Source organism: Phoenix dactylifera, chromosome 5 (genome assembly GCF_009389715.1).
Source record: "Phoenix dactylifera cultivar Barhee BC4 chromosome 5, palm_55x_up_171113_PBpolish2nd_filt_p, whole genome shotgun sequence".
Lineage (NCBI taxonomy): Eukaryota > Viridiplantae > Streptophyta > Magnoliopsida > Arecales > Arecaceae > Phoenix > Phoenix dactylifera.
In genome coordinates this window covers 9585145-9727823 of record NC_052396.1, presented here as the reverse complement: position 1 = coordinate 9727823, position 142679 = coordinate 9585145, and the positions used below count along the sequence as shown (strand labels likewise).

At 39.0% G+C, this 142679-nt stretch overlaps 4 protein-coding genes and 1 non-coding gene across 7 annotated transcripts; 1 reads left to right on the top strand and 4 right to left on the bottom strand.

Annotated features, from left to right (window-relative positions):
- Nucleotides 1–28404: 28404 nt before the first annotated feature.
- On the bottom strand, nt 28405–66272 carry LOC103695976 (kinesin-like protein KIN-UA). Of its 3 annotated transcripts, none has more exons than XM_008777438.4 (20): nt 65093–66268; nt 61417–61517; nt 61122–61244; nt 56735–56920; nt 53028–53249; nt 52748–52904; nt 51258–51407; nt 50171–50259; nt 48491–48703; nt 47980–48114; nt 43673–43852; nt 41303–41383; nt 41045–41173; nt 40815–40953; nt 40613–40705; nt 39034–39159; nt 34356–34481; nt 31148–31291; nt 30351–30479; nt 28405–28774 (listed from the first exon to the last, which is right to left on the bottom strand). In XM_008777438.4, exons 1-20 carry the CDS (start codon nt 65253–65255, stop codon nt 28626–28628), a joined length of 2835 nt encoding a protein of 944 aa, XP_008775660.1. In that variant the 5' UTR covers nt 65256–66268; the 3' UTR covers nt 28405–28625. The 3 variants fall into 3 exon arrangements, 2 of the variants coding, with proteins under 2 accessions (XP_008775660.1, XP_017695831.1); XM_017840342.3 differs by having other exon boundaries at nt 43673–43849; XR_003383237.2 differs by lacking the exon at nt 28405–28774 and adding an exon at nt 30655–31003 and having other exon boundaries at nt 30353–30479; nt 31096–31291; nt 65093–66272.
- A 4497-nt stretch (nt 66273–70769) lies between these two features.
- Nucleotides 70770–71108, top strand: LOC113461154 (putative ripening-related protein 1). Its single transcript, XM_039126985.1, has one exon. It carries the CDS (start codon nt 70770–70772, stop codon nt 71106–71108), a length of 339 nt encoding a protein of 112 aa, XP_038982913.1.
- Nucleotides 71109–72431: 1323 nt separating this feature from the next.
- On the bottom strand, nt 72432–78351 carry LOC103695977 (lactoylglutathione lyase). The gene is made up of 8 exons (XM_008777440.4): nt 78194–78351; nt 77977–78108; nt 77705–77766; nt 75780–75840; nt 75618–75697; nt 75391–75461; nt 75124–75213; nt 72432–72716 (listed from the first exon to the last, which is right to left on the bottom strand). The coding sequence occupies exons 1-8, from the start codon at nt 78302–78304 to the stop codon at nt 72616–72618; spliced, it is 708 nt and encodes a 235-aa protein (XP_008775662.1). The 5' UTR covers nt 78305–78351; the 3' UTR covers nt 72432–72615.
- A 5432-nt stretch (nt 78352–83783) lies between these two features.
- LOC120110954 lies at nt 83784–83892 on the bottom strand. The gene has a single exon (XR_005512074.1). It is a non-coding gene; the product is annotated as a small nucleolar RNA R71 (small nucleolar RNA).
- Nucleotides 83893–104364: 20472 nt separating this feature from the next.
- LOC103695978 (glycerol-3-phosphate dehydrogenase SDP6, mitochondrial) lies at nt 104365–131935 on the bottom strand. The gene is made up of 7 exons (XM_008777441.4): nt 131449–131935; nt 123551–124024; nt 120898–121229; nt 117998–118158; nt 113677–113935; nt 104695–104992; nt 104365–104609 (listed from the first exon to the last, which is right to left on the bottom strand). The coding sequence occupies exons 1-7, from the start codon at nt 131810–131812 to the stop codon at nt 104602–104604; spliced, it is 1896 nt and encodes a 631-aa protein (XP_008775663.2). The 5' UTR covers nt 131813–131935; the 3' UTR covers nt 104365–104601.
- Nucleotides 131936–142679: the final 10744 nt, after the last annotated feature.

Genomic DNA, 142679 nt, shown 5'->3' with positions numbered 1-142679 from the left:
GATATGGAGGGAAACAAATCAATCAGCACCCCCATGAGCTCATCATGCAAATTAGACCAAGATGAATCAGGTAAATCTGTAGATCAGAAACTGTATAGAGGTATGATAGGATCTTTATTGTATCTTACTGCAAGTAGACCTGATATTGTTGCCCAGTAGATACAACCCAAGAGGGAGGGTGAATTGGGTCTTTCAAAACTTTTATGCTACTTCTAAAACTTTTGATTAACTATGCTAAGTTGTATAGATGCACAGTGAAAGCTAAACTTAGCAAGGGTTTGATGTATAGACTTCGACTTGATTAAATATGCTCGCAACTAAAGGATGTGCAGATAAGAATTAAGCAAGCAATTTATCTAAGTAAGTAAGTGTGTTAGTTAGACAATAACTAGAGGCATTACAAACACAAAGGACATATAGTGGTTCGGTGCACCCCAGCACCTACATCCACTCCCCAAGACCTCTTGGGAATTTCACTATAATCCTACCGATTACAGCCGGTTGTTTTACAAGCTCACAACCCAACTTGTTGTTTTACGAGCGCACAACGAACTCGGTCGGTTTTCCCAGGCTCACCGACTAGAACCACTCCGATTGTTTTCCCGGGATCACAATCGAACCCTACTCGTTGGTTTTACCCTCGGCTCACCAACAAACCTAACACAGTTGGTTTTTCCTTTGGCTCACCAACAAACCTTACACAGTTGGTTTTCCCTTTGGCTCACCAACAAACCTTACACAGTTGGTTTTTTCTTTGGCTCACCAACAAACCTTAACCCCTTGATTCAATCCCTTGATTGAATCAAGTTACAAGATATTAAAACAAAGTATAAAACAAAACAAAGCTTCTTAAACAAGCAAATATGACAATATAAACAAATAGAGTAAAGAGAAGCCCTCAAACGAGTTTTGAAGATGAAGGAGCTCGGCTTCTTCTTTACTTGACCCTCTTCTGATTTGGCACGAAGTAGAGGATCACCGAGGCAGCACACGGATGGAGAGGAAGCTTTGGGATTCACTTAGAAGCTCTTCTTCTCTCTATTTCTCTTTGGATGGCCCTTTTTGTGCTTATGGGAGATTTCCCTTGTAATCTCTTTCCTAAATGTTTTCTCCCACTTCCATACCTTCTCCCCTAGCTCTCCTCTTATTTTCATAGCTTTTGATGGCGTGGAAACAAGAATCTAGCCGTTAGAGACAAAAATAGAGCCGTTGGACACAGTCTGCACTTCCTGACAATATTACCGTTGGGATCGGAGTCGACTCGCGCGATCAGGAGTCGACTCGCCTGTTGCAGGAGTCGACTCGTGCTTTACTGGAGACGGACTCGGCCACTGTTCCAAATTTGAATTATGGTGCATCCTCGACTGGGAGTCGACTCGTCTTAACCCGGAGTCGACTCGTCAACTTCTGGAGCTGACTTGGCAATTTTGGAGTCGGCTTATCCACTGAAGTCCGTGGATCCAATTTTGAATTTTGTCCTCTCGAGTCGACTCGACTGTCCTGGGAGTCGACTCGAATCTCAGAGCCCGAACTCCCGATCCTCTGTCTTTTGGCTCGTCCAGTCTTGGAGTCGACTCGAACTTCCTTGGAGTCGACTCGGCTCTCAGTTTGCGAAACTTGGTCTTCTGCCTTTTTGATGTGAAGCTGTCTTGGAGTCGACTCGAGCTGTCTGGGAGTCGACTCGAATCTCAGAGGCAGTAACTTGGTTTTCTGTCTGTTGATGGTCGCGGAGTCTCGGAGTCGACTCGTGCAATGCGGGAGTCGACTCGAATCTTAGAGTCCCAAAAACGCTCTCTGACTTTTTTCTTGTGTTCCGCTGAGAGTCGACTCTTGCTTTCTTTGGAGTCGACCTACCAACCATCGGAGTCGACTCGCGTTCCACTGGAGTCGACTCGAATCTCAGACCCGAAAACTGCTCTCTGACTTATCTGCCTGTGACTCCTAGGAGTCGACTCATACTTCTCCGGAGTCGACTCGAATTCCACTGGAGTCGACTCGAAGACTGTTCTTTTGAATTTTTCTTTTGATTTTACTCCTCCAATTTGAATCCTTTGAACTTTAAACTTTGGGCCAATAAATTGTAGCTTTCTTCCAACTTGAGAGCTTTGGAGGCCTTCTTGTGTTCTTCCAACTTGCTATGTTCCTTGCAAAAAAAATATCTTTCTCCTTGCAACATAAACATTAGTATCTATACTTCAAGGTTTTGTGATCATCAAAATCAATCTATGAATCAATCTTTGGGTCATCAATCTCCCCCTTTTTGATGATGACAAAACTTAGAGTATATGCAATATAAAAGATATTGATTTCTAGAAGTAATACATAGCTAAGTTGCATGAAGTAGAAAACATATATATTTAAAAACATACTTCATGATAATGCTTTAGATTTAATCAGCTTAACACAATCAACATATTTAAATTTTAAGCTGATTTGTATTCAATTCAAAGTAATAAAGCATTCTGAGTATATAGCATATACTTAGATATTTCTCCCCCTTTTTGACAACATCAAAAAGATAGTGAAATATTAAGCACAAAGATCAGAATGCTCATATATTTCTTTTCCTTATTGTACTCTGATTTGCAAGTCAAATTATTGCAAGGATATGAATCATATAACTCAAGGCAATAATATTAGAATCAGATTAACTCAAGGCAATTTCAGAGCAGAACACATCGAATGTGATACCACAGATAGTTTTCTAAGCAAGTGTAGGTGGAATCTTTCTTAAGTTAATTCAAGAAGTACCACACGAATGGAAATCTAACCTCTCTTCAATAATAAGTATGAAAGCTTGTTCATTTAGGACCTTTTGTCCAATCTATTAAGTATTTTATCAACCATGAGAGCAATTTAATTAATTTTCTTAATGACTTCAAAGTTCTTTTATGATAATAGGAGCATTGGGGCACAAATATCAAAATATACATTCATGCAATTTTTTATACATCTTAGAGCTCTTTTAAAGACTTTCTTTTATTTCTTTAGAAAATAAGCACAATTTGATACATAAAATAATGAATTTGCACAAAATTGAAGTTCCAAAGAGTAAGCCAATTAGGACTCATTGGTGAGGTTCAAAATAGATTTTCTAAGAGATACTCAAGAAAATTTAATACATTGTTCTCCCCCTGTTTTATTAAATTAGAGGCTCTTAAGATTTGTAATTTGGTTCATGAGTGATGCATAAGATATACTAACCAAATAACACGCCTCAAGGTGTATCATAAAAATTTTCAGATTTAAGTTTCAGATGATACATATTGGAGAGTATTAGGATTACTTTTCATTTAGTATTCTTTCTCTCTCCTTTAGCTATAGATTTATGCAATTAAGTCCAATAAGACCTCTCCTTCTGAAATTTTCTTTCTCCCCCTCAATTGATCATTCCATTTAAGAGTTTAGAATCCTAAGATAATATTCAATAAAATTGTCAATCTCAAAAATATATTTTCTATAAGTTTCAGCTTATTTTCATAAGACTCAAGGTTTGAGATAGGACAACCTTTATAGAACTCATCTCAAGGTAATTAAAGCATGTCTTGCAATATAAGGAGGTTCATCAAAATCAATCCATAAAATTCAAAGCATGCATCAAAATAAAGTATCTTTGGGATAGGATACTGAATATCTAAAGCTCCCCCTCAAAAGATGCATTCTTCTTTAATCATTTTAAATTGTTGAATTTCAGATTTTAGTGATAAACGTGAATAACACTGAAATTCTGTAATATCAAGAATGTAGAGTGATCTAGAATTATTCAGAATTTATAGTAATCACTCTTTCTAATCCTTTAAGAACAAGTTATGCTTTCTCCTAATCTTAGAGAAAATGTATAAAAGTATTAATCAGAAAATGATTCAATTGAAGCTCAATTTCTTTCAAAAGCATTTACATTTTCTTTCTTTTAGAGTCATTTGAGTGAACTGAAATATTTCTAGTTTTAAGATCATTCACTCTATTGATATTCTGATGGAAATCTTTAAGAATGTAGGAGAAAAAAACATATAGATGATCATTGAGGTATATATATTTATAGAACTCAATTTCTTAATCATAGTTTTTCACCAATGTATTCATGAAACACAATAAATCTTTTTAATATCAAAATAAAATCATATATTTAGAAATTTTTGTTTGTAATCAAGATCATCGAAAGACACATCATTTGGACCAATATTAGTACACTTTGAAGATAAGAAATGATATGTTTCGGATGCGTATCGGAGCAATCAACCAAAGGCATCAGAATTAATTCTGTTTTTCTTACATTAAGATTTTATTTAGAAATCATATTGAGTTTAAGCTTGTATACAAAATCAGATTCTGAATTACATAGGATTTTCAATTGAGGCTTTCAAAATCATAATTTGAGATATGTATCTTCCACATTATAGCTCATCTTAAATCATGACGATTGAAAATACATATTTCAAACATATAAGAGCATATTCAGAATCTTTGTATTAAATGTTGAGTTTTGGTACGAATTTGAACATTATATACCAAATTTAGGCAAGTTGAAGGATAGAACAAAATCAATTTATTTTTCCCTAAATAGAGATATCCTTCTCTTCTCCTTTATTCAACTTTCAGGTTTTAATGATGATTGTTAACAACCAATCTGAAAATTTCTTTTCAATAATGCCAAACAAAAATTTTATGTAATATTCCAAACATTCAATCAAGTTGTCCAAGCATGGAGCATTACAAAATATTGAGAACCTATAAATCAAGACATCATACCATATGCAAAATATATCATGTGTTGAGTCATGCATTAAAATACTAAGAACAAGCATGTCAAGAATCAAAATCTATTCCTTTTCAAATAAACTCCCCCTATTTATATATAATCTTGCACTGATTTCATCCTTAAAGTATGTTTTCAAGTGTTTAAAAAATTGACTTGATTCTTCTTATATACTTTTATTAACTTTGTCTTTCATTTTTACTTTCTTATGCTCTATACTCTATTTGCTCCCTATCCGGTGGAGTTGGGAAGGGGCACGAGGTACTACCACTAGCCTCCCTCTTGTGCCGTCCCTAATATGCCCTACACCGAATAGTTGGGTCAAATAGTGCCGGGTACTACCACTAGCCTCCCCGTTGGCACCATCCCTATGATGAGCAATATAGAAAGTTTAAAATGTTTACTTCAAACTCTCCCTGTTTAAGTGTAATTAATTATGGATTTTATCCCTTCCAAAAGAGTGCTCACCCAAGTCTCATAAGTGTGCCGAATATATTATGTTTGTTTTGCTTTTCCTTAAGATTGGAGTACTTGCCTTGCTTAGATTTTTCATCTCTTGAATAATGTCCACTTTCTTTTCTTTATCTCTCTCTCTTTTTGTTATTCCCAAGTAATTTACATGAAAGAGCAGAATAAAAAAATAATCTTATGTATCATATAGATGTATATCATGCAAACAACATTTTCATTATGCTCATGGATTCATAACTTCTCACAAGTTATTTTACATCAAAATTTTAAGCATATACTTGTGTATTTCATGGTTATGATATAGTCAAAGATATATTTTAGTTTGTGCAAACCATGAAACAATTTCTAAGAGCATAAGTCAATCAATATATATAGAGACATGATATCAAAAATTAATAATTAAAGACCTTAATCATGCCATAATAGGATTTAAGTTATTGACTTTGCTCAATTAATTTATGAGAGAAGTATCTAGAATTACCAATTCATTCTGCATTCATCAGCAAATATCTACTAGATTTCTTACGTGTGAACTTTTTGGCTGAAGAAGATCCTCTCTCTTGTTTGCATGTGAATGTTTGTTGTATCTTATGTGGAGGTGTCCTTCAAGTTGAATTCACTCATTTTCTTGCTCAAGGATTCTGCATTATTAACAAACTCCTTTTCTTTCTTGAAGGAAAGTCTTTAGTTTCTTTAATATACAAACCATTCATCTAACACTTTTCTAACTAGATGACTCAATATAAGATAAGACAATAGTTGAATATTGAGTAACTTTACTCAAGAGATTGCCTAAATATAAGCAAGCATATATCACTTGAACTAAAGAGATAGTTTCATTAACTAAGATAGTTCAAGAGCAAGCATGTGAGGCAATAGAGAGATTTATCAATGTCAAATCAATTTCTTATTTCCAAAATCAATTTAGTTTAGATTCTATTTGCTTAGGATAATTATCAATAAGATATGTTAGCTAAGTTTTAATCAACTTATCTTAAACGTTTGTTTCTATCAAAATTCAGATTATGACGTATTTATTATCAATAAAATATGATTAATTAAAGTTAGATTGAAGTCTTGCACAAGGTCACATAATGAGCATACAATCTGTTCTACTAGCTGTATGATAAAATATTATTCTATCATGCTTTAATACAGCTTTAAACAATAGATCTACTTTGCTCATCCTTTACAATTTCTACAAGATGGGGTTATAGATATACCTTCTTCACGCCAATCTTCCATAAGAGTTTTCTAACGTTGGTCAATGAAGATCCCCTTTCCTGTTTGTCTTAATTTGGAGTTTGAGAGAAGATGTTAATTCATTCATCATATTTCAAACTCACCTTGCAATATAACTATTCATATAAATTTTCATTGGTAGAACAAAAATGATGCCATCAATGTGTGCTATGAGCAAGCAAGATATCATAGATTCTTCTTTTTGATGCATAGATTTATCACTATTACTTTCTATCAACAAGGTTACCTAAGCTTTTATATATCAAGCTTTTGATGCTTGTTTTAAATCACATATTGCTTATCATATATGTAATGTGTAATTTTTAAATATGGTGATTATTTGACATAGATCTACTTTTTAATGAAATAACCACATAGGAGTGAATTCTACACATTCATTTGACAGAATATAAAGCTCATGAGTCAAGCAAATGATAGTGGTGATCTTTACTTTTAATCATGTAAGAATCAAGATCTATTTCATCTTTTCTTGATTCAGTCTTTTAGTAGTTATCAATTTTTCTTCATTAAGTGCATTTCTGAAAAACTCAATTTTGTTATAATTATTAACAAGTTTTCAGATTGTTATATGTAAAAGATTAACCATATATAATTTGATCTTAGTATCTTGACAATAAGTCATTAGTCTCATAGAGAATAAGACGACTTGATATTTTTGCAACTAAAATCTTTCATGAATGTTCTATATGCATTGCTTGATGAATGATATCCAAGGATAGAAATATCTTTATTAGATTTGGCATTATTTTTCAAGAGAACATATCAAGCATAACATGTACGACTGAAAAATATGAAAGATATGCAATGGTTCATTTTCCATTTTTCAGAAGATCAAAAGGAGTTTTCATCAAAAATAGATCTAATAGAAATCATATGTATGACAAGCAGTGATGATAGCTTTTTTTTAAAAAATCATTTAAGTAGATGACTATCATACACAATTGTCTTTTTCATTTCTTCAAGAATTCTATTAATCCTATTTTACTTAAGGTGTCCTTGGTGCTGAAAATATTATTTTTTCTGTGCACAACTTAACACAAAATTGGTTTTCAATTACTATGCCATGATACTTCTTTTACTTTCATAGTTTGCAAATCTTTTTCATTTGATCCCTTTCACAAGATTTAGCAAATGTAGAAAATACTTTAATTTTACTTGCCAAAAACAAATCCAATGTAAGCTTGTGAAAACTTAGTGATGGACACAACATCTCTAGATTTAGAAATTATTTTTGTTTGTTTCCTTAGTTAGCATGCATAGTAAAACTTTGACCTTTAAGTAGATAATCTAAGTAAGCCTATGGCAAGGTCTTTTGAGATTAAGTACATACTAGCATGAGTTGATTCTATGTGCCAAGGATGATTTCTTTAATCTTGGTATTCATAGTGCATATATTCAAAAGCATACCAAGTACACATTATCATATCTATGATCAATAAACAATAATGCCATGGATAAAAACTCTCAATCAAGCATATAGAGAATTCATAGAGTTATTCTTAATAAGTTGATTAATCATTTAGCACCTTATCCACTAGTGAGTAAAATGAAATGATTTGATTATATTTCCAAAAGTATTTTCTATATCACAAAATTGATCACTACTAGCAAATCATATCAAATACTAAAGCACAAATAATGATGAGATGCAAGAATTACTGATTTCATTATTATTTTTTTTTTGTTAATAACTTTTTAAGTTTCTTTATGTTCCATGGGTACCTTGGTACACCTATGTGTACATCCTCATTTTCTCATTTTGGGTACCCAAGCTTGCTTGAGTCCTTGAGAGTTAGGACATATGCTTCCTTTTGGAACCCATATCTGTTTAATAGTAATAACTTTACCATTTGATTTAATTATACTAGAACGATAGGTAAAGTTGTTATTCCCATCCTTTTTATTTTTGAAATAAGTTATCTTATTTAATGGTTTGCTTGGTAAATTGATAACCTTTTTCTCTAGAGATTTATGGCTAAGTGAAGGAGTCAAGCTAAATTTTGATTTATCAAAATCAGCATGTTGGCTTTCAAACATCATTTTTAATCTTTCTGAGCTTACGGTGAATTTGTTAATGCAAGATTTTAATTGATTAATTTCTTCGCTTAAGTTTTGATTTTCTTTAATTAAGCTATGATTTTTCTGAATCAATTCTTCTGAAAATGACCTTAAGCATTCATTTTCAGAATTTAGTTTCTCTTGTATTTCATCATTAGAATTTCTTTCTTTTGAAATTTTCAGATTTAGTTTCTTAAGATTTTTATTCTTTACAGCTAATTTTCTACATTCACCATACAAATCATGAAGAGCATTTAATAATTCATCATAAGAAAATTCTTCTTGAAAATTATTTGATGTAAGAGTAGATTCAGTTTTTACCTTGTCTTCTTGTGCCATAAAGCACAAGTCAGTTACCTCTTGTAGTTTTTTGGAGCTAATATCATCATTGTCGCTCCTAACTTTTATTTTCTGGCTTGACTCTTTCTTGGTCAAGGCTTTCTTCCTTTTTATCTTTTTCTTCCTTTCTTCTTGCTTCCTTTTCTTCTTTGTCTTTAGGAAGCTGATTTGCCTCGGAGTCGACTCGGACCTTATTGGAGTCGACTCGGTGAACTTGAGAGTCGACTCTGAGATACTTGGAGTCGACTCGACTGAGGGAGATTCAACACCCTTTTCTGCAGCCTCATTGTTAGTATATATTTGAAGCACATGTGAGCTAGTCTGAGATTTATCATAAATATTTTCTAAAGTATCCTAGGTCTCCTTAGCAGATAAGCATGCAGAAATTTCATTAAACTTCGTTTCTTGAATAGCACAATATAACATGTTCATAGCATTAGCGTTCAATTGTGCTAAGTCCTTTTCATTAATAGTTTGTGAGAGTGTGTGAAGGTCATTTGTTATGATTTTCCATAAATAATAGTTTTATGATTGAATAAAAATGCGCATGCGTATTTTCCAATGTGTATAGTTTATGCCATTAAATAGTGGAGGTGTATTAATTGATTGTCCTTCTCCTAGAAAACTATCTATTTGAGTTGTCATGATCTTTGGCTCTTGATCGTGAGATCAATGATTAAACTTAGAGCACCTGCTCTGATACCACTTGTTGCCCAGTAGATACAACCCAAGAGGGGGGGTGAATTGGGTCTTTCAAAACTTTTATGCTACTTCTAAAACTTTTGATTAACTATGCTAAGTTGTATAGATGCACAGTGAAAGTTAAACTTAGCAAGGGTTTGATGTATAGACTTCGACTTGATTAAATATGCTCGCAACTAAAGGATGTGCGGATAAGAATTAAGCAAGCAATTTATCTAAGTAAGTAAGTGTGTTAGTTAGACAATAACTAGAGGCATTACAAACACAAAGGACATATAGTGGTTCGGTGCACCCCAGCACCTACATCCACTCCCCAAGACCTCTTGGAAATTTCACTATAATCCTATCGATTACAGCCGGTTGTTTTACAAGCTCACAACCCAACTTGTTTTACGAGCGCACAACGAACTCGGTCGGTTTTTCCAGGCTCACCGACTAGAACCACTCCGATTGTTTTTCCGGGATCACAATCGAACCCTACTCGTTGGTTTTACCCTCGGCTCACCAACAAACCTAACACAGTTGGTTTTCCCTTTGGCTCACCAACAAACCTTACACAGTTGGTTTTTCCTTTGGCTCACCAACAAACCTTACACAGTTGGTTTTTTCTTTGGCTCACTAACAAACCTTAACCCCTTGATTCAATCCTTTGATTGAATCAAGTTACAAGATATTAAAACAAAGTATAAAACAAAACAAAGCTTCTTAAACAAGCAAATATGACAATATAAACAAATAGAGTAAAGAGAAGCCCTCAAACGAGTTTTGAAGATGAAGGAGCTCGGCTTCTTCTTTACTTGACCCTCTTTGATTTGGCACGAAGTAGAGGATCACCGAGGCAGCACACGGATGGAGAGGAAGCTTTGGGATTCACTTGGAAGCTCTTCTTCTCTCTATTTCTCTTTGGATGGCCCTTTTTGTGCTTATGGGAGATTTCCCTTGTAATCTCTTTCCTAAATGTTTTCTCCCACTTCCATACCTTCTCCCCTAGCTCTCCTCTTATTTTTATAGCTTTTGATGGCGTGGAAACAAGAATCTAGCCGTTAGAGACAAAAATAGAGCCGTTGGACACAGTCTGCACTTCCTGACAATATTACCGTTGGGATCGGAGTCGACTCGCGCGATCAGGAGTCGACTCGCCTGTTGCGGGAGTCGACTCGTGCTTTACTGGAGACGACTCGGCCACTGTTCCAAATTTGAATTATGGTGCATCCTCGACTGGGAGTCGACTCGTCTTAACCCGGAGTCGACTCGTCAACTTCTGGAGCTGACTTGGCTATTTTGGAGTCGGCTTATCCACTGAAGTCCGTGGATCCAATTTTGAATTTTGTCCTCTCGAGTCGACTCGACTGTCCTGGGAGTCGACTCGAATCTCAGAGCCCGAACTCCCGATCCTCTGTCTTTTGGCTCGTCCAGTCTTGGAGTCGACTCGAACTTCCTTGGAGTCGACTCGGCTCTCAGTTTGCGAAACTTGGTCTTCTGCCTTTTTGATGTGAAGCTGTCTTGGAGTCGACTCGAGCTGTCTAGGAGTCGACTCGAATCTCAGAGGCAGTAACTTGGTTTTCTGTCTGTTGATGGTCGCGGAGTCTCGGAGTCGACTCGTGCAATGCGGGAGTCGACTCGAATCTCAGAGTCCCAAAAACGCTCTCTGACTTTTTTCTTGTGTTCCGCTGAGAGTCGACTCTTGCTTTCTTTGGAGTCGACCTACCAACCATCGGAGTCGACTCGCGTTCCACTGGAGTCGACTCGAATCTCAGACCCGAAAACTGCTCTCTGACTTATCTGCCTGTGACTCCTAGGAGTCGACTCATACTTCTCCGGAGTCGACTCATACTTCTCCGGAGTCGACTCGAATTCCACTGGAGTCGACTCGAAGACTGTTCTTTTGAATTTTTCTTTTGATTTTACTCCTCCAATTTGAATCCTTTGAACTTTAAACTTTGGGCCAATAAATTGTAGCTTTCTTCCAACTTGAGAGCTTTGGAGGCCTTCTTGTGTTCTTCCAACTTGCTATGTTCCTTGCAAAAAAAATATCTTTCTCCTTGCAACATAAACATTAGTATCTATACTTCAAGATTTTGTGATCATCAAAATCAATCTATGAATCAATCTTTGGGTCATCAGATATTATGTTTAGTGTTTGCATGTGTGCTAGATATCAGGCTAATCCTAAGGAATCACATCTAATTGCAGTAAAGAGAATCTTTAAATACCTAATAGGAACAAAGAACATAGGGTTATGGTATTCTAAAGAATCTAGCCTAAACCTAATAGGATACACAGATTCAGACTTCGCTGGATGTAAGCTTGATAGAAAAAGTACCAGCGGGTCTTGTCAATTTCTAGGAGAAAATCTAATCTCATGGTTTAGCAAGAAACAAAACTCGGTTGCATTATCTACTGCTGAAGCTGAATATGTTGCAGCCGGAAGTTGTTGTGCTCAAATCTTGTGGATCAAACAACAATTAGAAGATTATGGCATTAAACAAGATAAAATACCTATTAACTGTGATAATACAAGTGCCATTAATCTAACTAAAAATCCAATTCAGCATTCAAGAACTAAACACATTGAGATAAGACATCACTTCATAAGAGATCATGTACTGAATGGTGATGTGACACTACAATTTGTTTGTACTGATGATCAATTAGTAGACATTTTTACAAAACCCCTAAGTGAAGAGAGGTTTAGTGTGCTTAGGAGGGGATTAGGAGTGATTGATCCATCCTAGTGGTAGTTTTCACTAGATTCGTTGATTTTGATGATTAGATTATGGTTAAAATAGAATTTTTTTTCAATGATCATCAAATCAGATCATAATTTAGCGATTTTCCCTCATTCGGCACGAACATAACATGATTTTTAGGTGCGTGCCAAAGTTAGAGACGACTCGAGTAAGTTTCAGAGTCGGCTCCTAAGGGGGAGTCGACTCGCGCATTTGCGGGAGTCGACTCGAGATTGATGGCAGCAGAGAGGGAGTCGACTCGCGCATATTCTGGAGTCGACTCGAGGTCGAGTCGACTCGCGACTCAGTGGAGTCGACTCGCAGTCGGGATCCGACTTTTTAACCCTAACTTTGTCGTTTCGAAAACACTTCTATTCTCCGCCGCCACTGTTCACAAGCCCTAGAGCCGACTCCTAGGTCGTCCCCAGTCGTCCCCAAGCCTTTTCCGTCAACCTTTCACCGTCTCTTAGGGTTTTCCTCCCAATCTAGGTCCTTATGCCGCGTAAAACCGTAGTCCGGAAGAGGTCCCGACCCGAGGCCGGTCCCGAGAGGCTCTCCAAGGCTCGGCACGATCCCGCGAGGCAACAACCTCCGGCTCGTTCCCCGCCGAGGGCGGTTCCCGCGAGGCCGTGCGCCGGAAAGGCCGTCACCACCGGAAGATATGTCGATTTCGACTATCTCTCCCGGGAGGGTTTCACCATAGGTGAGAGATTGCATGTCCAGGGCTTAGAGTATTTCCTCACATTAGATCTCCCAACTTACCCTGGATTAGTTAGAGAGTTTTACGGTACCGTCCATCGGGGAGATGGGGGTATCGAGGGCACGGTAGCCGGTGTCCCTCTGTTCATTACGGAGGATCTTATTGCCTACATCCTCCACCTTCCACAAGTAGGGGTGGCTCCCACACACCCCGAGGACAGGGTTGAGGCCCTTACGGCCATTCTAGGGCATCCACCCCAGTCACCCTTAGACGAGGTATCCGCTAGCTCACTTCCGATTGAGGTGCGGATCCTCCTGAGTATATTGTCTAGGTCCATCTTCCCTAAGACCGGGAGATTTGATTTTGTATCTGAGAGAGACCTAGCTCTCATGTTCTACATGCTTCAGGACACCCCAATCAACTTCCCCAAACTCATTTATCGATACTTGTGTGAGCCACTAGACAGACCTAGGCTCACCCTACCCTACGGTATGGTATTCACTCTGTTGTTTAGGGAGTACGAGATTCCTATCCCTGAGGGGGAACCCTTTCGCGCATTGCGATGGACTGATCGCATGCGTCCGGGGACCCTACACAGGATGGGGTTTCGGAAGATAGAGGGGACATGGGTTAGGAAGTCCTCCATCACCACACAGACCACCAGACACTCCCCTAGTCCTGAGCCAGATTCTGACTATCCTGACTTACCGGACTTTCCATCCACTTCTGCTCCTACCACCTCCGCCGGACCCTCCTCCTCGGCTCCACCACCCATGGAGGTCCGCATCGCTCCTGAGCAGCTCCGGGAGCTGCGGCAGGAGATAGTCCGAGATCTGCGGGATGATCTGCTTCGGGAGCTCCGAGGTTCAGTGCCTGCTCCCTCTCCCGCTCCATCTTCAGCGTTGGTCCCTTCCCTGACGGCCGTGACTGACATGACGGCTCATGTGCGGAAAGAGATCTACAACATGAGGACTTTGCTCCAGGCCCAGTTCCATAGCCTGAGTGAGGTCACGAGCACCACTCGACAGATGCGGGATGACATAGGACGTGACATGCACACCACTACCGAGGGGGCCGAGCGCTTGTCGAATGTGCTCATCGACAAGCTGGACGCACTTCAGACGTCGGTGACTGAGCTCTCCACTACACATAGCAGAGCCACTTCGTCGATTATCACTCAGCTCGGGCATGTTACAGATGCAGTCACCCTCCTCATGGAGCAGAGCAGATTGAGAGGAGGAGCCACATCCTCGAGAGGAGGAGCCACATCCTCGAGAGGAGGAGATACATCTTCGAGAGGAGGAGCTACATCCTCGAGGAGACCATAGCTGTTTTTTGTGTTTTGTTTTGACATGTATTGTTTTTTCTTTACTTATTGTATTCTCAAATGTATTTACATACAAATCAATACAATGAGTAGCCATATCTTCTTCAATTCTGTGCCATTTGATCTATGATTGATTGTGTATGCTTACCTCCTTTTTGATACGATGACAAAAAGGGGGAGAAATATGTATAAAATATGTAAAAGGAATCAATGAAAATCAATATAAAAAAAAGAAAAACTTTTAAAACACACAAAAATTTGTTCTAAGTGGATTTGGTACCTCGAGGCTCATTATCTCTCTTTTGGGGCTCCTAATGGAGTAATCTCCAGAATCTATTCAAGGGATATTCGGAGATTAGCTGAATCCTACTCAAGAACAAATTGACAGATTTTTCCTCTAAAAACCAAAAATTTAAAAGTCAAAAATTCTTATGAATCAAAATAAAGTAGATTGCATATGTTGAGGGGGAGAATCTGAATTTTAAGCAAGCTAAATCATTAAAGATATATAAGCCAAACAATTGATTGCATGATATGAAGGCTTATATAATTCCAAATGAAAGGGGGAGCTTTAACTCCGAAATTTATTGTTCATACCTTTCAAACTTGGATAAATTAAATTACCAGACATCTGAATTCATTTATGGATTTTACTTCCTTGTTTATAGAGCAATTCACTTTACATATACTCAATGTTTTGTCATCATCAAAAAGGGGGAGATTGTGGAGTGATTGATTAAAACCCTATTTGATTTTGATGAGCTCAAAGCATTTGAGTATATCTCTTGTTTACTAATGAATTCAATTAAGTGTTTCAGTGAAAATCTTGTCTAAGTGTCTCTAGACTTGGTTCATAATATTTTGGATAAGTTAAGAAGTCAGCTTGAACCAAAGTCTGAGACTCGAGTCGACTCCAGAGTATCACGAGTCGACTCCAAGCGTATCAAGTTCACTGGCACGAGCTCGAGTCGACTCCGGATCAGTACGAGTCGACTCCGACTGAGAACAGACAGACGAACAGAAAGCATCAACTCAAAACCTGTCAGCGAGTCGACTCCTGAACTGCGCGAGTCGACTCCGATGTTCACCGAGTCGACTCCAGGATAGTATGAGTCGACTCCTAGGAGTCACAGGCAGAAAAGTCAGAGAGCAGTTTTCGGGTCTGAGATTCGAGTCGACTCCAGTGGAACGCGAGTCGACTCCGATGGTTGGCAAGTCGACTCCAAAGAAAGTGAGAGTCGACTCTCAGAGGAACACAAGGAAAAAGTCAGAGAACGTTTTTCGGACTCTAAGATTCGAGTCGACTCGCGCAATACGCGAGTCGACTCCTAGACACCGCGACCCCAAAGAAGACAGAAGACCAATCTGCTGTGTCTGAGAGCCGAGTCGACTCCTAGAAAGCTCGAGTCGACTCCAAGGCAGCGGTACACCAAAAGGGCAGAAGACTTAGTTTCGGAAACTGAGAGCCGAGTCGACTCCGAGGAAGTTCGAGTCGACTCCAAGACTGGACGAGCCAAAAGACAGAAGATCGGGAGTTCGGGCTCTGAGTGCCGAGTCGACTCCCAGGACAGTCGAGTCGACTCGAGTTGGCCAAGTTGAAAATTGGCTCCGTGGACTTCATGGGATGAGCCGACTCCGAAAATGCCAAGTCAGCTCCAGAAGTTGGCGAGTCGACTCTGGGTCAAGACGAGTCGACTCCCAGTCGAAGAGGCTATTTTAATTCAAATCCGAAACAGTTGCCGAGTCGACTCCAGAAAAGCATGAGTCGACTCCCGCTACAGCCGAGTTGACTCCTGATCGCGCGAGTCGACTCCAACCCACCAACGGACATATTGTCAGGCTGTGCAGAGTGTGCAGAACGGGCAGAAAAAGGTCTCTAACGGCTAGTTTCCGTGGGGGTTGGTTTAAATAGCCACAGAGGACTGTAGCAAAGTAGAGAACAACTATTCCACTTAAAGTAATCAAGCATTCAATCTCTGCAACCTGTTCTTCAACGAAAAGAGGGAAGAGCGGCATTAACTCCATCCAACTTTCTCTTTCCAGCAATTAAAGAAGCCTCCTCCTGCATTCAAGTCGACCACACATTCAAGAGGAGACCCGAAGTTCGAGAAGCCCCACTCAACTCCAACTCAAACGTGTTTGAGGGCTTCTAACTTTTCTTCTGTTTATATTGTTATTTATCTGCGTTTTGAGAAGCTGTGTTTTCTGTTTGTACCTTTTATTTTCACCTGGTCTTTACTTGGTTCAATCGGGGGATTGAATCAAGGGTATTGAGGTTGGTTGGTGAGCCGAGTGTAAAACCAACGTGTGTAAGGGTTCGATTGTGATCCCGGAAAAACAATCGGGGCGGTTCTAGTCGGTGAGCCAGGGAAAACCGACCGAGTTCGTTGTGAGCTCGTAAAACAACAAGTTTGGTTGTGAGCTTGGAAAACAACCGGCTGTAATCCAAGGGGTTATAGTGAATTCCCAAGTGAGACTTGGGGAGTGGACTAGGAGCAAGGGTTAGCTCCGAACCACTATAAAACTTGGTATTTGTGATTGATTGTCTCTCTTTCTCTTACTCTCATATCACTTACAGCACATAGCAATTAATTAAACAACTTGCAATAGTTTTAATTAGTCATCCACAACGTTTTAAATAGCTAAATTATTTTAAAACCCAATTCACCCCCCCCCCCCCCCTCTTGGGTTGTCTATCTGGGCAACAGAATGCATAACGGGAAGGGAGGTATTTACTTGGTGGCTTGGGAGGTATTCTGTCAGCCTCGTAGTAGTTGGAGTTTGGACATTTGCTCTCTACTTATGAGGAGGGAGACTTTGGTGGCTAGACATGTGGTCAGGTATATGCTTGAGCCCGAGGGTTTGTGGAGTGCTTTGATGAGAGCCAAGTATTGCAATCGAACCACAGTATCTGACTTTCGGGCTGATCGACACTTCTCGTTCATTTGGCACAACATGTGCTCTCATGCTCCGAGGGTGTTGTCTCGAACCAGATGGGTGGTAGGTGACAGCCAATCGATTGATATGCAAAATGATATATGAATTTCTGACCTACTTCTATAGTTATGGCCCACCATGTTTGATATAGACAGCTCTGGCCTTAAGGTGTGTGCCTTCTTAGCCCAAGGGAGAAGAGAAGGAATATAGCAATGGTCCAGCGGCTCTTTGGGGAGCAGTTGTCAAAGAGGATCTTAGCCATGTCGATTCTAGGGGGTGGACAGGATAGAAGGATCCGAGGCTCAACCTGCAGATCCAAGGTGAGGGTCTCTGATCTTGGGGATTTGTATAGAGATACGGCATCACGATCATTCGATGGGAGCTGACTATGGAGGTTTCACTATCACCCACGAGTCACCTCATTTTGATGGAAGATTATGTTGGGCTATCTTTTGACCAGAGGTGTGCTATGCAGAAAAAGGGTAAGTCTTTTCTCTACTTATGATGTATGCCCAGAGTAGAGAAATTAGTGGAGCATGCTCTATTTGGTTGTCCGAGGGCAGTCGTGGTGTGGTGGTTGACAGGAGCTCACTACTGCTTCCTACAATCTCCAACTCCGGTGATGGTGTTCCTAGATTACATGAAGGGCACTGTAGTAAAACCAATCACCTCATCCAGCGGTGTCAGATGCACCAATTTGTCTAGGAACGCTAGGGTCTTTAAGGGCAGATGGCAGACTCCGAGAATTGTTGCTGATATGGCACTTATCCATACTGCTGAGTACACTCTGACTTAGACTGTTGGAGGAACCAAGATTGTGAGGGACACCTGGGGCTTCTGTTCTACTCTGGTAGTGCCTCAAGCAATATTTATCGAATGGGAGCCCCCCCTCCCGAACTTTCTTAAGGTGAACTTCGACGGCAGTGTGTTAAATGATGGGAGGAAAGGTAGTGCTAGGTTTTTTATCAGAGATCCAAATTCCAAATTGATCACTACAGGGGGTTGTCTGTTGTATGATACTTCTGTTCTTGAAGCGGAGATGAGGGTAGCTTGAGAGGGCATTTCTTATGTTTGCCTCATCTTGGAGGCTGACTAGATTCATCTTGAAGGGGATTTGGTGACTGTCATTAGGTGAAATTTGGGTCACACTAGGGTAGGTGTTAAACAACCTCTTCTGTACAACATTTGTATTTTATTACAGGACTGTGTGGATTTACATATCACTCATGTCTATCGGGAAAGGAGGGGCGGCTAATTGGACGAACATTATAATATAACTTATAAGTTATTTTATTATAAACTTATAAAGATATATAAAAGAAGAAATTTTAAGAAGAAATTTGATCAGGAATTCAATTTAGATAATGATTCGAAACGGATATCCCCAATAGAAAAATACCCTACTTCCCCTATCGTCTAGTGGTTCAGGACATCTCTCTTTCAAGGAGGCAGCGGGGATTCGACTTCCCCTGGGGGTAGGGAGGAAGTTGATCGTAGATTATCAATAAATCTAGAATTAATTCTTCCTGGGTCGATGCCCGAGCGGTTAATGGGGACGGACTGTAAATTCTACGTTGCCCAGCACTCTAGTGATTTTTTGTGGGATAGTTATGAGTCTTTCCCTTTCCCCTCTTTGTCTTATTCTCATTTCTGATTTTATTGGATGTTCTTATGCTAGAAAGGTATGAAGTTATCCATGTTATCAAGAAAAAAAAAAAAAAAGAGAGGAGAGGAGGTGGGGGGGAGTCCGCCAAACTATCTTATTTTAAGCCATGTAATGTCGTAGGAACCTAAGTGCAAGGCCATCTTATTTTCTGTAATTATACTAAACTAGCAGGATTCCATGCTCATAACCAATCTCCCTCGGATAAGAAACAAAGAAAGAAACATGTGGTGACTTGAATGGCTGGAACCATCCAAATTGTCTCCTGTTTCAATGCACCAATAATATGATAATCGATATAATCCACTCATGTGTGTCCCAGCTGCAGTTATAGAAGCAGAAAGCATGAATTCTTTAGATTTTTTTGAAGAAGTGTTTCTCTCAATCCAGCATCTGATTTCAGTCTCGAGGCTTCGAGTAGTTACCTGTTTCTTTCTGTGGATGTGAAAGATGAGCTACGTTGGGTCTGGGCACATGAAAGAGAAGGCCAATACTGAATTGAATCACTACCAAAGAAGAAAACAACGCACTCTCTTCCCATCGCTGTCTTACTTTGTCGCTTGAGACCATGTGATGCACAACTCAATAATACCGAAGGCACAGGCATTAGCAGCATTGCTCTGTGGTCACGACTGGTTTGGACACCAAACGGCACAATTTTTTAGCTTGCAGTGTCCGCTTGAAAGAGGGCGATGCCCTGTTTTCCATCATTCAAAGCAGTGACTTGAATTGACAGGAGAGGAGAGACTACGTAACATCACGGCCGCAGTGGGTCCAAAGTTCTAACTGCAATGATTAAGGCCGGTTTAGAGCAAGAAAATCACTCGCTAATTAAATCCATTAAGACTCTTGGTTATATTGAAATGATGGTAATCCTGAGCAAGTCACTTAACCGGCTTAATCTCGGTCATAAATCTTACACCATACTTTCAATGCAGGCTCCACGGTTACGAGCGTTCTGGGGGAAATCACAGCATACATCATAGTAACGCCAAAAAAAAAAAATCTAAGGAAGGCTTAATGAGGTGGAACACAGTCGATATTTGGCAGGCTTCAAAAGAACGAACTTGATCTAATCGTCAGAGACCAAGGCTTGGTCATGAAGACTTGGACTATTTCACCTTCATACTGTTTGCGTTGGAAAACTGAAACCCGGTTCCTTTCCTTCCTTTTCAAAGCAATTTAGTCTACATGAACGGCCAGTGCTGAAGTTAATTGATAAACAAAGAGATTTCTTGGTGGAATTTGCAGAGTAATCTTCTCAAACTAACACCAAAATTTTCAAGAGAGTCATCGACGCACCCCTTTGACTAATAAATGAAGATTCTGGGTTCAAGTTCTGGGTGGTGCATCAAGTATTAGCGCATTGGTAATAATAATACATCTTCTTTCCTTTCTCTCTCGCTCTCTGTCGCTCTCACACAAGGAAAAATGCTAAGATTAAATTGAATGACCTAGGCCGAAAAAGCGAACAATTGTTAATGTCTTCAATGACTAAAAATATAATGGAGATGAAAGGAGGAAGGTATACCTAACGATGAATCCATCAATGAGACGTCATATAATTCAAAAACCATTTATTGTCGCGCTTGTTCTAGAATGTCGAAATCCTCATATAGTAATTGCGGACAGAGACCCTTGTCTATCAAATCAGAAGGAACTCAACAGAAGTAAGAAGTTGGCAAGAGTTTTCAACCTATACTTTTCTATCATGATCACTAACGCTGAAACAAAATGTCATGAGTGTTTGAAACATTATATTGGATTCCTTTTACTTCTCTTCAATGTGTTAATTAAAGTTAGGTAGCATCACATTGGATTCTTATAAATTAATCATGTCATTGTGTGCGCTCTTGATTTCCTTTCTTTATCTAAGAAAATTTCTACACCTTAGCATGAAGAACCTTCACATAGGAGACGTGCATGAGAAGCAGGCCTTAGAAAAAAATGAACATGATTGAATGAAAGAATTGCCGAAGTTAATCAAGGCCTTACTCCCTAATACTATAAAAAAATGATGCATACTAAAGAGAGGTATTCCTCTTAGAAGACCAAAGTACATAAACCGGTATCTTATTCCTTTCCACATGGTACCTAACCAAGCAAGCGTTGAACTCCTCTTCTCTGGCTTCCAATCATTTCCTTTATTCAATCCTTCTTGAAAAAAGGTGTTTGAATGCCGGAATTGAAGACTAAACTACCGAAGCCAACGGCCGTGCAAGTCAATAGTATGTACTTCTGTCTCTATTTACCATGTCTCTTTAGGATACTTATCTAAGTCATCCAATAACACTGTAGTGCTGTCATTTACAAACCTATCAATATTGTTCACATCATCTTGGTCTGATGATAATTTTGCCAAATTGACAATATAATATATGCACAAAAAGGGTGAGTTAACATACTACGGTAGTTTTGACATTGGTTTTATGCTAGGGTTATAACAATCTTTATTTATCACCATTCTCAGAACAAATTTTTCTATTAATATTTGAACAGATACATAGATATAGTATTTAAAAAATAATTGCATAATCTTTCCAGATTATTTTGTCAAATACTGCAGTTACTTATGGTTTCCAGATTAGCCTGTTAGTGGACCTGCAGAGGCAGCACAGTATAATGAAGAGCAATGCCATGGTTTTTCACTGTATTAGTAGGAATCTTAAAACTTCTAGGTGTAATGCCCTGTGGGCTGATGTTATGACTTCTGTTCTTGCTATTAACGCCATATTGTTAATGACCTAAGTCTAAGGAAGCCATGTCTAGCTTTGGATTTGTCCATGTTGTAAAAATGCAAGACAAGATTGGACCAGCTTATTTAATTTCAACCCTAATTTCAGATGCTCACAAACAGGTTGTTAAACAGGTGGTGAGAATGAAATTGTCCAAGACTTTCATATGTATAAATTGAGCTAGCTTACATGGTTATCTCTCAATCTTGTAGTTAAAATACATTTTATTTTAAATTATTATTATTTTAATAAATTAGTTGACATAAAATATGCATTATTCACACTATGATAAAAAAAGAGAATTTTGGATTTTGAAATACTACTTGTTGGATTCCATTTATCTTTACAAAATAAATAAATATTCTCTATTTTGGACAAAATAAAGAAAGGTATACTCTGATGTCTATCTTTGCCTTGTTAATCATTTATCCCTCCTATCCAATCAAGTCCACCCAAATTATAAATGTGTCTAGTCCCCCACTTCTCCCTCTTCCCATTTCAGTCACTCAATGCAAACTTTTCATATTGTCGCACTTTTCCATGCCATTTTTATATTTTGAGAGCCATACTAGATTTTGGAGAAACATAAAAGGATCTACCATAGAAGATTTATCTTTTCTTTATGTTTTATAATTTACTTGGTTTTTTAGAGGAAGGGAGGGACCTAAACAATGTGTCCTATCTAGCATGGTGCCTCCAAATATGTTACTATAACTTGCCGATGCTTAGGAAGACAAATAGCATGAAAACTAATAATCACATCTTATAATTGCATTTTTGGGTTGTTTGGACAGCCAAACCTTGCATTATCTATGTGGTATCTTCTAGTCATTAGTCTATGAGAGAAGTTGAAGAGAGATCCGAAGAGTTTGTTGATCTCACAACCTTGATAATTTATTGGAAGACTAAAAAACCCATCTAAATGGTAGTTTTCAGTAGCCATTATTCCTAGAATTAAGATTAGTAACTTGATAGTTCCATCAATTGTTCCAATTTTTCATTTCCTTTCCTCTTCAGATGACAATTCATACTTCTTGGTAGACTGCAAGGTTGGTGACCTATTTAAACTACACTAGAATGGTTCATGATCAGCTTGATTCTAGACCTTGTCGAGCTTGAATCAAATTTAAATGAGCCAAACTAATTTCAAAGATCATAACTTGAATAAAACCGGCTTGATTGGGTGTGTCTTGATAAGATTTTTGAAGGTACCTAAGCTTCGTTCAAACTTTATTTAAGCTGTATCTAAGTTTGAAGGATATGAAGCTATCTAAAATAGGACTTGTGTTTGGCTGAACTTGAGTTCAGGTTTAAACTTATTGGCTTGGTTGCATGCATTTGGGTCTTAGATACTGTATCCCAGTTGAAGACGAACAAATGTTAGTACTTGGTTGCCTACAACTTGACCAAATGCAGGCAACTGAGTTACATCCTTAAAAATTTTATAGTATGTAGAGGTGTAACTAAAAATTGTCGTATCCCAAGATGCAGGTTTTAAATGTAGCTTTAATGAGCTATTGTCCCCTTCCTTTCTCTCCAATAATCATATATTAATAGTATCACCATAATTTTAATAAAATATTATCATCATGTTATCATAACTTTATTATAATAGTTTTTATACAATAAAAATAATAATTAATATCATAATATAATGAGCAATATAATAAATAATTTGAAGATGTGTAAATATTATTACAAGAATATGATAATTATGTGAAGTGATGAAACAATTATATTTATAGTACTAATATTATTAAACAATATGTTTAATAGTATTATATTATATTATAATTAATATAATACATAATAATATTATAATTATATTATTTGTATAACATTATACTTACATAAAGTATGGTATAATAATATTAGTGGAGGTAAACTTATCATGTCAGTTGTAGAATGATCACACGCTCTTCATATTAGACAACCAAGCACAGGAAGTGCAATTCTAATTTTCAGATGCAAGCACGCGAAGCAAATACTTGTAAATACAAATGTACGATTTCTAGTTGCAGCTACGTCTAAAAATGAAGGTATCTAGAAATGTAGGCAACCAAACATTCTATCAAGATACAAGCCATACTCAACAATAAATTTTAGAAAAGAAACTAATATCAAGCAAGTTTGATTAGACTTAGGCTCGATCTAGCTTGAGTTAGTTTCAGCTCTTGGAAGTTGACATGGATGGGGCATTGATGCAACAAAGGAACTCTAAGATGCATATCAATAAGGAGAGAAATCGGTATTGCTTTCAAAACTCAAAAGGTTCTCAGAAATGGTTAGGAGAGGTGGCAAAGGGTGCTAGAAATAGAAAGTGCCACCAATTACTTGCATTCATTTTCAATAACAAGATATGAAATTTGCCAAAAATCATATTTTAAATGGATTTTAATACCTAAAAAAGTATTAGAACTTGAGTCCTTGCTTTATCCTTCTCTCTTGCTTCTCTAGACCTCAATCTCGTCTCCTTAGGCCCCGTTTGGGGGAGCTTTTGGAGGGCCAAAAAGCACTTTCTGGCCTCCAAAAGTACTTTTAGATAAAAAATGATGTTTGGTAAAATTTTCGAAAAGCTGTTCCAGCTTTTGCGGGAAGCTGAAAACATCTTTTGGGGAGAAGCTCAAATTTGGAGCTTTCCAAAAACGTTGTTTTCAGTTTTGTCGGGAAGCTATTTTTTAGACTAAAATACCCCTATTTAAATCACACTTTTTTCCCCAAAACCCTCATCCCGCCTCTTCTTCTCTCACCCATCCTCTCCCTCTCTCTCTCTATTTTCTTCTTCCTCTCAACGTCGCCGCCTCTGTTCCTTCTTCCCCTTCTTTTTTTTTCTTTTTTTTCTTTTTTTTTTGTTTTGGAAGCTTGTGGCTTCCCACGGTGGCAGCCACCATGTCGGCCACCACCCATGGCCGACGACCCCTCTATATTTCAATGAAATAAAATAATAAATAAATAAATAAAATTAAAAAAAAATAATGAGTGAGTGGCAAATAATCTGATCTAAATAAATAAAAATGAATATTAGTAATTATTTAACCAATTTTATCACCTAGCTAGAAAATTTGTTAGAGAGATAAATGGTAATTAGAAGGATGAAAAATTAATTTACACTAATAATTATAATATTTTATATATTTATTATTGTATTGTACTATAAATATAATATTATATTACATTATATCATAATACATTGCTATGTTATGTTAAATAATTTAATATTATATTAAATTATTATTCTATAATACATAATGTTATAGTACTATGTTATAATAATATTATATTACATTACATTAATATTATACTATATCATATATTTATGTATTAATACATATTATATTTTATTATGCTCTGTTATATAATACTGGTAATGTCCTTTATGGTCATTTTGTCACACAAAAGTACTTTCTCAATTTGTTTACCAAACACATGTTAAAGTACCACAGCACTTTAGAAATGTAGTTACCAAACAGCAAACAGGTTTTTATAAACGCTCTGCTTCAAACAGCTCTACTTCCAAGAGCTCTACTTCCAAAAGCCCTACTACTAACAGCTTCCCCAAACAAGGCCTTAGTCAAAAGTACTCCTCAGGTAAGATATATCACAATTATTAAGATACATGGCCATCATATAACTTTAGATGTATCAAATTTTATGTGCATCAACAACATAACAATATATCATCTAAACCAAGCGTACATGAAATGTGCATCAACCCCTCCATTGACCCAACTTTTAAACAATTTGTCAACAGATAATATGCTAAATTGGAAGAAAGACTCTAACCCAATAGAGTAAAATACTAGATATGTGTGAGGTAAGTTGATGGACAGACCTTCCCTATTATGGTCTAAGATTGACATAGTATCACGATCCTAAGATCGCAAGTTGGTGGTCGCATCAGCCACTGCATACTTGTAGAAAACTTTTCCACAAACATGCAAGGTATCTCAATATGTTATCATAAATAAATGATGAAATAAATTTAAGAATATGGGGAAAACAGTATAGCAAGGGATGGAATCGACGATGACTTGCCAAGAACCCTCATTGAAAAATCACAGAAACAAAATAGATCTCGCCGGCTTAGGCTAATTTTTCTAGCCCCTGATATAAATCAGAATGGAGGAGTCCGTCTTCTCCTCCAAGCCGAACAGAGCTCTATTCTTTTTCTTTTTCATTTTTAGCCTACTGGTTGTTTTGAGCCGGTCAAATAGACTGGATCCAGTTCGCATACAGGCTAGATGTTACGCATGGAATCTTCGGTAGAACAAAGATGATGTGAGCTCAATTATAAGGATAGTTTCCCTAAGCCACTTAAGAAAAAGCACTCATTTAAATAAGATATCCATGTCGTCACTTGCATTGGTTCAATGCAAAAGAAACGACTTGGTGCATGGACTATATTTCAAAGGTTGGCAGATTGATTGTGAAAACTAGAAGGAAATTGGCGGGCTTTGTGTCCTCCTAAAAAGAAGAAGAAAGCGCTCCTTTTTGACTAAGAAATAAGAAAGTCTCTCCAAGTGACACCTTTTGAGCAATTGATTATTGGAGAGTAGTATTATTTTGGATTCAAACATAAAATAATCTTCCTAAGTCCAATAAACAATAACCAGACAAATATAACAAGACAAAGAAGCCACGGGGACCAGAGATTAATTTACGTTCATCACTAACTGAGTCCAAATATTTTTTCGGTCGGATGGATGCCGTGTACACAAATGGTTTTAGTGCAGAACATATGACGATATTGCTTACGTAGTCTTGGTGTTGGTGCAAATTGTACGGTATCTAACCTGAAAAACCAGGCTTCCAACAGTAATTTTTTTTAAAATTTAAAATCTTTTATTTAATGCGATCAGTTAGGTAGCAGAAGAATCTTTTGGAAACAACTTTGGCATATCATTCTTATTCTTTTATGCTGTAAGCTAGAACAGTGCTCCATGAAATTGATTGTTTTGAGGGCGGATGGATACCATGGTGTTAATTTTCTGGTTAATATAAGTAATTATATTTTAAAGTGTTATATTTAGTGTTCCTCAATGCGATAAATGTGTCGATCAAGTTAGGTTTGGATTAGCTAAGCTAGGATAAAAATATACAAAATTTTCCTCCATATACCACCCAACCCGATATTAGGTCTAGACTTTTTGACCCATACCATGGGTCATTTTGGATCACTTATTTTACTTTAATACTAATAGACCTAATCTAATATTAAATCCAGTTTTCATAATTTTTGATGGTTAATTTCTAAAATAATTGAGATAACTAGTATTAAGATAAATATCTATTGACAAAAAAAAACTTACCAAAAGTTATAATTTGATGTGACCTAAATTATTTTGTGCCAAATAGAACTTTACCCTTATAACTCAAATTTGGGTCAAAACAATTTTTGCCACAAACTAGGCCCAAATAGGATCAGGTCGGGTTGGGGTTCTAGACTCTAGTCTAGTCAATTCGACCCTTGTATAAACTTGTACCACACTAGATGTGCAGAACAAGAAAAGCTTCCTTGTGCTCCATCCCCATGGATACAACACAACTATATTCTACCTCTTCCCCAGGTGCAAGCATAAGAAAGTCCAAGGCCTTAAGAACCTCAAAGGCATCTCATGTTGTCTCAACCAAGTTGAAAGTAAACATCCATGTGGTGTGTTCCATGCTATTAAACTCAAAAACTACATGATGCTGACGACTGAAAATAAATATTGACATAAAATTTGGGAGAAAAATATTGGCATAAAATATGAGAGAAGAATTTTGACAAGAAATTGAGTGTGGATAACTTTCAAAGTTCATATCTTTATCTTATATGTCCCTGATAGCTCTGTGAGTGCCTACAAACGGAACAATTTCTGAATGCAGATGGACATCAAACTATGGGATAATAACTATATGGCTCTTGTATGTAGAGGTAGGAAATGAAATGATTTGCATGTATTGACTGTACAAAATATCTCATGCATCTCATGCCAACATTCTCTGATTTAGTGATAGTGAAACATCAATCAACTTCTAAAACTAATCCATGTATTGGTGAAATAGCTTGACAAAATTTCACTCAAGAAGAAACAGTTTGATAAAGTTCTCCAGTCATGATTAATTTGGCCCTTCATGGTTTCATGTCTCAAGTGCATATAACTTATAGAAACTGTGCTTGTTTTTCCAAGAGAAAGAGAGGGATGCACCCATATTGTAATTACCCAGGTCCAGATTTACATGGATATGCACCAAGACTCAACTTCTGCTTCTTAGGCAAAGAGACGTGATCCCTGAGGCAATACTCAGTTTAAGCACTTACACCCATTAACCATGGCAAGGTTACAAAATCTCAAAGAACTTGTCATATATTTTATTTCAAGGGGGTTTATACAGGTTTGCTTTCAGTCTTCGTAATATGGGAAAGCAAATGTTCGCTTAAAAGTAGATACCCATTACCAACGCTGTTATAACATTCGATGAGATTCAAGTCCATATTATACTAGATATATATGATAAGCTTTATCCTTTCCATTTACAGTTAAAAGAAAAAATAAAGTCCTCTGTCTAATCTCAAATATGCAAATTTGTGTGCTACAGACTATGAAATGATACCAGAATTACAAAATTATATACTCCAATTCGTTTTCATTTTTCTGTACATGGATTTCTCCTATCATGGTCCAAATATAGGTTACAGATGGGATTCCACCGTACTCATTATACATCTGGTTAACCGCAATTTACAATATGACTTTGTTTGCATTTGCCTCCAAAATCTGATTCTTTTGTGCTGCAAATCAGTACAATGCTTAATTAGTTACAAATGTTAGTCTAGCTTAAGTTATAACAATGGTAATATGCAATAGCCAGTTTTTTCCATTAACCTCCAAATATAAGTTACAAATGGGAAACCAATGTTCCCATGATCAAGAGATGGCATTTTACAAATCCTAAACTCTTTCATACACTTCTTGTCACTGCCAAAAATGCCGGATTTGAATTCAAGGCCTTCCTTGCAAGGTTGCGCATATCTTCTCTTGAGGACTCCTGTGATATACGAACTAGTTCTTTGACACCTCCACTGGATACAAACTCCCTGGCATTATCCTCTGCAGAAACTAGACAAGCTTTAAATCTTTCCCATCTTTGTGGTGAAATACAAATGAAGATGCTAGCTTAGTTTAGATTCAAATATTGATGTTAAGAAGATCAGGGGGAAAAAGATTCAACTTAAAATCAAAAAAATGCTAAATCTGCTTTGATTTTAGGAACTTGGCAGGATGGTAAATTGAAAAATAACAACAAGATGCATGCCAATTATTTCACAAACATTAGGAGCTTCTCCTTCCATAAATTTTGCAAACTACTAATCATCTTGCATCACAATCCAGCTCGAGTAAAAATTATTATGATATATTACAGAAGACGAAGCAAAAAAAGAGACCATATATTTGTTTCTTCTTGAAACTAATCAATGTTTTTAACATATTATGTACATTCAGACAATTATCATTTGATATATGATTTGCCAAAATTCCGTACAAAATGGAAGACTGGGAAGAGATATGCATATATCGAGGATTACATGAATTAATTTGTTTTGTACAAGGCAATTGTTACTTTTGTGAGCTATATGGATTGAAGATCTAAAGCCGGTGCCAATCCTAGGAACACTATACTCTATTTTCACCGAATCTTGGGATAATAAATGGACCCTTTAGCTGCCTTCCTTTTCAACTAGCAAAACTGCCTATAATAAATTATTCAAGTAAAACCATGGGCTTCATTTTACCCTGTAAAAACTGAGTCAGATAGATGTGACAGAATTTTCTAATTGAAAATGACTCAAAATAATTGTCCAATAGATTAATATAGATGCAGAACCTTCTGAGGTCGTCCAAGCACTTCTTTCTTATATTTGGTAGCTGCAATCAAATCTAAAGAAAATTTAATTCAAGCATATCAAACAATGAGGCAGGCAAGCTATGCATCTAATGGGTAAAGCACCAGAGCCTCTAAAGGGGATTTTTTGGGGGTTCTTACAAATGGCAATTCTTATTAGCCTAGGGGACCATGTGATAAAAAGAAACATGGTTTTATACAATAAAGGTGACTTCAGGTTCGTGATGCATTTATTGTTTGCTTAACAAAACTGATCTTACCAGAAAAAAGAAAGGGAATATGGAAATGATGCAAACAAGGATGCCTATAGGAATTTCCAAGCCCACTTAGAATTCTACAAGTTCTCTATGCTGAGTTTTAGCAAATTTGGTTGCTATGATAGTCAAAAGTTGTCTTGAAATTTCAGCATGATATTAGAGTTGAATTTCAAACAAATCAAATTACCAAAGGTTTAGTAGTTTTTATTTGAATGAAGAGTACTATGTTTTAGTTGGCAAGTGTTTTATAAGTGTCCTAGTTGATTTAGAAATTATTACAGCAGGTTCATATAAGGGTTAGTCATTGTTACAAATTTACAAGGTGGTTTCTATGAAATCCTAAGGCTGAACCTTTGTTCTTGCACATTGTTGATTGCACTAGGATGGATAGGATTCTTGTACTTATTCAAGCAATGATATAGTACCAAATTACATGCATATCATGGAAGAGAATATAAATCAGATCTTAATGCAATATATATATATATATATATTTATATGCATCATGAAGCTCAAATAGATATACCATTTTGAGCCAGATGACAGAGAGCAAGTTCAATGTGGCGCCTTATTGGAGCTGAAAATGTTGTTAACTTGGAAACCATCCAATTAAGTGCACCATCATCAATAAGAAGAGACCTCCCTCGTTTGTATCCTACAGTTCAAATATATGAAAGCATACATTAATATCTTTATAAATTATATCACAGTAACAACTTTCTACTAGTGAAGCATCATACACATCAATATCACATTTAAGAATAGAGGTTAAGAACCATAAAGCTTGCCCAAATGAATTGTATAGATTGATATTTTATGCCTGTCCGCACCTTCTTTTGTACAACACTGGAAACCTCTTTGCATAGTCAAGGTCATAACATAAACAGCACATTTGAAGAAAGTAATTACTAATGCTGCCATAACATAGTTGGCTCTTCTACCATAAATACACCAGTAGCCTGAATGTGACCATTTTTGTATCAACAAGACTTATGAACTGGAATGTTAGTGAATAACTAAATTGTGGATTCATTGAACTTCATGAAGCTAATATCCTGCCACTCTCTGATTGAACTGACTATAAGTACTTTAGTAGACACTTCAAAGATTAATCCGGTATCACTAACAAATATTATTCAAGCACACTTTACGAGATCTCATCTTCCGGATCATCATTGCCTGCCAGGTGATTTATACAATCAGTTGACCCAACATTTCAGAAAATGCAAGTACTGACCATACTATATCTTAACAAAATAACTTAAGCTCACCAGAAAGCAATAATTGCACACTATAGGCAAGACAAAATCATAGGAAAAGAACCTTGCTTGATTCCTCGTGATTCACATTTTGCAAAGTTCGCCATTCCTCTAGCAATTTGTGCTATCACATCATTATTTCCAGATCTGACCATTCCCAAAAGTGCTTTTATTCCGCCATCCTCTTTCAACATCACTTGTAACTTTTCTGTAAGATAAGAATTCAATGTTATATTACAATGATGCAATAGGAACAAACATACAGAATCAAATCAATATTCATGAAGAACATTTTAATACTCTTTGTATCATGCATATACTAGCACAAATGATCATGCACAAGTGCATGGAGGGGGGGGGGGGGTGTTGGGGGGGACGTTGTAACATTTGATCATTGAGCATAGGAAGTACTATCAAGACAGCACATTGGAGAACTTTCAGCCAAACGATGGCATAAGATTTGAGAGCTCTTTCTCAAATTGCCTGTTGCATTTCTAAAACGAAACGAAATGACCATTGCAAACCATTTTGAAGGATGTGTAACTCTAGCAGAGGCTATCCTGAATCAACACTATATTTTGAATCTTATTGCAAGTAATAAAAAATTTTAATGATGCCATACAGGGATATGCTTGTTACAAATTATAACAAGATACGTAGTTCATTGGCTTTAAAATAATATCAGATATTAAACTATTACCCTACCTGTTGCAAACAAAGGACTTATAACTCTCACAGAAATTTAGCCAGTTTAACAGAAAATTACAGAAAGAATAATCTGATCTTTTTCGACTTTTTTCAAAGCTGATGATTGTTCAAATAGAGGCAAAGCAATAAAGGCATAGACTATACATGAAAAAAGGGTGGCCAGAGATAGTACATGAGGCTCCCGCTACTGCAGGATGGAGAGAGTCAGATGTATACAACCTTTACCCCGCATGTGGAAAGGTTATTTTCATGTTTCGAACCTATGGCACCCAGGTCAGAATAGAGTAATCTTACCGTAATGCCAAGGCTTACCCTCGTGTAGACTATACATGGAGCTTGTTAATTTGTGCATCATACATTTCTTCAAATCTAAGTAAACTGAATGAATGTCCAAGTTTCTGTCTATTGTTGGTCATGAATCATGGAGTAGTGATAGAAGAGTAAAGGATCTTTGCAACCTGCACTAACATATTTTTTATGTGTATGGTAGTTTGAATTGCATGATGAATCATTCAAATTTAGAAGCCGGACCGTTGACTTGGCCTTCTCATGCATAGCAATTATAGGCCTCTGATTTTTAAGGGAAGAAGAAGAAGAAATAAAGAAAGAAAGAAAGAGAGAAAGAAAGAGGGTGTCTAACTTCAGGAACATCAGCAAGTTATTGTTTCTTGAAATTCTCAAGTAAGAATCTCATCTGAACTCTAGAGGAAGAAGGGATTGTCAGAGTATGAACTTGTCTAGCCTGATTGGCATCTTTGACCTGATGTCTAGCTGCTGATCTCAGGGCCAAGAAATTAGTTAACCTTGCAAGCTGCGATCAAACACAACAAAAGACGGGAGGCCTATTTAGAATCTCTTTTTGTGGAACATGAGACTCTACCCAGTCTAAATGAGTGGATGAGCTGGTGTTCTTACCCATTCAACCGAAGAGTCTTTCCCCTTTGATGGAATAATATAGTAAATGCTTGTGCCGTTGTTCTTCACTACAGCCAATCCCTTTCTGCTTTCAAGCTCACAACCACAAAAACATTCACATCTTCATTATTGCCATGACATAGAAGTTTACTTATGTCGCCATGTGTCAATTATATTAAGCCCCAAAAGCATCTATCCACTTTTTTCTTTTTTTCCTTTTTAGAAAAAAGCACCTCTCCACTTTATGGACCTAGTTTATTCAACAAAATTCATTTTCACCTATTTACATCATTTTGTATGATTGATCCAAGATGTCAAGTTAACCACATTGTAATATCATTTAGCTACCGATTTTGGGGGTTCATAATAATTCCATTTCACTAAAATTCCACCCATTACGTATTTTTTATTCTTCAGATTTAAAATGCTTCATCAAATCTAGTTTAGCATTCAACCCCTATCTATGTTTAATGATTAATATATTTTAGTCTGCAAATAGCATAAAGCATAGGACCTCTTCCTTGATATAAATAGCAGATTTATTTACGAGAAGTATAAAGAAATAATGAGCTTAGTCCAGCCCTTACTACAGGGTAATTGCAACTAGAAAGTCACATGGCACTATTACTGCTTCTGACGCTTCGTACTGCCCCTTGATACATATTCTTATTAATTTCAGTGTATCCCTTACATATAGTTTATTTCTTAATAACCACCAAAGTACATTCTGCTGAACAATACCAGATGCATACTCAAAATTGATAAAGGTCATCTGAAGATTATTTATCTTCTCTTTGTGAAGTCCCTAGGTACATCCTAATCCCCACTTATACATACCGGAAACACGTGAACTCAAAAAAAAAAAAAAAGAGCATAAAATAGTTTAGGTTATAATTTTAGACAAGCAAGTATAAGCTACTTAACTAAAGAAAAGACCTTAAATGATGTAAAATGACCAATTTTCCTATCCCCATTAAAACACCATCATGTGCAGATAATTCAGTATTTGGGTGCATCAGATACGTACAACGAAGACCCCATAAAATTGGATATGACAATGCTGAAATAAATGTAAGAAATAATTATGTCCTTCAAACATTTTTGCTTGTGATTTTATTCAAAAATAAGAATGTTGATGAAAAATCCAACCATGATACTAACCAATTTACTTGGTATAAATCCTAGAGACACTTGAACACAGCCTTCAAAGAATAGATTATTTTTGTTTCCACCACAATTGAAAGGAGAGGACCCTAAAGACAAACTCAAAAGAGAAACATAACTAATCTGCCCTTATGCAATATCAATGCTTGTATACCGCTTTCTATCACATAACACTTGACTTAATCTAAAAGTAATGCAGTATGATGGCTATATTCGAGTCTTTCATATATCAATTAATGAACATTCGATATGTTTCATTGCCTATGCATTTAGAAGAAGATATTGCAAGGAAAAGAGAGTATCCACCAAATGAGACTGTATCTGGAACTCCAACCAAATTTCAACAGAAAGAAATCTGGTGCTCATTACATGCTAGCTTTTTTTAGAAAAAATCATGGAATGATTGAAAAAGCTCAGAAACATAACAAAAGTTCGTCTCTTGTAATAGATAATAAATATGGAAAAGTCTGACAATCATGAATTACCATTTCCACATAAATTAGCAATTGCTCCAGCTACCATCCGAAGAGTTTGAGGGTCATCTGTCCCAGATGCTATATTTGCTAATAATCGAGCACCTCCTTTGCTCATTATTAAATCTTGGTTCAACCCTACGCATATCAGACAAGATGAAATAGACAAATGTGTCAATGTTAGTTTGATAAAAATGATAGAGATATAACAACATGGATGTTTTTAAGAGGGATCATATATGACTCCATATTTGTCTTGGATTTCCCCTCATATTGGTTCCATTGAATACATGATGATTAACAACGCTCCAGGAAAGTGATCCTAATGGCCGTCAAAATCATGATATCATTGAACATTAGATGATTTCCAGGACTGCATGCAGATATTACCAATGGCTGTCAACAATATAAGGTTTTCTTAAGAAATGCAACTGAATAACCCCATAATATATCATAACCAATATTAGGTTTTCTGGTTTTTATTTTAATACATAGGGGCATATTGAAAAATGAAATGATTTTGCATGGTGCCTCCCATACATCCTTCCTTTGTTCTTTCCTTCTCTTTTCCGTTAGATTTCAGCCATTTATTGTACTTTCATTTATTTCCATCCACTCTTGAAAACTGAAAAAGATAATTTCTTGTCATGTATTCTCCATTCCATTGAGATATTCCCAAGTTTATTTTCTCTTACAACTGAAGTCACCACTCCACTGTGTAATGGACAACAAGAAGAGCCAACTACTAGAGGCTTACAAAAGAAGAGGGAAAAAGAAAAGCAATGAGTTACTTAGCTATGTTTGGAACTTGCAGTCTCGAAGCCTTTGACATAATTTTCCTCTAACATAAATGCAAATGTAGATCTAACCCTCCTCCAGTTTATTTAAGCTTGAAATAACTTGGAGGTGGTTGTAGATGGGAATTTTTTAACAACTGAGGATCCATAAAGATCCCAAAAAGGTTGGATATCGGTCTGAATGTTTAAGTTAGGGTTAGCGATTGTTTGTAATTGTTTATAATGTCCCTTCCGTACCTTTGCCTTGTCCATGTTCTACTACTTTAATTCTTAAATCCTTTTGTGTTGCATTCCTTGAAGATTTGTGATAAAAATGTTAACTTTAACAATATAAGGGCTCAGTATAATATCGCATTGACACATGGTTTAGGTGCTATGTTGACTTGAAGTACCATATGTCAATACAGGGGCATACCGTACTACATTGACATACTGGCAAGGTACTGGTACAAGATCTAGCATCGAGAATTGAAAACATCAATCAAAGAAAAGAATGTCTTTAACCATGTAGAGTAGAAATTGCACTCCCTTAAGGCCTGTCCGATATACCCAGCTTCTATGGTGTCTGGAACTGCATAGTCCATGATAATCTTAAATCATGGTTGCGCTATTGGGCATAAATGTACAACATGGTAGGATAAGATCTTCGCATCATAGATGTATAGTTTGTTATTGTAAAGTAATTAGCATAATCTACTAGCATGGAAAAGCATGAAGCAAACAATGAGGGCAAGATCTAGTCATGAAAAAGAATACCGATCAATGACATACGTTGAGTACATAGTATGGCTAAAGGCCCAGTGATCGCAAAACTGACCCAAATCAGGTAATTCAACCTGTACCAAACCGTATCGATGCCAGCGCAGGATGGTTCAGCCACTCATCAATTTATTTATAAAATTCCACCCTCCCATTCGATGACTTGAGAACCTTTGAGGCTCTCTCGATCGCTTCGCCACCGGATGCTACTTGCTCTCCCCTCTTCGACATCAGCCATCACTAGTACACCTCCCCTCTCACTCTGCTAGGATTAGGGTTAGTGTTTAGCCCTCGACGCTCTACTTCATTGTCCAGTGGTCTTCTCCTCTTGGTCTCTCTTCATTTTCGAATGTTGGGTGCCATGCCGCTAAGGGCGAGTGAGCAGGCAGAGGTCCGCTGAAACACGTACAAGGTGGTCGTGGACACGGATGAACGTCGGCAGCAGAGGGAGGACAACATGGTGGAGATCTAGAAGAGCCATCAGAAGAAGAGTCACCGGTAAGCCTCCCCCTCTCTCTCTTCTCCCCTCCCTCCCTCTCTCCCCCCCTCTTTCTCTCCTCCCTCTCCCTAATTTGGTACATCTCGAAACAACACGATATGAAACCCCATACTATCCCGAACCAATTGTTGGCCGATACAAGCCCCGATACCAGTTCGGCAGACCTTGGCTAAATCCATTTCTAGTAAAGGTTACATTACTACTGAAAAGTCCTATCAAATTGTTTTATAAAAATCAATCAACGGTATGCATTGTTAAGCATTCAATCTTTCATGGAACTAGAAAACATATAAAAATTGATTGCCATTTCAATTAAGAAAATAGGCAGATATGTTCATAGAGACCGTGGCAAGGGAAAAATCAAGCATAGTGCCCTTCACTTGAAGTTAGGGGTGCAAAGAAATTAAGCAAGCTGAGAAGTAGGCTGCTCGGGCCTAGTTCATGCCAAGATCAAGCCAAGCATGATATTTTGTCTCCAAACTCAGCTTGTTTGTCATGCAAGCTAAACCCAAGTGAGCATTTTTTTTTTAACAAGCCACACCATGCTTCTTTTCAATTTGCAAATCTGTGGTGTCCCAAGCTCGGACTTTTAGGAGCCCATCTTTCAAAAATGTTCTAGCACAGCTCATTTCCTAGCTGACTGAGCTTATTATTGACCAAGCCCAACCTGTTTATGGACAGCTTAGTTTCTCTGCAGCCTTATTTTGAAGTGCTTGAACTTGGGGTACACTTTTGAAGACTTAACTAGTCTGATAATGTTGTCTTGATGTGCCAATAACCTCACAGAGCATAATGAGCTTGTTGTAATGAATCACATGTTTTCGAGTGTAACTAAGAGTTTTGGTTCCAAAATACTAATGCAAAAAAGTTCTAGAGGTTGATTAACATTATTAAGAGTGGTTTAGTCATTATGTCACTGAACATTATCAACAAACGACATAAACAATTAATTAGTTCTAGATATCTGTTTATTGCCCAGGCATTGTCAAACCATCAAATTGATAACCCAAGTTGTGTTTCAAGCTTCATGAGTTTCATCAAAATAATTTTTGTATAGATTGTTGAAATTACATGTGATTTTTAACTATCTAAAACAAAAACAATGATTAAGGGGAATGAAGTACCAATTTTCTACTAATGCCGTAGAAGGGAACAAGTTTATCATTCCATGCCAAAATCTTAAAATATTTACCCAAGTCATATAAAGCACATTGGTCTTGAATCTATTTTGTCCTAATATACAAAGCATCAATCACTCTTGAGTTCGACTGCATTTAATTTATCCCAAATCTTTTTTTTTGTTTGAAAATTCTAATTTGTGATCCATATACAAAGATTAAAAAAAATAGAGATAAGTTCAAGAGTGCTTATTCATTCCAAAATTTGGGCAAGATAGTTAACTAAGTCCAAGACTAGGCAAATGCCAAGTTATTATATCTCTTCAAAATCAAGGAAATGGATAACTAAATTAATGATACATTTAATTCTTATCAAGCAAAAAAAATAATTAATCTGATCAATTTGTGGTGGATAAACTAATTTTTTTTAATCAATGCTACAGCTATATATGTCATTTCCACTATTCCAATTCATTTTAAGATGCTTTAACAATTACATATTTATAGATCATGAGCAGCACACAGGGCATCTATCAGCACCAGAGACACATGTTGCAATGAGTGTGCAAGGAACATATTCAAGTAATATTAAGATAGAGGATCCACTAGTAAAAGATCAAAATACCCATGCTATATGGTATTAGAATCTTCTTCGATTTTTTCCTTAGCAATCGTCCTTTCTAGCACAAGATTATGTCAAAGTATTCTTCCGCGTCAATTGATCTATGAAAGGAAATTGGCTCCATATGCAAGGCTGACCTAGGTTAAGAAATGGTATTCATTATTTATGGATCAATTTTTTGTCAATAACTAGGTATCAGATATTTTGTTTTCTCATCATCTGATGGATTCAACCCTACTAGTTAACTATATTTTGCTAAAGGTCTTGCACAATGTTATTTTAAACCAGGCTTCCCTACTTGTCGAATAAACTACACACTGAATGGCTCCATGGCATGCAAAGCCGATATAATTAAGAGTCAATAAATGAAGCATAAAGCATTAACTTATGACTATAAATTAAAAGATTGAGCATTGTATGGTTGAATAAACTTTATGGCCTCTACAAGTATTCCTTGACAAAGACCACGTTGGCAGAGTGTTAAGATGCATCTTCAATGACAATTAGATAAAAAGATTCTTGTTCCAACATTTAGGTTAAGATAGTAATATGTGGTGATCTTCATGTTGAATATGTCATAGTTGTATTTCTAATAGTTTAAGAGCATATAGATGATTCAAAAGCTAGCATTGTTGAAAAACATAGCCCTGGATAGGACACCTGAACAGAAAAGAGGACTCATAAACCATCCTCATTTGGGGTTACTTCATTTATATTTGTTGCAAAATTCTGCAAGCATTGAATGTTAAATTTTCTCTATCACTATGTAATAAGTTACCTAAACGAATTCTATTTTCTAAATGCCATGAAATAATATAACTTACATTCTTAAAACCACAAACTAACTACTCAAACATAATATAATCATGCCATCTTCGGATATAAATTCTATTACCATTCATTGCCAAATTAGCTATAGCACCAGCAGTAACTCGATGGATGGATGTATTCTCTGATGATTCTAAAAGCGTAAGTAGAGCGTCCAACCCTCCTTCCTCAACAATCTTTTCCTGGTTTATATCTGCAAAGTTAAAGGGAAACTGCAACTGAAAAGGGTGTAAAATATCATTTTATATGCTGCCACATAGAGAAGCATCTAAGGTGGTCATCATTGAAATATCCAATCAACCACATGAAGATGACATCTGCAAGAAGAGCAGTAGATCTCCCTAGCATCCTTCCTGTTTAGAGGTAACGTAAATAGCAGTACTGTTACTCCAGTTTAAAAGGTCAATTCTGCTCTGAAAAAAGCTTCAATAGTTGATAGCAGAGATATAGTGAATACCGGTCAGTAGGACTAAACACCATGGATAATGATTCACCAGACAACGCAGTTATCCAAAACCCAAACCTTAGAGCTACTTTAAGACAGACAACAGAGCGAACAAGAAAGATGAACTACCATGTACATTATTACATTAGCATTACAGTGGATAAAGTCATCGGGAATCATATTGGTTCCCATTGCCTATGCAGGCCTGCCCAACTACTTTCTGAAGACCAATTACACGATACACAAAACATAAATATGCAAACATGATGCCTCATACAATGTAGTGCAGGTAAAACATATTTAAGCCTTGGAATGAAATTTATTAACTTACACTTCACTTGTCTTGTACTAACTGACACTTAAAATCCACTTAATGTGCTCTTATAAGGAAAGAGAACAAAGTTTTTGTTCACTTACAGACTAGTTACTGCAGCATGTTAAGAAATGGATATAAAAATCAGAACTATTGAAGCTTTGTGCAAATGATGGGCCTTTGCAGATCTTTTTAAATACGACATGTACTTCACATACATCAGCCAGGGAATACTCCAAAACAAAATAAAATAACTGCAGCACTGTGCAAGAGAGAAGTTGGATATCTGAAAACACATTCCTCTATCGGATCGAAAATGGAAAGATTTGTACAAGTTATACGTTTCGTCACCACTTTGTGGAAAATAGTTAGGTATGAAATCTCCAAAAACAAGGATATCTTTACGAAATAAAGTCCAGATATAATAAATTGAACTATATTCAAGAGAAACGGGTATTTGTGGATCTCTTAAATTAAGAAAAGTATCCATGAGCAAGCCTTAGATGCAAATAATTCTGATTTTGTTTTCTCCAAAGGTCAAGTTACAGCTGATAGTACGTATCTAATGACCAAACATATGCTATTTCTTATGCAGAACTTGTTGCCACATGAGCTCAAAATATTCATTATAATCAGACGTATTTACTATAGGTTGAAAGAAACCAGAATTCTGCAAAGTATGGATAGTGTTTGCGGAGAGATTAGTAACACTCAAGCAAGCACATATAGACCAATAAATGATGACGTTACATTCATTTGATCATTCAAGTGGATATAGATCATCTCCAGGAGAAATCTGGAAATGCAAAACAGCAGTTTGGATCATAGACATAAAATTGATCAGATGCATAAGAAAATAGTGGGAAAGAAATTGGATATTTTTCGTACCTTCAGCAGCAAGATTAGCAACCATCTTCACTGCATGGATTTGCACATCTAAGTCCCCAGATTTTAACAAACCTATTATATTTGAAAGGCCAACTGTATGTGTAATGCCAACGATCAGATGAGTCAGAAGAACAGAACACATCAAGACACTGACAAAAAGACATTGACTAAGGCACATTAAGCTTAATGCATAAAATCATGCCTTCTTCAAAGATCTTGGAAATAGTATCCCTTTGAGTAGACATCGTCTCCCTTGACTTGTTTGGCTTGGGGATGTTTAATGCACCACCTAATCCTGATGTAGATCTAATTGCACTGTCCATCTGATGCGACGTTTTATACTGTCAAGGCAGCCAAAGATTATAGCACAGCTCATTTCATGAACAACTTAAATGATGAATATTAATCGTTACACCAAGCAATACCAGTTACCTCAAGTTCAGTACTGTGGTTATTCAAGACATTTTTCAATTTGACAATGTCAACTTCAAGAGTCTGTCTTTGCATTTCTTCATATAACAGTTTTTCTTGCAGAGATTTAAGCTCTTTATTTAACGATTCCTGCATAAAAGAACAAAAGTTCAATGATTCAAGATATTAAGGAGAAATGATTTTTGGCAAATATGAAATAGAAGCTCATGCAGAAGATCTTTCAATTATGAATATACAATAATGTTATGCTGATTGTACCTTTCCCAGCAAGATTTCATTGTTTTCTGCTTCTAGGGACTGAACTTTACTTGCAGCCTCTTTGTTCAGCTTTGACATCTCCTGTTGGAGCTCATCAATCACATTTTCTTTAATGTGAACATTTTTTCAAGTACATTATTTAAGGAATCATTTGCAATAAGGAAACTGAAAATAGATGATGAGCATGGAAGATGAAAACAATGACAAACCATGGCCAAAGTATGCAAGAGAAAAGGCATTCAAAGGAAGGAAGCAAGATCTGCCATACTGACCTGTACTGATGTACAGTAAAGGTATGGAAACAAGTTTTAGACAGCATATGAGCCTCTGTACTGATCCAAAATGAGTGGAACCGCCACATACCACTCGGTTAGGGTGATAATATGGCTAGGAGTGAGAAAACGTATTGGAGGCATGTCTCAATATAAGGTACATACCACACTATACTGAACCAGTAACACACCAATATGGTTTCTGGTACTGATTTTGCTGACCTTGGAAGGAAGTGCATGAGCTCTGGACATCAATTTATCCTAGTTTGGATAGCATTGTAGACCCCTGTCGCCCACTACTAGGATAGTTAGAGATATTCAGACATTTGGACAACACATTTTGACTCTACCCGATTAATAGTCAACAGATAGTTGGAAAGCTAAACTGAGACGCAGGCTGGGTCTGGTTTGGATCATATATATGAGACTAATTTTATTTCTGGTTGAGTTTTCATGAAGTGATAGCCAAAACCAAGCTAGATAGCATTTCATAAATCATTTGTTTAATACACACCTACGGAGAGCATCTTATGCCTAGCATAATTATTCCTTCCTCTTCACCTTCTTGGTAGCAAAGAAATCAGTGTCCTATGTGCTTCACATTTTATTCAAGTATATGATTTAACATGACCTCAAAGTAGATGCCTTAGGGATTTTTCTTATGACTAAACTTGGGTAGTTGAGTAGAAGCTTTTTAAGCCTCAAAGTTCTTTTAAAGCATGGACTATAAGTTTACACAATGGTTGTAGTCTCTCAGCAAGTGAACTGTGGAAAACAATTTCATTTAGTTCATGTTTTAAAGTGGGGGCAGCAGACATTCAAATAATTATAAGGTTCTGTGTTATAAGCTATCAAAAGTTTCAATTTTGTCTTATATATAATCCAAAAAATTCTCAATTTTCTCTACAATATTCAATAATCTTCTAAGATCGGATTGTATTTTCAAACTTTTCATTAAAAGAGTTTTACTTGCTTTCGTTCTAACCCCAGTTTCAAGAAGCTAGATGAGATGATTAGTGTCGATTTGATGGAAAATACAGGTCTCCCAATTTTGTCATACAAATATTTACACATTATTGTACGAGACTGGACAAGACATTACTTAATTTTAGAATACAAAAAATATAATCAATTACTACTAACTACATCAAGAGAATACTTAGTTTTTTATTTGGAAGCAGGATGAATATTCAAAAGATTTTTGATACTCATAACCAACAAGCATTATAATATTTAGTTGGAATCAGAATATAAATCATTGTTATTGGTTCCTATTGGAGGTTGCATCCACCAAATCAAATTATCATGAGATAAAAATCGTTCATGTATAGATTATTGGTTAATAGATGGTTAATAACAGATATACAAGAATGTCAAAATTACCTAAGTTCTACACTATATACATAATATGCATGTAAAACATGTTGATTGAACATAACTTGTACTCCCTTCATTCGAGTTTATTGCTAGACACATCGATCCTCATAAAAACCACAAATTGGTCCTCCTCATGAATCAAGATAGAAATGATCATCAACCATAAGCCTATGAATCAACATGTTGGTAGACAATCACATACATGTTTCAAGCAAAATTTGTAGAACACAATGAAGATAAACAAACTCAAACACAATCATTAACCAACAAAAAAATAAAAAAATAACAATTTTACACATAGGTACAGTTATGACTGATGACACAAAGTCCAACAAGAAGCATGTCACGAATGCCAAATGAAGCCATAAAATGAGATGTTAAAGAAAGGGGGGGAGCAGCTTACAGATGCATATGGAAAAACTTAACAGATTACAGACTATTGATCAGAAAATTAGTAAAATCCCTACCACATATGCAAATATTAGTTCTCTGTCCCAAGGTTTTTTGCAGCAGAGTGAGAAACTGCAATGACTTGTTGAGTCAAAATAGGAGTACTCTATATCCTAATAAAACTCTAAAACATACAAAGAAAGATGAGTCAAAAGTTTCCCCACAATAATAAGGGCTCAAAATCCTAATATCCAAAAAATTTAGATAGTAAAATGAGTAAAACCAGGAAAAACTTGACTGAAGTGACCTTGTTTATTGTTTCTAATTTTACCTGCAGTAATTTCTGATTATCATCCAGTTGCTGCTGCATTTCAGCCATCTGGGCTTCTAAAGTTGCACAATGGGAGTTTTTATCTTCTAGATGCTTAAGTAGTTCTGCTATTTTCTTCTCATACATCTGAGTAGTGTCTGCAAGTACCTTCTGATATGTAGAACTTTCAAGCTGGTGCTGCTACTAACAACAAAAACTAGCATTAGATGTACAACTCTACTAGCTACAAGCAGCAAAGTATTTACAAATGCACATATATTTTACTCATTTAGTATTTAGAGCTATATGTTGAAAAAAGAAAGAAATGCCATAAAAATGGATAATCCCAACAAATAAACATGATGTGCACAGTGTAACACTGCAGAAAACAGGGAACAAGAGAAAGTAGCATCTTTTACCTACTTTCTAAATCTTTTGTTCACCTAATTCATTCAAGGAGTGGCCAGAATAGAACTTTGATGTGCAGCGTAGTTATGGGAACAAACACACAGGTAGAGAAGCATCAATGCAAGCATTATATACCATCCTAATTTCCATCAAACACAACATGCCAGTGCATGAATAATGTCATACTATAGGCATCATTTTTTTATGGGGTGTGATATAATGCACGACTACTTGGGAATAGGGGTTGCAATTTACGTGTGGTGCGTTAGGTCAAATTTGGATTGGGTCAAAACCTGCCTAACCCATACATGACACAAAATTCATCAGGCAGGATAACGGAAAACTGAACCCAACCTGCTCAAGTTCAGACTATTTCAAGTCATCCATGATTAATTAAATGAATAAAATAAATTCTAAACATTCATTCTAAATTAAAAAGATATTAAAGTTAACCATCTAAACTTCCACCTGCTCTCTCCTTACTACCTAAGCTGACTCCAGCCCTAATCCCCTCCTCCACCCTTCCCCCCATCCTCTCACTAGAGCCCTAACTTAACCAAGTCCTTCCTCTCCAATCATTTTCTCTCTCTAGCATGGACCAGGGGAATCACCCTGTCTTGCTTGACTTCCAGAGGTTATCTGATTTGGATAGGGTTGGAGAGAAGCAGCTTCATTGCTGGCAAAGGAGATGGGAGGGGGCAAATGGAGACAGAGAAGAAGAGGAAAGGGGGGTGAGTTGAGTCATTGTAGGCGAGGGAGGAGCCACAGAGGAGAAAGGAGGCAAGATGGGTGCTGTCTTGACACTGAATAAACCTACATACTATTCAAGATGCTCTAAAGCAGTGCAACATTAATATTCTTTTTCTCTTACAAGGATTTTAAGGCCCAATAAACAGATTGGACACAATTATTATAAAAATAAAAAATACATGGCAAGTCAAATAAAAGTTGAAAACCAAGGTAATCTGCAGTATGCAAGCTTCCCACGGTGCTATCAATATATGTGCTTACCGTTGCACAACATTATGTGTACCAAAACTATGTTTTTAATGTGTACGTATGATTTTATATATCCATGTAGTTTTTATCACGAATCTAAATCATACAGTTCCATTTAATATATAGGATATATCTGACCTCATGAGCATTAGCAATGAGGATATATGTGGTCTCAAGGATATTAAATGTCTGTTTTGATTGTTGCACAGGAACTTTTTGGGAAAACTCTAATTTTAATATTTCATTATTAAAATGTGTTATTCAAACTTTATTAGGGATTTTACAATATGTTCTGATCTATAATTTACATTCTGATAAAAAGTTAAATTCTTTATACCGAGATAAAGATACTTATAAAGTAGTTGCTCACTCCAACAATTATATAGCCATTCTGGAGTGATTGGTGACATTGGGATGAACCGTTTAGGGAGAAAAGGAAGGACTCAGTACCATGAAGTTACCTTTTGGATCTAGTGAAAGATTCAAGCAAGACCTGCAATACTGTAGTTTGCATTTATTTGTTTATATCTTTGATAATATAGTAACATGTATAATAGGCTACGATCAAGTTCCGCAACTAGATCTTATCTAAGATTTGTCGTGTGCAATCATATGGTCTGTTTAAAGACGGTTCAGAACTGGTTTTACTTTTGTACTCATATTTAATCAACTAAAATGTTCAAACCTTGCAACTCAAAATTTGGAATCTCAAGGCGTGGCAACACATGTTTGTTAGCAGTGAACATGGATGTACGAAGATTTGTGATCTTATATTTCTAGGCTATGTTTAGAATATTTCTATTCATTAATACAATGCAGTATAGTTTGGTAAATGTTTAAAACAAAAAAAAAGGAATAAAGTAGCATATCTTAGAGTCCCGATTGCATATTACGTGCATAAAATGGGCATAGAGCAGCAAAAAAAGTTTACCATCCCAAAATGTCATGGGCACAATAAGAGATCCTTTCTTACAGTTTTTCTTTTTTCCTTATTGTCTCAACTGTCAAATCTCAATGCAAAGTCATCAAAACAACCCATCCCAAGGTCAAAAACGAGATGATGGACTTGCAGATGTATCTAACTCATTTTCTTGATTTAAACAAATTTTTAACTCTAATTATGGTGGTTCATTGATTTCAACTGACTTCTTAAATTTCCAATCTAATTAATTGTAATAGGAGTCAAAACCACCAAGATTAACAAAATTGTAACTCATTTGTTCCAGCCGAAATCAAACTTTCAAAGCTTTGGTTCATTTTGTGCTCTTTAAGATAATTGTCATTCTCAATGGAAACATGAGGGAAAGTTGGATTACGTGCTCTAAAGTTGACAATAGCTACTATCCTATATTCCTATGGGCTGACCAACCAAAAAAGGGGAAAAAGCTTTGATATTCATGAGAGCTGGGTTGTTACTGGATTGACTTGCAAAGCAATTGTCCCCATCTCCAAGAACCTTAGGCTTATTCTTGTTGCCGGTTGTAACTTATTCTTTGAGCATATAATGCAGCACAATTTTTAGTGAGAGAAAATTAAGGAAGTGGATATGTTCACATTTGTTCCTAACTCCAAGTACCCAGACTTATTTCTATTAGCAGTTGTAAGTCCTATTAAAATTCTTTTTCGGGTCACAGTCTAGTAAAATTTTTTTGAGCATATAATGTGCCAATATTTTTACTGAGAAGACCAAAGAAGTGGATGCCTTTGTCCCTAAGGCTAAGAGCTTATGTTACTCAGACCATTTTGATTCAACTCCAGACATATGACACTTAAATATGAGTATTTGCTATCAAGCTTGGGTATGTAAAATAAAGACATCTGTTATGCAAACATTGGGTGAATCTATCGCTTATGTGCGCACCTAACATTCAACAGACAAACTCAGGTCCATGTTAGATAGGCTAACACGCATATTGAAATGTAGTAATGTACTGTTAAAGGGTAGCTATGACGATGAGATAAAGTGCTCGAAATCCATTTCTGTTTTTAACAATGTTCTTCCATTACCCATTCGATTAAGGTTCCAAGTCGAATATTTGGGTTACAAGTTTATCTTCATGGGAGACCACCTCCTCTCTTGTTCCCATGCCATCTAAACAATCTTGACCTTCTATGTGCAAAAAAACCTGAGCAATTAGACAAACAGAAAACTAGATACTTTCTAGATGATCTTGGCCACATATACAAAGACTTGGGTGATTAGACAGGCCACCTTATATCCAACAAGATAAGTATCTGGAGACTAATCATAAAAGTGGTTGCCTCGCCCTCATCATGAAATGCAGACAATCACATGGACAACTTATTTGATACTTCAATATGTGTTTTATTTTTCAAATTTGACATGCAGGTTATATGCCAGCATACATATAAAGAGGGTAGCAATGTTGCTAGCTGGGTATTCACAGGAAGTGATTACTTATAAAGGCCTTCCCATCCAACTAGTTTCCAAAAGTCCTCGCCTATTTTCTACCTATGATTTGCATAGAAAGGATCTTGCAGCGGCTTGGTAGCAATCCTCTCCTTTATCAAAAAATAATTACAAAATCAACTATGTAATAGCTACAATTATCCTATCATTTAAAGTCACTCTTACGTGGACATATCTTAAACAACTATTGTTCCTATGTTGACCTTAATCCAGCATACAACTTCATAAACATATATCTACAAATTTTGTCAATTATTTAGCAAATTTATGCTATGATTTTGTGAAAAAAAATCACTGCATACATAAATTATCTACATTAAAAGATGTCAAAAATACCCGAATGTATATAATTTCAGTCAACTCACATGTTGCTTTGACCTCAACATTCATATTGTATCCAAACTTAAACAAATCTACAAGAAATAAACATTATCTATAAAATTAAGAAATTAAAAAAAAAAATCAATACATGAAAAGAAATCAAAAGTACCTTGCTCTGCTTCAAGCATGTTTCTAGATGAACAACCTCTTCAAACAAATGATTGTTTTCGCCCTTCTGAGTGTTTAGTTCCTCCAACAAACTTTTGATCTTTAACTCTAGATGGATATTTTCTTTCTCAAAATGCTGCCCAAAAAAATAAGAAAAAAGCAAAGCAGAACTAATTTTTAAAAAAAATCAAAAACAAAGAACAGAAATTGACAAAAAACAAAATCTCAACAACAGCATGAAAAGTTGGATCCTGGATTTCGAGATGTAATTACGAAAACAAGCTGTTATAACTAATTTAGTTCGACGACCCTTTACAATATGGGGGATAGACAGAAAGCAACAGCATAAGCATGAAAGAACACAGAGTAAAATTTAGCGGAATAGAACAAGAGTGACAAGGAGCAAGATAAAAGAAAAACTTAAAAACACTGGATTTATTGTACAAAACCAAAACCTGGTAAAAAGCAGTAGGGACTTGTCTGCAAATTATAGTAGAAAAGATAGAGGTTACCTCAGACTTCACAACCAATTCCTTTTCTGCATCAGCTAAGGATGCTTCATACACTTTCAATTTTTTCTCCATTTGCTCTTTCTCAGTATCTCTAAGTTTTTGTTGTCTGTCCATATCTGATGTAAGATAGTCTATTTGGTACTCAAGCCTCCTACATAGACTCTCATAATCAACTTCCTCCTTTAACTTGATTGCGTTTACTATTTTCATTGCCTGGAATTATTAAAACCTCAAAAGATAGTCCAGCAAGAAAAATAATTGATAAATGAACTAATCCTATACATACTTATGAAATTTCAGCAAAAGATAATGCAAATTAAAAACAAAAACACACACTACACCATGAAACATGGGATACAAACTTGCTATCCAACTGAAGGAATGCAGCTCAAAAACAGCTGGTTGACTCTTGTAAAAAAAGGGAAAAATTCTTCTATTCCATCATAATCCCAAACAAGGGAGATCAAAGACTGGGTGCTAACTAAGAGAAATAGGACAATAAACTGAAACACAAGAGAACAGACTAAAAGCTTAACATTATTATGTCAGCGAAGTTCCGAATACAAGAAAGAGTGAAGTTCTGATTGCAAGAAAGAATGTTTTATCAGGGACAAAGAGGATTGGCCTCCAGACGCTTTCAACCAAATTAAATCAAAATGGTAATACGATTTTGGAACAGTATGTCAATAAACCAATTTTTGTGAATCAAGATGAGTTCTTAAAATTGGAATTTACTTTTTCCTCAAAAAGTGAAGATTACCATCAACCAATCTAACAAATGAAACATCTCTTTAACTTGGCCAACTTATTTGGAGGCTTCTATCATTTTCTCTACACTCTACAGTCTAAATCAAAAATATAAATAAAAAGATGGACCAAAGAAAGGATTTAAAATGCTTCTGGAACAGGGCAACCTGGACAATGGCTGATATAAATAAGTACATGCACCAGTGGTGCAGCACCGCCATACCAAAAAATTAAAAATAAAATCCTAAAAATATCAAACAACCAGATATCAAAAATGTTGAGCCGTAGTACAGCATGAACTGATATAAGCAGGCATGCCTGGTACTGTGGTACCAGCCCACGCTTGGGTGCAAGCCCAGGCTTGGCAAAGTTTGTGCAAGGCAACATGGTCCGGTACCTTAATTTCTTGGTCCAGAAAAGATCCAACTTGTTATGGCAAGTACTAACATGACTTCCCTTCCACATTACTTGAAGAATGAAACTTGACACAAAACAAGTAAAATGGATTTTTGAAATAGAAACTCTTCAGAAGTGAAAAGAAAATTAGTAACTCTGAGGGCCTATTTGGGTAATCCAGCAAGATTGAGCTGGATTTCCTGCTAGATTCATGGATTGGGCCGTTCATTTAAGCATGGCTCATATTAACCCAACACCTCCCAGCCCAAATCCAGTGAGAAGAGAAAAAAAGACCTTCATAGGCCTTTTTTTGCTTCCTGTAGGCCCACAGGCTGGGATTTAGATTGGGACTTCGAGAGGCCCATAGAAGATGTGGGTTGGGCGGGCGAGCAGGCCCAATTCCTGCAGGATATTCCTGCAGGAGTATCCAAACAAGCCCTAGAAAGGGAAGAATACAGGAGCAACTTCTCATCTAATTATCCGAACTTAAACATGTTCAGGAAGAAAATTGCCATCGAACTTTTGAATAGTACTAACCCTCTGCCCGAACATGATTGTGCTTGCCGTTTCAGAATAATGTCGTGCAGATGGACCAATTGTTACAATAAGAGATGTCCTTGCAGTGCCTGAACACAAAGAGATAAATAAGAAATCCTTAAAAAGATCCATTAGCATGATTGGAAAGCAAACAAAAATGTAAACACTGATGTAACAGTTAATATTTTAATAAATCTCTATTCAATCAGTGTCACATATTCCATTTTCAACTATGTAAACAAGAGCTAACATAAAATAGTTTAACTCAATGAGTAATAGATGGACAGCTAATTTTTTAGCCTAACATAAATGCATAATTCAAATTGCATACATGCTTTTTATCTACAATGTAGAGGATGCTGAAACTTGTTAAATATAACCAGGACAATTGTTGGATACTTATTTTAAGTATCCTCTTTTTTGGAATATAAAAGAGAGGCTCTTTGGAATATAAAAGAGGCTGGATACTCCCAAGGATAGCTCGAGTTACTTATCTGATGCTCCAAGAATGAGAGGAAGGCTTTTCTTTTTGATGAACGTTGACATTTTGATAATGGATACAATGGACGGTAACTTTAGATGTTGTGATGTTGATGCCATTATATAGAGTACGGACCATGGTCCTCGCTGTTGAATGATAACTATTTGATGAAGTTTGTGAACTTTGATGTTGTTGTATGGAACATGGACTATGTTTCTAGGAAAATTCACTATATTTTATGGTTTCCTTTTATGCATACCTAAAGAATATATTATGTTACGTGGTACTGGTCCATCTCGATGTATACCAGGCCTTTTATGCATACCATATCATATCATAATTTTTAAAAATTTGTAATAACGATGTGTTTGTACCATTTTTATATCCATGTCCATGCTTCATATATTTTCACTAGAAAGCTGCAAACACAATGCTAGACAAGTCCAACTAGACAAGTACAAGTAGCAATTTAATAGATCAAATCTAAAGGCAAAATATCTATAGCACAACTCAACTCAACTAAAAGCCCTATAAAATATTACAATATAGTGACAAGCAAAGCATCAAGACAATCTGGAAATGACAGAACAAGGTCAAGAAGAACACCTCCAAATGAATCACGAAGCAGCCTTGTGAGTTTGGAGTCTCTTATTGGTATATGAGGACTGTTCTCAGCTAACGCATTAATACACTTTCCAAGAGAAGTGAGTGATAGATTAATAAACTTAGCCTCTTCAAGCATGTGACCTTCACTGCCTGCAAATTTTTATCACTATTGTTGAGAAAATGCAATGATAGAGTAACCTGTAAAAGGACCGTGGATTCCAGTATTTACAATTATCAAACCAATAAATTTCAACAAATCTAAAGAATTAAATTCAAAAAGAAGCATTATTATCTTATCAACAACATATTATGGATCTTCATACCAATATTTTTACTTGATACATGTAGGAAACTGTGTACTACTGTACTTCATAAATCTTCCAATCAGCAACTTAACCCATCTATTTCAAGTTGAATATATGAGGTCCTTGGAGTTTCTAATCAATGTATAATTCTAAGTCAAGGTTTTGAAATTTTTCCTTGCAACCCTTTTCATGTTTCCTTAAGTTTTCTAGGTTTTCCCAAGCCACCAACCCAAATTCAAGCCTCTACACTTGAAAAAAATGTAATCATCAATATTTTTTTATGCAATATGTTTTACCATATCTTAATAACTGTATATGCATGCATGTATGTAAATATGTAGGTATTCATGTATAAAATCGGTAGAGTTATAATAGATAGACCATAAAAAACTAGTAGTTTGCACAGATCCAAATTCAAGGATAGAGTTACAAAATGAAAACATTAACTGTTGGATATGATCTAGAAATAGTAAAATACCTATGAACGAATATATGTATACAACTATACATACATGCATATAATATATATTGGCAGCTGCTTGCATTTGCATCAAGTTGTTCAAAATAAGAGCATGTGTGAACACAAAATAGTTGATCCTAGCGTGACACAAAAAATCATCAACATGACGCATAATACATCAGGCACATTTTATTCCTCGAATTTTGCATCATTCTCTGCAAAAGGATATGCATAACACCTTTTAAAAAATTGTGCAAAACAAAAAATAGTAAGCATTTGAAATATGGGCTAATAACCTACATAATATATCTTTTCCATTTATAAGAGAGAAACTTAGACCATGTACCTTCCAACTTCTATTTTCAAAGATGCCCTTCTTTTAGCCAAGTTGCCTTGGTTAGGTTTCCAAAGTCCAAACTAATTAAGCTGGTTGAATTCATGTTAAGAGCTGGTCAATAAACATTCTCAAACTTAATGACTAATGCCTAAAAATCCATGAGGAAAACTCCTTAGATGTAACAGAGATTGTCGGTAAGGTTAAGGTTCTGGTTTATGTAACAACGAATTTCCTAAATAATCTAGGTTTTATATAGAGTAGTAGTGTGAGAATGAAACAGTAATTAACTTTCAAATTCAATAGATAGAAGTTGTCTTGTAATTTGGCAGTATAAAATGTAATAGATGATAATTTACTGGGATATAATGGAATGACAGTAGAAGCATACCAGATTTGTCTATTCTTTCAGATCCTGCAAGATCAACAATAAGCAACTTGCTTTTTTGAACAATTGGCATGTGGAAAGATGGTAAATCACCATTCGAACTGCTAGCCAGAGAGGAGGCATCATTGTCCTCTTTCCTCTTAGATCTTCGGACATGAACCTATATACATGTCAAGATATAATGAAGTAATCAATAATGTAGATTTTCTAAACATGTCATGAGAGAATAACCATAATTCAATAAAGCAAAATCAAAACAATCAAAAACTTAGGGTGCACCCACCACAAGAATAGCATGACTTCGAGATGATTCAGTATTTAGTTTAGTATTTGCAGCATGGCGGTTTGCTTCACCAATTTGCAGCAGCTCCAGAAAATGGTCAAGATCTTGTATTTCAACTAGAGTAGCCCCAGGCAAGGACACCTCACCGGTTTTCGGATCCTCAACAATTGGAATATTGGTCTTTTCAGGTGCCAGCAGATCTTGTATTGATTCTAGATACAACTAAAATAATGATGAACAAGAATAAACCATTTATTGTTAACAAATATGTGATTAATGGAACAGGAATAAGGCAATTAATGGCATAAGGATAATCTAGTAAGCTCAAGTAAAAGAAATAAAATGATATTCATCTTCTACACTCCATCAGTTGTAAAGAAATTATTTCGGATGTGGCAGTTAAACCATTAGAGGCCTTCAAACTTCTATTAAATCATCTCCTACAAGTATTATTTTTCAGAATCGTAGTTTACAAGACCTGGATAAATCAAAAACAAAAAGAAAAAAACTAAAGAGGACAAATTGGAAATTTTAATATAAGCATCAAGAAGTTCAAAGGAAACCATAGAAGTATCATATCCAGTTATTCATGGAGCAATATTTTGTTCTACATGGTTCAAGTTGGCCAACAGCCCCAATCATTTCTACTCAAGAAATGATACAAGAATACGCAGGTATGTGTATAATTTAAAAATTAAACATGCTTTGTGCAACTCCAACAAGCATACAGTATATCATTAGTGCATACCAAGGATTGTCGAACCGGTACCAGGTGCCGTACCAGTCGGTGCCCGGTCCGGTTAGGACCAAACCGAACCGGTACCGAACCAGTCGCCAAAAATGCCACAGCACGCGCTGTGGCCAAAAATGCAACAGCGCAATGCGCTGTGGCAAATCTAACCGAACTCAGTGCGAATTGATCGGTTCGCACCGAGTCCTAGCCGAACCGGTCCAATTCCATCCGGTTCGCTCTTGTATCGGCCGGTTCCGGCCCCGTAACCATTTTATATGCCCGAACCGACCGACCCGGTCCGAGAAGGAACCGCCGGTCAACTTAGTTTGGCCTGAATCGAGCGGTACGATCCGGTTCGGCATTCCTTGGTGCATACTAATGAGTATGCAAGGTATATTTGTGTTACCGTCAAGTACTGGATATATGATCCTACATGGTCTATTATTCTTTATATGCTAGATCTACTCCCATCTTCTTTCATTAAATCTTCAAAAAGAGAGCGGTGTTCGAGCCTTCAAGGTCTTAGTTATTGCACATATCATGTCAAAGTAATAATATACTGTTTGACCTATTTTGTGTGCCTCGAATGTAATTTGGCAACCTTTTCATCAAGGAGACTACATCGAACTCATACCTCAAAGATGTATCGGTCTATATAAGAGCGGTAATGTGTTAGGTCTGGTTAGGTTGTGGCTGAGTCAAGTTAGGATGACAATATAGGAAGCCTTGAGTCATACCTAACTCAACCTTACATTGGGCCGAGACCTTTGACCCATTACCCACCCATGGGTCAATCCTTGTACTGACTTGACCTGTTTGACCTCTAACATTGTTAAGTTGCAAACCTAACCCGACTAGCGCAATCCTTACAATTCCTAGTGTCTCGTTTCCAAGATAAATTCAATGAATATTAGAGAGAAGACCAACCACAATAGATCCTTACCAAGGTCATGACTCAACTGACATAAATTATCTCAACCCAAATAGAACTCTACTCTCATGACTTGAGTCAGGTCAAAGCTCCGACCCATCCTGACCAGATTAAAATCCAGGTCAAAAATGTTCAACCCAAACCATCCCAAATAGAGACGGTTCAGGTCAGTTATTGCCTCCCAAAGGTCTGTGGCTCTTAAAATTGTTTATTTGTGCATATGTCATCTCCTTACACACATTTCATCTTGTTACAATCTCATGCTGACTGACAAGAAGTGGTACTTGAATTTGCAACAAAGTGCCTAGAGGAAGTCCAAGCTAACATGGATGAACATTTTGAAAATGAATATGTAAAGTTTAGAAATATTTTGTCAAGCCCTATAATTTTGTAAGCTGACCCCGCATAAGAGTTAGGGAATTTAGATTTGGCTGAGGAGAACAATTTGTTTTTCTATTACATGAAACAACATACAGTATGCATCATTTGAAAATTACAAAAAATTATAGGGAATAAAAAATATGATTTGCAATTTTGATAAGAGGTATTGGAGGTATTGGTCCTAAGAAAAGAGATATAAGGTTACCTGGACAACAAGTAACTGTCAATAGTGGACTTGTAAGTTGTAACAGAAAAATCAGGTTTTTAGCACTGAGTTCTATTGCAGTATCAATATAAACTACATAACTAAAATATTCCTTCAGAAGATCATCAAGTGATTATTAGAAGGATTAAATGATATAAAGGAAAAGGAAACTAATTCCTTGAATCAATTACTTATAATTTCCATGACTAAAATTAAAACTAAAAGAAGCAGCAATCTGAATACATCATGGAAATATAAAAAATACACAGGAATAAGGTGAAGGAAATTAAAGAAGAGATGAGAGGAAAAGGCAAAAACACATTGAATTCGAAGGAAAAGGGATCAAATCATGGCCTGTATTTTTATTTTCTTTTCTTCAAAACAGCTCACATAAATTCACTTATTATGGTCAATCATAGGACTTCTTAAGTCTTGGTCGTGCCAATGCTACATTGTACTGGCCAAGGGTCATTTAGTTTTGCTTGGGTATGCATTAAAATTTTCACCCAAACATTGAATGGGTTGGGTATGGGTATGGGTTAGAGCTTCGACCTAACTGAGGTCATGATGCTAAAGTTTTATTTGGATCAAGATGGTATAAATCCCATTGAATCATGACCTTGTGTAAAGATCTTGTGAGTTGTTAGTCTTTTTTCCAATATTATTTGTTTAAAAGAAGAGTTTAAGCAGCATATGGTTTCACTGATAACCAAGAGGAAAGGTATAAGTTATTCTCTTATCCTCCTTATTTTTCAAACATTGAAGGTGATGATGAGTGAAAAAAAAAAGTTCAGTTCAGATTTTCTTGTACTCTCAGAACTTTTATTTACATAATTTCAAGAGTGGGTTATAGAGTTTTATTTTAAATAAGATTCATCTAAAAGAGTCCTACTTTAGCTTATGTTGGGTTTGGTAATTAATAGGGTTATTATAGAGTTTTATTTTAAATAGGATTCGTCTAAAAGCGAGCGCGGGCCAGTTCATCCACGTGGGGCAGCGCGCCTGTATAGGGTTATTATAGAGTTTTATTTTAAATAGAATTCGTCTAAAAGCGAGCGCAGGCTAGTTCATCCGCTCATCCGTGCGGGGCAGCGCACAGGCGCGCTGCCCCCCACGGATCATAAATGCCATAGAGTGGCATTTAGTGCCACTCTGTGGCCAGCCTTTTATCCACGCGCGTCCGCGTACAGACGTGAACCAAAAAAAGAAGGGCAGGAGACCGGTGCTAATGCATGCCAATAACCTAACAGAAAACAGCAAAATATGTTACAGCAGCTTTTGAACAGAAAAAATATAATGTGATCCTTAAACTTTAACCATGATTATGGTTTGTACTAATGGATTTAGGCCCATGGAAAAATGTGATGTGCTGCAGTATACCCTATAGTGCGTCACAAGGACTCAGGGAAAGGAAGAAAACTGCAAAATCTAAAACTAGAGTGATTAAATCCGCAAACCTGCAAGTAGGAAACTGCCACAAAATCAAGGTTAGAATTGGTATTGGCAATAGTGTCCTCCAATGCTCTGACCATAATACCACGTTCTGATGGGTCATCTTTCCCAAGCCGACCAACTGTGTAAGTTTTTCCGGTTCCTGTTTGACCGTAAACCATCACTGTCCCATTGTACCCATCTAATATGCTCTGCAGAAAATATATCACAATAAAACAAGTATTCAACAAGGCCATTCACAAAGGTATCAATATGAAAATAACTTATTTAGTGCACAGTAACTTCTTATGTAAGTAAATAATGCACACCTCTAACGAACCATTGTCTTAAAGTATGACCATCGAAAAGGGAACCGAAAACATCATTATTTCCAAAACTGCATGCAATGAAACCCAATCTTCCCAATTAACTTAGGAACTATAGTTTGAAATATTCGAGCAGGATTTTCAACTATGGAAACAATGTTTATGGAACTATCAGTGTTACAAACCTATACCATCTGAATGTCATTCATATTGCCTAAATGTTCTTTAAGTTCCTTTACACAAAGTCCACCAAAATAAAGTAAAATAAAGTTCAAATGGGTGCTTTTCAAAGTGGTAAATGAGTCATTCAATGATCTAGATCGGATGGATTCTATTTCTTTCCTCAATAGCTTTCAAAAACTTGCTATTGCAATGCCACATTTCCAATTAATATTCTAAAACATTACTTCACGATCTTACAAAAAATTATTAGTGTAATCATAGTATGCCGTACCGGCCCGAACCGGACGGTACAGAACGTACCATGCCGTATCAGTTCGGTACCAGTGGCATTCCGACATTCGGTACGCTAAAAAACTTTGTACCGTACCGTACTGACACTATGCTAGTGTGGCACCAGTACAGAGTTCGGTATCAAGATGGCGAACCATGAGTATAATATTAATGTGCATCCAACTACTCAATAAAACTATTTCTGGATACAAATCTGTAACTATATATATGAAATTGATTCCACATATATGGAAGCAAGTTGTTAGCTTATTATTATTATTATGACTACAATTATTATAACTAGCACTGTTGAAATTGATTCCATATGCAAAAAAGTTTAGCATTTGCATTAGTAACATAATTGTAATTGTTAAGAGGCTCAGGCAATAACAAGAAACAATATTGATAAAAAATGAAAAACCCCATCATATGAATAGAGACTCAATTTTTTCATGTATTTCCATACATACATACATTTTTATATTCATTTGTGTATAATTTCATAAACAGATATAGGGATCATGTTTCAATTTGCCTCTTTAGCTTATAATAGCATCAAAGAGATGAATTCACCTTCCTAAACAAATTGTCTTCTTCCATCTTTATATAGATTATTTGAACTCCTACAGGAACTTTAGGACATTATTCCCTCATTGATTAAGCTTTAATTGCATTTTCAAAGCCCAAAGTGAGAACAAGCTGAGAGCAGAGCTCAAACAAGCACAATTCTATGAATTTCAACCATTAAAGAATATCAATCTATCCAAAATTGGGCCTTTATGGTGATAACCTCTCTTGCAAGTAGATGCCTTGGTCAAGAATTATGCACCACCTTAATAGGTTGTTTAGCAACCTAGGATTTCACCCAAAAAGACTAGCCAGAAGGTATTATTGGGATTCCTTGGACTTGTATATGTACCAAAGTTCTAGCTAGTGTATAATCAATATGGGACTAAATACACACCTGCATGCAAGGTCAACGGAATCATCCCGAACAGGCAGTTCCGGTCGTACCAAGCTATCTGACGGCTGACCGGAACGGTACCGGCAACAAAAACGAAACTTGTTGCCGGAGGGAGAGGAGAAGGAAAGAGAGAAAAAGAGAGCAAGCGAGGAAGGGAGAAAGAGGGAGAGGAAGGAAGAGAGAGGGAGGTGGAGGCCAGCCGGCGAAGGCTGGCGAGCTGCACGGAGGACGCTCCTCCGAACTCCACGGCCAGAAAACAGGCCGGGTCCCCTAAACAAGGGTCCTTTTTTTCACAATTTTTAAGTAAAGTCGGCAAATCACTTGTCGACTTCACTTAAAAATCACGAAATTAAGAAGAAGCTAAAACCATTATTTCGAACAAAACAGGATTTTCGGTTGCGAAGCCTTCCTTCGCCTCTTGCCCGGGTCGTCGGCCCTCCACCAACCTTCGCCACCCTCTTTTTCTCTCACTCCCTCTCTCTCCCTTCTCTCTTTTTGTGTCTCCCATTCGCCCTCTTTCCCACCTCCTCTACTATGTCGGTACAAGCCCGGCACGGCACAGCGCCGCCCCGTACCGACCCGTGCCACCGAGCAACCGGTCTGAGGCCCAGTACCGGCACAGCAGACCATGCCTGCATGGGTCCTCACATTCCCCCCATTTAAGTCCTAGTTTCTAGGTTAAGGGTCCAAATCCAATTATAAAGACAACGATCAGCCTATATTCAGCCCCAAATAAGCCTATGCTATAGTATCCCCTAGTCTACATTGGCCATAGGTCCATAATACATTGTCCCGGTCTGTATTAGTGTGTATCAAGCATGCATACCATATTGGTATTGAACTTGTAGACGGTATCAAAAAAGCATCGAGTATTGGTATGCCAAACCAACCCCTGTACCGGACGTACCAACACTAAACCAAGATGGTATCAATATGGGGGTCGATGGCAAGATTGCAAACCTTAGCCAAGTTAGCTCTGATACCACTTGCAATGATCTACGTCCTCTAGAAAAAGTTAGCCGAAAGGTATTAATTAGATTTTTGATCTAATATAAATATCCAAGATCTCACCAGTGCACAACAATGTGGGACTAAACACACATCTGCATAGGATCTCATATACTCCTCTTATTTAAGTCCTGGTTTTCTCATCAGGCTAAGGGAACAAATCCAATCATTAAACACTACGATCAGCCTATGGTTAGCTCCAAACAGACCTATTCTACAATGTCCCCTCATCCACATGAGCCATAGACTGGATCCGTTCTGAATTCTGATACTATCTGTAATGACCCAAGACCTCCCCCATAAGAGCTAACCGAAAGGTATTATTTAGTTTTTTGTTCCTACATAAGTATCCAAGATCTCACAGTGCACAATCGCGTGTGCTTAGTCTCACATCAATTGTATGCTAAGAAAATCTTGGATACTTATACAAAACCAAAAAATTTAAATAATACCTTCTAACTAGCCTTATTAAGTAAGGTCTTGGATTGCTACAAAATGGTATCAAAGTGGACCCAACCCACAGCCCATGTGGACGAGGAAACACTACAACACAAATGTTTTGAGGTTGATCACAGGCTGATCATAGTGTTTATGATTGGATTTGATAGAAATTGGATCCTTAGCCCGGTAAGGATAACACGTCTTAAACCAAGAGAGTGTGTAAAGCATATGTTTTGTCCCCCACATTGGTTGGGCATTGGGGAGAACTTGGGTACTTATATAGGGCCAAAAAATCCAAATAATACCTTCCAGGTAGCTTTGTGGTCGAGGTCCTAAGTTGTTACAGGTTGAAATGTGGTTCAGAGCTAATCAAGGGGCACAAGATGTCTGAAAACCAAACAAAGAGGTAAAGGTTCCACAAAAATCAAACAGGACACAACATTTACATTACATAGGATATGATGCAGATGCCTCTACGAACTCTTACTTCTCAATATCAAGTGATGGAGAAAGGACACACAAGCATTGGAGAAGCCTCATATCTGGTTTATCCACAGACAAGACAGAATGAGATTGAAGGAGAAACCTGGAAAAGAATGAGGTAGAAAGAGGTGATATGAATGGGAGGAAGAGGAAAAGAGAGGTCAAGTAGGTAACAGAAAGAAGGAGAGAAAATGTCCATCTTCCTCTTCAAGTGTGCAAAACATATAATCAGTTTGGTTAAGAGGTATGAAATATATAAAGAGGAAAGAAAGAGACACACGATGTCATGATTTTAGGGCTTGATGAGGACTCTTGGATCATTGCTTCAAATCAGCCCAAAAAATTGTAGATAGTGGACTGCACTTACTTGGTCGTATGTTAGTGCATATGTAAGAAAAACCACATCAAATACATATGTTCACTCCTTTATGTAACTCCTAACAAATAAAGAAAGATGAGAGGGAGAGGGAGAGAAGAAGAAGGAGAGGGAAGGGAGGAAGAAGCAGCTTAGATTGACTTAATAAATTTATAGAACATGGGTACTGAGTCAATGAAATGGGTGAAAAATCATAGAATGGCAAGTTCAGATGGTTCTCATTAACCCAGAAAAATCCACAATACATCTCATGATCAGGTATTAGTGTCAAATAAATCCACTGCATCAATTATTGTTATTTTATGTGTGTGTATGTGTTGTATGATGCAAAGAGAAGTATTATGATAGATTTCATCACTTACTTCCACTACAGGTTTTGCAACAGCTTCATAAACACGCCTTTGAGAAGCACTTTCCGTGAAAACCTCATCAAATTTATAGGACTCAGAGCTCCAATTATTTTTTCTCAACTTCAGCCTGTTCAGCTGCAAGTAACCAATGCAAATAATTAATATAAAAAATACAATAATCTCAGTTATTTGAGTTGTATCAGATGAATGAATAAATATTTGTAATCAAAGACATTGACTTCTTTATTTTTTTTAAAGATAAAAGTAGCAAAAAATTCAAGAATATAATTGGCTGGAAAGTGAAAACCTCAGGCTGCAATTCGACACAATCAGTGAAGTCTGCATCAAAAGGAAAATCCTCAGCATTCTTAGGCCGAAGTCTAACAGCCACCCGCACTCTTCCACTATCTGAGATTTGAAAAGCAGATCATCAGCTTTTTGGATGAACTAAGGGATAAAAAAGAGGTCACCAGGAAAAGCAAGGTGCTAATAGATATTGATTGTGTGTGTATGAGCAAAAAGTTGTCTAATGTAATTTTACTAGGTGGATGAGTATTTTTCATGGTCAACTAACAATAAAACTCAAATATCTGTACATATGGACATATATAATTGACTGCTTTTACATTGCTAGGTTTGATGAGTATGATCATTCCCTCATTTAAAATTCATGGAGGGCTTCTAGATTGATGATTCAGACTAGTGATTAGAATATAAATCATCCGAAATGCCAAAAACCTAAAAAGCAGTTATTTTTGGAGTTATGGAACAAAAAATTGCTAAAAGTACAAACATTGACCAACAAGACAGTTTTGTAGTCAGAAGGCATGCAAGCACATGCTCTAAGATGTGCAGATCATGACAGAGTATAGACTGTTTACTTGGATGGCCTAACCATCCCTTAGCCATAAGAACAATACTATCAGTTATACCCTGCGAATCCTAGAGTTAGAAGTGTGTGTGTGTATATATAGATAAACAAGTTCCTATAATAGTGCATAAGTATGCGAGGAGATCTATATTGAGAATCCACTTAGTTAATCATGATGTACAATATCTTAAATGACTTATTTTTAAAAAAAATCAAGTTTTTTCAGATATATATAGCTCATCCATCAACTGGACCATAAAAGATCAAATTCATTGAACTTCAGTCCAAATATGATTTAAGATGTATGTACTAGGATAGATGAAGAGGGTGAGCCTTGGCACAATGGTATGTTTGTTCCATTGTAACCTGAGTGTCGCGGGTTCGGAATATGGAATAGCTTCTTCACAGGTGGGGGTAAGGCTGCATGCATCCACCCCTTGCTAGACCCTGTAGTAGTGGGAGTCTCGTGCACTATGATGTCTTTTATGTTAAGATAGATAGTCATAGAACAGACTCTTGACTTATATGACCAACCTAGAATATTTGGCACCTAACTCTAGTGGTAACATCCCTTTTGTGCCTGCTTCATACATCAAAAGTAAACCTCCAAAATATTTATAAGGTACTTAAGCTAGATGCTGTAAATAATAGCATATCAAGCAATAGAATCTCACCTTATACTTAACTATATCAGCAATCCACTCAGAAAAAAGAAAAAATACACTAGGAACTAAAATAACATAGATCATATCTATTTTAGAGGGTAAAAATCATTTTTGAATCAACCACAACAATATATTGTAATTTATCAATGAATTGTTATGATAGAAAAAAAAATATGCAGCAATATAGACTAGCATATCTGATAAAATTTAGATATAAGCTTGAAGTGTTCTTTTGGTGCATTTACCTTCCATAATACTTTATTTTTTGTTTTCTACTTCAAGTTGTTGATGTGGTACATTGCAAGCCTTTTTGCAAATGTTTGTAAGAAACAAGAGTGCAACCAAAAATAGTCTCTCCCAACCTTTAAGGGGCTTTCCTTGTTCTCTGCCTCCATATCCGACCCAAGGTAGCATTAGATCAATCTATGAATTTCCTCCTATAACTTGGCCTTGGCAGAGCCCTATCTGCAGCCACAGGTTTCCAAATCGAGCACAATGACAAACATTGAATGATCTACCTCCACTATTCCTTCAACTTCATCACTTGAGCATATTCCTTGCATTTCCCTCAAGTAATCTTGGTTCTTTATATCTTTAATTTCATATTTCATGAACAATGAATATCATTTTTGAATACTAAGGCCAATCTTCTGTTAACCTGATTTAACTATATATATTCTGATTCTATCCTACTTTTTTTAGTTGCCAAGTCTAGTTTTAAGTATCTCTTCTTGCTTTTCATGAAAGAACTTTTTCTATAAGGTCATACACTCGGTAGAGTGGTAACTTAAGGAAGTTGTATCATCAACAGACCATTTTCATGTAGTCAATCTTTCAAGTTCTTTTTATTTGCATTTGCCTGTAAGGGGGGCATTAGTTTTGAGAGAGCCACATTTCCTTACTAGTTCTTTAGATGCTGTCCATCTAGCACCGCCTAACTTGCTATTGTTTTCAGTTGTTTGACCCTTGAAAATCCTTATCAGCTGTTTGCGAGATCCTTTTCATTTTGCTCCCCACTTTGGTCTGGGTGTCTCTTTTCGGAACTTTTGTTTTCCTATAAATAGATTTGAGCATTACTTTTTCAGAGAAAATGGTCTTGCTGGATTCATGTCCCTCGTGAGTTTGTTCTGTAGTTGGTCTATACATGTCTAGGGTTGCAAATGAACAGCTCGGGCTCAGTACAATCAAGCTCATTCAATAGGAAAAGCCAAAGCTCAAACATCATATAAAGCTTAACTCATAAACTAGCCATGCCTAAACATTGCAAAATGAATAGAAGTTTGAGCTTGGACTGCTCACAAGCTCATTCGAGCTTGCTCAATTAACAAAAGACAAGCTTGAACAGACATTGACCAGATTGGCTCAAGGTTGACTCGTGTTCGAGCAAACCTTTCATATAATTAGCCAATTCTGAGCAGCCTTGTGCTTGGTCGGCTCAGGTTGTTTGCACCTCTACACATACCATACTTCCATCTCGACTCAACTCCCCATTTTTAGGATTTCTTTGCCTAATGCATCATCCATTTACTTGCTGCCTACAGTGCTGTGGCTCTGGTCCGTGCTTTCTGTGAATGTATATCCTCTTTAGTAAAAATTTGCTTCGTTCAAATCATTCGATGTTTTCTTTTCCTGGATTCTCAGTGTCAAAAGTCTTACTTATGTTTTGGTTGCTTGATGCTTGGACTTTTTTATTGCATGATTGAGCAATAACTTGCAGCTTGAGTGTTGTTAATACATTAGATCTCTTCATCAATTGCATTGCTGTTAGCATCTCACAGCACATAATAACACTTGCTTCATGAATCTTCTCTAACCGTGTTCTATTAAGCACCTTTCTTTATGCTTGACATTCTTCTTATCCGTATTCTTTTTCCTTCTCTTCCTCTTCTTAAACCCCTACATTTTTGCCTTTTCTCTTTATTTCTCAGCACTCTTCTTTTCTGTTTCTTTTCCTTTCTATCCTTCTTCCTCTTCTTCCTCTTTCCTGAACTTCTGTTTTTTCTGATTCACAGCCTTAGACGTCATAAAGCTGCTTAGGAATCAGAAAAGCTCACCACAAATCGACCCACTTGTTGCTTCTACAGCCTATCTAAACCTTCTTCTGCCCGCACCATTGGCCAGAGATAGCTCCTAAGCTCCTGTTCTTTATTACAATTTATAGCACCCGGCCCCCACATAGAACATCAAATTAGAACTACAAAGCATACAAAGAAGAAAAATATATGAACGATCACGTACTCAGAGTCCCTCCCCAATCACCGGCGAAGCCAAGATTCCATCTTGGCCGAAGATTCATAGCAGGTTATACCTACTACCATAAAAAAGTTAACTTTTTCCACAAGCATGAGGCGGATAGGACCATCAAAGTTAACCAAAGAACTCGATAAGACAGAGAAACTAAAGTCCAGAAAGCATTTGAAAGTAAGAGAGGGATTCCAAGAGAGAACCAGCATTCTGATCATCGATGGAGGCTCGGAGGCTCCCGGCAGCGACGGAACGCTTGGTCGAGGCGGGCTTGGTGCGGATCGAGGCGTTCGCAACGCTGCCCCTGGCCGTGGGGATCTGACGCTCGGAACGCAGCGACGACCGGTGGTGGTTGGTGGAGGCCATTGATCAGAACCCTAGAAGGGGGCGGAGAGAGATCTCGCCTTCTCGAATTCCTTGAGTTGGGGACTGGAAGGGAGATTGAGATGGTATTGCGAAGGTCGACGGAGCGTTTTGTCTCTGAATCTAATTGGCATTTCAATGCCGGTCTGGGCGTCGCGCCGGCACGATCAGCGCCGTCGTCCCACCACTCGATCGAGTTATTTATTCTGGTGATGAAAATTTCTGAGAGTAGACGCGTTCCCGCTTGCTGGCCGCGGAAGGCGACTCGGGCGGCAAGAGAGAGGGTGGAGAGTGCGTTTTAAAAAAATGGAGAAATCTGGACCGTTTGTTTGGTATTTGTGGTTCCTCAATCTGCACCCTGATATGTTCTCGGTTTGGGAATTTTGTAAAGACGATGGAGAGACAAATATTATCATGCCCAATCTCCAATAACTTGGGTATGATGAGTTGGATTTTAGGACATCAAGCAAGGAAAAAATTATCGCATTCAGGCTACAATAATTTGGGCTACAATAATTATGAAGATATGAGACGTAAGAAGAGAGAAAACTATAACACCGAGAGGATAGGAGATCGGGTTAGGTCATTTATGTGAAAATGTTTCAAGAGGGCACGAGACTATTCAATCATGGCAAGAGGGTCGAGATCTAGGTTAGTTTAACATACAGAGAAGAAAAGGAAGAAGAAGACAGCACCTAGAGGGTAACAATTGAGTTAGATCTTTCGTAGAAATGAAGGTCTTTCACACATGAGATTGTTCAATTAGAGCAAATAAGTCGAGATTTGGGTTAGTTTAATATGTAGAAAAGAGAAGGAAGAAGAAGACATAGTTGTCGTTGCCATAGGGTTGTTCTTTTTTCTCTTCTTGTCATTCTTGGCGATCTTGGCTTCACCCATTGCAAGGAGCGGTCAAGGATAAGGATGGTTTTAGGAGAACTAGCGTCGAAGAAGATGTTGAACTAGATTGAAGAAGCGGAGGAGGGATGAAGGAGATCTGGTAAATAATAGGGTTAGAGAAGAGGGAATAGAGAGGGTGAAAGGAGCAAAATATTGTCACAGCAATCATGGGAGCACGAACTGTAACAGCTTTAGGGCCCATTCTTTGGAGGGTAAAAAATTTATTCAAAAATCTATATTTTTCAGGATAAGTATTTTTTAGCAACCTTTAAATAGAAAATAATTTACCCATATTCTTTTATGCACTGAAATATGGCTCTAGAATCTAATACCCGTGTTCTTTCGCGTTACTACTTTTTTAGGTAAGTCACTTAGATCAATCCATATTTCACATAATACCATTTATTATATAAATATTATATTATATTATGCTAATATAATGTAATACATTATATGTATATAATGTAATATATCATAGTATAAATGTAATATAATATAGATTATATATTATGATATATTATATTATATTATATTATATTAAAAATATAATATGCAATATTATATATTATATTATGATAATATGTTATGATATATTATAATGTAATATGTGATAATCCATAATATAATTATATATTATAATCTTATTTATATTATTATTATTATTATAAGAATAGGGGTATTTTAGAAATAAATTAGAAAATATATTTTTTTAGCTGATGGAAAAAATGACTTACCCACTTTTTGGATGGGTAAGACTTTATTCCCATTTTATAGGTAAATGCTACCCTTAAAAAAATAATTTACCTACCTAAGGAAGCATGAGAATATGGATAAGTTGATCAATGAAAAAGTTGATCAATTTTTTTAGGATTTTTGTATGAATACCCTTCCAAAATTTATATTTGCATGTATACCTTCGTAAAACTCTGTTATTGTACAAATGCCCATAATATAACGCTTGTTCTAACGGAGTTAAGAAAAATCATATTTATATTAATTAAAAATAAAATAAAATTTTAAAATTATGCTATTATTCCTATCTTTTTTTTCTGCCATCGGAATCGTGATCTATTTGCATGTCTACCCATTAAGGGTATTTTAGTCATTTTAATTTGAAACCTTTAATTTTTTAACGTCGTTAGATAGCATGGGTATATATGCAAAAACAAAAATAAAAAAAGGGTAGAATGACAAACCAAGTGTTTTACAAGGGTATACTTGCAAATATGAATTTTGGAAGGGTATTTATGCAAAATTCGATATTTGGGAGGATATTCATGCAAAAAACCCATTTCTTTATGATATTTACCTGCCAAAGAACAGACCTTTAGTGGTCTTTGAGGAGGTAACCGAGGAAGTGAGGATAAGCAGCATAAAAAAAATTATTAATATTACAATCAAACAAATGCAACTTGTTGTAGGATGTAGGTTGTATCCTTCGCATGACTTCGTTTGCGTGCTCCACTATCTAATTAGCTTACTCACCTTTGAGATTCGATGAGCTTAATGACGGGCAAAGTAGATGGAAAATATTTGTTAGTTCATATGCGACCTATCCTTTCATGCCAATTTCGATTTCCTTTCGATTTTTATCCCACACCAACTTCCTGGAGTACTCCTCCATCCTCTCATCCAAATTTGCCTCTCCGTCTTCTTTCACCTCCACCCATCATCCTGTTGTCCCCAAGGTTCTCTCCATCTTCTTTCCTCTCCATCCATTTTGCTCATCAATCCATCCCTTCTACCCAAGCAAGATGAAGAGAGAGAAGTCGCCATCTTCTCTGCTCATTGGACCTCAACTTCGTCTAGGGATGCCTTTGTCTTCCTCCTCATTTTGGCTGCATGAGCCATAAAGCAACGCCTTAGACATCATGCAAGCCCTAAGATGAACAAAAATCAAATGACTCCACAATTAATCAATTAATCCAAATAAATAAATTCGTCAAATCTAAATAATCAAACTGGTTCAGTTACAAGATCTTTAAATGTTTATCGGATATCAGAAAATAAACTAACTCATAACTTTTATGCTCGAACTCCATGCCCAATCCATCCAAAATTATGTGTCTTGCAACTCTCAAAGGAAAGAAAAGAGGTGATGTGAGCTTTATGTCCCAGTAAGAATCTCTATATATCCACACCAACACAATAATATAAGTTTAAAAATAGCAAAAAATCATCACACGCATCATGAAATCACAAACCGACTAACAGAAATGCTAAAATAAATAGTATACATATGTACATCAAATATCAATAGAAATCCAACTACTCAAGAGTGATAAATCATACGGTATGTCTTGCAAATTTTCATTAGTGTTTTCAAGCATCTTTTCATTTTATTCCTTTTTAATCCGATCTGGATCGAGGATCATTTATTTTTCAACTTTGGGCCAAATTTCGATTGCGTTTTTCGTCCGTGATGGGGCAAATCCATAGGTGTCATGTTTTCCACCCATGATGGAGCAATCGATAGTCACATTTTCCAGCCTATGACAGGACAATCAACGATAATGAGATCAGCCTAAAGTTCAAGTTCACATTCACACATTAATTCTTTTACTTTCCGCTTTAGACTAACCACGATCACTTTTTCCGCCCGTGACGGGGCAACCAATAAGTATCACATTTCCAGCTTGCGACGAAACAATCGATAAACACCACATTTTCAGCTTGTGACAAAGCAACCAATAAGTATCACAATTTCAGCCTGTGACGGGGCAACCGATAAGTGTCATATTTTTCAAAAATGACAAAGCAATCAATAGTACATGGTTAGTCTAGAGCACCAGATCTATTAGTCTAATTATATAAATATAAGTTATACTTATATATGCATCCATCATATTATCAATCACAAGCATACATGGTCAAAACATGATTTAATCTAGAAACCATCATAAAAAAATTCTGGCATCTTTGTTATCTTAATCATTAGCATATCATATATATATATACACACACACACAAAATATCTATAAACATACAAGCGAGTGTACAAAGATTCTTACCTCTTTGCTACAATACAGACAGACTAATCATCTGCCCACACCATGGTCTACGAACCGAGGTGTGTAGAACCCTGCTCAACATTTTTTTGGCCTAGAAGATTGTTCTCCTACAGAACTAAATCAACATAAAAAAATTATCTAAGGAATCTGACAACTCAGAGCCCTCTACTGGTCCACTAAAAGGCTTGCCATCATGTAGTAACCCAGGACTACCCTCTACATCCCTTTAACCAATTTTTTTTGGATCAAGCTAGAGAGAAAATACCAAGATAGAGAGAGAAAAGAGGAAGAAAGAGAGAAATAAGAACAAAGAGAAAGAGAGGAGAGAGAAAACAAGATAACAGAGATAACCATGAGGCGCTCTCTCTCTCTTTTCTTCTTCTCAAATAGAGGAGAGTGCTCGATGGTAGCAATTGCTCATGGTCGGTGAGGGGAAGGCATGGGAGGAGTTTCGAGGGTTCATCTGGTGCTACCTCCAAAAGGAGTCTCGAGAGCCGTGGCCAATAGCGGAGCTCCTCGGCCACCCTCGCGTCACTTATTGGGACCGGTCCAAGGCCGGCCACAACGCTCATGGAGTTGCTTGCTGAAATAGTCGAGTTGTGACTCGCCTTGCCGGAGGCGAGGTTTTTGGTTTATTTTGTCTAGTGTACATAGTTGGCTTCCAATGTGGAGGTGTCTACTTGTGAGGTGATATGGAGTTGTTGTCTAAGATGGACTTTTTTTTTTTTTTAAGGAAGAGAAAATATGACAACCTTCCATATGGAGGAAGGAAAACATTGCAGTTTTAGGAAATAAAAGAAGAATATTTACAATTCCATATAAAATGCAGGAATGTATTTTTTTATTTAGCCTAAAATTTACGTCAAGTATTCCAAGTTGAGTAGCATTATCTTTATCTTCCGGCCGCACATTCAAGCTCCTCTATGGCTCGCGTCCCTAGCTCGGCAGAGTCCTTAGTCTTCCACAATCCCAAAGATGCAACATGAGGACTCCACATTAAACCTCCTACATAAGGGAGGGTAACAAATCATTTGCAAATAATATCTAGCTCTCACAAAGAGCCTATTCAAGTTGGACCAGATCAAATCTTAACTCACTACCCAAATAGGCTGGCTTCTGCCCAAAATAATATATTTAAAAGCGTGGCGTTTTTATCATCACTCCAATAAAACAAATAGAAAGAAGTGCCGTGAGGATGCAGTCGAGCAGGATGAATGGCCGCCGTGTGGTTACAGTTTCCAGCGGCTGATGACAAACGTATGCTCTCATTCCATACAAAAACTTCAGCATACAACCAAACTATAAATACATACCCATTCTGAACTCCAGGAGCATACCAAAGCAAAATCTAAGTATTCGAAGCAAGTAGAGATCAAGATGGCCAGAGTGAGATTGCCGGCTACTGTCATGTTGCTATTGCTAGTAGCAGTCCCAGGCTTTTGTCTCGCAACCTCGCACCGAACGATCGGAGCCTGCCATGCAAGCGGATACTTGCGAGGCAAGAGCGGCCACTTGCAACACCGAGAACGACTCCGATTGCTGCAAGGCCGGAGAGATGTACCCTCAGTACCATTGCTCCCCTCCGATCACAGGCAGCACACACGCAACCATGACCATCAACAGTTTTGCCAAGGGTGGCGATGGTGGAGGCCCATCCGAGTGCGATAACAGCTACCATAGCGATGATGAAATGGTAGTAGCGTTATCCACCGGTTGGTACAATGGAGGAAGCCGTTGCCTGAAAAACATTAGAATCGAAGCTAACGGGAAGTCCGTCCTAGCCAAAGTGGTTGATGAGTGTGATTCTGTTAATGGCTGCGATGCCGACCACGACTTCCAACCACCATGTCCTAACAATATTGTTGATGCTTCTCCAGCAGTGTGGAAGGCATTGGACGTACCTAAGTCACAAGTAGGGGACTATGCCATCACATGGTCTGATGACTGATCAACTTTAAGACATGATACAACTTTGATATGGACTCTGTCTGTGAACGAGTGTTAATCAAGTAATATGTAACTACAATATCCTCTATTCAAGCTTGAATATGTATACCGTGCCAGCTCTTGTTTCTACTAGTCTGTCTGTTTGTCCAATCTCTCTCCTTCTCTCTCTCTCTCTCTCTCTCTCTCTCTCTCTGGTTTCTTGTTTAATGTTAAACTCTGTTTAGAATGAAACATTTGACTCAGATTAATTTGGAATTATGCCCTTGTTAAACAAAAAGCAAGTTGAAATTTTTATCACCTTTTTTACTCTGTTTCAGATGAACTGCAGGACCTTTATGCCCGTACTTTGTGCTTAAAATTAACATGAAAGCGTTATTAAATGTTTATCTGAAAACTCACAGGTACTGAGTTAAAGTGTACGAGGTAGTTGTTATATGTCAAATTACAACAAATAAATTCATTATTGATGGTGACATGATATCTAATATTTTCCCTGATCTTTCTGCATTCTCATTTTCCTTTTGGTTGAAATTTATCAGCCATGAAATAAAATCTGACAATTTTTGCCCTAGGGTTGGACCAAATATGATGGCATTGAGTATAGGAACTCAGAAGCAAGGAGCACAATATGATGGAATTGGGACCAGACCACTTCTAAACCATGCTACTGCTCCTATTTCTGCCATTGATTACCGGTGCCGCTTCTAGTTCCAAACAACAGCAATTTATCATTCTTTGCCTGACTTATCAGATTTTAATTCAGAATGTTATCAGTCTGTCATTAAGGTCATAGCAAGATAACACAAATATTTGTCACTCTAAACATTTAATGGCATGAGGCTTTTCATTTATAGCAATGCCATGCAACTCATCATTATCCCATGAAGGAACAAAGGAAAATAAAGAGAAAATTGTCAGAGGCAAAGGTAAATATATCCAAGTCCAAGCGTTCATGACCTAAATGACCATAAAGAAAGCAGAATTATGATTTCTTTTTAAAATTTCAAAAATCACAAAAATCTTCCTCTGACATTCTCTAAGGCTGATGAGCAAGGCCAACTAAGATTGTTGAACAGACCTCTTGCAGTTTCACCAACAGTTGACCGATCTCAACCCACTTCAGAGAACGCCATATTGGAATAATGGACAAAACAAAGGGATTTACTGTTGCTACAGATCTCCGAGAGCCTAACCCCAACTGAGTGCCAGCAGTAATTATTCCATCAACTCTATCTCTATATATCTATTTCTAAAGTAGTAATCTTAACTTGATAACTCTGATTATTAGGACTGTGAATAGGCATTCACATCATGGATTTGTCTGTTTGGTGCACCACAAACATGTAACATTGCAATATGGATATAAATGTGCCAATCGTAGCAGTAGCTCATAGCATATGTCAAGATACTTGCTGCTGCTTACATCAGAAGATACTGTTCATTTATTATTAATTATCGTCCTATGCCAAGAATTATAAAAAGTAAAGGTTACTTGCATAAGCTCTTTCTCAGGACCCAGCAGCAGCCACATTCCCAATTGTTTTTAGGTCAAAAATTTCAACCCAGTAACCATCAGGGTCTTTAATGAAGGCAATACCTTTCATTTTTCCTGCATGTGAAACATATGAATGCATAGATCATATACCATTAGTTTCTAATAATGTTGAAAATTGAGTATATAAGCACATACATAGAGTCGGACTAGACAGTTTTTGTTAAATCTTCAAAAAAAGATTTATCGATTAAAAAACAATAATAAACCATCAAAATTGAAATTCAAACACCTAAAGATGATCTACACTGCAAGAAATTCCTAGAAACCAAATTTATGTATTCCGGTGGTCTCTGACCTAAGCATCAAGTGGATGCAAATTGAATGGTTTTAACAGCATGATACTTTGTATTACCATGAACTAATCATCAAAATTTAGTTATTTTAAAACTCTGTATTTTAAAAGGTATAGATCATGATCAATGAAACGGAATTTCACTTTATGAGCCTTTTCATATATTTTAGAACACCAGTACAATTCATACTATTTATTTTTGTTCCTATTTGATGCATAGATTAGAAACCATTAAAATATATGAATTTTAGTTTCTAGATATTTTTTATAGTATAGATCATCTTCAACTATTTGGATCTTTAATTTAGATGACCCATTGTTGATTTTGAGATTAGTATATTCTTTGTCAAAATTTTACATAAAGTGTGTATTCTAACTTAGTCTAACTTATATACAATTAGTCGGATTAGTAACATGGTTATGCTAGGAACAAGATAACATGCTGACACATAATTGTACGCAGAACGAACAGCTTAAGTGAAACAAAGAAACAGTAGCTGACACTGGTAATTAAATAAGTTGGTGCTTGAGAAAGCGATGCTAGCAATTCTTGACTAACATAAATTTTTTTTTTTTGCCACGGAAAAGAAAGAATTAGCTCATGTTTAGAGTGAGATGAAATTATTAGTGCTTTGAAGGGGGAGAATGTAAATAGCTATGACACCTATTCAATCATGTAATGAAATGAAAGATAAAACTAAAGCATGCAGAGGTTCAATATGAACAGTAGCAGATACAAGTTTAAAGCTAACATTTGATAGGTGATTTAGATAATAATTATTCATTGATGAAACTAGAATGGTGTATGGATAAAAGATAACGATGCAATGATCTAAAGCTCTGTTAAACAAAGAATGGTGAATACGGAATGTATCTGAGAAATAAATATGAGGCTACAGTCCAAAAGGTACTAATCTTTTAAGGGGCACCACATGGAAATTATGCAACAAATATATACACCAGAGACTAAAGGAAAATATAGTAAGATACATAAAATGCAAATACTGCTTTCTCAAATACAATATTAGGCAAAATGACTGTCCAGGCACATCCAATTAGCATCACATAGATAAGAAGGATACATATTAGAATTATATCATATGATAAGGCATAAGAATTGCAAATAACTAGGGATAACATGATCAAGAATTGAATAAATTGGTAGCAGGGCATGAAAACAAGAGGAGCACGAATTTTTCTTGGGGTATTAGTAGAACAGAGAAGAAGATTAGAAAAACACAGATGGTAGATATGATTTTAGGAAGGCTGACATGAACAAGGCAGGTTCTCATAAATAGCAGAAGATTCGCAAGTCTCTGAAGTTGGGACACATTTGCTGATTATTACAACAATTATGGTTAGATGGACAACTCAAAATGATACGAGAATTCTGTGGTTTGCAACACAAAACGACTAGAACACTCACTTAAGTTAATGTCTAGCCAATAAAAAGGAGACAACTTGTTTACTCAACAATACTAGAATGCAGGATTGGGGGCTGTGGTTATAATGAGCAAGGTTTAGCCCTAAGAAAACTAGTTTAGATTTCCAGTTCAAGGTACAATAACCATCAGAAGGCTCAGAAGGCTTAGTCCAGAGAAATCTCAGCCAGCATCCCATCAAGTAAATGGCAAGATGATCATGAAATGGCTACCTTTTCAAGATCAAATGACCAATCTCTTCCTGTCTTTGGATTTAAAAAAAAGAAAAAAAAAAGGAGCTACTCTGGCAAGTAATGTCATGGTCCCTGTCAGATGTCATCAGATAATGCCAACTGCATCAGACCCACCCAAGATAGCTAGAATAATCTAAGCAATAACCTAATCAGCAGACACATGATAATTGTGATATTAAATCCAAATTGCTAAGCCTCAACATTATAATTAGAATCAGTTCCTCTAATTAATACTAGTAAATAAAGAATAAAATCAACTCTCTCTTTCTTGATCTATCATGTTGGATGTTAGTTATTTATCAATATACATATGCTCCAACCCTCAGCTCCAGAAACCAATCTTATCACTCATGTCATTGAATATCTGTAATGAATTCATTTACTGCCACCGCAATTCAATGAATGTTTCTATCCACAATTTATGCAGATAAACTTGTAATATTAATAGGCAAAGTAATAGAACCTCTAATTTTTTTGTGCAAAGAAAGACTCACCATCATCAGGTTTCTTCACAAACTCCACTCCTAGACGTTCAAATCGCTCGCATGCCTTGTATGTGTCATCAACTGTGATGCCTATATGCCCTATTTGCAGCAAAAGAATTGTAAACATGTAAATAACAATCAAACATAATTTATAGCATCAGGCATCTTAGTTTCCATCCAACTTATTTTCAGCAACTAGGGAGCATGTTTAGTGCCCATGCTTCAAGGCATTGACATCACATTTAAAATTTACATCCAGTTCTTAAAATTGCATACCAAAGCCACGAGGTTCTGAATTTCCATTATGATAACCTTTAAAGTCAGCATCATTCTCTGTGCCCCAGTTGCTAAAAATTCAACAAAGAAGAGGTTAGCAGGAAAGATGATGCATTTTGATATATGCATGCATAAGAACAATATCCAATAAAGAAGGCAAGCAAACAACAGACATTTTTTTCTGATAATCTAAATGTCAGAGGATTAGAGGCAGATATCTTTCTCACTGTGTAAGCTCAAGTGTAGCCTTCTGACCAAATGTCCACACAGTTCGTTCAATCGGATCAGCTGGGGCTGATGCAGGATTCTGCACAGAGAAGGGAAGTGAGTATCTGGTGGATTATCAATCATATATTTCTTTCCAGCAAATAATAAGTAAACAATTTTACCTCATAACCCAGAAAGTACAAGCTGAACTTCATTTCTGGGAAATCCAACCTCTTTAATAACCTGATGTTTGTCTCTAGATTATTATTGCATATAAATTAATGGTAGTAACAAAATAATAAAGCATAGATGACAATAGAAAACAGCACTAGAAATCCTAGATGTTGTGAAATGCATATTGCTTTTAACTACTGAGAAATGGTACTGAACTGTGATGCCAAAAAAGAAAAAAGAAACATATCCCAAATTCATCATCATATTCTTTTGAGAAGAATAGTGGGACCACCACCTATCAAAATCCGCAATGAGTGGCCACCAACAATCGGATCCAAGTCCCACTGGCTTTCAGCATTATATAGAACAGCTTTGAACGGCACTCTTTGCCTGGCGTGAGACTTTTCTGCACTTCACCTTTAGAAGGTTGTTTGGGTTTGGAGTGGTGATGACAGTAATGTTGACCAGATTCACTCAGCTATGAGTTAATGATCGATAATTTGGTGTAAATCAAAGCTCAGATCCAATAGAACAAGCCTCAAACAAAATCCATCATTCACCCTAACCTAAGCCAAGACATTCAGTGAACAGATCAGTTCTAACTCTAGTCTCAAGATGCAAATATAATTTAGCTTTGGTCTCAGTCAAGATGGACTGAAAGCAGCCCCAAGGAAATCCTGGCATAGCCCTACAATCTATCATCTCATATTCTTCTTATTTTGAGGAGTGATGCTAATATCAATAAAAAATAAAAAGAAGATGTAATCTGTCTCAGCATTTAGATGGATATGTAAATCAATTAATCGCTGATACACATGCTAATAAATAAAAAAAAGATATAAAGAATGGAGGTAACGATGGAAGAAATAACAATGATCTGTGATTAATTAACTCCATTTAGGACTTCAGTAAATTTATTTCAATATTTTAGTATAAGTTAAGCTTAGCAATATCAATGAACTTATCCTCTTCTACAACCTAAAATGTGTTAGCATCGTTCTGCTCATGCATTACATCATATGGAGAAGTGGTTTTTCTCATGTTTGTGCTTATCAAATTTTTCATGCATCCAATGTGAACTATGATTTTATAATTTTGATTTTCTTCATTTCTTTTTATCATGACCTTTTTTAAAAACAATTTAACCACTTAAAAAATTCCAACTATCTAGCTGATTTTACCATTAGTGTCTCTCTCTCATGATTCAACACACTTTTGTCTCTTATCCATTTAAAGCCCCAAAAGATGATTTAAATGTTTCAAAGGGAAGTAGGGCCTTTTATCAGTCATTTAAATACTCTCACAACATCACAATGATTATGAGCATCTCAGCATTTTCATTTTATGCCCCTGTATGTACACCTCCTTTGTTATGACAAAGCATTTCCTTCTCACAACAAATATACATCTGCAAAACATCGACAATCTAGACATCCCTAAGAGTCGCAACAAATTGCACTCAACACATTTCAAAAGTCAGACAGGAAGGATATCATCGTGCGGTCCTCCAACTATAAGTGGTTCATAACATCAGTGCTAGTCATGGTCGACCAGCTAATACATCAAATAATGGATGAACCAAAACCATTACCCCTGTAAATCATTCACATACTAATAAAACAACTCTTCAACAGCTTCAGAATCACTATAGACCAATCTACCGCTGGTCCAACATAGGCTGCAGGAGGCTGATATGGCTTACTGTCGTCCATGGCTTCTTGTCTTTAGACAAGGAGCTTTTTTAACTGAAAGACTGGATTCCGTCCAGCTTGTTAGAACAGTAAGCAGGCTAGTGTTACTAAAGCCATCAAACAATACACTGATTGCCCATAAAACTAAATACGAGAATCTCCCCCCCGCTACTCTTGCTCTCTTCATATCACATTTCAAATCATTGACCATAAGAAAATCGGAACAAATAAAAAGAACTTACGACATTCCCAGCACGCGAGAGTAGAAGTCAAGACTAACTTTTGGATCTTTAACTCGAAACATCTGCAAAACCAAAATCAACACCAAATGACACTGTCGTTAGAAAGAACGGTTGAATAAATAAACATATAAAATTCCAAAATCCAAATTCCGAAACCTTGAAACAACCGTGTCCTTTATTCTATCCAAAAACGATTAAAATTTACAAGACTTATCACCAAAGAGGAAAATTTCGAACGACGAGTATCTGCACAGAAGCTGAAATGGGCTTACGGTTTGCTGCAAGAAGTATCCCTTGGTGGCCTCTTCCGGCTCCGATTGGAGGCCTGGGTTGTTCGAAGGGGACTCCTTGGGTTCCGACGCGGTGGCCATCGAACGAGAAAACGACCGGAAACGATTAAATCTCTGCATATCCAGTGCCGATATCTTAGATCGGAGTAGGAGATAGAGAGATTGCAAAGAATTGAAAAGAAATGAGAGACAGAAAGACCTCGATTGGGGTCGGGAGCGAGATGGGCGTTGCTGGTATCGAAGGGAATTTGGTAGAGAAACGGAGGAAGAGAGAGGAGAGAAGGGGCGAGAGGCGCAAAGCGGAAGTCATGGCAGGGGATGAGGCGTTAATATATTATCCATTGCCTGATGCAATTGATGATTTCACGCTAATAAAAATATCACCTATACCGCTATGCGCCGGTTCCCCGCCGCCCCACCCCCACCGCCCTTATTATTATTTTTTTTATCTCGATACAACAAACAGTGATAACGTGGATGCATCCAAAAAAAAATAAAAGAAAATAAAGAGAAGGTTGTAAAGACTCCTAGCTATAATATATTCAGGCATCATATATATGAAGCAACCTAATTAGCAGCTTCATTCATCTCACGATAAACATAGATGATCTGGGAGGCCATGCAGTTCCTCAGTAACAGCGAGTGATCATCACCAACCCTGGTATGGTTCTGGATCCACCCGATTATAATCGTCGAATCTCCTTTCGACTGAACTCGATCCATCCCCAAGGTGAGCTACACATAGTAATACTCTCCCAAGTGGTTCTGAGCTTGGCTCCACGAACATAAGTATCATAGAGTTGACTACCTCCAGCTGCAACTAATATGAAATCGGCATCTCTGATCACAAATCCAGCCCCTCTTCTTCTCTCATCGTTAGATACACTACTATCAAAGTTCGCATTAAGAACGCTAGGGGATGAGGCCTCCCAGGAGATGAATATCGTTCGAGATGCTCCAAGAGTGAATAGGAAGCCCAGATGTCCCTCACAAACCCAGATCCTCCGAATGTCCGCACTTGAGAGAACTCATCTACATGGAGAAGCACCCTATCCACCACTGCCTGAGGTTTTGTCTCCATCCCTCAAAAATCCTAAAGTTCTTATCCAGCCAAATATGATAAGTAATATAAGCAGAATTGACACCCCTAATATCAGTGACAGGTCTCATCAAGGAGCCTATCGAGTAATCAAGAAAGACTGCAACCGAGGTCGAAGACTATAGAAAATACTAGTTGGCTCTGGCCAGCTACCCCACGTATACGTCTTTGATAGATAATCTCACGCTCTTATAAATATCACCTATATTCCTTTTAAGTAAAGTGCAAATGTGTTTGGTCGGACTGGGTCATAAGTGATCCTAACCCAACCTAGTTTTTTATTCGGGTCCTAATGGTAAACCTAGACCCAACCTAATAGAAGATCGGGTCGGATTCATGGCTAAAATTTTTGACCCTACGGATAATTCAGGTCAATTCAGGTCCATGTATAACCTGGTCCCAACCCAAAAAATTCGGATTCGGATCGGATCCAAGTCAGGTCCGCTTTGAATCCATATACTCATCATTCTTTGTATTTAGTTTTTTTTGCAATGAGTGAAAACTATATAAAGTAGGTTATGCAGGACCGCACAAGTGAAAGTGCCAAGCATACAGGATTGATGCCATTACAAACTAACCTAATAATGATAGGCTCAACCTTGTTAGCTTAAAAAAAAAAATTTCTGTTCATACATGCAATATATTTTTTTGTGTAAAAAGAATTGCATTATGCTAATCCTTTTTATTCAGTAGTGATATCTCTTGAATTTGTTAGAATGTATCTATTACTATTTTTTATAAACATACTATTAGAAAAGCATGCATGAGCCAAGATGAGGAATATAGTTTTGATAATGAAACATGACAAAGTTCAACAGCTGCAAAGGATTTATCATAAATATGATTCATCTTTCACTTGGAAAAATTATACTCTATTTTGCCTTTTATTAGCTGGAACTTCCTTCTTAGGAGAACAATGTTCCCATTTAATGCAACCAACGTAAGCCATAATGTAAAATTCATGTCATTCGACAGTACACAAAAGACAGACTCTTTTATTCTCCTCGTTCTCAAACATAAGAAATTAGAGGAATAGAGAGTTAGAGATCCTTAACTACCCTTGCGGATCCAACATTCTATTGGGTTTGGGTCAGGTCTTGTCAAGTCGTAGGATAGAAACCCAACATTGCTTCAAAAATCAAATAGGTTGGGTCGAGTCGGGTCAGAAATTTGTAAAACTAGACCTGACCCAAAAAATAAAACAAATCCAATTTTAGAACACGATCTGGCCCCATGAGTCATTTAAATCGGGTTGGATCGGGTCTAAATGGACCAGGTCAGCTTAGATCAGGTCACGGGTCAACCCGATTGATGGGGACATCAGAGCCCTTCATCCAGATGATCCTGAGCCCCCGGATTGAGTCAGACCCGGATTTGGTCCATTATTTTTCCACTCGGGAGGAGTTGATGGGGACATCAGCTAGGCCATCATTTTATTTGCATATTTATTTTATTTTTATTTTTGGGCTTATTTGCATTTTAGGGCTTATTTGTGTTATTTATGGGCTTATTGATGAGAGCACAAAAGTGCGATCTAAGTACCAATTAACTTAGCCTAATGCTAGCAAAATAATGATAAATAATAGATGTTAACATTTGCATGATTAATATTTTATCCTTAGCACTTATTATAATTTTTAACATTATTTTATATAAATTTATCTAAAAAGGATGCATCCTCCCAACTGCAGAACAGAGTCTATGACTTTTCTTTCGCGCACCCAAGCGACTCCCCAAATTCCGCAATGCAACTCAAGCTTCCAGCCATCCGTGAGCCAGGATCTGTGATCTGATCTCCCGCACCCAATCCTAGCATCCTGATTCCATCCGCACCAGTGATCAGCTCCCTTCCCGTCTTGACCGCATTCTCAACCTCCCAGTCCCAGCGTCCGCTTCATCCACGGCGTTCGGTCCTCTTCTCCCAGCAATCCCGTCTTGACCGCGATCACCTCCCAAGCATCCGCGGAGCACCCGTATCAAGCCTCCAGATCCCGTGCGAGCCTCTCATGAAGCGTCTCCAGTGATCCTCACGCGCAGCCCCAGCGTCCGCCTCCTCCATTCACGCGTCCAGCTCTCAGCGTGATTCTCCCATGTTCATGATCCCAGCGTCTGTGGCGATCCTCCATCGCGTCCATTCTCAGCACCGGATCCAGCCGCGATTACCTCTCAGCCCCATTTATCCCGATCGTCCAAGCTCCAGCTCCCGCGATCACCGCCCAGGGTTTCCAGCATCCGCAATCAGCTCCTCCACAGCCATCCGCGCCCATTTTCCGGCGAGCAATAGGGCTCTCACGAACTATATAAGGATCTCTCTCGGCTGGGAGGAGGGTAGAGGCTCATTTGGGGAGAAGAAGAGGAAGAACAGAGGAGGCGGGGGCTGCTGCGGTTGAAGGAAGGGAACAGAGGAGGCGGCTGCGGGGTTGAAGGAAAAAGAGAAAGAAGGAAACAGGGCATCCCCTGTTTTCCGAAAAAAAAGAAAAGAAAAAAAAAAGAGAGAGATGTTAATGCTTGTAATGGGAGGCTAATTTCTTTTGGCAAAGGGTGATGGATGAACCTTTGTCATGTTGCTTTCATCAAGTATACTCTAAACTTGTATTCTAATCGTTTAATATCCATTGGTATGTTTTTGATTCTTGCATTAGTATCTATGAGATAGATCTTGTATGGTTTATATATATTGATGCATGGATTGTTTTGATGCTTGATTTGTCGTAGACGTAACCGGCACGATAAATACTTGGATGTTGAATTCATGCTCTCAGATTGTATACTCCATGATTAGAATTACTCTATCATATTAATCCTTAATCAAGAATCGCCGAGTTTATTTATTGAAAGTAATATTGTCAAGGAAAATTCCGGATCCCTAGCCTTCTCTATATCATTGAACTTTATTTATTGATCTATTATTCTTTGCTTTTAATTTTTGAAAATCAAATAAAAATTATATTTAAAAATTACACTAATAATCCATAGATCGTTCCATGAGGAATCGACCTCGAACTTCCGAGTTATACTACTTGTGCGATTCTCCTGCACTTGGGAGAACAATTTTTCAAACGCACCAAGTTTTTTGGCGCTATTGCCGAAAAACGGCTGAGTTATTAGTATAATTTTAGATTTAATTTTTACCTTAGTAGTTAGTATTTTTCTTTCAAAAAAAAAAATTTAATCTTTACTACTATTTTTTTTATTCCCAGCATAGTCTGCATCAACCTCTGATATCATAAATATTAGCCGTCTGATTGGACCCAAATTTGGTCAGCTGGTGCAAGACAGATTATTCGATAATCTGAACGATCTGATTGACATTAGATTAATATAAAACCCTGCTGATTTCTGTTTTGAATTTTCTGTGTTTAAATTTTTAGAATCAAAATTTTATTGTTATTATATCTCATTAACCCTTGTTGCAAATTAAAAATTGAAAAGAAAAAAAAGAGGAAAAACCTAAAATTTTAAATTTTAAATTTTAAATTTCAGAATTCAAATTTCAAATTCAACTCATAAAATTTAAAAAAAAATAAATAATTTGCTTGATCACATATTCAATGAAATTTAATGTCATGTCATAAAACATTAAAAAAAAACTCTTGATTGTTGCATATAGTATAAGGCATCAGCATAAAATATTCTAAGGGCTGGACCCATTAAAAAAGATAAGGTCGGGATTTCATCACTCGTCCTTAGCCCAAAAATCACCTCAGTGCATAAATATCCTAAGCTTAACTAAAATCAACTAGACGTTGGCCCCTAAGGACATTCGAGCTCAATAGGACAAAGACCACCGAAAGTTGCATCAATTTCGCTCTATGGCCCAGTCGATGTCTAGGCAAGCTTTGTCCCTTTAAGGGAGACAGTCTCTGTTCGAAGAAAGTGGGTTTTAAGTGGGACCCTTGCTAAACGCATCGTGACCCCTCCACTTACCTGGGAGTTTACCTGGTCGACTAGGTTTCTAAACCGGATTGGAGGCTTAGGTGTCCTCTTCAAACCAGTTAGGAGCTGTCTAGAAATTTAAGAAAAACATTAGAAATTAAGGTGTAATGTTTTGATGCATGCTTGATTGTGAATAGATTTTTGTTTTTCTGTATTAGATTGTCCTTTTAGATATCTTTAGGTAGCACTTATATTTAAAAAAAAAAAGAAAAAAAAGAGAGGGAAATATTTTGTATGTTAAAGTGGAATAGGGACGACACCGGTCGATTAAGTCGTACAACTTTAGATCATCCCTTAGGACATATCTCTGAAATTCCTTCGCAGTATCTCATACCTTGTGAGATGGCTAATTTAAATGAAGATGCGGGGAGTCACCACAATCGAGAACGAGAACCCCATGTTATGACTCTAAGACAATACCTACAATCGGCTAGGACTAGTCAGCCTTCATGCATAATTTTTTCTGATAATGTAGGACATTTTGACATCAAACCAGGGGTAATCCAATTGCTGCACAAGTTTCATGGGTTAGAGTCCGAAAGTCCGTATCTTCATTTAAAGGATTTTCAAGAATTGAGCATTACATTTAGAGTGCCAAACGTCACCGAGGATGTCCTCAAGTTGATATTGTTCCCTTTCTCTCTAAAGGATAAGGCCAAAACATGGCTAAACTCCTTGCGACCTAGATCAATAAGAACTTGGCAAGATATGCAGAGAGAATTTTTAAAGAAGTTCTCTCCCACACAAAGGACCAACTTTTTGAAAAGACATATCAACAATTTCCAACAAAAAGATAATGAAATATTTTATGAAAGTTGGGAAAGATTTAAAGACCTTCTTCTCTCATGCCCTCATCACGGGTTCGAAACCTGGAGAACTATTAGCTTCTTTTATGAAGGTTTATCTCCATAGTTGAAACAGTTTGTAGAGACCATGTGCAATAGTAGATTTTTAGAAAAACAACCTGATGAGGCATGGGAATATTTGGATTTGCTTGCTGAGATTGCCCAACTTTGGGATAATGGGGATAGAAACACCAAGTCTTTACCTAAGCCTACTAGCTCTGTACAGGGAGGCCTTTACAACCTCAGAACTGAGGATGATCTTCATGCTAAAATGGCAGCCCTCACTAGGAAGGTAGAAGAAATTGAGCTTAGGAAGGTTGAGCCTGTCAAGACTATAGAGCTTAGAAATGAGTGTTGTGGTATCTGCGATATGTCGGGTCATACCACTACAGATTGCCCCACCATACCGGCATTCAAAGAAGTCTTGCACGATCAAGCAAATGCTATGAACTCCTACCAAAAGCCTTATAACGATCCATACTCGAATACCTATAACCCTAGTTGGAAGAATTATCCAAATTTTAGGTAGAGAAACGATCATCCTCAACAGTCAGACCATTCAGCTCCTCCACCTGCACATCCTACTTTTGCATCACCACCCTCCCAAAAGCCGAATATCGAGGATACCTTGCAATCTATACAAACTTTTCTACAAGGTCAAGCTAATATCAATGCTCAAAATGCTCGAAATTTTGAAGATATAAGGAACCAATTGTCAATGTTGACTACCATCCTAAATACCCAAGAGAAGGGTAAGCTTCCAGCTCAACCCCAACCTAACCCACAAATGCACGGTAGTAATAATACGGCTCCTTCTAGTTCGCATACAGAACATGCAAAGAGCACATGACTTTGCGTAATAGGAAAGTCATTGATCAGACCGCCCCATTGAGACCGCAGGTCACTTCTAATTCTGATGCTCCTAAAGTCGATGAAAGGGACAAAGAAGAAGTTGAGGTCCCAACTTCTACCAAGAAAGTTGAATGTCCTTTTCCTCCACCTTTTCCACAACGGTTAAAGCCGTTGCAAAAGCTCGAACCTAATTCTGAAATTCTTGAGCTTTTTAAACAAGTAAAGATCAACATACCTCTACTTGATGCAATCAAACAAGTACCCTCATATGCCAAATTTTTGAAGGACTTGTGTACTGTTAAGCGCCGATTAAATGTTAAGAAGAAGGCATTTTTAACTGAAAATATGAGTGCTATTTTGCAGCATAACATTCTTCCTAAATATAAAGATCCAGGTTGCCCAACCATCTCATGCATCATAGGCGACTTTAGGATAGAGCGAGCATTGTTAGATTTAGGAGCGAGTGTGAATTTGTTGCCATATTTTGTATATGAGCAACTTGGTTTAGGTGAGTTGAAGCCAACCTCAGCACTTTGCAATTAGCTGACAGGTCAATTAAAATTCCAAGAGAGATTATCGAGGATGTATTAGTCCAAGTAGACAAGTTTTACTTTTCTGTCGATTTTATCGTATTGAACACACATCCGGCTTCGAACTCACAGTCTCAGATTCCGGTCATTTTAGGACGTCCATTCCTTGCAACTTCTAATGCATTGTTTAATTGTAGGAATGGCGTCATGAAGCTTTCTTTTGGTAACATGACCTTAGAACTAAATATTTTTAATGTATGTAAACAACCCAATGATTCCGAAGAGAGTAAGGAGGTTGATTGGGTTGAAACCATTGCAGAAGAATATTTGTTAGCTAAAGCAATTAACGACCCATCTGATGATAGCTTAATTGATTGGTGTCCTAATGGAACCAATGATGGTGATTTGTCAGTCACACCTATTGTGGATAATTTGGATATTAAGATGGTCACTAGGTGGAGACAAAAAGTAGGAAAATTTGAGAAGTTGCCACCTCGAGAAACAAAGATAGTACCATCCCATGAGCAAGTGCCTAAGCTCGAGTTAAAACTTTTACCGAAGGAACTCAAGTATGCCTTTCTTGGACCCGAGGATACTTACCCTATAATCATCTCGTCTAATCTTAATCATGACTAAGAAAGAAAATTACTTGGTGTTCTAAAAAATCATAAAGGAGCCTTAGGATAGTCTATTGCCGACTTGAAGGGAATAGCCCCTTAATTTGCATGCACTGAATATATTTGGAGGACAATGCCAAAACCACAAGGCAAATGCAACGAAGGTTAAATCCTACGATGAGAGATGTGGTTAAGGCAGAAGTCCTCAAGTTGCTTGACGTGGGTATTATTTACCCAATTTTCGACAGCAAGTGGGTAAGCCCTACTCAAGTCGTTCCTAAAAAATCAGGTTTGACGGTAGTAGAAAATGAACAAGGTGAACTAGTTCCAACTCGTGTCCCGATGAGTTGGCACATGTGTGTTGACTACCGAAAGCTGAATTTGGTCACACGAAAGGATCACTTTTCTCTACCCTTTCTAGACCAAGTGTTGGAGAGAGTTGCAGGGCATGATTTCTATTGTTTTCTCGATGACTATTCGGGATATTATCAAATTGAAATTTTACCAGAAGATCAAGAGAAGACTACCTTCACTTGTCCTTTTGGCACATTTGCTTTTCGACGAATGCCATTTGGGTTGTGTAATGCACCTGCAACATTCTAAAGATGCATGCTCAGTATTTTTGAAGACATGAACGAAAAATTTTTAGAAGTGTTCATGGACGACTTCTCCATTTTTGGCAACTCATTTGATGATTGCCTGTCACATTTACAAGCAGTCTTAGCTCGATGTATAGAAAAGAATTTGATACTGAATTGGGAGAAATGTCATTTCATGGTGCCAAAGGGAATTGTCCTAGGACATATTGTTTCATCGAAAGGCATGAAAGTAGATAGAGCTAAGATCGATTTAATTGCTAAGCTACCTGCACCCAAGACGGTTAGAGATGTTAGATCATTTTTGGGTCACGCCGGATTTTATAGGAGGTTCATCAAGGACTTTAGTATCATAGCTCGACCATTATGTAACCTCCTATCCCTTGATACACCATTCAATTGGACTGAAACCTGTCAGGAGGCATTCGAAAAGTTGAAGTCTATGCTTAGCACTGCACCCATCGTGCAGCCACCTGATTGGTCATTACCTTTTGAGATCATGTGCGATGCTAGTGACTATGCGATAGGAGCTGTCCTAGGACAACGCAAGGATAATAAGCCATATGTCATTTACTATGCAAGCAAAACCTTAAACGATGCTCAAATGAATTACACCACCACCGAGAAGGAATTGCTTGCAGTAGTATTTGCCTTAGATAAATTTCGCTCTTATATCCTTGGTGCTCCTATTGTTATCTTCACGGACCATGCAGCACTAAAATATTTGTTGGATAAGAAAGAGGCCAAACCACGCGTAATACGATGGATACTTCTACTCCAAGAATTTGACATCACTATCAAAGATAAAAAAGGAGTAGAAAATGTGGTTGCTGACCATTTATCACGATTAGTTTTTAATGATTCGGTACCACAGTTTTCCATCAAGGACTCATTCTCCGAACAGCAGTTGTTTGCACTTTCTACTATGCCATGGTATGCTGATATTGTAAACTTTCTTGTCACGAACCGGATTCCGGAGCATTGGGGGTCGACAGATAGAAAAATTTTCTTACGCGAAGTAAAGAATTATTACCATGACGAACCCTATTTATTTAAATATTGCAATGACCAAATTTTTAGACGATGCATACCGGATCATGATATACAAAGCGTACTTTCTTTCTGTCACACTGATGCTTGTGGTGGACACTTTGCTTCTAAGAAAACCGCCGCAAAGGTCTTGCAATGTGGTTTCTATTGGCCTACTATGTTCAAAGATGCCCACGAGTTCTGCAGGACATGTGATCCATGTCAACGTATTGGAAGTCTAACTCGTAGGCAAATGATGCCTCTTCAACCCATTACTATTATTGAAATTTTCGATTGTTGGGGCATCGATTTTATGGGCCCATTTCCACCGTCTTTTGGATATGAGTACATTTTAGTCGGTGTCGAGTATGTGTCCAAATGGGTAGAAGCTGTCGCTTGTAGGACCAATGATCACAAACCTGTCCTGAAGTTTGTAAAAGAGAATATTTTTTCACGATTTGGAATGCCTAAGGTTATAATTAGTGACGGTGGAAAACACTAGTAATAAGCCTTTCGAGACCTTATTGAAAAAGTATGGTGTCACCCACAGAGTTGCTACCCCATATCACCCGCAAACTAGTGGCCAAGTAGAATTAGCCAATAGAGAGATCAAGCGTATTTTAGAAAAAATGGTAAATCCATCACGAAAAGATTGGTCCTTGAAACTATCAGATGCATTATGGGCCTATCGTACTGCATACAAAACTATTCTTGGTATGTCTCCCTACCGGCTAGTCTACGGAAAAGCATATCATCTGCCTGTAGAAATAGAACATAAATCGTATTGGACAATTAGAAAATTGAATTTTGATTTACAAGATGCCGGTCTAGCTAAAAAATTGCAATTGAACGAGCTTAATGAGATTCGCAGAGATGTTTATGACAATGCTAGACTTTGTAAAGAACGAATGAAAATTAGGCACGATAGATCAATTTTAAGAAAATCTTTTAAACCTTCACAAAAAGTTCTTTGTTATGACTCTCGCTTACATCTGTTTCCTGGCAAGTTGCGATCGAGATGGACAGGTCCTTATATTATAAAAACTGTTTTTCCATATGGAGCGGTTGAGATTGAGAATCCACGGGATGGTAAAATTTTTAAGGTAAATGGACACAGGTTAAAACCTTTTCTTGAGAATTTTGCAGATGAAGAGGATTCCTTTTTCTTGGGGGAGCCTTCTTATGACTGACATGAAGGCAAAGGTATGTGTATATTAGTTAGAATTATTTTTCTAGTTTTGTAGGTCTTATTTTCTGGATATCAACAGCTCAAGGTATTCCTCTTCTCTCCAATATTATTTTCTTGTATCTATTACATTGAGGACAATGCAATGTTTAAGTTGGGAGGAGCGAAAGATTTTGCCACCAAAAAAAAAAGGCAAAAAAAAACTTGTTTTTGCATTCTTTTCTAAGCAAACGCACATGTATTTTCATATTGAGTTTGTGCAACTATTAAGGCAAGGAATACATGCGTACTATGACTGATCAGAGACCTATTATTAGATCCCCGCACATGTATTTAATGATTATAGGAAGGCCTCAGGGGTTCACATTTGTTTAATGCATTTTTATTAAACCATATCTGTAAAAGAAGTATAAGTATCCTTGTCCGTACTATAAGGTTCTTGATTTGGTTTTCACATAAAGATAGAGGTTGAATACCCCGGCTAGATCATCTAAGTGCCTTATGTTCCGACCTTGGTTGACCTATAGTCACGTTGCAGTCACATTATATGGTCCAGTTTACCTTCTCTATTTTGAAAAAAAAATAATAAAAAAATAAGGAGATGACAAGTCTAACCTCGTGGCGTAGTCTGGTTCGAGTAATTAAGTCCGAGGGGTGTTTCACCTAATGCCTTGAGCCAACTGGATCAGGAGTCATTGGCCGAAAACTCGCTACATGGACCATGCTAGAGCCTAAGGGGGTTGGACTATTGTAATCACTATATTTTTTTTTTTTAAAAAAAGCATGAATAGGGTTGGTCGGGCTGAATCCAGTGACATGTGGTAATGGCTAGTTTGACTCCATTGTATTAGACCTTTGTGTACTTTGGATATTTAGTTGGGATTGATAGCTCCTTCTTTTTATGCGAACCATCTTGACAATTTTAGACAACATGAGATATTCTGAAAATTTGATGGATCAGGCTCTAATAAACTATAGTAAACACTTGTGAACTTGAGTAGTACACCTAAAATTCAAGCGGTACCATATTGTGGTGGAGGTATTAGTACTCTGAGAAAGTCATACTATTTTATGCACACTACACTTTCATATTTCCCCTTGCTTTGTAGTTGCCATGCTTGAAAATATATATTAATTACATGGGTATTAGCTTAGAATTTAGGACCTCATGTCATATCATTCATGATGTTTGTGGGTAACATCTCTACAAATCTTCACGAGACAACACTCGTCCATTAGGGTAACCTAGGGGTTTAACGGCTTGTTGCACGTGCTAAGTGCAATCGTGATGCCCTACGAAAGTGGGTACATATCTTAGTTTTATGTCTTTAGCTTTAATAAAAAGTCAAAGAATTGACCAACACTTTTTGTACTCTCATTTTATTATTTACTCTGAATTGCTAGAGACTAGCAATAAGCTAGTTGGGGGGTATGATGAGAGCACAAAAGTGCGATCTAAGTACCAATTAACTTAGCCTAATGCTAGCAAAATAATGATAAATAATAGATGTTAACATTTGCATGATTAATATTTTATCCTTAGTACTTATTATAATTTTTAACATTATTTTATATAAATATATCTAAAAAGGATGCATCCTCCCAACTGCAGAACAGAGTCTATGACTCTTCTTTCGTACACCCAAGCGACTCCCCAAATTCCGCAATGCAACTCCAGCTTCCAGCCATCCGTGAGCCAGGATCTGTGATCTGATCTCCCGCACCCAATCCTAGCATCCTGATTCCATCCGCACCAGTGATCAGCTCCCTTCCCGTCTTGACCGCATTCTCAACCTCCCAGTCCCAGCGTCCGCTTCATCCTCTTCTCCCAGCAATCCCGTCTTGACCGCGATCACCTCCCAAGCATCCGCGGAGCACCCGTATCAAGCCTCCAGATCCCGTGCGAGCCTCTCATGAAGCGTCTCCAGTGATCCTCACGCGCAGCCCCAGCGTCCGCCTCCTCCATTCACGCGTCCAGCTCTCAGCGTGATTCTCCCATGTTCATGATCCCAGCGTCTGTGGCGATCCTCCATCGCGTCCATTCTCAGCACCGGATCCAGCCGCGATTACCTCTCAGCCCCATTTATCCCGATCGTCCAAGCTCCAGCTCCCGCGATCACCGCCCAGGGTTTCCAGCATCCGCAATCAGCTCCTCCACAGCCATCCGCGCCCATTTTCCGGCGAGCAATAGGGCTCTCACGAACTATATAAGGATCTCTCTCGGCTGGGAGGAGGGTAGAGGCTCATTTGGGGAGAAGAAGAGGAAGAACAGAGGAGGCGGGGGCTGCTGCGGTTGAAGGAAGGGAACAGAGGAGGCGGCTGCGGGGTTGAAGGAAAAAGAGAAAGAAGGAAATAGGGCATCCCCTGTTTTCCGAAAAAAAAAGAAAAAAAAAGAGAGAGATGTTAATGCTTGTAATGGGAGGCTAATTTCTTTTGGCAGAGGGTGATGGATGAACCCTTGTCATGTTGCTTTCATCAAGTATACTCTAAACTTGTATTCTAATCGTTTAATATCCATTGGTATGTTTTGATTCTTGCATACTCGATCATCTATGAGATAGATCTTGTATGGTTTATATATATTGATGCATGGATTGTTTTGATGCTTGATTTGTCGTAGACGTAACCGGCACGATAAATACTTGGATGTTAAATTCATGCTCTCAGATTGTATACTCCATGATTAGAACTACTCTATCATATTAATCCTTAATCAAGAATCGCCGAGTTTATTTATTGAAAGTAATATTGTCAAGGAGGATTCTGGATCCCTAGCCTTCTCTATATCATTGAACTTTATTTATTGATCTATTATTCTTTGCTTTTAATTTTTAAAAATCAACTGAAAATTATATTTAAAAATTACGCTAATAATCCATAGACCGTTCCCTGAGGAATCGACCTCGGACTTCCGAGTTATACTACTTGTGCGATTCTCCTGCACTTGGAAGAACAATTTTTCGAACATACCACTTATTAGGATTTATTTCTGTGTAAGGGGATTTATGCAAATTGTGAATTTGGGCCCTACATATAGGAAACTATTTTCATGATTAGGGTTTAATGAAGAATTAAGAATTTCTTTCCCCCACGTTTTCCTCTCCTTTCTTCCTCCTTCCCTTCTCCTTCTCTTCTTCTTCCTCCTTCTCTTCCCCCTCTTCTTCTGCTTCCATTTTAAAGTTACAACACACGGCAGTCATCCCAGGAGTGCATCGTCGCCGCTGCAACCATTGTTCCTGGATTTGCTTCGGCATCAACTTGGTATCAGAGCTACGGCTTTGCCCCTGCTGCCAAAGCCTCGATCCAGACCTTAGTTTTTCCGTGTGCTGCCTTCACGTGAAGACGACGTTGGGCACTGTCTTCTCCCGGCCTCTTCTTCCAAACCGAGATCCAACAGAAGAACACAAAAAAAAAAGAAATCCTTTCTTCCCTCTCTCGGTTCTCACACAAGGAACAGGGGAAAATCCCTTCGCCAAGTCCCCCCCACCCGTCGTCACACCCGTGCCTACCGCCGCCACCAGTCGCCTCCAGCAGCGCCAAGCCACCGTCAGACGTTCTCGCCGCCGCCGCCGCCCAGTGAAGGCCCGAGCCCGCTGTCGGAGGAGCCATATCCCACTACCTATCGCTCCCACGGCCGCCTTCACCCCGCGCACAAAGCCAGCAACGCCACCAGCTCGCCCGCGCCGCACACAGCCGACCCGTGGCAAACCCGGGAATGCCAGCCATCCCCGCTGCAGGTCATGGAGCCACAGCCGTGACTGCCGACGCGTCAACGGAAGCGCTGCCGGCCGAAGCCCGTGACCGGCCCCGCCCGCTGCCATAGGTCCCAGAGCCCCGGCCATTGCCATCGCCGTGAAGATCGGAGCCTTCTCCCGAAACCATCGGGAGGTTGAAGAAAACAAACCTAACGGGTAAGATTGAAACCCGTTACCCGTTTCTATGTTAACCCGGATCCATTCCAAAAAAAAAAAGTGACTTGCACGTGAGTGCCCGCAGAGGATTATCGGAGCGGGTCGCACCCGATAACCCGAATCCAATCGGATCCGCAAAAAAAAAAAGGAGAGAGAGAGAGAGAAGTACATGTTCATCTTCTCCCGTCAGCCGCTTCACGCTGCTGTCACCCCACCGTCTCCGCCACCGTCGCCACTCCACCGTTCGCCGTCCACCGCGCGCCGTCCGCCCGCCACCGCTCCCATCTCCGCCAGCACCACCTCCACGTCGCTCCGCCACCCGAAGCTCCCGCCGTCGCCTCCCTCTCCCCGCCACCCTCCACCATCTGTTTTCCGCGCCGCCTCGCCACCTGAGACGCCGCCCACCTACGGCCGAGCACCTCCATCACGCGGCCGCCGTCCCGCTGACATTCCCCTTCTAGAACCCATCCATCCCTCCCCGACTCCACAGGCCACTACCACTGAAAACCCTCCCCTCTGTCACACGACACGCCCAAGACCCCAACCCATTTCACCCGCCCACTCCTGTATTTGCACTCACCCGAGCTCCAGACTTCACCCGAGCTCTATTAGCCAGGTTCCATCTACCCATTCCCCTTCTCCCACTCCTGTGCCAGTCCATGGGCTGCGCCCACATCCGCGCCCACAGGGCCCAACAAGCCCACCGCAGCAACCCACTTGCGGCCAGCGCCCTTCAGTCCGCCCACTGCTTCAAAGTTCCATCCACAGACCGCCAAATTATTGTGATCAGAACTAAGTTGAAGCCAATTGAAGGGTCCATCAGCTGCAGCCGCGCCCCGATCGTCGTTCCAGCCCACGAGCACACGATTTTGGTCGACTACTTCACGACAGGTGATAGGTTTCTATTTTTTTCTAGCTTGTTCATTTAATTATGTTCTGGTTCTCTTGCATGATAGCCACATTTTGAAAACTTATATTGCTGTCAAAATTCAGAACATTAAACCTTTCACTTCCGAACCCGTCCTATTACCCATTAAATCTTAATATTAAATTAGCACACCCTAGCAATAGGACGTTTCTCAACATTATTCGCTCAAATTACTTTAGGATCAGAACAACGAAACTACTTGATTGCAATCTAATTTCTTAAATTGAATAATCTTAATCCTTAATTCTGAATAACCGAAGTAAAAATCAGCAATATTTAAATTTTAAGTTATTCTTGTGAAGACTTGCTTATCTCTGAAATCATAATAGATTGCATTAGTAGGTTGTCCTGCATCATACTTATAAGGGTTTCATTAGTGACATTGCATTTCACATCATCATCCAGTGTCATCATTGCAAGCCAACCTGTAGTGATATGGATCACTATCTCAATCAACCTAAAACTCCTGTAGCTACCATGAATTCCGACATTTTGAGATCTCTCCTAGAACAGATCGTTGCCATGTGGGCTGGATACAAGAAATTCAAATAAGAGATCCGTGAGCTCATTCAAAATTATAGGACCCCTACGCCGCCAACCCCTATTGCAGCCCAACCTAAAATCGGTTTGGTTGCACCACCTGTAATCCTTCCCCATTTTCTTGGGCACCAAACTCAATGCTCAAGATGTCAACAATTCGACCATATAGCATCCCAATGTTCCATTAGAACCTACCTGATTACTGAACCAGAAGTTAGGAGCCAAGAGGTCGAATATGTCGAAGAAGTTTATGAACCAAATATAGAAGACTATGAAGAAGACTTTGAAGACGAACCTACAGAATTAGACTTTGTCCAAAATGATTCCCAAAAGGAGACTATTGATCTAAGTACAACCAAGCCACTTCACATCACTACTATCGAAGAGGTAGTGAAAGATATTGAGAGCCAGTCACCTGAGTTGGCACTTGTAGCTAAAGATACCCATGCGCAGTCCAACCTTGAACATTCCCCGGTAGTAGTTTCCCTTCTAGAGGAGTTTTATTTTGTAGTCCCTGATGATCTTCTGGATGCCCTTCCTCCGATGCGTGATATCCAACACGCGATTGATATAGTTCCCGGGGCATCTTTGCCCAACCTTCAACAACATAAGCTCAATCCGAGTGCATATGCTAGGATCTGAGATTTAATATTACTGACAGTTGAGTTTGCATATAATAGTTCGGTTAACAAGTCCATAGGTATGAGTCCATTCGAAGTGGTGCATGATTACAAACCTAGGCAACCCATAGACTTGTTTTTCATGTCTCATCAGTATAGAGTCGTTGAGTTTGCACAATCAATTGCATCACATCCATATTCATTACATCAAAAAATTAGCAATTGTAGTCACTTTAATAACTTAAAATATAAATCCCTTACTGATTTACACAGACGTTATAAAGAGTTAAGTGAAAGAGATTACGTCATGATAAGAATTAGGTTTGAACGACTTTCTTCGGAAACGTTTAAGAAATTGCAAACTTGTAGTGCAGAACCGTTCAAAATCTTAAAGAAAATCAGTTCGAATGCATATGTTGTGAATCCTCCTGATGACTATAGGATTAGTGCGATATTTAATATTGAAGATTTAGTTCCATACAAAAAGATAATATTCATGCCTTCTGACCCCTTTATTGATATACCTGCCCATGTTGAACACCCTGACCTATTACCTGCTGTTGAGCCACCACCTCCCAAATTCCATGCATGCAGAGAACAAATAGAACATATATTGGATAAGCAGGTTATTTCAACCAGAAACAGTGGTTACCAACGTTATCTTGTTCGGTGGAAAGGTCGACCAAAGTCTGACGTGACGTGGATTTCTAAAGCCCAGCTGCAGTGCCTTGACCCCGATCTTCTGGAGTAGTACGATAGCCGGCCAGACATGTACTCGACGGGGTCGAGTTTCTCTCACCTGGAAGGAGTTGATGGGGACATCAGAGCCCTTCATCCAAATGATCCTGAGCCTCCGAATTGAGTCAGATCCGAATTTGATCCATTATTTTCCCACCCGAGAGGAGTTGATGGGGACATCAGCTAGGCCACCATTTTATTTGCATATTTATTTTATTTTTATTTCTGGGCTTATTTGCATTTTAGGGCTTATTTGTGTTATTTGTGGGCTTATTAGGATTTATTTCTGTGTAAGGGAATTTATGCAAATTGTATATTTGGGCCCTATATATAGGGAACTATTTTCATGATTAGGATTTAATGAAGAATTAAGAATTTCTTTCCCCCACGTTTTCCTCTCCTTTCTTTCTCCTTCCCTTCTCCTTCTTCTCTTCTTCTTCCTCCTTCTCTTCCCCCTCTTCTTCTGCTTCCATTTTAAAGTTACAACACACGACAGTCATCCCAGGAGTGCATCGTCGCCGCTGCAGCCATTGTTCCTGGATTTGGTTCGGCATCACCGATCCATTTGCAGCCATTGAAAGTTCTGATATTGCTTTTGTATCAAGTGGTGGATGTTTGTTTTGTCCAGTCTTGCATGATCGAGAGCCAGCTAAGCAGCATCGGTTCTCTTCGAGTTGAATGGGTCAGCCCAACATGCTCATTGGTCAGATCCAGACTTAATTTTTGTGGATGCAAGCTAGGTGATGAGAGCACAAAAGTGCGATCTACATGCTGCTTAAATTAGTATTACTGCTAACATATAATGATAAAATCGCTAAGTTAATATTATATTTTGTTTGGCACATGTTAGTATAAATTAAAGTTACAAAGCATATTTAGTATAGATTGGGTCTAGAAAAATGCACAACTCAGGCCGCGCACGCTCAACTTCGCCATAGTATGATCGAACCCACCATTCATCAAGCACACTTATACTCGAGGGACACATGGCAGTCATCCGGCATCCGTTTCAAGTCCGTGATCCTAGCGTATGCACTCCGTTGATCGTGATCTCCCAGCGTTCCTAACCTGCCGTAGCCCAAAGAAGGGAGCAGATGTTCCGCCCATCCCACGACAGCATCCCGCATCTCCTCCCTTCTGTTTCAGCTCCTGGCATCCCGTCCGCATGCACCTTCCAAATCAGCATCTTTATCTTCAGCCTTCAAACCCAACGCCTCAAGCCGCCTCATCCTCTGTTTCTTGCCATCAAGGAGCCACCAACCGTCCATTCCAAAACTCCTCTTCTTTCTTCCGCAATCCATCCCAGCGTCCGTGTCCCCATTGATCGCGATCTCCCAGCATTCGTGCATTCCTCCCAACAATCAAGCCGTGATCCAGCCTTCCGTTCCAACCTCCCAGGGCTCCCTTCCTTCCGTGGCCCAAAGAAGGAAATCCAACTGCTTTCGCCCCTGATGCATCCAAAGATCCAGGTGTTTCAGCCTCTCCCGTTGTCCATGACGCATCCGGATCCACCTCCCGGAATCCCAGCTTCCCGCAATGCATGCCTGCGTTCATCATCCATGGATCCCGCATCCGTTCCGAAGCCGTGATCCCAGCGCTCCTCATCCAGATCCATGTTCTCCTCCCAGCCGTCAGCACCCAAAGCTCTTCTTCTTCCGCGATCCATCCCAGGCATCTGCGATGCACAGATCAGCAAGCCGCGTCCGCCCTCTCCTTCCTCCCGTCGATCCTGCGACGCTCGTCATTTTGAATTAACCTCCTCCCAGCAAAACTCCCAGCAATCCCATGATCCAGCCGTTGCTCCCACAGATCATGCGTGATCCCAGCACTCCATCCGCTCCGTGTACCCTGCGGCCAGCTGGGATAAGCATCCCGGACGATCCTCTCCACGCAATCAATCCATCATTGGCTATGAAGGGGATGGGCGATCTATAAAAGGAGGCTCTCGGGAGGGAAGAAAAAAGCTCTATTTTGAAAAGAAAAAGAAAGAGAGGAACGAAACAGAGGAGAGCTCTGTTTTCCGAGAAGAAGAAAAAAAAAAAAGAGTTCATTTTCTTTAGGAGAGTTCAAATTTTCACTTTATTTTCTTTGTTCTTGTCCTTTTATGCAATTCATAAATTTCTTTTTATGCAATCTGGATTCTAAGTTACAGTTTAATTTTTGCAATTTATTTTATGCATTCTGTAATCCTTATCTTTAAGATAACTCTGAAATCTTTCTTCTCTTTCTTTGGGATTCGATTTTCAGTTTCCATACAATTTCTGTCTTGAAGAGTCGACCCCTGCTTAAGAATTCTTTGTTTTTGAGTAGAAAATTAGCTTTGGTTGGTTAGATTTTTATGCTCAAGAAATTCTGTTTTTGTTTTTAAAAGAAAAAAAATTATATTGCTATGAATCTTAATGGAGTTTCTAGTCTTTATTTGTGTGCTCCAACCGTCTCCCTGTGGATCGACCTCCTACAGCCACTATTCATCGAGTAGAGATGGTCAGAGTAGTATAAAAATCTTTGTTTGTTGGTAAAGACTTTGACAACGACACCCTTTTTAAGTCATCCTTAGGTCTACGAAAATAGCTGACAACACTAGGCTTGGGGTACTAATATACTAACCTGACTCCAAGTTAGGTTTGATCTCCCAACATGATAAATAAATCAATTGATATGATGTTTTACATAAAATATTTATATATTTTATTTAACTATGACATTAGTCCTATTAGTTTTTGAAATTTAAGTGCACTCGGATGAGATTTTAACTGACTTAATGCTAAATTAACAAAAAAATATTGAAGAACTTTCTCCACTCTTAGGCTCCGTTTGAAAACTTGGAATTGAGGAGAAAGGAATGGAATGGAAGGGAAAGATAAAAGTTTTGATGTTTGAGAGTTTTTTAGTGGAAGGAAAGGAAAAAAAAAGGAGGGAATAGGAGGAAAAATTTTGGGCTCCAATTCTCTCCTTTCTTTTCTCCCATAAGTGGGAGGATTTGGAGAGAAAGGAATTGGAACTTAATAATTTTTTTATAATACCTATTTTACCCTTAAATTAAAGAAGTATCAAAATAAAAGGACAAATATATCTTAGGGCATCTTTTGTTTTAACCTTTCATATGTCATCTTCATCTCTTAAAGGAGACCCGACCCGACCTGATTTCTAGTGGGTTGGGTTTGGGTCTAAAATTAGGACCCAAACAAGGATCCAGGTTGGGTCGGGGTCACTCATGACCCAGTCCAACCCGATCCATTTGCACCTCCACTCATAAGCATGCCCCTTTTATAATAAGAGTATTTTAGTAAAAGTGTTAAAAAGATATGCTTTCTTTTTTTTTCTCTCCAAACTTCCAAACAAGAGGAAGAAAAGTACTTTCTCTTCCTTCCTAAAACTCCCAAACAAGAGAAGAGGAAAGTTTATTCTATTCCTTTCTTTTTTTTTCCCTCATTAAAGTTTTCTTTTCTTTTCTTTTTTCCCCAAAACTTGCAAGCGAAGGGTTAGTTTATCTACTCAACATGATAAAACTTAGCTGGCCCAACCTAGCCCAGCCAGTAGGGGGTAGTTAAAAGAAGTCCCAACCTGGATTGGGTTGTATTGGGATGGGGAGATGCAAATATTGGGTTGGGTTAGGGCTCTAGCCTCCTTAACTCAACCCAAGCCACCTGAGTTGCAATATTAGAGCCGACTCGCACAGCTAGGATACTCACATAACAAAAGTTGGTCTTTTCTGGAAGACTCTGATTTTAAAACTTGGCAGGAGATTGTCACACCCCTAACCCAAAATCGTGAGTCAGGATTGTGACAATCGCCGCATACTCATAGAAAACTCTCTACTTTAATTTAAATAACTAGAACCAAATTTTAATGTCTCACAGAACAAATAATATTTGAAAGATTTTGCATCAAACTCTAGTCAAACCTTGGTCTAAATTAAAGATGTCAAATTCGGTTTCTAGTCACTCTTCCGATCATAACCCCATGCTATTTTAGTTCTTAGATCTATAAAACAGTAAGATATGGAGTAATGAGTTACACAGAACAGTAAGTAATGAACACTTTAACTAAATTAATCAAACAATAAATTAAATATTTATTTACAAAAAATAAGTATATGGAATACATTAATTCAAAATCAAAACCAAATATGCAATATTATCAAAACATTATGCATGCCAAATTCAATCTTTCACAAAATCAAATTTCGTTCATAAATACAAATTCTTAAAAAACATTAAGTTTATCTCGACAACCAAAAATTGTGACCATATCAAAGTGCCACCGCTTAACCCCTAATGGTAGGCTATCAAAGTGCCAACGTACACCCCCCACTAGTAGGGTATCAAAGTGCCAATGTACAACCCCTGCTGGTAGGGTATCAACGTGCGAACGTACAACCCCCACTAGCAGGGTATCGAAATGCCAACGTACAACCCCTATTGGCAGGATATCAAAGTACCAGCATACAATCTCCACTAGCAGTATATCGAAATACCAACGTATAACCTCCACTGGCAGGATATCAAAATATAGTTTACCTGCGAGTCCAAATCTGATTCGAATCAAAACTTTTTTGCTCAAAAGCATATTCAATGCTCCAAATCATAAGATACATAAAATCATACGACATCGAAATCAATCGAGCATAATTTATATCGAAACTAATATGCTCGATTGAGAATCATCCAATATTCCAGCAAAAGATATATATAATAATAAAATATTATGCATCAAGTTCATAAATCAAGAACAATTTAATTCAAAAAGTATTTATAATTTATCGATAAATCTAGAAAAAATGGTTATATTACTTAACTTGCGAACAAAACCAAACTATAGATCCAAATAATTTAAAAAATATTTCTCAAAACCTAAGACTCCGGTAAGCGTTCAATTGAAATCTTCGGTGAGCACCGTAAGTCAAAATCGTTGGAAGTCAAGAGGAGAAGGAGGACCCAATACTGGTCTAGCGGTGGTGATAGGCAAAACTTATTGAGGGTGAGATGAAAGGGGGTGTATAGGTCTTTAAATAGTTGTTAGAGACTAAATTTCTTAGCTCATGTAAGAAATCGGGATGGAGGAAAAGTTTGTCTTCCAGTCCCAGTCAAATAGGACTCTATCCTTTATTTTTTCTATATCTTATTCCAAGTTAAATATTGCTCTCTTTTTTTTTCGGTCTCCTCCTCTAAGTCCAATACGACTCTATTCTTTTTCTTTTCAGATCCAACTTCTTATTAGCTGGGCTGGATATTACAGGACTCCTATAGTACTCATTTACATTATTTTATAAAAAAATTGGAGATATTTTTGACCCTGATACTTATTGTTAACCAGTTACCCGCAGGTTACCTATAGCTCAGCCTTTTATTATTATTATTATTCTAAAATAAATATTTTATTATTTCCTGTTCTGAATTAGTTGATACCTTCCCAAACGACGACAATGGCCACAATAGTAGAAAGAGACGTCGAACCTCATGCAACCGCCTTCTCCGCGCAGTTTCCTTCTGCTAGTGGCGAGCCCGGCATGTCCAACACCTCCACCGCGCACCACCTCCCTCGCTGTCGGCTGTCTCACAGCCGCTGGGTGGGAGCACCATAGCCTCGCCTTGATCGCCACCACCACCACCTCCTCCCTCTCATAGATGCCCTCCAGCCTTGGGTCCACCGCGTCGGCCCACTGCCCGGAGCTCCACCGCTCCCACACCCAGTCCACCGGCATGAGCTACTCCCGACAGCAACTTGGGCTTGATGAAGCGGCAATCACAGACCACCTCGAGGGCAAGGGTTCTGAAGGCAAGCACATCGCAGCTGGTGGTGGCCTTGCCAGTTCGGGTGAGCTTATCCAAGAGGAATTCGTTACGAAATAGGAACTTATCCAAGCTCCCATTGGGCACGTAGTCGTAGACCAAGAGGAGGTTGGCCCACCGCCATGGCAGCAGAAAAGAAAAGGAGAAAGCAAGCTCCTGAGGCTACAACCAGCTGAGGGGAAAAGGGTCTTTCAGTGTAATTACAGAATCAGCCACAGACTTTCCTTCGAGACTCTCATGAAGTTCAACGTATCTACCGCAGGGATATGTAGAGGTAAAAAGACTTAAATGCTCTTCGGAGTACTGTAGAAAAGGTCAACTTAGTAATGGAAGATCTACGAGGTTTTGGGAAGATACTTGGGATGGTGATGCCCTGTTCTACTCTCTATTTCTAGCTTTATATGAACTGGTAATTTGAAAGGTTGCTTTTGGTAGAGAGGATAAGTTTTAGAGAGATAACCCTTGTATTATAATAGTGATAAATTATTCAATGAGACAAATCTTTTTTCGCATTTTATTGGAGAGATAAATACAAGAATTAAATGAGTGCATCTATTTTTGCAATAATTTAGATTTTATAAACTTACCCACTCGCGTATTTATTGGAGAGGATAAGTTTTTCCCATTCCCCAGTGCTTTTGGCAGGATTAAGCTGTGTGTGGGCTATGTCATCTCCCATCCCCTATATCAAATGAAGTCAAGGAAGACAGCTGCAGCTGATTGTTGGGAGTACAAAGGATAGAGGATGGAAAATTCTGTTTAAGAAGATCACGTCGAAACAGTAGTAGAAGTGGACTGAGATGACTGATATTTTGTAGGTTATTTCCTTGAGTGAGGATGTTGATAAGTCATCCTGAAACATGATATTCTATGCAGTTCTCAGTTAGTTTGCTGTATGAATTCTTGAATCAGTGTGGACTTAGAAGCCCTTTCTATTCTGCTTCGCGGAAGCTGCTAGCCGGAGAACGTAAAAATCCTCTCCTGGCTTAGAGCTGGCATTAGAGGATGCGTACCATCCTTATGACTGGATGGAGGAAGAAGCCGGTTTTTAAAGAAAGAAACAACCACCACGAAGAACATCCTTCTCAACAGAAATGATGTAAACTAGTAAAGGAATGAAGAGTACAAGTTGCTGGGCTGGGAGAAGGTGGTGAACTTGTCATGCTGTAACTGGGTCTTTTCCTCTTCCTCCTTAGCCGAGGGCGTGTCCTTGTTTATTCTTTTCATTCCTTAATAAAATATAGCTGGGCTTCAGCCGTCTTGTTTCTTAAAAAACCGAAGGAATGATGATTGTGTAAATCTTGATAAATACTGTATGAAGGAGACAACGTGGTATGAAGAGTCTCGGCAACTTGGCATGTAACACAAAATCCAAACTACCCATGATGGTTATAGTCCAAATGATCTCGGGGAGATTAAGAAACATGCTGTCTGTCCCATAAAAAAAAAATTGAGATGTAGCAGAAGCAAGAAGATTCTGTTTTGGTTGCTGAGAAAGTGAAAGAAAAAAAGATTTGTTAGGGAGGAATCACTTTTCTGTTTTTTGGTAGTAAAAACAAAATTCAAGGAGAGAGAGTCAAGAGAAAATAAAGGATCAATTTTTTTTCCTTAACAACTCTAAAATGTTTCTTTCTCCAAATGGAAGCAAATTTAAGAGAACATAACAAGAAAGCAATTGGTTCCTGATAACTTGATTATATCTTAACCACTTTTATAACAACCTTCTTTAAAATTTTCTCATATCAACCAAACATGAAAAATGCTTAACTTTTTTTTTTAATTTTCTTTTCTGCTTTTTTTTTCGCCGCTACTTTGTTTTTCTCTCTCTTGTTTTTGCGGCAACCAAGACAGCTGAGATGTTTCATGGTGGGAAAGCCTCCGACTTCAAACATTAATAGACAAACAATCAAATTTTTGGTTTTACGTACCATTGGAGGAGGAAATGAAGGCAGTTCATTTTAACAAGGCTCCAAAAATACATTGGATTCTAGAAAAGAAGACATCCTGTGAGTATAGACTTCTTTGAAAATGTTCTGTACATGACAAAGGGAATCGGGTTGTATATTCTAATCTCAGAGTACCAGTCTTGCGGTTGCAGGAGTTCCAGCCAAATGGTCTACAATCTACATACCCTAATCTCTCTAGAACAGAAGGCATTTGTGCTTGGTTCAGCCATTACTAATTATTTTAGAATGAACATCAATCTGTCCACCATGATCCAAGAATCAAGGGATATAATATGGTCAAAACAAATGACATGGAGAAATTTACCACAGGTTATCAAGAGGATTTATTTAGGTATGGTTGAATAAATTTCCTTCACCAATGATCCTACAGATTTTAAATATATAGAACAGATGAATTTACAAGGCAACCCCATGCCTGCAATATTGTGTGTCATGTGAATTCTTCACTTAGTTTTTCCATCAAGCATAAGAACAATCTCTTCTAAGCCAAATGGCAAGCAAATTAAAGAATGCAGACAAAAGATATTTTGGCACCAGCAACATCATCTGGAGACTTTTTAGGTGCAAACAAAATTTGGTGCCCATACAATCAATGTTTCATTGTTCCCCCCTTTTCCTTTGCTAGAAATCAATGATCAGTTATGTAGGAGACAACTTGAAATTGGTAACTGGTAATTTAATAATGCTCTTACACCAAATTTATACAACTTTCTTAGTAGTTAGGTGACAAAAGTACATGATTACGTGAAGTTTACGTTTCAAAATTTTATTAGTAGTAAAAGAATTGCTCAACTCAATTCTGGTCCAACTACCTAATTGGCCATAAAGAGTTAGGGTCTTAAATTTGGACCTAAATCTAAAGTAGGCAATTCTTCTAAGCAAACTGCCCATTTGCATATCTACAGCACTCTCAATGTCACGAATGTGAATTTGGTTCCCTTTCATTCCAAGTCAATGAATGAGGAGCTACCATGATTGGCTGGAAGAAAAGGGAATTAGCTATGTCATTAGCAACTATACCAATTTGCCAAGTTCCAATTTTTCATGCCATGTTGCACTGAAAGGAAGGAGATTATTCTGGCAGAGAATATACACAAGCTTGCAGCGAGTGTGCTAGATGCATATTTTTCCTAATGTGAAATGACAAAATACCAAATAGGATCAGCACAAATCAATATGGAGACTTTGCACTTAAAACTGATAATGTATCAGCTTTTATTTGGTTGATGTGTTCGAAGGCTCCACAGCAAAACAATCCCGATGGATGTTTAGAAAATATCATCAAAAAAAGTAAATCAAATTCTAGTTTCTTGAATAGCAAAATGAGTTGTGATTATTCTTATACCAATTTCTTCTGTCAGGAGTCAATTTCTGCTGGGAGGCTTTGAACAAGTTATTGCCATCTGTCAAACATGTTCAGCTCATGACCCTACAAAAAAAAATTGACCGCACTCCATGAGGTCCTGATGATAATAATAATAAGAAGAGGAATAACGAAACACAATAGTGCATACCTGTATGTTTTCCATCATGGAACCGTGCATTTTTTGATGACTTAAATGTTTCCAAGAATTCTTTAGCCTTCTGCAGCTCTAGTTTCTGTCTAGCCTTGTCCCACTTGTGTTCATCAGCCAAAATCTTAATAATGCGTGGCAAAGCTCGCCCTGCTGCATCAGTGTCGAGAAAAGCAAGCCGAGACCTCCTGGCAATGAAATCAATAGCAGATTCACAGTACTCATGCCGAGCACAGTATGCGACCTCAGCCTCCAGAAATGGGTATCCATGTGCAAGCCGCTTCCCTAGATTCTCATTCTGCAAAACCAGAAAAATTAGTGAGATTACTTGAAGAAATCATCTGTCCAAACAAGTTTGCTCTGAGACTTCACACATGTTAAGCAAGTGGATTATCTGCAGATGGAAGCATCTGGAGATAACAAGAACTACGATCTTAACCAACTAATAGCTTCCCACCAATCTGGTTTAACATCATAAATACTGCTTGACACATAAATATGTGTTGAAAGCACACATCCACATGAAAGCAAGCTTTCTCTTCCTCCCACCACCACGGGCCCATATTTCATTATTGTAGGTTTTCTTTCAAATTGCTTTAAAAATCGATCACTTCCTTTTAAACTTCACTGCACCAGACCATAGACATTATAATCCAGCCAAAACTATATCCATAACAACTAGCTTACTCTACCTATTTGTTTATAAATTCTTATTCACATTAATTCCTGTAGATATCTAAACCTTTATTAAGTCAATATGATAATTTTTTTAATATTTTCCATCTATTTTTTTCTTAGGGATTCCAACCTATCATTAACCGTCCACAGAAGTTAAATAATTCCTTATTGCTAGGGCCTCAGATTTACATTGCCCAATAACCCATACCATCTAATTCATTTTACCACATTATCCCTCATATGATCTTAAAGCATTTGCCATCACAGTCATATAACAGTATAACTCTGATAACTAGAAAATTTTTGGCATCCCAGATATTGCTAGAGATGTTGCTTTTACTGAATCATTTTGGGTGCTGTCAATTTAACAAGAATACAAGAACATCTAGCTAAATCTGTAAGAATACCATTGGCTAAAAAACAAAAAAAGATGCACAAGACACAAGGATTAAAAAGTCATGAAAACTGATCTCATTTATGCAGAAAATTTTGAAGGCCTTCTTGAACTGCGGTAGGAATCAAACATTGCAGACTTATTTGGAACATAAAATATATGTACTTATGTTGTATATAGGAAAGCAGTTTTACATAACAAAGAGAATATATAATGTGTCATAGATCTAATGTGGTCGCAAGGGGCATACTGCTAATGCACCTAGAATATGCAGAGTTGGTAATAGAAATCTGCTGATGAAAAGATTTCCAAAGAATAAAATTTCTTTAGCTCATTATAAAGACTTTCACTACATTCATAAATTATATACACAAGGCATATCCAATTGATTTGGGTTGACTACATGGAAGCCTATGTCACCTTTGGTTCCTATTCAAAGTTATTCCTCCTCAGATGAAATTTCCGTCCGGTAATTTAGGACTACAGCTACATCTCATAATTCTGTCTCTTTTCTTGTCCGATTTGTCCTAAACATATCTTTACCTGTAATACGTCGACCTTAAATCGTCCTCATCTTATGCTCAAGGTTCCTTGTTGAGTAACATCTTGATCCACAGATGTAACTGTAGTAAGATTATACTATGAAGTGTAGATGAGTATGACAACTGCAACTGCTATTGTGAAGTGCCCCTTCACTAAATCAAAGGGATCATAAGCAATCTCATCCCTTAATTCTAACATGTATTCCCACTAAAGATGCACCTAGTAAAGCCTGTTTCAATTTAACATGCATTTGAAGTTTTGAACCAATATTGTCCAAGGTATGCCTAAGGCATGCCCTGAGGTGCAGTGAGGTGCCACCAGCGCTTTGCCTGCCTCAAGTCGAAGCCCCTTTACTTAGACACTAAAATGGTGCGCCTTTTTTGTGCCTTGAGTAATATGCTCAGATGCAAAAAAGCATGCCTTTTCTGTAAGTAATCTCAGCTGTCAATCTGTCAGGGTTTGACCAAAATTTTGGGGCTTTGGGGCCAAAAGAGAGATGGAGCTGAAGTGGTAGATAGACAGACAGAACGAAAAAAAGGTGGATCTAGGGCTCCAATAGATAGATTGAGAGAAAAGAAAGATTAGGGCTCAAACCAAAGCTTCGGCAGCAGCCACTCTTCCATCCAGCAAGTCATCCAATTCTTCTTCTTCAATAGATGCTGTTGCAGCTACAGCTGCAGATATGGTTCTGTCCATCAGAAACAGGACAAAACACAACAACTCTGATTTTTCGATATTTGACATGCCTTGTCCTCCGTATGTCTATAAATGTGAATTTGAATATCTTTTATTGGTATTTATATTTGCATTCATAAATTGATAATTTCATTGTCAAATTGTTTAGAATCATGTATTCATTATCATTTATAGATATTGCACCTAGTGTCTAGGTTTCAAGTATTCCTTGGCACCTGAGGGTGCCTTGAGCCATGGACAACTTTGAACTGAACCTCTATTTTTTGCAACTTCCAAATTTCAAATTAAAGTTGGTCTCTTAATGTCAATAAACAAAAGAATATTATAAATAAATAACATGTACAATAAAGCACCTGGTTGGATATTTATAGTTATTAAGGTATTCACTGCATAAACCCCTCAATGATGGAAGTTGAGAGGATGAGTAGAGGCAAAGGACATGACATTGTTTTGACCAGGAAGCCTCTGGAGCATGCAATCCTATAATTCTAGATTCCAGCTTCAATGTGAATTTTGATGTCCTTGCTCTACGGAAACTTTGTGATATATGGTTTTTCTAGTTATAAAAATTTTTCATCCTCACCGATAAGATCTTCCACAAGCCAACTACAAAGAATATTCTTTGGATTACCTCTCCGGGGATCCAAAAAGACCCTAGATGTTAGCATATGCTCAACAATGGAAGCATATCTTTTCTGATGGGTTTGCTCGTTCAAGTCAAAAATTTTCCACAAGCAAACTTACAATTAATTGGGTAAAAAGAACTACAAAAAATATAAATAAAAAAAATTTCTCCTTTTCATTCACTAGAACAGATGATAAGAATAAGTGATTTTTTACTACTACTATCAGCTCCAAAGCTGCTGGCAGACCAGTCTACCAGCTAATGTTTATTTTAGAATTAATAGTAACCTTGGCGCCCAAACAAAATTTTAGAAGATTGAAGTATCTCATATTGAAATTGCAATAATTGCTTTCTAAAGAGCCATTCTAATGGTGATTATTTGAATTAGCTACTGCATTAACAAAAATACATGCAGAATCTGCAGGAATGGGTCCTTGATATTTGATGCCGCACAGTCCAATTAATTATTATTTTCTTCCAATCCATCATATCCTACCAAAAGGCCCATTTAGAAGCCTTGATAAGATTACATTGAACTCATTGCTTTACGGTTCGTAGTTTGCTTGTAAGATGAGGAATTGATAGCAATTCCTTTGTTTCTGAGTCAAGTCATGGATTTAACTACCTCTAAATCTGATTTTAATTGCACCCAAGAATTTATAAGGTGAGACAAGGTTTGCTGGTTATAGTTATTGTAGAAACCTGGATTTTGACAACCCATAAGAAAGATAAGCGTCCTTGATAATGATGCCCCAGAATTCAGCAATCCAAGATAAGGGACCTGGTCATGTCAAGATAAGGGACCTGGTCATGTCGTGATATGCATTTCCATGTATTGCATCCTTCAATTTAGGGGAAGGGGCTTCCAGCCCACTTAAGTTGAACTGACAAACTGCCAAAATGCTTCTGATGCCATATTAATTGCCGTCATTAGAGTTCTGGACCATAGAAGGAGGGGAGCAACAAATGGTAGATCCCCATCCTTGGTTGTCTTTCAAAGCCATACTAACTAGCATCAGTTGCCCTCCAACGAGACCTCCTTGACCATCGGAAGGCTCCCAACTTCTGCAAGAACTCAAACTCTCCCAAGTTGGTTGTTACATGATTTGGCTTGATTTTCACGAGTTTTAGTCATTTTTCAATACTTTCTTTAGTCCCACATTGGATATGCAGGAGCTGGGCCTCCCTTGAGAGCCCTATATAAACCCCCCAGCTCCTAAGGCTAGGATCAATCTAGAAACTATTAAAAGCAAGGTCTGCCGTACCGCCCCGTATAAGATGTTCGTACTGTATATGGAGAAAACCAGTATGAAACATACTTTCAAGTCAGTACAAGCCCCGTACTGCTTGTACTGAGGTGTACCCCTCTGTACCAAGGCGTACCAAGGTCCGTACCGGTCCATACCGAGGCGTACCAAGATAAAAATTAAGAAAATGATTAGAGAGCTATTTCGACACAGAAATGTACCGCACCGAACCAATAAGATACTGATACGGTACCCGATACCGAGATTGCGGACCTTGATTGCAAGTCTCAATAAAGGAGCTCTAAGATTTTGCAAGAGTATACTTTGAGAGATTAAGGCTCTCTTGTGTTGGAGGCCATGATTTCAAAACTTTTCGGTGTTCCTGGAGAGTGTGGAGGATTCGTCTCAATAAAGGAGCTCTAAGATTTTGCAAGAACATACTTTGAGAGATTAAGGTTCTCTTTTATTGGAGGCCATGATTTCAAAACTTTTCGGTGAGCCTGGAGGGTGTGGAGGATTCACTAGTTCAACAAGGTGTGTGAGAGATATCAACCTAGGATTAGCATGTTAGAAAGTTTTTCAGTATCTTCTTTTCCTTTTTTAAGTTAGCATAGTTTTATTTTTTGCATTAGCATGCACAGACTACTCCTATATAGTTAGCTTATCCTATCTTCTCTTTTGGGATTCAAGAGAAGGCTAAGTGTTCCAATACCACTACCTTCAAACATGGCCAGTATTTCTACAATTATTTCTCACTTAATTTTTAGTTTACATCCAGTTTTCTGCACCCAATTAGTCTGACTTTATTTTATCTCTTCTTCTCCTAGGCACTTTGAAATCTCTAGGTTAGGTATATCCTTGTCCTAAAGAGGTTGAACCCACAACAAATCTTCTTCCATGAAGTGAATAGGTACCTCGTTGGCCAATAAAAATGATGGGTGGTGATAACTAAAGTCCTGTTGTAGCGGTGGTATCCCGCAAGTGAACTGGATATCACATAAAGAGGCAACCCTTCATCAAGAAGCAAATAGCAATGAAACTAGGTCTGACAATTGCAACTCAATTTTATAGAAGAAAGGACCTAATTAAAGTCAACACACCTCAACCAAAGTATTCAAGATTGGCTTCCAAATTTTTCTTGCATGCATTCGAATTGATGAATATGTTTGTTCATCACCAACCCACCTTCCAGGTATTATAGCAGGCCCTTTCTTGCCTAAAGTTTCCCTAGCTAGGAACATGATGCCGGTTCTCAAACGGTTTGCATTAGATTGACAATCGATCATACGGTCTTGGTCAATCATTTTGTGGAGACTTTTTGACTTGGAGATATGTTCCACAACCCCTTTCTCTCAATAAGGCTTTGACAGATAATGATGATTAGGGTTTACTAGTAGGACCAGATTCTCCAAAACGCCACTCATAACACTATCTTTCATCTTCATTTTGCTGTTGTGATTCTTAACACTAATCAACCTATCTACTTATCCTTCTCAGTAATATTTGAACATACTCATATTATTGTTGTCGCTACTACTTAACCATTATTGATGCACCCCTCTTTGTCCATATGTTATATGTCTCATACCCAGCCATTTATTACTTAACCACATATTGTTATATACTATTTATAAAAAAAAAGAGTGCGAAACTTGCCCATGCTACAAAAATAAGTAATCTGTTTATTAAAACTCTCAATTGTATAAATTATGCTTATGGGCAAATAATATATAGTTCTCACTTTAAAGATTAAAGCAACCCTCGTCCTAATCCTTTCTCACAGCTAACCACCTTACAGCTGCCACTCTCTCCAAATATATACATTTTTTTTCATTTCTAAACATGAAATTATTTTATTTGAATAAATTTCTACAGCCCCCATTTTTCCAGATAGTTTCCTTATCATGTCTATACAATTTGCAGGCTTACTGTGCATTGCACATGCCTGCAAGCTAATCCAACTAGACATACCTGACAACTTAGCTCAAGTGCTTGGACACTTTTGATTTCTCAACATTTGGAGTCATACAATATTGATATCTTTAACATTATCAAAACATTATCTCGTAAATCAGAGGCACATTGATATCACATGACATCTTAGAAGCATCTCTTCACTCATCCAGTACTTATGTTAAATATGTGCACCTCGTCTAAATTTTAGGTATAAGAAATACCATATAAGAAATGATCATAATAGGATATATTTAGGCCATTCATCTAGGGGTGGCAAGTTGCACCGCCCCATCGGAAAACCGACTCGACCTTAATGGGGTGGGTTTTACCCGTCTCATTAAGAGCTGGCAATGAGAATAAAATCCCAAGAATTGAAACTGTTGGGATGGTCCGAATGGTTTGATGCTTAAGAAAATCCCAAGCCCCCTCTCTCCACCCGACGGTCCCCTCGCCCGATCTCACTCTATTTCCATCTCTCTCCCTCTCCCTCCATCTTGGATGCCTCCTCCCATGCGTTAGAAGCTTGCTCCCTCTCCTAGGTCAGCTTTCCCTCATGCCCATCAAAACCCTCATCTTCGATTGGAACTCCTCTTCTTCATTCCATCTCCCGCAACCCAATGATCGTGGTTGGCTTCCTCCACTGCATTTTTCATCTCCAACTACGGCCTACACTTTTCCGATGGAGATTCCTAGGTACAACTCTCGATCTCTCTTTCTCCCTCTTCCCCCCTCTTCTCACCCATTTTTCGACCCTTCTTCTTGTCTCCGACCTCCTAGGATTGTGGTTAGGGTTAGGTTCGGGTTCTATCTCCTCTCTCTCTATCTCCCTCCCTCCCCCCTCTCTTTTTCCCTCACTCTCTTCCCTCTCCCCTTCCTCTCCCCCCACTCCTTTTCCCTCTCCCCGTTCCGATACACTCCAACATGGCACAACATGGATACATTCCAGCATGGCACAGTATAGACCAAGGTTTGCCGTCTCGATACCAAAACCCATACCGGTGCCATACTAGTATAGTATCGGTACGATACAATACGAGTTTTTTTAGCGTACCTAGTGTTGGTACGCCACCTGTACCGGGTACCGAACCGAACCGGTATGGTACGCTCCGTATCGAGCCATACGGTACGCTCCATATTGGATTGTACGGTATGCTCCGTACCGGCGGATTCGGGCTGGTACAATATACCATGGTATAGACTACAATCATTGGGTTCGGGCCGGTATAGCATACCAATTCGGACCGTACTATATCGATAACCGACCAGTACAGGTCACGATGTCGGTTTAGCTAACCTTAGGGATGGATCTCCATTCTAAAACTCGCAGTGAATTTGGGGTAGGTACGGATAATGGTAGTGCCCCCCCAACCCAACCCAACCCAACCCGATTATATATAAGCCTTAATGATTATGATGTTTACGATGATAATGGAGAGAAAAAGTATTGTGATCGATTATAAGAAAGATTAATCATATGAAAGGCTACAACATACAAGCGTAGTTCACTTTTTTAGTTGATGACATTTCTTAGCTTAAATGACATTGGACTTCCTCAAGAACAATATTTCTATTTGTTGTTTCTATTATTGTTGAAAATTTGGTTTGTAATGTTCCATATCTTGACTTTTATTTTATTTAATATTATGTGACGTAGTGAGATTTACTTTTATATTCTAGTTTTATTTGTTTGATTTGTATGCAAATTTATTTTTTTTTGCAACTTTACCCACCCCAACCTATCTAAACCCATCCCGTCTAACTCTACACTCCCCGCCCTGTCTTGCCCTGAGGCCGGTATGGAGCCGGATAGGTATGTGGTTCCCAATTGCAGGGTGGGTACGAGTAATGGCCTATCCAACCCATAACTGCCCCACTGCCATCCCTCATTCACAAAGATACATAAGATTGTATGTGTATTTTACAACTATTGGCTCCATAGCGGTATTTCTCCAAAATTTTTCTTCACTATTGCAATTATACATTTACTTATTCTCATCGTAACAGCCATGATTCTTATTATCCCCAAACTATAGAAACTATAGCACCTCCCCACCATGGCAGGTTCCTCTAGTGGACAAAGAATGTCGACTTTGATGTCAACACAACAACTACGTTGAATGCTTGCCATACCTATATTAACTATTTCATTACACCCTATTGGTAAATCTGCCTTCTCTGACTCCCTTTGTAAATACAGTCTTCTCTTCTTTCTAAACCATTCCAACAACTGCCTATAAAATTAAATGCTTCAGGCTGGTTTCCTAACATAAAGCTAATTTAGTATCCTAAGTTTATTGTCGTTTTATTATCTAAAAAATAAAGAAAATGGGTTTAGATAAAGAAAAAGAAAGATAAGTCATGAAAATTAATGTTCAAACATTAGAAAACAATTCTTAACCCACCTAAAATAAAGCAACCATTAGAAGATTAGCTAACATGGCGAATTATGACAAGAGATACGGGCGAGAAAAGATATCAAAGATCTTTTCCATGGTCTTAAAAAATGTCAATGGTTCTTTAAGCCTCCCATCATTTGATAAATGGTCACGAATCTTCTCTGAAGTTTAATATAATCCAAGGAAACAGCATGCAGAATGAATTTTCATTAGAAACTTTATAACTGACCATCTTAAAAGTCTACTGAAGGAAAAATTAGGTATCCTTCAACTCAATAATTTAAAATTTTCTCCTTTATATTTAGGAATAAAGCTAAAACTTGGTATTTATTATCTTTACACAACTCAATAATTAACAGGTAAAAACAAATGACATTTAACATTTTACATTATTAACTATTGCAATCTGAAGGTTTTGAACAATGATTTCTAGGGAAGAAGTCTGACCTGAGCAATCATGGCCACGCGTTCAGCCAAAGTACCATATGCATGAGATAAATGCTTGGAAATAGCACTGTCCATCTCCCCAGGAATAACCTTCCCACCATGTGTCTTCTTCATGCGTACATATTCCTGTGCGAGTACAGTGAATGACGCAGGATCCCATCCGTAACCACCAACAGTTTGCAGGTGGTCAGTCACACAACCATTCGTGGGGTTCAACTTGGCTGACTTTATGGCCGCATCAACTGCATCTTCAGCCATGCTGGAAAAGCATATGGTAAGTCAATTAGAATAAAATGTAGAAATAGGAGAAGATAGTATATATAGTGTAGCAAGCTAATAATGATCACGAACCTTAACACGGACCTAGAAACCACCAATGAGAAGAAATTATAAATATAAGATGCAATAAGATAATCATTTTCATGTCATGATTTCCTCAAGAGGCCAATAACATCAGGGAATTTTATGGACTTTGATCAAAGATGATGGAAAGCAAAGCAAAGTTTACTAACTTCATGGTACGTAAATTTTGTGCATGATGTTTTCTTTGTCGGTAGAATGAGCATTCCATTCAAGAAAGCGAAGCAATTTCCAGTCCTTACCTAATAATAATATTATACCATGAGCTCAATTATTTAAGTCTTATTCTTAAGACGACATAATAATGTGTATTTCTATAAAGCTTAGGTAAGTTCATCTTTGATACATTGCCAGATGCAAAGTCCAAGGTTCTATGGGGGAAAAATTCCCTTCTGCTGGATTTCACTAGATTTCAGTGTGTTGTACGTGTGTGCAATGGAACCTTTTGTCAACTTCCTAAACCCAAAATATGTGCCCAAGAAGTAGAGCACCCACTCGTGTCTAATATCATGTGTACAGCACATCATATATTAGTACGTTATCAGTATGATACAAGATGGATACAAGATGCATGAGTTTCTATTGCTTATGCCTGCACAAACCGTTTCCTATCATCCTATTTCGATATCTATCAAAAATATATGCACCAAACTATTGATAAGTAGTGGTACATATTTGTACCCTGCTTTCCAATTTTTAACATATGGCAAGACAAATCTGATGACTTTGTAATTATTTGAGATATTCAAAAGTGGTTTCATTTAGATCTTTTTCCCCTTTTAAGAATTTGAAAGCTAGACTTGCAGATTGGGCATTGTAACAACCAAAAATCATTTCTACACCAGAGGAAAAGTTAAAGTAACAGTAACCTATTGGGAGGACACATGCTAGCATGTGTTCGGTCCTACATCTGTTGTATACTGAAGAGATCTTGGGTGCTTATATAAAGCCAAAAAACCCAAGTAGTACCTTTTGGCTAGTCTTTTTGGGTAACGTCCTCAGTTGTTACAAATAATATCAAAGCCTAGGTTTGTGTATCCTAGGGCTCCATCTAAGATGAGTGTAGGAGGGTAGACATCTAGGCTGGGATGTTATAGAAATGGTTTCAGAGAGAACCTAGCCCATAGTCTATGTGGGTTAGGGGACACTGCAATAAGACCCCTTTTCGAATTGACCATGTACAGATTGTGGTGTTTGTAATCGAATATGATTAAATTTGAACCTTTAGCCTGGTGAGAACACCAGGGCTTAGTCCGACATCAATTGTATGCTGGGAAGATCTTGGATACTTATACAGAGCCAAGAAACTCAAATAATACCTTCAAGCCAGTCTTTCTAGTTAAGGTCCTAGGTTGTTACACCTATAATCTAGAAGCTTCCAACAATACTATTCCCATATGCACCTAGGGGCAATATGTGTACAACATTCAACAATGTTTCGTTAACATGTGAATATTGTTTTATGTCCTCTAATTTATAAAATATAAATTTTAAGCTTATTTATGTTGTTAATATTTATATGTAGCCATGAAGTATTAGCTTGAAACAATGCAGTGCACATGCTAAACAACTGCTAGCATATAGTTGGATGGACTTTGACAAAGTCTCTTGACATGAAAAAATCTGCATGACAAACTCTTTTTATAGGTAGAATGAGCATTTCATTCAAGATACCAAAGCAATTTCCACTTTCCACTGCTGACCTGATAATAATCTTGCACTGTGATCTCAATTGTTTAAGGCTCTTATTTTTCCTGCTATGGACATGCATGTCTTCGAAACTTATGTAAGGTCATCTTTGATATATCAGCAGCAATGTCCAAGGTACTATGGGGAGAAAAATCCCTTTCTACCGGATGCAACAGAGTTTCAATGCATGTGATGCAACCTTAGCTTCCTACATCCAAAAACATGTGCCCAAGAACTGAAATGCGCAAAAACATGTATCACATATCAGTAGGTTATCAGCATGATACAAGGTGCAAGAGTTTATACTACCTATGATTGTACATACTGCTGCCACTCATACTATTCCAATGTCTATCAAAGCTATATGCAACATATATACTGATAAGTATGGGCCATGTTATTAACCTGCTTTCCAATTTCTAACTTATACCAATACTAGCCCAACAACTCTGTAATTATTTGAGATGGTCTGCTGCCCTACCCTTTTGATTTTTTATTTTTTGCCACCTTTTTAAGAATTTGAAAGCTAGATTTACAGGTTGGGCACAATAACAATAAGTCATCATTGTACGCTAGAGGAAAGGTCAAAAATAATAGTAACATACGGTCTAGAAGCTTCCCAAAATACTACTACTATATGCACTACACCTAATAGTAATAACATGTACACAACATTCAAAATGCTTTTTCAAGAAGGATGTCCCAGTGCATAAGGCTCCTGCCATTGCAAGGTCTCGGGAGAGTCAAACAGACGCAGCTTTAAACCCACATGTGGAGAGGTTGTTTCCATGTTTTGAACCCGTAACATCCAAGTCACAATGAGCAACCTTACTATTGCGCTAAGGCCTGCTCTCACCCAACAAATGATTTGTTAATGAGTAAATATGTTTTTCTGTCTACTAAAGTTTATAAGATGAATTTTAAGCCTACACGGTCTTATATTTTTGTAGGTATGCAATAAAACCATTTTAATTTGTGTTTGGTCTACATCCTAGTATAAAACAGTCAAAATTGATCTATGAGATATAATAGTAGATCTTAGCGCATTAACTATGAACATTTCTAGGCTTGCACATTTATGTATGACGATGCAAACTAAAGATAGAAATAGTACACAAATCGTGCCGACCCTTAGTCAGTAAAGGCAAAGCACATAATACCCGAACCCTTGCATGTATCAATATTATGGCCCCCCATAAGGAAATGTATATAAGCAAGGCTCGTTGTCTCGATACCGGACACCGTACAGATGCACACTAGCACTGTTTGATACGGTACGGAGCTATTTTAGCGTACCGAGTATCGGCATGCCACTTGTACCGAACGTCGGCATGCCACATGTACCGCGCATCGGCATGCCACCCGTACCGAGTACTGGTACCAAACCAGTATGGTACACTCTATACCATCCGGTTTAGGCCAGTATGACAAACCATGTAGATAAGAATTCAACTACACCAGTTTAAATGGATAAAACATCAAAACACATATTAAGTTCAAAGATTCAAGAATTGGTTGGTATGGCCCATACTAGCCAGCATAGGGTCAGAGTGTGGTAGTTGCCATGCCAGCCAGTGCCCACTGACTAGTATGGGCCAATACCACGAATTTTGAATCCCTGGTGTCATCCATCAAAAACAAAAAACAAGAAGGTTATTTAGTAACTTGAATACATCCATTACTGATAATTACCTGTAACACATAGGGACTTTTGTTAAGCAGTTTTGGCATTTAGCTAATAATTTGTCAAACCCTTCAGGTTTCATGGCAGTCTGTTTTCTTGTTTAAAGAAGCCTTGATTGTGTGTTCAGCATCAAACTCTAATATTGATGTTCAGTTAAAATTTAATTGTAATGCTCTCAAACAACTCAAACCCTTTTGGTTAACAGAAGGTAGACTTCACATCTCTCATTCTTAGCTTATCCCTCTTTCTCATTCAGTATCTTTAATATGCATGGAAGCATATTCTGGCATGGAAATGCACATCAAAATTTTAGACAGCTCGGCCTAGGCTAAAAATTAACAACTAAGAATGCATAAAGCCAACTACAAAATAGATGAGGATGAAGTTTGTTGCTGCCTGTTAATAAATAAATTTTCCAAGTATTCTAATTCAGGCTCGTAGCACTATGAGAAAAAAAATGTATGTATCGTAGATGAATAAGGCATAATCTACTTTTCTAAAGTTACAAAAATAATGTTATCCTCAAGCAATAGCTCTTACACAGCAATCATCATTACTAAACAAAATAAACTTATCAATGAACTTTACCTTCTGTAAGTGGTCCACTTTCCACCTGTAATTGTAATTAGACCAGGATAGTCTTCACATACAACATGATCTCTAGAAATACTCTCAGTGTTCTTTGCTGATGGATCCACAGCCAATGGGCGAATACCACTCCAGGCAGAAAGCACATCTGAGCGCCTTACCTGAGATTTTCACCAGATATATAAATTAGATGCTATAACTAAACTACTTCCAGAAGATAATATATAAAAAAACAGGTTAAAACATTAAAGGACATTGCATTAAACAAGTGGATTGCCTCGATTGCAAAATAGTACTAAAAAACATTGTGAACATACAGAAATAAAATGAATTGATATTACTCATGTTCCCACTCAAGGGCATCCTAATATATAGTCTATACTCTACAGTCTATACTCTATAGACTAACTCACTAAAGCATTATAAATTATACCCAACCCAGAATTTATCATATCATCTGACACCTGGGTATGCATTGGCACAGAAAAGATTCGGGAGAAGCATTCTCAGATATGTTACTGTATTTGATTTTTCTTTAATATTAATTGTTTATACCAGTCTACAAGCATGGTGTAGACAAATAAATATAGTTCTCAACTTACCCAAAAATATCCACAATCAAAATCAATCCTAGAAACCTGTATTTATTGTCATGTTACATGTACATTGCGTAATCTCGAGAAATCTACAACACAAATAAATATGGCACAACTATATTTCTTGTTTACGGTAGGTTGTAGGTCATGTACCCATTGAAAGTATTGTCGAATGCTCATATACCTTTAGTAACATGGGAATCTAATAGACTATGAAGTAAAAAAAAATTTCAAATCTTTGGTCCACTATCAAGCAAGGTTAAAAAAATTTTCAAATCTTTGGTCCACTATAAAGCAAGGTTTTAAATCCCATGGAACAGGGGCATTCCGGTCTTCCCACAGAACGGGACGCCCCACGTCCCGCTCCGTCCCAGTGGTCGTTCCAATCGAGCGTCCCAGTATGTGCCTGGGATGCCCTTTTTTTTGGCTTTTTCTCTTCCCAATGCGCATGCGGAGTAGATGTGGTCCGCTCCTGAGTCATGAGCACATCGGAGGAAAGAAAAAGACTCCCATGACTTTGGCGCCTCGTGACTCCTCACGTGGGGGTAGGGGTTGTATCTTTCGTGCAAAAGAAGGATTCACCTTTCTTCGCACAAATTCACCAATGGATCGCGCAATCATCGCTTTGAGATCTATGTAGGCTGATGAATGAAGGAGTTTGGAATGCTTGGAGATCTGCGCGGGGTGCGATCCAACGGACGGCGTCGCGAAAGAAGATCAATATTCTTTTGCGCAAAAGATACAACTCGAACCCCTCATGAGAGCATGTCCCTCTGAGCGGTCCACTAAGTGCACTGAGCGGGCATGTGGACTCCATTGTCCACTAATCAAAAGGTTCGAGAAAAAAAAACACCCATACTCCACTCTCCTCCCTCCTAAGCGGTCCATGGCACCGTGCTCTGCTCGTCATAGGAAAATCGGAAGGACCCTCCGAGCGCTCCGACCTCGTAAAACATGGAAGGAGGGATTTTCGAGCAATCCAAGGCTTAGAGCCCATGCTGTGGGAAAAACATAGAAGAAGGATGAGCCCACGAACCGAGCTTCCTCCCTCCTCCCACCCAACAATGACAGCGATGCCGATGCATTAGCGACAAAAAAATGGTAATCCTTCTTCCTCCTCCTGGTGACGAGCCAAAGGCCGAAGCATCATCCGAAAAAAGGGGAAAGTCTCGACCGGGACGATCGTATGAGCATGTTACCCGGTCAGGATGAAGGTAGGACAGCCAAGATGGTAGACGGAAGTGAGATTTGGGGTCCTGCACCCATCTCACGTGTTGTTATCTCACAAAAATGGGATGGGATGGCTGAGATGGCCTCCATCCCGCCAGGACGTCAATACCTTCTATAATGTAGACAACCTTATATTGCTTCCAAGTCTAATGTGTATATTTCGATATCAAATCCTTTAAAATAAGATGACCAAGATAATCAATGGAGATGAGCTCTAGACTACAATAAAATAGGTTATTCAAGATGGTTGAGCAAATTTTTAATTTAAGCAGGTACTTAATTGAAGCTGTCCTCATAATATGGTACTTAAGTAATGTTTGAGCTAGAAATTTGCATAAAGGCTTCACATGCAAGGATTGCTGTGCTGGAACTTGGGCCCGAACAGGTTGCCTAGCGGCACGGGTCGGTACGCCCCTGTGCCGTTCCATGTTGGACCCATACCAACACAATAGAGGAGGTGAAGGAGAGGAAGAATTGGAAAGAGGAAAAGAGAGAGAGAGAGAAGAGGGAGATGGAGAGAGAGAACGAGGGTGGAGGACATCCGGCGGAGGGTCGGAGAGCTGCGTGGAGGGGCGAAGGAGGGGCTCCGCCTCTGAGACCCCTGTTTCAACCGAAGGTGGAGCCCCTTCGCCCCTCCGTGCAGCTTTTTAGCCCTCCGCTGGCCGGCCACAACCCTTCCTGTCTCTTCCTTCCTCTCCCTCCCCCTCCCTCCCCCGCTCTCCCTCTCTTTTCCTCTCTTTCCTTCTCCTTCTCCCCCTTCATCCTGGTTTCTCGTTTTGGTTACCGGAACCATTCCAGTCCACCTCCGGTATAGCTCAGTACGCCCCAAACTGGATGGTTCAGGATAGTTCCGCCGGCCATGTTCCCATGTTTAACATAATAAAACAACTCAAGAGCAGATATTTATTATCTATAATTGGGGAACCAAAGGGACTCCAAGTCTAAACTCAAATATTTGCCATATATATATATATATAAAGTATATAGTGACTATATACCAACTTCTAGACAATAACAGATAAATAGAAACTGATTAGCTTAGAAAGTGAAGAAACATGTGGCCAAAGTATAAACCTGAACATTAAGGTAATCACAGATGGCATCCAATATAAACTGTATCTCATCTTCATGCGGTTCTGGGAGCATTGTGATTGCAGTGTTGGAATCTGTAGTCCCTGCAATTGTCCTTCCCAGCCAGGGCAACATGAACACGACACGCCCATCCTTAGTTTTGGGAACAATCAGTCCCATTCCCTCAGGAGAATAATAATCAGGTAGAACTATGTGCACACCACTACTTGGACAGATCATGGGTGGTGCATCTTTGTTAGCCATTTTTCTTATGGAGTCACAAAATGGTCCAGCCGCACTTACAACAACTTTAGCAAATACATCGAACTCTTTTCCTGATACACTTTGACAGGTGTTAAGGTGCATAACAAGTAGAATAAAATGGTTTAGTTGCACTAACTAGACAAAAGAGAATCTATTGCTGCTACTGTATGCAAAAGGTAAGAAGAATAACCAGTAGCAAATTGATGATAAATAAAACATTGTAGATATGTTTATTTTTGACTAAGGTGATGATGAATAGGCCCCTTATCAAAAAGATGAATGATAGTGATCTTTCCTGAGCAAGATAGTTTGCAGGCATGTAAAATTAGAAAAACTGGGCCATTTGTATAAGTTACCATAGTAATATATGGATTCTCCAGAAAAAATCTGTAGTAGACTAAGAAAAGAAAAAAAAAAGAAACAGTGTCACAGCCAGGTAGTGGTATACCAACTAGAACAAAATTAACAAGCGTAACTCCAGGTCAAGTGCAATTCTCCAGACTAAACATCAGCAGCTTTAATGGTTGACTCCACTTACTACAATTAATACTAATTAATTTCACCACGACAGAAATCATTCATAAGATAGAGCTTTCTAGGGGGTCTGATTGGATCATATACATGTTCAAGGCAACAAAGTAAATTTCATTGCAGATTCCTCTAAATAATGGACGTCAAAAGTATGTTCATGTTATCAAAGAAAAACAAATAATGTATAAGCAAGAAAATAAATTCCATGACAAATTTCTCTAAATAACAGGTTTCCAAAAACATGCTTTGTCATTACTGAAAGACAAATTCAAGATAACTTTGTTTGCTTGGAAACACAGCAAACTAGAGTATTAATTTTAAACAACTATAAGGCTAATGTTTGATTTTCAAAATCCACGGTCTTTAAAACAATAATTGCGTCAAGTTTCTTTTTGGACAAACTGACAAAGTTGGCTTATCTCACTAGGCATAATATAGTGAACTGTTGCAGTGCAGTGAATAGGAGTATAAACCTTATGGAGCAGCATTAATGTTAAGAATAGTAAAAATTTTCCAGCATGTATAACAGCATACAACACTTTCTTGGTGTTAAGAAAACAATAGTATTTGTATGAAATAATAAACACTTGCATAAAATAATAATGTTGGATCACATCTTAAGGCACAGACATTATAATGTCAATGTAACATTTAAAGAAGTTAGGATAAGTTGTATCATTCAGAACAAGTTGCATGGTGTGTTCTTGATGCTTAGTGGTCAAAAACAAGGAAGAGAATGATGAAATTCATTGTCTATCATAGTTGAAGCTTGTCTGACTATGAAATTCATTGTCTATCATAGTTGAAACTTGTCTGACAAGAAGTGGTTGCTTCATTGCTTAGAATTCAGAGTAACACATGTTTGCCATTAATGAGATCAAGAAAAACATTTTCTGGTGCTTAGAACAATAAAAGGTCAGCCTTGAGATAATGGAGAAGAGGAACCACTAGTTATGAATTTGGTACAATAAAAGGTCAGCCTTGAGATAATGGAGAAGAGGAACCACTAGTTATGAAATTTGTAAGAAGCAAAATACATAACTGTGAGTCTGTGACGCTAAAAGATACTTGGGAAAAGAAAGAAGGCCCAATTTTGTCCAAGAGAAAAAGAAGATGAAAGAAAATTGGAAATGATGAAAGACAGAAAGGAAGTGTACAGTGTAAAATCATAAATATGGCTTGGTGTGACAAAGTTTACTATTATTTAGTTGATCATTGATCAGAAAATTATGACTGGTTGATAAAGCTAATAAGAGATGTAGCATAAACATTTGCCTGAAGACATGGTGTGACATGGTTAACATGGTTGGTAGCTCTAGGAAAATGTAGAGTAGGAAGACTCAGTTGAGCTTCATAGAACCAAAAACACTGAAATTATACATTCTTGTAGAAAGGAAAAATTCTAGCAATTTAAGCCTCATTTACATATGGTGTAGGCTCTTAAATATGGTTGCACATTTTACATTAAAATGTATAAGCATACAAAAAAATATATTCTAGTCCCAACTTCGTGTGTTAGCAATTGTGTTTGTCATGTTAAGCCATTAAGAGTTTGCTCCGTAAAGTGTAAACCAACATTAATGGTAATATTAGAGCCCACAGAATTGCCACTACTTATTCTTCTCAAGCAATGTAACAATAACAAGTGGAGATTGTCATCAAGCTAAGCTTACATAACAAAAGAAATGTTATACATGAGATGATTATTTATACAGGTAAGTCATATTCATCTGGAAACCTAGCTAGTAGAAAAGAGAAACCATCAAGAAATTAACCAAGCAAGATGCCATGTATGCTAGGCTTATACAAGTAAATTACTTGGATTCTGGGAAAAGAAGAGTATAAACTTGCTTGTGTCTACCTGATAAGCTATCACGGATGTGTGCACCAGTTATGCGCTCACCAAACTCATCCTTAATGAAGGAGATTACTTCTGCATGGTTAAGCACTGCTGCACCCAGTAATGAAGCTGTGCAAGCCAATCCTACATTCAGCCGAGAATCGTTCATTTGCCCATCATAATAAACAACTGTTCCTTTCAAGCTTCTGTTATGACTCTTTCTGGCAAGAGTAGGAAAAAGTTCCACTGACTCATTTGCAGAATAATAACGTGACAAATATAGCATCCTTCGACCAGCAACAAGATCATACAACTTTAGTCCCATCCAGTAATACACAGCCTCGAACCAGTCAAAACATGGTGTCATGCATGGTAAAGCATGGCATAAGTGTGGTGCATTCTCAATAACTTGTTTACGCTCCCTAAGTGCATGGAAAACAAGTTTCAACTGCCCATAATCAAGATTAAACACTGCCTTCTCCAAGTACCTGACCCCTGAAAAAACAGTTCAGCATTATTAGAGTGAAATAACTATTAGAGATTGAAACAGCTTGCTTGACACGAATACGTGAACTTTAATGTTGCAAACTTCCCTGAGCATCCAAGTTTTGTCCTACCTAATTTTCAGAAAAGATAAATTATTTCATCAAGAATTGTCAAGGGAGTTGTAACTGAAATTAACTTATTATAGATGATTGAATTTTGCTAGTGATCACAGCTTCAGAAAAGGACTGGAGATTAGGTTTTGGTTGAATGAGTTGGATGTATGATAATTAACTAGATGATCAGGAACTTGTTATACAGGAACAAGAGCCATAATAGAAAGACAATAGAGAAGAGAATCTTCAAAGCTTGTTAGTGCTTGGTAAATGTTGTTACATTTTATAATAGTTATAAGTGCAAAATGTATTGTGTCGTGTTTTGTATTTTACTCCCATACTTGTTAAGTTCTTACAAGCCCTTATATCAGTTGTGGACTTATAGTTAATTGTAATAAAAACCTATAACCTAACACATGGAGTGGTCGGTCAATGATGGTAGTGTCTTCATTTTTTGACCATGTAAAAGTCATTTTGCTAGTTAATTAATGAAAACAGAGGATGGCAGGAAGGTAAAACCATAAGGCATCTATCTCGTTTACCTTCTCTTGTTTGACATATCCTCCTCTCACACTGCATCTCCAATTAAATGATCAGATAAATTGCATTGATTGTTTGATAACTTGGTTGAGAAAATTACATTGATGTAAAATTGTTCAAGGCAGAGAAAATTCCACCTCCTTTCATTCCCCTACCCCCAAGAAGGCCCTTTAGTAACAACCAGGTGAGCTTAGTTGTTGAATGTACAGGATATAGAAGCTTGAAGGCTCTGTTGACCTGAAGTTATTTAGAAAAATTCTTCTTTCTTGATGATGATCAATCATGATATCCATGGTGATTCATTTGTTTTGCCAAATCCTCCTATTGTAAACATGGCTTCTGATCAACCTTGTTTTTTTCTTTTTATTTTTTTGTGGTAAGAGATAGCAACTTTATCATATATCCATACTAGATAATTCATTTGTGCCTTTCTTTAGATCTGCTGTCTGGCTTTTATCACTGAACATAGGGTTTGTAAAGTGAGTAGCGAACTTCCTTCCTTCTAATATCATTCACATTGCAGATTGTGCCCCTTTGATCTCCTTGTGCATATGGAGACATGGTTTTTATATATTCATGTTTCAATGACCATCAAGCATCAAAGTCAATTACTTGACAAATAGATTTATGTAAATGGTGATAAAGATTTCTGTCGATGAGATCATGTATAACCTCCTACCAAAGTGTTGTTCCTGCCATAGATAAAGAAAATTATGTTTGTCACAGAAAGTCATATTGGACAGGTCACTGTTGATATTTCTGTATCAATGCTTTTGCTGTGTTAAGTGTCAGGACAGAACTTTGGTCGTCTAGGTTGTGAATCGTAAAAATGAGTGAACAAAAGATTTCTTTATTATTGATAACAGGCAAGTTGAAGGCCTAGGTGGCATCAGCTATTTCATACCAAACTGCATTCATCAGGCACATGTCTCAAGTTATAGATTAAAAGATAAGCCTCCTTTCCTACATGCAAAGGCAAATAGAACTCTCATGCTGATGGTAGCCAGTGATCAGTTTCCTTGAATCTGTTATACAAAAGAATGGAAACATACACAAAGGCATATCAAATAAAACTAGAGATGTGTTAATGAAGACGGGAACTTTCTTTATGCTGCTGCGTGACTAGCATGTGTTAGCAACTAATGTCAAAACTATATTAAAAATTTATATTGAAAGGCAATATGTATGGTTTAGATTCTACAATGTTTAATGACAACAAGAATCCAACCAAGCAAGACAAATGTTTTAAAGATGAAAATATTGAGATCAATGTGTCGCAAAACAAGGAAAGATAAGGTCAGGAATTAGCATATTAGAAGAGGTACAGCAGAAGAGATGAAAGGGCACTTAAAATGGTATGCACATAATAAATGTAAAATCGAAGGAAGCCCTTTTAAGGAGACATGCTTCAATATGTGTAAAACAATAAAGGAAAAGGAAGGGGAAGACCTAGTTTAGCATTAAAGCAAGTTGTGATAAAAGACTAGGAAAAGGTTGCAGTAATACTAAAGGTGGTTTGTAATGATTGAAAAGAGTGTTTGAAAAACAAGACTTCCGAAAGGAAATCTCCAATATCTGAAACAAGGCTGATTATGATGATTCAAGAGACTAATGGGTCAACAAAGAATAAAAAACTTTCAATTAGATAGCTCCTAAAAATAAAAAACTTTCAATTACATAGCTACTTTATGGTAAAAGAGATAGCTTCTTTGAAATTGGGAAAACAAAGTGACAAACATTGCATAAGTTGCATATGGGAGATTCAATATAAATTAAATCATGTTAGAAGATATCATCATTAGCAAAATGCTAGAATTTTCATAGATTTCAGAAAAAAAGTGTAACAGTGTTTTTTAAAGAAGATCAAAAAACATGCGAGCTAACTTTTCTATAGTTAAAAAAGAATAATGACAGATTTAGGTCAATGCTCATCAACCCAATGTTCCCATATAGTTTCACAAGATCTTCCACCATCCTCCTATGTTGAAGGCTACACCCAAGAAAAGTTCTATTCGTATTTTCTAAAATATGTAAGGCATTTTTTAACATATTTAAATTGGTTATAGAGTCGAAGGCAGGATATGCACGGGCCGCACGGCTAGAACTTAGTAGTAGGAATCTTCCATTTAGGGTGGCGCACCCACTTTCGAATCTCCTTGAAAACTCATCCTTATACCCACTGCTTTCGTGTACCCATGCCCAACACACTTCCGGTAACTAAGGGCCAGAGCAACCTACAACCTGAGTTTCACCTCAATTACTCAAGGTGCCATAACAAGCCCAAGCCTAAAATGAAATTTTCAAGACAGAGACTAGCACAAACACCATTCCTAAGGTCCAAGATGAAGTGTCCACCATACCAGTCAGTATTAATGTGCATCAAGCGTACTGTATCATACTGGTACCAAATTGGTACATGGTATAGAAGGCGTACTGAATGTTGGCACATTGAACCGACCCCTGTATCGAAAGTACTAGCACTGTACCAAATTGTTACCAGTACAGGATCTAGTATTGAGACAATGAACCTTGACAAATCCTAATCTAAATAAAATGTCCACGCAGTGAATGCGTGGAAACAAATAGAAGGCTATAGAAGGAAGATTGTGGGGCTAGAAGAGCAGCAATCATAGCCAAGGGGGAGAAAGTGAATAAGTAGGGTAAGGTGATGATCAGGACATGGAAATGAGAAGCAATAACTATGGTGGGCATGAATATGGAGGGTGAGGGTGGCCTACAACGGTGTTCACTCAACAACTAAGGTTAACAAGCTCCCTTTCCTTCAAACGTATAATTTGATTGGGTGATTTTGCCTCTCTTTCTTTCCCCATAAAAAAAAAAAAATAAAGGTGATGACAAAGTCTCCACATGCCCCAACAATGGCCCACTAGAAGATGGAGAGGAGAAATACCAGGCTCATGTAAATAATGATATCTAAAAAGTACATACTTCCCTTTTTATATTGGAAACCTTACCCTCCATATGTGTCTCTCTAGAATGTATGACAAATACGAAGAAAGGGGAAGAGTGTGTTTTTTTATCATGGAAAGTGATTATATTTAGTATATAATTAAGGTATACCAAATAACTATATACTCTAGGCTTTAAAACCATGATAGAGTTAAGCTCGAGGTGGCCCAAACTTGACCAAAAATAGCTATTTTCCTTGACATTTAGGCTCAACCATAACCTAAAGCCATATTTGTTGATCTAAATCCAACTCAAATGAGGTCCAAGACAAAGGGTCTCAGTAGAACCAAGCAGAGTACCCATGACCAAGTTTTTGGTTCAAATTATTTATTCAATCAATCCTTTTATTGGACATGACACTTTATGTCATATTGTTAAACTCATGGTACGCTGAACCGGCTGGTTCAGCATGTCCCTGACCGGTTTGGTTCAAGCATGGAAAACAATTCTGGCCTCTATGGGGGCGGAATCGAGTGGTACGAAGGCGTACCAGTGCGAATCAGTACAAGATCAGTACGCGCGCGCTATGTTATAAAGGGCGATTCAGTACTAGTATGAACCGGTCCAAACTGGTCTCGAACTAGTCCGGTAGACAACCGGTACACTTACCGATACAGGTTCAGCACACCTTGGTTAAACTGATTGAACATTTTTATCTAGTATTTATGTAAGATCTCTAAATTCAACAGGCTAATCAAAGAAACTGAATAAGAGCCATTACATGTCATGATGTTCCAAATAGATGAACAAAGGAATTCCTCATAATTATTAAAGATTAAGAACCAGCCAATTAGGTCTCTCCATGTTGTGAGACTAAATTTACTTTTTAAAGTAGTATATTGTTAATAACATCATATTTACAAATAAACTCTACAAAGTAAAAAATGCTTTGGGCGGTCAAATTTTTTACTTCTCTATTGCATAAGATATAATTAAGTTCATAAGAAACTATGATTCCTTTAGTATTCCCTACAACTGGTCAAGTTCTTTCCCCACTCAAAAGTTCCTTAGCACGAGCACCATTTGAATCATACACTACCAGCATGCTCAAAAATTCATTTAAGGAAAAAGAAATTAATGCCCATTTTAGCATCCAACATGCAAGAAATTGACATGAATATCTACCTAGAGGTCCATGATTTCAGTACTAGATATAGTATCGTTACCTAATCGGTATGGTACAGTACCAAACCGTACCATACTGACACTTGGTACGTACATGTATACCCATTCATATCGATATAACATTCTTCATTTTTTTCAATTTTTTGTTTTAAGGATTATTTCAAGCTTTATGGATGTTTAGAAGGAAAGAAGAAGAAAAGGGAAGAAAGAGAAAGAAGAAGAAGGAAAGGAAAAGAAAGGAAGGGAGATCTTATGATCCAAAAGATCGTGATCACAGGATGGGAACCTAAATATATAAGGCTACTCTCATTGAGGTAAGATCCGGTTCATGGATTGCATGATTTTAGTAACAATAATTCTAATGCCTTTTGGTATATTGTCATGTCTATCTTTTTCCCGAATTTGATTTATGTAATCTTAAAAGGTGATCATAGTGTTATAGTTCTCATATTTGGTTTGAGACTGATTTGGTTTTTATACTGATTTAACATCCAATTTCTTCTTTCAGAAATATCCCATGCATCTAATGATGATTTTCAGAAAACAGAGAAAAAAATATTGTGGGACTGGTGTATTCTTATATATTTTAGATTTTTATGATTCATGGCATGTAACTCCTCTCTATGCTCTTTTCAGTTTTTTTGCTTCTTCTGTAAATAGTGGTAGCTTATTTTGTGAATTATAGAAGTTACTCATCACCATGCTCAGAAATAAAACATCTTTTCTTATATATGCTTTTCTTGTATACTGATTATGTTGTATTTTGCTTAACATCAAATTCAGGTTGCAAATAAGAAAAAGAAAACAAAGAAAAGAAGGAAAGAAGGAACATCTTGGACTTAAACAAACTACAGATCCCAAATTACAACTTCTAATAGGCTTTCTTTGGATGTTTGGTTTTGAGTTGTTATGGAGACGATCTATGCAAGCGTGCTTTAGTCCCACATTAGCTATGTATTAGAAAGATCTTTGATACTTAAACAAGGGCAAAGACCCTAATTAATAACTTTTTGACAAGTCTATTTGGATGAGATCATGTGTTGTTACAAAAAATGATATCAAAGTGAAATTGACTTGTGACTGAGGGACACGGCAGCACCAGTTCTTTTGGGGCTGATCATAACTAGTTGTGTTGTTTGTTGTTGGATTTATGATTGGACCATACTTGCTTGAATGGATGTTAAGGCTTTAAACAAGGAGAGTGTGTAAGAACCCACGCAGGCATGTATTTAGTCTCATATTGGTTGTGTACTAGAGAGATCTTAGATACTTAAGCAAGGTCAAGGATACCAAATTACAACTTTTGGCTAGCCTTTATAGGTGAAGTCCTAAGTTGTCGTAATTCAAAGAAATAAAATTTGTTTATAGAACTTGGATCACATGATGAGCGCTATCCAAAATATTATATACATTCTCCATTGTCACCTATAGATAAAATACGCTGCTGGATACGTATGAAGCATAAGATATATGAATGATATATAAGATATCTCTAACAATTTATAAAGCTAAGCAACCTCACTCTCTCCTTGCCTCCTCGGACAAAGGAACCTATATTCTTTCTACTTCAGAATTTCAGATAAATGAATATCTACCATGATTTAAGACAGAAAAAAGGGACCAACAGCAAAAGTGTCTCCCAATTTAGAAAGTATGAGACAGTTTCTAAAAGATAATAAGTAATCAATAGCATATAGCGAGGTTACTTCAGTCAAAGAATGATGAAAGCTCCATTCACGGTGATTTTATTGTGCACAGGCATACAATGTCCATATAAGAGATATGTATCCTGAGTGTTTTAACTGTTAAGCAACTTTTAAGCTATTTGGTCAATAACTTCTATTACCTAGCATTGTAATAAAACTCATCACAAACCAAATGCATCAAGATAATCAATAGAATTGGAAAGACAGTTGAAAACAATAACATGATTGCTGTCTGGTTTCAATTTAAAGGTTAAATAGGTGAAGAGGGGGTCAGAGCTTTTCAGTTAAAGTTTAACTCTCCAAACCCGTCTGTATAGAGGAGAACATAATCAATTTGAATTTCCATTAGTATACTCTGAATATTCAGAGACTACAAAACTCCGTTCTTGAGCCTCTACAATATTCCCGTTTTCAGTCATCCTCCATCTCCTCTCCTTAAACATACCAAACTCTGCAACGGTTACCTTGAAACTAAATAACTGATATACTCCATTCTATCACCGTATAATATGTCAGGGCATCCAAACATTACAAAAACACTGGTACATCTACAAACTTAAAAGGTGTTTATTGGATACGCTATCAGATAGAGCATCCTCAGAGTATTCATTCGCAATCTGATATCCATGGGCTGGGAATAGTAATTAAGAAAAAGAGAGGAAAGATGGGAAAAGATGAAAGATCAAAAGGATCCGTCAAAAAATATAGAGCTCTACTCATCCAATTATTTGGATAATGTTAGATAATTCTAACTCCAACTAAAAATGGTAAAATCAACTGGCAAGACAGAGCATCCACACAAACCTTAAGAGATGAGCATCTCCATATATAAATTAGCCCGCATTACGTCGAGCTACCGAATTTGTATGTTAAAGAAGAATTTAAGCACAAAACCACCAAAAAGATTGCTTTTAAGGAAAAGATAACAGAAAAGTTTCCCACCTCCACCAAAAAAAAAAGAACGATTAGAAGTCCTCACCTCCATGGATCAACTTGGTGGATCGCGACGAGGTCCCGGACGAGAAGTCCTCCCTCTCAACGAGCCCTACGCGGAGCCCGCGGGACACGGCATCCAGCGCCACCCCACAACCGGTGGCCCCGCCGCCGATCACGAGGACATCGAGGGGGTTGATCGGGCTGGTCCCCATCAACGCCGACTCCTGCACCTCCCTTGGCGGCGGGGAGGCAGCCGGGTCGGCGATCCGCCGCCGCGCAGTCTCCAGCCCGGCGGGCCCGCGGTCGTTGGCGGCGGCCGGCGGACCGACGATGGTCACCGCCGCGGCGATCGACACCCCTGAGAGGGCCAAGACGGTCCGGAATCCCTTCAATCGCGAGGCTGCCATCGCCGGATTCTCCCTCTCTCTTCTCGCTGGCTCGGGTGCGATGCCGGGTTACGTTAGCGGAGCGAAGCGGTGGGAGGAGGAACCACGACGGGCGGCTATTAAGGGGGCGACATTACGAAAATGGCCTTCGTCTTTGGGCACGGTAAACGGGAGAATCGGATACGTTCTTCCTTTTTGGGTTGCGATAAGATTGGGTGGTAGGACACAGATCGGGTGACTGATGGAGGGTGTGGAGGGACACCTGTCCAGCCTCCAAGGCGTCCGTTAGCCGGGTCCCGGAAGTAAACCCGGCTAGTTGGTTCCTACTTTGAAGAAACTAACTGGCGTGGGTAGCGGGCAGACCGGGAAGCCGGGTCACGGGAGTAATCCTCGCTAGTTGGTTCTTGCTAGGAGAAACTAAAATGAGATATAGGAGTTTGGGATGTGTGGCGAGTATCTATAATAGTACGCGGAGCTTAAACACATCATACCTATTGAAAGAACCTTAATAACTCGGGATATCTAGAATTTTCATTCTACTTCGACAGCATTCCATACGATGTTTTTCACCTGAGAGCCTTCACCTCCAAGTTTCCTTAAGATCAACTTCAATAGATCTGTCTTGAACGGAGGTACGAGGGTCGCGTGCGGGTTTTATTATTCGAGATCCGTCTGCCAGGGTCGTGGCTGTAGGGACAATCAATTCTTGGATATATTAGTTCCGGGCGCGAAACTGAGGGCCGCTTGGGCGGGCCTTCGTCATGCCCAGTGTGTTTTGCGGGCCAGTTCCATCGTTTTGGAGGGAGACTCGGCCACACTCATTATTGGATCCGAAGGACCCAAGGGGTAATTGATGCGTCCACCCCTTGTTCCGAGATATCTGAAAAATTGTGAGAAATGGAGGGGCCTTTCAGACCAAGCATGTTTTCCGTGAAGCTAATGGGGCTGCAGATTGGGTGACTGCTTTTGTAGCCAGTCAATCTGATAGTACCTTGTGGGTTGGAGATGGAAAGTTGCCAATTGTACTTCGAGGTTTTTTGTTTTTTTATTTTAATGGGTGCATTCGTACTCGTCAGGTATGATCCATCCGCCCTAGCAAAAAAAAAAGAAAAGAAAATGATAGCATGGACGTTTGTCTAGCTCCACATCTATTATATAATGAATAGATTTTGAATATTTATATAGAATTAATAAATTTAAATAATATATTTTGACTATTTTTTTTGAATAAAGTCTTGAGTGATGATAAATGGTATTATAATAGATCAGTTCATGATCCATGTAGACTAGAAAACATTGCAGCATGGATTAAAATTGAATCTATAGCTCTTATGATTGGATTTAAATGTTTTTAGACTTCTAATTTGGTGAGAATATTAGGATTTAAATGGGAGAAGTATGTAAAAACTCGTACGGGTATACTTTTAGTCTCACATTGGCTTTGCAATAGGTAGATCCTAAGTATTTATATAGGACTAAAGAACTTGTAATATAAGATCAATATGGATGATCCTATTAATTGTTCCCAATTTATATATGTGTATATAATAAGAAAGTAAATAGATAAGGTGGCTGATGAGAATTGCTTTCCTATCCGATATATTGCACAAGCTCTCTATTAGCCTTGTGAATGGCCATATTAATAATATTATTAATAGAATTATTTATTTAATGTGGCTTTTATTTCTTATATTTCTTTATCTAAGTTTATTAATAAGAAATTAATAACCTATTAAACGATAAAGATTTTTTAATTACTACTCTTAAAAACACAAAAATCAATGATATTATTAAAAATCATATTTGCTTAGCATATGTTGTTATGAATGAAAAATACTTTTTATTAGCATTCTACCATGCGTGTATCCATTTGATTAAACTAATATTTTAGGAATTTCTATTGCACTTTTATGATCATAATCTTACTTAAAAAGTGAAAATACAACTACTAAAATCCTGCTACATTGGATTTAAATATTTTCTAAATGCAATACTTTTCTATCTATTATTATATACAAGTTGGACCTTGATCTTGTTATTTTATAATAATATATTATTTTACTACATCAATAGATTATAGATATACTAATAGAGTTTTGTATAGTCATAGTATATTATAATATTAATATCAAAAAGTTTATTTTAGAAAATAGTTAGGCTCTTATATCTATTATATATTATTCTATTTCTATTATCTATCTATTATATCTACTGTATATTGTATTTCAAAAATAATTATAAAAAAAAAGAAAAAAAATGCACCTAGCATATTGCCAGTGTTATATGCTAGTTTCATGCTTTGCCTTTAGAAAGGCATCTATATTATAAGATTGGCTTAGAATGTTTATACAAGGATTGATCGTAAAGCGTGCTAGCTTTAGCCAATAAGAAGTGGTGGCACGTGTTCTTAAATGCGATATGGCAGCAAATAAGGTGGGTTTTGCAAGTAATGATTGAATTTTTCTTGAGAATTAAAACCTATTAATGCATGAATAAGCATACTAAGGGTTCTGTGTGACATTGTCTTTATTTCCTACTTTCTATTTTTTTTAAATACTCACAAAATTCCAAAAAACATGGTGCTATTATTTTTTATTTTTATTTTAGAAAATTACTTTCAAAAACACAAAACTTATCTTCTTTTTTTTTTTTTTACAACCACTACCAACGATACCTCTACCACCACTACATTCATTGCCTTCGTCGCTACCGCCACTACCACCACCCTTCATCACTGTTGCCGTCTTCACCACACTATTATCTCTTTTTTTTTAATAAATTCACTACACTATTGTCACTATCAAGGTTGCCTTTGTAGTATGCTAGCATGCCTGTCCTAAGCATTGTCATTGCCCTTGCATTATTAATGCTGTTGCTGGTGGTCCAAACCGTGAACGATTGGCACTGCGGTGTGAACGGGGTTCCGTCTGAGTTGTCTTGGTTGGTGTTGGCTGCGCTCCACCTTCCGCCAAGAAACCTGCAAACAAGCCTTGCACCACCACCAGGGTGGTGATGGCCCTCCGACGGTCAAGTCAGAGGAGATTGGAGGAGGAGGAGAGGTGATAATCGCAAGTAAGAGAGTGCTCTGGGAGATATTGCTCACCTCCCCCCTTTCTCCCCCCAGCCGCATATATACCTGGCTGGGGGGTCTCTCAGGGGGGTTCGTTACCGTGGGGCACGATGGTGTGGCCACTGACATGGCCGTTACAGGGCGTCGTGGAGCAGCACCGGGTACGGCCACGTCAGGGCATAGTGGGGCTCCGCTTTGTACGGCTGATGCAGGAGATCGTGGAGCAGCATCAGATACAGCCGTTGCAGGGAGTAGTGGAGCAGGAGGCCGCGGCGTGCCTCTGGGGAATAGCCTGTCGTTATCAAGAGATCTCCGACTCGGGGTCGGAGCGCTGGATCAAGGGGCAGCCGACTCGGGGTCGGGCTGCGGAGCCGAGGATATCCGACTCGGGGTCGGATTGCTGGATCAAAGGGCAGCCGACTCGGGGTCGGGCTGCGGAGCCGAGGATATCCGACTCGGGGTCGGATTGCTGGATCAAAGGGCAGCTGACTCGGGGTCGGGCTGCGGAGCCGAGGATATCCGACTCGGGGTCGGATTGCTGGATCAAAGGGCAGCCGACTCGGGGTCGGGCTGCGGAGCCGAGGATATCCGACTCGGGGTCGGATTGCTGGATCAAAGGGCAGCCATAGTCTTCCTGGGCGCGCGTGCCGGTCACGTGGGGCATGGCGGCTTATTTCCCCCGTAACAGTAGCCCCCCACTTCCGAGCCTGGAACCAGAAGGGGAACAGGTGAAGGGAGTGATGTTTCGGGATTGCCGCCGTTCCTCGGAGAGGCGCGCGCGCTTCGAGCTCCCCGCCCTTTTTATGGCGTATGGCGGTTATTGCTGACCCGGCAGTCTGAGGATTTCGGCGGACATCCTTCCTTAATGGTGTCGATTCGCCTTTGGGGCGCGAGCGACCCTTCGGCAGCCAGGCGTCCTCTGGCGTCATTGAGGCGTCACTTGCCTGCTGGTTTCTCTGCTGCTTCCCTACCTCCTGCGGACGAGCCCGACGTTCCCGACCCGGGGAGTTCCTCCAAGCTGACCTCTTGTACCTTTCGTTGTCTTCTCTTTTTTTTTTTTTATACCGGGGTTTTGCCAAATTGTATGGGCCTCGGCCTTGAAACAATGAAATTAATGCAAGTTGAATGTTTCTTCATCTCGCCTTCGTCCTTCTTTTTCTTTTAACTCTCGGTAGCGTCTTGCTGACTCCTGGCTCCCGAAATTCTTCCGGCGCTAGGCCAGGCATCCGAGGGTTAGGCCTCAGGAAACTCTTCCGGCGCTAAGCCAGGCATCCGAGGGTTGGGCCTCGGGAAATTCTTCCGGCGCTAAACCAGGCATCCGAGGGTTAGGCCTCAGGAAATTCTTCCGGCGCTAAGCCAGGCATCCGAGGGTTAGGCCTCAGGAAACTCTTCCGGCGCTAAGCCAGGCATCCGAGGGTTAGGCCTCAGGAAATTCTTCCGGCGCTAAGCCAGGCATCCGAGGGTTAGGCCTCAGGAAATCCTTCCGGCGCCAAGCCAGGCATCCGAGGGTTAGGCCTCAGGAAATTCTTCCGGCGCTAAGCCAGCATCCGAGGGTTAGGCCTCAGGAAATTCTTCCGGCGCTAAGCCAGGCATCCGAGGGTTAGGCCTCAGGAAACTCTTCCGGCGCTAAGCCAGGCATCCGAGGGTTAGGCCTCAGGAAATTCTTCCGGCGCTAAGCCAGGCATCCGAGGGTTAGGCCTCAGGAAATCCTTCCGGCGCCAAGCCAGGCATCCGAGGGTTAGGCCTCAGGAAATTCTTCCGGCGCTAAGCCAGGCATCCGAGGGTTAGGCCTCAGGAAATCCTTCCGGCGCCAAGCCAGGCATCCGAGGTTAGGCCTCAGGAAATTCCACTCGTTGGTCGACCCAAGGCAGGCGCATGCCGAGGCAACTGGTCGGGGCTTCAGGCTAGTCTGCTCCCGGGATGGTCATCGGGTTAGCCTGGCATCCGAGGGCCGAGCCTCGGGACCTTCCACTCGTTGGTCGGCCAAGGCTGGCGCAAGCCGAGGCGACCGGTCGGGGCTTCCGGCTAGTCTGCTCCCGGGATGATCATCGGGCTAGCCAGGCATCCGAGGGCCGTCAAGCCTCAGAAAATTCCGCTCGTTGGTCGGCCAAGGCTGGCGCAAGCCGAGGCGACCGGTCGGGGCTTCAGGCTAGTCTGCTCCCGGGATGACCGTCGGGTTAGCCTGGCATCCGAGGGTTGTCAAGCCTCAGGAAATTCCGCTCGTTGGTCGGCCAAGGCTGGCGCAAGCCGAGGCGACCGGTCGGGGCTTCAGGCTAGTCTGCTCCCGGGATGATCATCGGGTTAGCCTGGCATCCGAGGGGCCGGAGCCTCAGGACATTCCACTCGTTGGTCGGCCAAGGCTGGCGCAAGCCGAGGCGACCGGTCGGGGCTTCCCGGCTAGTCTGCTCCCGGGATGATCATCGGGCTAGCCAGGCATCCGAGGGCCGTTCAAGCCTCAGGAAATTCCCGCTCGTTGGTCGGTCCAAGGCTGGCGCAAGCCGAGGCGACCGGTCGGGGCTTCAGGCTAGTCTGCTCCCGGGATGACCGTCGGGTTAGCCTGGCATCCGAGGGTTGTCAAGCCTCAAGGAAATTCCGCTCGTTGGTCGGCCAGGCTGGCGCAAGCCGAGGCGACCGGTCGGGCTTCAGGCTAGTCTGCTCCCGGGATGATCATCGGGTTAGCCTGGCATCCGAGGGCCCGAGCCTCAGGACATTCCGCTCGTGTGGTCGGCCAAGGCTGGCGCAAGCCGAGGCGACCGGTCGGGTGCTTCAGGCTAGTCTGCTCCGGGATGACCGTCGGGTTAGCCTGGCATCCGAGGGTTGTCAAGCCTCAGGAAATTCCGCTCGTTGGTCGGCCAAGGCTGGCGCAAGCGAGGCGACCCGGTCGGGGCTTCCGGCTAGTCTGCTCCCGGGATGATCATCGGGCTAGCCAGGCATCCGAGGGCCGAGCCTCGGGAAATTCCGCCTCGGTTGGTCGGCCAAGGGCTGGCGCAAGCCGAGGCGACCGGTCGGGGCTTCCGGCTAGTCTGCTCCGGGATGATCATCGGGCTAGCCAGGCATCCGAGGGCCGAGCCTCGGGAAATTCCGCTCGTTGGTCGGCCAAGGGCTGGCGCAAGCCGAGGCGACCGGTCGGGGCTTCCGGCTAGTCTGCTCCCGGGATGATCATCGGGCTAGCCAGGCATCCGAGGGCCGAGCCTCGGGAAATTCCGCTCGCTGGTCGTAGCGCTTGTCGCTCGCTGCCCGACGTCGGGTTTCTCCGTGGCCAGCCGCGATCATGTTTCTCCTTTTCTCTAAGCGTTGCCTGGGGGAACACGAGAAGGGCATTAAACGCGTAATTAATGCGGTTACCTGGGAAATCGGATCACCAGCTGCTGCTTGCGAGGAGTGTTAGTGAGCGGCCGCGATACGCGGGTTCTTCGAGGAGGATACGGCCTGGGCGCGAGCGGAGATATGTGGGACCTAGGGGTACATGACACCCGGATTGTCCTTTTCAAATTGTCTTTCTGGCCTTGTTGTTCTACTGGTTAATACATCCGCAGGTTAGCGGAATTCCAGGCCCCTTGGAATTTTTCGGCCATCTAGGGCTTCCAACTGGTAGGAGGCAAGGTCGGTTTACCCCAACGAAACTTTATACGGGCCTTCCCAATTCCGGCGCTAGCTTCCCACCTTCCGTAGGTTGAGATGCCCTTAGCTTCGCCTCAGCACCAGATCTCCAATTCTGAAAGCTTCGGTCGGGACTTTGGAGTTGTAATATCGGGGCCACCCTCCGCTGATACATTGCCATCCGAACCTGCGCCATTTCCTTGCTTCTTTCCAAGAGATCCAGGTTCCCTCGGAGTTGCTCCGAGTTTGGCCTCGGGTCGGTGTGCGGCTTACCCGAGGTGAGGGAAGTCCGAGCTCTACGGGGACAAACGGCTTTCCGTGCCATAGGTTAGGCTGAAAGGCGTCTCCCGGTAGGAATCCGAATGCGTGGTCCGATACGCCCAAAGGACATTCTCGAGTTTCTCGACCCAAGCTTGCCCCGTCCGTCCGATCCGCGGCTTTGATACCTTGGAGGGTTGTCCGATTTGTGACCTCTGGCCTCGCCGTTGGTTTTGGGGATGCGACACGGACGTGAACCGGATGTCGATCCCGAACTCCTCGCAGAAGTCTCGGAAAATGCTTGTTATCAAACTGTCGACCGTTATCCGAGATGAGGACCCGAGGTACCCCAAATCGGACGATGATGTTCTTCTTTTACGAACTTCTGGACTTGCGCCTCCGTGATGGTGGCCAGTGGGCTCTGCCTCCACCCACTTGGTGAAGTAGTCGATGGCGACAATCAAAAATTTCCGCTGGGCCGAAGCGATGGGGAATGGTCCGAGGATATCCATTCCCCACTGTGCAAAGGGCCAGGGGGCGGTGATTGGCGCCAAGGGAACAGAGGGGACTCTCTGGATGTTGGCGTGGCGCTGGCAGGCGTCGCATTTCCGTACGTGATCCTTTGAGTCTTCCAATAAGGTCGGCCAATAGTAGCCTGTGCCTTCATGATCTTATGTGCCAGGGACCTAAGCCCCCAGGTGCGATCCGCAGATGCCTTCGTGGACTTCGCTGAGGGCGTAAGCCGCTTCCGAAGGGCGGAGGCACCTTAAGAGGGGGCGGTGAACGAGGTCCGATACAGCCTCCCTTCGTAGAGTACGTAGTGGGCGGACTTCATAACAAGTCGCCGAGCTTGATCTTCATCTTCGGGGAGGATCCCTTCGGCGAGGTAAGCTACAAGCGGGTCCATCCAAGATGGTTCCGGATCAATTGCCATTACCGCTTCAGCTCGCCGATGCTCGGGGCATCTAGGGTCTTCAGGGTATATCGCCCTTGACAAGTTTGTGTGCCTCAGCGCCCACCAAGCGGGGACAACCTGTCGGCCCTAGCATTTTCGCTCCTTGGGACCTGCTGAATGTCAATACTGCGAGGTCGGGAATGAGTGCTTGCACCTTCCGGACGTAGCTCTGCATGGTCGGGCTCCGTGCCTTCGAACTCCCCTCGAACCTGCCCGACCACCAGCTGGGAGTCGGTGAAGACCTTCAGACGCCGGATGCCGAGCTCCTTGGCGAGTTTTGAGTCCCGTGACTAGGGCCTCGTACTCCGCCTCATTGTTGGTCACTGGAAATCCGAACCTCAAGGCATACTCGGCTATCACTCCATCGGGATTGGTAAGCGACCAGCCCAGCCCCTCCACCTTCAGGGTTCGACGAACCCGTCAATGTGGAGCGTCCAGATCGGGAGATCGAAGGCTGGGTGTTTCCGGCGGCCTAGGGTTCCGTCTCCTGCACAGTGCACCTCAGCGAGAAAGTCGCGAAGCACCTGGGCCTTGATGGCGGGCCGGGGCTGGTAGCGGATGTCGAACTCACCAAGTTCTACTGCCCACTTCAACCAGCCGTCCCGCATTCTCAGGATTGCTGAGAGATCTGCCGCAGTGGTTGATTGGTCAAAAGGGTGACAGAATGAGCCTGAAAATAGGGGCGAAGCCTCCTGGTCGCAGTCAGCAGGCGCGAAGGCGATCTTTTCAGCCTTCGTGTACCGCGTCTCGGCATCCCGGAGGACTCGGCTGGTGTAGTACACGGGCTTCTGAAGTTTTGCCTCTTCCCGAACCAGTACTGCGCTGACTGCGGTTGGGGAGACCGCCAAGTAAAGGTAGAAGCATCTCCCCCTCTTGCGGCTTGGACAGCAGGGAGGGAGACGCCATGTACTCCTTGAGCTGGTCGAACGCCACTTGACATTTAGCCGTCCAGAGGAAGTCTTTCGGGCGCTTCAACACCTTGAAGAACGGTTGGCAGCGTTCGGGCCGATTTTGCCACAAATCGTCCGAGCGCGGCGACCCTCCCAGCGAGCTCCTGAACCTCCTTCACTTTGGTCGGAGGGGACATATCTTGGATGGCCTTGATTTTGTCCGGGTTGGCCTCGATCCCCCGCTGGTTGACAATGAAGCCGAGGAACCTCCCGGCCGAAGCACCAAAGGCGCACTTCGCTGGGTTTAGCTTCATACGAAACTTCCGCAAGGTGGCGAAGGTCTCCTCCAGATCCGCAATGTGCTGATTCCGCATGGCGGCTCTTACCAGCATATCGTCCACGTACACCTCCATGTTCCGGCCGATCTGTTCCTTGAAGATTTTATTGACGAGGCGCTGGTAAGTAGCGCCAGCGTTCTTCAGACCGAAGGGCATTACCTTGTAACAGTACAGCCCCCTGTCTGTTATGAAGGCCGTTTTCTCCTCGTCCTGTGGAGCCATCATTATTTGGTTGTAGCCGGAGAAGGCGTCCATTGAAAGACAGCAGCTGATATCCGGAAGTCGCGTCGACCAGTTGGTCTATTCGCGGAAGCGGAAAGCTATCCTTGGGGCACGCCTTGTTCAGGTCGGTGTAGTCGACGCACATCCTCACTTTCCGCTCGCCTTCCGGACAAGTACGACGTTTTGCCAGCCACTCGGGGTAGCTCCACTTCCCTTATGAAACCTGCCTCCAAGAGTTTGTCTACCTCCTGGTCGACCACCCGGATCCGATCCGGGGCACAGTGTCTCTTCTTTTGCTTTACTGGTCGGTGGGTCGGGTCGACGTTGAGGGCGTGAGAAATGACCTCCGGGTCGATCCCAGGTACATCGGCCGCCGACCAGGCAAACACATCAGCATTGGCTCGGAGGAATTCCACTAACCGGAGCCGAGCTCCAAGTCGAGGTTGGCACCGACCCGGACCATGCGGTCCGGGCGGCCTTCTTCGAGGGGAACTCCAATTACGCCTCGCCGGCTCCCCGTTGCCGCAAGCCACTTCATCTCTGGCGTCAAGGGACTCGACGCTTAGGCCTCCATGGGCTTCTTCCTTTGAGAGTTGCTAGGAAACACTGCCGTGCGGTTGGTTGGTCACCTCGGACCTCTCCAATCCCGGCCGCCGTGGGGAACCGCGATGAGCACAATGTAGTAGAAACCACCGCAGCGAAGGGCGGGGCGTCAGTCCGGGGTCGTCCGAGGGATAGCGTGTAGGCCGAGGGACAACGGACGACCCAAGAACCCGAGTCGCACCGTGGGCCTCGTGCGGGTGCCAACGCCCGCAGTCACAGGAAGCTCAATGGACACCTTCGGGCCCGAGGATAGGCGTCTCCAGTGACATCCTATGGGAGGGGTGGATGTTTTGTGCAACAATTGTCGGGGACAAGCTCATCTTTTGGAAGGCCTCGTAATACAAAATATCAGCTTGAGCTTCCACTATCCACAAGAACACGCACTTACATCATAGTTCGCCATAGTGAGAGAGATCACCGATGGCGTCATCGGGGGGAGTCTGAACCCCCTTTAACATCTTCATCACAAAAAGTGATACATTTCCGACCCGCTGCCTCTTCGCGACGGCCACTTCTCTGATGCTTCCGCCGAGGCCCCCTGGCGTTCCCTCTCGGGCCGGAGAGCAGCCCCCAGTGATGGTGTGGATCACTCCCGCAACGGGTCGATTCTGGCTCCCGAGGCTCCTGAGGGGCCGGGTCGGCCGGACGCGGGTCTGCCGGGGGACGGGTCGGTCGTTTACATATCGACCGAGACGCCCTCGGCGAATGAGAGCCTCGATCTCGTCCGAGAGCTGGAAGCAGTCTTCGGTATCGTGGCGTGGTCTCGGTGGTACTCACAGTACGCCCGAGAAGGCCTCCTCCCAGGATCTCTTCATCTGCCTCGGACCGGGAGGTCCTCCCGCCCCTTGACCTCCATGAGGATCTGGGCCCGGGGGGCCAGGAGTGGGTGTACCGGTTTGAAGCGTCGGTGCGGAGAACGAGGGGCGTGTGGCGCCGTGGTTCCTTGCTGGTG

What these genes read in the sequence shown, in the direction of transcription:
- LOC103695977 (XM_008777440.4), bottom strand. Translation starts at nt 78,304, where the DNA reads ATGACTTCCGCTTTGCGCCTCTCGCCCCTTCTCTCCTCTCTCTTCCTC. An exon ending in TGTACTTTCTGGGTTATGAG is followed by an intron (nt 75,698 to 75,779) that starts GTAAAATTGTTT and finishes TTCTCTGTGCAG; the next exon opens with AATCCTGCATCAGCCCCAGC. An exon ending in TTCAGAACCTCGTGGCTTTG is followed by an intron (nt 75,214 to 75,390) that starts GTATGCAATTTT and finishes TGCTGCAAATAG; the next exon opens with GGCATATAGGCATCACAGTT.
- LOC113461154 (XM_039126985.1), top strand. Translation starts at nt 70,770, where the DNA reads ATGACCATCAACAGTTTTGCCAAGGGTGGCGATGGTGGAGGCCCATCC.
- LOC103695978 (XM_008777441.4), bottom strand. Translation starts at nt 131,812, where the DNA reads ATGGCAGCCTCGCGATTGAAGGGATTCCGGACCGTCTTGGCCCTCTCA. An exon ending in CACCAAGTTGATCCATGGAG is followed by an intron (nt 124,025 to 131,448) that starts GTGAGGACTTCT and finishes CTGTTTTTTCAG; the next exon opens with GGGTCAGGTACTTGGAGAAG. An exon ending in AAGTGGACCACTTACAGAAG is followed by an intron (nt 113,936 to 117,997) that starts GTAAAGTTCATT and finishes ATGCTTTTCCAG; the next exon opens with CATGGCTGAAGATGCAGTTG.
- LOC103695976 (XM_008777438.4), bottom strand. Translation starts at nt 65,255, where the DNA reads ATGGCCTCCACCAACCACCACCGGTCGTCGCTGCGTTCCGAGCGTCAG. An exon ending in AATTGGTTGTGAAGTCTGAG is followed by an intron (nt 48,115 to 48,490) that starts GTAACCTCTATC and finishes TTTTTTGGGCAG; the next exon opens with CATTTTGAGAAAGAAAATAT. An exon ending in ATCACGAGGAATCAAGCAAG is followed by an intron (nt 30,480 to 31,147) that starts GTTCTTTTCCTA and finishes TTTGAACTGTAG; the next exon opens with GATACAAACGAGGGAGGTCT.